The sequence below is a fragment of the Mercenaria mercenaria genome, chromosome 1 (assembly GCF_021730395.1).
Source record: "Mercenaria mercenaria strain notata chromosome 1, MADL_Memer_1, whole genome shotgun sequence".
Classification (NCBI taxonomy): Eukaryota; Metazoa; Mollusca; class Bivalvia; order Venerida; family Veneridae; genus Mercenaria; species Mercenaria mercenaria.
Genome location: NC_069361.1, coordinates 25,979,654 through 26,123,832, shown reverse-complemented (window position 1 = coordinate 26,123,832; position 144,179 = coordinate 25,979,654). Strand labels below are relative to the sequence as shown.

The window sequence follows — 144,179 nt, the reverse complement described above, 5'->3', positions numbered from 1 at the left end:
TGTATGACTCTTCTTTCTCCACGTCGTTCCAATTTTCGGTAACAGACAAGTTCGATGACTTGATTAGTATACATCGAAAAAAAACTTGCTAGTGTGGTCCCGGCGTCGCCATAGCAACTTGACTGCACGCAATGATGGTACTCAATGTATGGCTCAATATCGCACAGACCAAAACTAATCAGTTCTGCATCTTTGGCAGCGTGTATACTAAATGAACATTTAAGCGAGTGGGAGTTTCCTTTTTCTCCTTTGCCAGTATTCAACACCAGTGTTTCATTTACTGGGACTCGAGGTACGCACGAATTACTCGAAACAGAAGCGTCGGAAATACCGCTTATAAAATCAGCTATATCTTTGCATTCGTCTGCAGACAAGTACCCTTTATTCTGAGTACATTTCACCATTGTTTCATACGACATAGTAGGAAGTCTTAATTGATAGAACGATTTTGCAAGTGCTTTTCGAATGTTGTCGCCATTTTGTTCCAAACAATCTATCCTAAGCTTTTTAATGGACCATTCTTCTGCCTTCAAAAATATTTCTTCTTCGTCCACATAGAAAGTATCTCCTTTTAAAATATGATGCAAAACATCTTCCTTAAGGTCCATGAATCCGTCTGACCTTAGAACTTGTCGAGCATTTTGGTCGATGACAGTGCAGCATGCCTCTTTGAGGCTTGATATTTCATAACCTAGTGCGAGTGTCAGAATTTCGCATGCATTTTCTGGTGTGATATTCTTTTCTAAGAAGTCGGCACAAACTTGAACGAGTCTTGGAACTTGATACAGATGTGCCATTTGTAACAGTTCAGAAGCCGTGTCTCCTTCCAGTGTCACTGCATCACTGTAAATGTACCTGCAAAATGTAGTAAGATCATTAAATAACTTTTTAATTTTTTTTTCAAACAATATATTTAAAATGAACAAAACATAGGCCCCCTTTTGGTGCCTCATTTAAGGTCAATCAATGTCAACAAATCGCGTGTCTCCTCCCTGTTTTCACTCAACATACTTCAAAATAGGTATAAACAAAGTGTCATGCCTACAACAAATGCACCAATCATGCTATCACACGCAAAAAATGGCTGCCACAAAACACAATCAAAATAGTATCGGTTTATGATATCAAGCTAGCAAGAAGGTAAAAAGTCTACAGCCATTGAAAATGTTGTTTTAACACAAAATTAGATAATAATTTTAGTAGAATCGACATGATAGCATGTTACTTTGAGAAAATAAGATGGTCATTTCACAAAATAGTACGCTCACTCTGACAAGATAGTATGTTACTTTGAAAAAATAGGATGGTCGTTTAACAAATTAATACTGACAAAATAGTTCGTACGTTAGATATGACAGCATTGCAAATCAACATGATAACATATTAATCAACAAGACATAGCAGGATCTTGAGAAGATACTACTCTTACGAAAGAAGATACCTCCTATTCATCTGACGTGAGACAGCTCTGGCGTTCCATACAAATATTTGATAGAATTTTTATATTTATTCATTGTCTATTTTGTTGATAACTTAAATTCTTTTCTTGTGCCTAACATTTTATCTATAAATTGCGAGATATAAACTTACAAATATGTTTTGAAATATAATGAAAATTGTTTTGAAAAAAAAATTAGTTAGTATAAGGGCGATCCTTGTGTATATATTTTCGTGTGTCATATAAAATAATAGTAATTAAGATTGCGCTTTAACAATGTGTACCTCAAGAATAGATCAAATATTCCCTTTTCAGCGTCTTTTAGTGGAACTTCTTCTTTACTTTCTGTAAATGTTCCGAAAAACATTGCCTGGAATACAGGACTTCTTGCCGCCAGGATCGTCTTGTGAGCATAGATTCTCTCGTCGTCGTCGTGATCTTTACAGCGGAACTTTACATCTGTCCACAGCTTCTTGTCATATATTTCTGTCATACAACAACTTAAGTCTTTTCCTATCTGCCAATCCGGGAGTAATGTTTGTTGACATTGGTTTATATTTGTACTGGCGTCCATTCTTAGTAGTAACTGGTAATAAAAACAAAAGTGTTTACATGCACTATTAGCAGACACGGTGTGACTGGATCTGCTGATGTCCGCTTACATGTATGGTCATATTTAAGTAAATAAACTAAAATTTAAACTCAGTTCCTAGTTCGAGTTATTCGATTATAAATAGTTTGATTAAATGCAAATAGACAAGTCGAAGACAATAGATGAAAATAATGCCAAAAATATAATCAGGTATATATTACAGAATTAAGATACAATATGTTTACTTTCTTAACTAAAAAAATCACACGATAAAAGAAAAATGCATATAACGGAGAATAAAAATACGTATAAAATGTAAATCACATACCTCCTTTTCAGTGTTTCTATAATGATCGATAATCACTGGATAATGTCCTAAATGCAGTGAATGTATTTATTGAATTACATTCAAATTTGTCTTTGAAGTCGCTGAAAAATAACAAATAAGTATTTGTTATAATTGTCGACGCCTGAGCGGAATTTTAAGGATCATGGAATCATCTTTCTTTCAAGTGAATACCATCAACGGATTGCTATACATCATAGATCATTACACTTAGATATTGATTCAGAACAGATATCAGAGGCTTTGCCTCCTTCAACATATGTACATAGACTGCGTAGATAACATTCAAAAATAAAGTTCAGTATTCTATATAGCTTTAATGAAGTTTTATTACACAAATGATTAACAACTACTGCTTGGTTTTATATTGTAGATAACTGTTAATTAATTGGTTCAGTTGTTTTTAACCAAACTATAGTCTCTTATAATTCATTATTTGAATGGCAATGCACTTCGTTTTACTGGTTTATCGTGTTTATAATTGTGATGTATGTAATACTTTGATGAGACCTTAACAAAATTTAAAACTAAATCAAAATTACTCATCTATGCAGTCCAGCATGAAAATGGTATCTTATTCAAATTAGAGCTAGACTATTCTGTTTTGCCTTTCATTGAAAATTTTGCAATTTGATCTACATGCATTTTAAATGTGCATACAAGTGTATTTTGCATCATTTCCACTACTTTAACTGTTTGGAGAACTGTGTTAGGTACACAGTAGGTTAAAACAATGAAAAAGTTGTTAAAGGAGATTGATGTTCTCGTTGAAAAACTCAAACCAAAGATATAATGTTATACAGCGAAAATTTATATCCATAGACATATAAGTTATAACGCGAAAATCAATATTTCCAGTGGACCAGCCATATGTAAGGAAAATTTAATATTTGCACTAGGTCATCCAGTGACATCCATGTTTATGTGGAGAATTTATAATTCAAATATCTTCTGATCATGCATGTTTCATATATCCTAACACAACTACCTCATTAGAAATGATTCGCAACGATTTTTATAGTGTTAACTAGAAAATAAAAAAAATATTCAAGGGGAGTTAACATCAACCTTAAATTTATTAGTTTAATTGAATAGCAAAGTGCGCCAGCTAAGAGAAAATCAATACTGCTCGCTTTTTCATTGACAGCAAGTCGATTATGTGGTTTAACTAAATATTACATTAATTTCACGTTTTTGTTTGCGTTTTGGCGGTTTCTTTCAGTTTTTCATGTTTTTTGGTCTTTCTAAAATATATTTATCTGAATAGGCAGATAGATTCTTTATCTCCTGTTTGAAAAGAACTGTAAAAGCAAAACATGATACAATATACAATACAGAGCAAAACTTGATATGAATATGTACACATAATTATATATAAATAAAAATGCATAAGGAATTAACGGTTTCAACAAATAACGAGACCAAATGACAAAATGGCATTATTTCAAACATCTAAATAGTATAAACGTAACATTATAATAATGTCATAATGATGATGATAATGATAATGATAATAATGATGATGATGATGATGATCATCATCATCATCATCAACATAATAATAATAATAATAATAATCATCATCATCATCATTATTATATCATTAGTATTATTCTACAACATTTTTATAGCATTCTTTCAATAACATATACGACAACAAGTTCGAGTTAATAGACAATTTATTTCGAATTACATGCACATATTTATCTGTTCGACAAGGCATTATAAGAGTTCATTTAAATATTAATATGTGTCGTATTCTAATCGATAGTTAGAAAGGAGACCTCTCAATACAAGTGTAATATTACTATTGCGGGTCATTCTAGAGTTATAATGTGAGCTACCGCATTATGAACCTATTGTAATTTGTCCAAAGTGATGTTAGGAGTATCACTAAAAACGCATCATAAGCATCTAATCGTGAGTCAACGGGCTTTGGTGACCTATCCGAGGTCATGTACCATCTTATGTGACATATTCTGCAGAGTTTTGCATATCCAGACCTGGTGCTCTATTTTAGAATCTAACATAGCCCCGGGAGTCCTCAAAACGTTCACCGACTTTTACTGATACGACCTCAATGTGTCTTGAGTTATACATTAATGTGAACAGCAATATTTTTGTTTATTTGCATTCAGCTTTAGCATCTTGTACTTTATCCACGAAATGACGAGTCGAGAAGTCAGTCCTCAATACCATGGAAAGCCTTTCTCCAAGATACAGCTTCTACTGGCTCGGAAGACAGGTACCACTGGGAGTCGTCAGCGTAGGAACGATTAAACAGTCCGTGACGTCTGCATATATCGCATATGTAGTGAAACACTTAGGACTCAGTACCGATCACTGTGGTAAGTTGTATTTCATGTGTACAGGTGTCGATAACTTACAATCAACACAAATGTTATATGATAAAACATATGATGACATCCTGGTCCATGCATGTCTTTGACTCCAAGATTACATCGAGTCTCTATCAGGCGCGCAGATACACAGCTGTGTAGTGAAAATCTGGCAAGCATACACAATTAAATTTGGTATGTGTTCGTTATAGCCTGAGTTTGTTATAAACATATAGTGAACATGTTCCTTACGGGCATTATTTGTATAGCAAACTGATTTATATAATTAGTTGATTTAACGAACTTTAAAATTCACCTATTGTCGTTATAGTTTAAAAACAATTTAGGTACAGTTTTGCAATTTACTATTTGATTGCTTGTTTTGTGATAATCTTTAACATGTGAAATATTACAATCATACGCTGTCTGTGCTAACGGTTTAAAAAGGCAAATTTCTATAACAAAATTATAATACGATGATAAAAATGGATAAAATATTGAGTGAGAAATCAGCAAAGCTTTTCAATAGGACATTTTGTATAAAACTGCAGACGTAATTTGTCATGTATAATAATTATTAAGTTATTTTCAGATAATATAGATGTATTTAAATGTATAAAATCATCAATTTTTCCATGGTCACAATGTTGTAGAAAGAAATCCAATAGAAATCAAATAATTACACCTAATTAAATCAACCGCGTATTGCCCAAGTATGACACCGGTAAAAGTCATTAATTTGTGATTACACGTTTTCCAATGGCCTAATAGGTACCAAAATTATATGTATTATGTTTCAGAAGACCTAAACTTTAACAACATTCTTAAAAATTATCAAATCATAATTTCAGTGCAATACTTAGTTTTAGATGACGCTGAGATATATCAACAATCAGTGATTCACGCTATGTTTTATAACTGAAAATTCGTTATAACCGTGTTCGTTATATTTGAAGTTGACTGTATACATACATTTCGCTAGCGTGAGATCACGATAGCGAAGCATGTAATCACAATGGCAAAGTGCGAACTTGTCAATTTTTCGTTATTTCGCTCTTCGCCATTGTGATATCTCGCGCTTCGCAGTCATAATTTTCAAGTGCATTTTGCGCAGGCGATATGTCAAGCGTGGGATCACGATTGCAAAACGCGAAAATATGACGGCTAGGCGCGAGATCACGAGCCCAAAATCATGAATGGCTAAGCATGAGATCACGATAGCGAAGCGTAAAATCGCGAACTTTTCATAATTTCACACTTCGTCATTGTGATCTTACGCTTCGTCTTCGTGATTTCACTTTTGCTTCTCAAAACATCATGGACAGATGATACGCGAGGTGCGGGATCACGATGGCAAAGCATGAAATCAGAATGGTGGAGCGTGAGATCACGATGACAAAGCGCAAAATAAAAAATATTTTGTAATTTTCGCTTCGCCATCGTGATCTCCCGCTTCACTTTCACGATTTCGTCATTCACGCTTCGCTCATATGTGCAGGCGATATGCAAAGTAATCTCAGCGCGAAGCGCGAAATTGGTAAAATTTTACGATCTCCTGCTTCGCATTTTATACATTTTATATAAAAAGATTAAGAAAATATAAGGTTTTCGTGCAATGTTTTTGCTTCAAATACACGCTAAAATGCCCCATTTGCCATTCTCCCACTAAAAAATAATCAAGGGGAGGATACCCCGACCCCCACCCTCCACCAACATTACCTGTGCGCACTATTAAAAATGCCCCAGCTACGCGGCTGTTTGTGTACCCCCGAATTCCCGCTACGTTCGCATTTCTCTTTCCTCCCATTTCAAAATGTGGTAGTCTATGTTCATGTCAATCTGGCTCCTCTCCATTATTCTATTGGCGTTCGAATTAAGCTATAGTGGCTGACCGTTTGCTGTAGACACTAGGCTAACATCGACACTTTTCAATTATCGACACTGAAGTATTTCTCTTTCTTTATTAGCTATATGCAGATATATGCACATATTGAGTAGACTCTATTTTACGTCACTATCCATGTCATAGAAAATGGTTGACGTCATCGCGCACCATTTTCGATGTTTTTTAAAAGAAATAACAGCTCATTTCATGTAATACATCAAATATAGCAACATTTCCAAATTGTACCTGATCAGTATGCATCGATTTATTATTTTATTATGATTTTAATTTTCAAGTTCACTGACCTTGATAAAAACGGGCGGGCGTGTCGATAATAGGTTGTGACATTTAAGTAGTCTACATAAATATAAATTGCCTTTCATCGAACCCTAGATTTATGTATTTACTTTAATGACAAAAATGGTGTATCATAGAATGCTAGCTATAACAGGTGCAAGACAATTCATTTATAATAAAGTTCTATCTATTTCCAGGTATGTCGGTAAAAAATTCATGCCAAAAATAACCAAAACGGGTAAAATATTCCCAAGAACAGATGTCGCTTGCCATCAAAGCTGTAGGCACTGGCGCCATGCATTAAAAGTTGCACTAAAAGCATATAGTGTATCCAAAACTACATTACTGGAAAAGTTCTCTGGAGGTGTCCCGGAAGCCCCTATTCCTACTGGAAGAAAGCCAGCATTGACAAAGGGAGAGGAAGGTACCCTTGTTAGGTACGCTAAGCTCATGTTTGAAATCGGCTCCCCACTCACAACTCGTGGATTACTTGGAGAGATTAAACGAGTTCTTGGCATTAATGGACTGTCTACTTCATTTCCAAATTACTTACCTGGATATAAATGGTTTAGTACATTCCAAAGGCGCATTCCAGAGTTATCAATGAGAGCATCTATGCATGAAAAGGCAAAAGTAATCATGGTTATGCTAATAGGATGGTTTGATGCGTTGTTTACTTACCTGAAAATGTGTTGTATACTTACCGAAGAACGATGTCTCCGGGTACGACAGTCTGGTTAAAAATCCGAGACGTATATTCAATGCCAATGAATGGGGGTTTCGTTAGCAGTGAAGTCGGGTCAAGTTCTGGCACCAAAAGGGTTTAAAAATGTTTATCAAGTGGTTACAAACACAAAACTGTTGTGGTAGGAGTCAGTGCATTTGGACTTACTGCCTGTTGCCAGATGCAACGTACATCCTTCAAGCCTGTGACACTGGCTTTTTAGCCAGATGAAGTCTAAATGGAAGCAATGTGTAAATGATTGACAAATGGACAATATCGGGAAAGTATTATGCAAGAAAGAATTTGCAGGTCTGTATAAAAAAAACGTTGGATAGAGTAGAAGATCTGGACCTTTCACCTTATATCCCATGGGCATTGATTCCACCAAGTTGGGTCCTTCAAATGTAGTGCAGACCAGTAGGGAGTCTGCCGATGAGCTTGGAAATAGTTTGAAGAAAGCATAAATAGTAGGGATGGGAACGAATACTAAAATCAATATTCCAATATTCGGTTTGCCATATTTGAATATATTCGAATATATTCGAATATTCTGTTTATTTTAATGGAAGCTTTGAATTCTTGTTAATGATTGGCACATACACAATATATTCTGTTGTTTTAAACGTGAATCATCGTACGTAATAAGGCCTAAACAATTTCGACCCTACCTAGTTAAACCCGCGTTTTATTTCACGATTCTGTCAGTATAATCATGAACATATTTAACTAATTCAGTGTGATAGAAAAAAAAATATAAAAATCAGCATTCAAATCGATTATGGTTTAGACCGTCGCAACTTTATCTAAAAATAGCAGGTCGTCCATTTAAGCACGCGTCGCGCAGTTGTATTACCGCCGCCATTTTGAAAAATTTCAATCGACGTGTAAAACAGCAGATAAACTTAACGATGGCAGACTTATACCTTCTTCAACATGATCTTATGTATCAATTATATGTTATTTCTTGATTTTATTATAAACTACTTCAAAATTTATTTCGAATACGGCTGAATGCGGATGAAAACCGATTCTGCGGACGGTCTAAAATTTCTTGTTAAATGGACATCTTTTGATACGCGATAAACAAACACTACAGAACAAACGGTTTTATTCTGCAGAATTAGCATGCTTATATTGCCCAAAATCAAAAATACTTATTTTGAAAAAAAAGTATACAATTTATTTACGAATATTCGATATTCGAATATTCGACAGATTTTTATTAGTATTATTATTATTTACCAGATTTTTGTAGCGCTCTTTTCATCTGTAAAATAAACGTTCAAAAGCGCTGTACAAACTACATATCACAGAATGATATGGACAAACAATACAACACAAAAAATATATCAGCAATAAAAGGTATTTAGCCTGAATCAGGTTTTACTCTACATTTTAATTGTACTAGATATTTTAAAGAACAATAAACAATAGGAAATAATTTCCATTGCAAAGCTTGTTTTTCAGTGCAAAGTGAGTTTCAATAAACCTTGAAGAAAATGTGTGTTTTCAATGATCGTTTGAAAGCATCCAAGCTTTTAGCGTCTCTAATGGTAGCCGGAAGAGCATTCCATAACTTCGGTGCAGCTGATGAAAAACTACGACCACCGTACCTCACAGTTCTGCTTTTTGGAACAACTAGTTGTTTTGAGTTGTTCTTGGATCTCAAATTTCTTGCTGGCTGATAGAGTTCCAGCAAATCTTTAACATAGATCGGTGACTGGTCATGCAATGCTTTGTGTGTGTGAACTAGAATCTTAAAGTCCACTCTATGAGTAAGTGGTGTCCAATGCAGTTCTTTTAATACCGGCGTAATGTGATCATAACGCGATATTCTCGTTATAATTCGAGCTGCAGTGTTCTGAAGACTTTGAAGTCTATTCAGCAAGACCTTCGGAACACCATACAAGAGCGCATTGCAATAATCAAGGCGTGAAGTGACGAGTGAATTTACTAGAGATTTTGTAGCATCTGTATTCAGATATTTCCTGATGTGGCCTATTTGACGTAGCTGTCCGTACCCTGATCTACAAACTGAGTTAATATGTTTTTCCATGCTCATTTTGGAGTCTAGAAAAGCACCAAGATTCCTTACAATTTAGATGGTTTAATGTTCTCTTCTCCAATTTTCACAGTAACCGATTCAATATGTGTTTCGTTTCTTTGAGAGGTAAATACAATGACTTCAGTTTTATCGGCATTGATTTTCAACATGTTGCTGTTCATCCAAGATACGATTTCTACGAGACAGTTTTCAACACAGCTTAAAGCATCCTTTTGAGAGACCGGATTTGTTGGTTTGAAAGATAAATAAAGCTGCCCATCGTCGGCGTAAAAATGATGATTTAGTCCATGTTTCTTGCATATTGTACCAACTGGTTTAGTGTACATTGTGAAAAATTTTGGTCCGAGAACGGACCCCTGTGGGACACTGTATGTCATTTGCACTGGTTTTGACAATTCACTATCTATGGTCACTGTTTGGTAGCGGTCGCTCAGATATGAAGTTATCCATTCAAGTGGTTTCCCTGCGATACCAAAGTGGTCGTGGAGGCGGTGCAATAGTGTCTTGTGGTCGATGGTATCGAAAACAGCCGAAAGTCAAGCAACACTAACATTGTTACATCATTTTGGTCAAGGGAGTAGAGAATGTCATTTTGAACCTTCAGTAATGCATTCTCAGTGGAGTGAAATTTTCTGTATGCAAACTGGTGTTCTTCGTGGAGACTGTTCAAAGACAAGTGGCTTTCCAAACGAGCATCGACTACCTTTTCAAGTATTTTAGACACGTACGGTAAATTAGATAGCGGTCTGTAGTTCTTCAGAACATTTGCATCTAGATCTGACTTTTTGATAAGTGGTCTGATCAACGAAATTTTGAAGGAATTCGGTACATATGCTTTCTCCAAAGAATAATTGATTATTTTAGTGAGAGATGGTAGCAGTTCTTCTAAGCATTCTTTCAAAAGCCATGTTGGAAGTGGATCTAGCTCACACGATTTACTTGCAGATTTTGAAATAACTTTTTTCACTTCATCCTGTGAGACTGGAGTGAATTCAACAAGTTTATCTATTTGCGTGTTCGAAATTTCCTCGGTGGTAACACCGGTTTGTAAGTCTGTTTCTGACCTAATTTTATTTCTAATTCCATCAATTTTATCGATGAAGAAATCGCTGAAAGTTTGCGCTAGTTCTTTGGAAGAAGATGTTGGCAGCACGGCCTCCTCGTCTCTACCAAGAAGATTCTTTGTCACTTTGAATAAAAGTTTTCTGATCTCGTCCGCAGGACTCTTTTTTTATCAGAATAGAAATTTACACAATTTTGTTTCAGCAATTTATTCACAGAAGCACAGTGATTTCTGTATATCCCATGATCCACTGTCATATTTGTTTTTCTCCATTTGCGTTCAAGTTTTCGTTTCAAATGTTTGGCTTCGTGTAGTTCTTCATTATACCATGGACAAGTCGGTCTAAGCACTATTGTTTTAGTAAGCCAAGGGGCGTGCTGGTCAACGAGTGATATCAAACTGTTGTTTAATGATTCCACGTGCTCGTCAACATCAGAAATTAACGTGTTCGTGTCAAGAATCTCCAAAGATTTTATTTCGTTTTTAAATGATTCAATGTCAATGGATTTCAACTTTCGGAAGGTCACAGTTTTCTTTATTAGGGCAGGTTCTTCTGCTTGAATATGAAATACCACAGTGAAATGGTCGCGTGATATCTTCCCATCAGAATCAGAGAGTCCTGGATCAGTAACTTCTATATTTGATACAATATTTTCAGTGTCTCTTGTGATAAGAACATCCGGAACATCCAAAGTATGTCCTGCAACATGTGTTGGTCTTCGAACATGTTGTTCCATACCGAATGTTTCTAGACAGCTGTTGAACTTGGAAGCGTCACGATCCGTAGGTATGTCTAGATGAAAGTTTAAGTCGCCAACAATAACTATTGGCTTGTCAATTGTAGCGTATTTTGAAAGAAACAGAGGCCATTCCTGCTGAAGGAATTCATTAGTACTGAAACCGTTCTTTTGTGATGGTGGTGGTCTGTATACGACTGAAAGTCGCAAGGAGTTCTTATTTGTAGCAATGTTACAATCAATGTGCTCAAATGTTGAGAAGTGTCCATCACGGGAAGATGTCAGCATTTTAAATTCTAAATTGGACTTATAAATAATAGTGACTCCGCCTCCGCGCATTTTCCCGGGACGAGGGACTTGCTTCATGCGATAACCGTCAGGGACAAGCTCACTACTGCATGTTTTTTCTACGGTAATGTCAAGCCATGTCTCTGTGATGGCAACAACGTCAAAATCGTTTGAAAGGATAAAATCACAAAGGGGTATTGTTTTGTTTTTTACAGATCTTGGGTTTATAGAACATACTTTTAGTGTTTTCTGACCTTTTGTTATGTTTAGAGATTCACATTTTATCTTTGTAATATTATTCATATTAATTTTATTATTATTCCTATTTGAGAAACATCTTGTTTGAATCACAGCGGGAATTTCTTGTGGTAAAGTTTGCAAATTATTTTCATTCACTCCTTGATTATTATCCCATGTCCTTCTCACACGATTTTGACCACCTCTCTTTCCTCTTTTGTATTTCTGAATCCGTAATTGCTTGGTTTGTTCTATGACAATAGGATTAGGTCGACTACCCTGGGCAGTCACTGATTTTCCAATATTGTATAAAGTTGATCTTTCATATTTAATCCGCATTAATACGTGTTCACTCATCATTGCTGTAGGTAAAATACACATGTATAAAATGTCTCAATATATACAAGTTTTGCTTTTAAAATCCAAATTTCTCAAAAAGCACACAATGAATCCAAGAAGTAAACACAAAAACACAATCCTAGCTATTTTCTGCACACAACTGCAAAATTTCAATATTCTACATAAAGCAGAAATACTTGAAAACAGTCAAAACTTAGGAGCTCAGAAATATGCAGCCTATACCTGGCGCAATACCATAACGAATATTCGTTCCCATCCCTAATAAAAAAGGCAAACCGTATCCGCGATAAACTACCTAAAACTATCTCAGGATCAGCAATAATAAAGATGTTGAGAGAAAAAGAAGAGAAGAAAAAAGAGCTGAAGATGTAGCTAAGCAAAAAAATTAACAGATCAAACGGAAAGCCGAAGTCGAAGACTTGTCTTAGAGGAGAATACGAAAGGTCGTAAAAGGAAGTCTAAGCCACAGTGTGATACTTCTGATTCCGAGAATGATGAAAGTATGTCCAAAATAAGCGATGGAAGTGACTTTGAAGAGGACTTCCATGCTGTAGATCAGCTTCCTTCCTAATGGATCAAATGTGAAGAATGCTGCACGAGATAGCACTTTAATGTACCAACAGTCCAGGACGAGCACAGAAAAGATTGATTTTGTTTGTGCATTATGCCAGTAGGTTTTTATATTGCAAATAAGGCCTACATATGTATTTAAGCAGGTTTTTAGTGTAGAGCTAGAAGTTATTAGAATTCTCTTAATCATGACATCTATCTATCAGAATGTTTGTTTTAGAACTCTGCCGCAGTTTCACAACTGGTTTGGTTCAGGTTTAGGACGTAAGCTTTTTCCACAGGAAGAGCGAACGCTTGTATACAACGAGTCAAAACTAATTTTTCCCTCTACACATCCTGCGCCAGGTAGGATAAATCACCGTGATGAATAATTGAATATCAAAATATTTGAATCCAATTTGCGAAAACGAAATAACAATCGTATATGGATGGTGCGCTTTTAAAGCCATTGGATATATGTCCGAGTTTCCTGAAAATCCTTTCAAGGATTGAGGAGATATGAAGCGGAAAAGACATTGAATCAAATGTCTCGTATGAACATCGACATTGATCCAAGGCGGACGAAGCATATCGTCTTCAAATGTTTGAATATGTATGCCAAGGTTACAATTCCTCATAATTACAGCCCAGACCCGAAATTCTAACACACGGATATGTACTACATTAAACTGAACATAAATGATTATTTGGCACTGGCCAGCGTCGAATCCACACTGCTACAGCAACAGTGCCTTCGCTTTTGAACTATGCTACCGCAACAACTCACAGAAAGGCTTAGCAATTAAACGTTAAACCGTTTTATGAAAATGAGCACCAATACTGAAATATTCATGTCTCATTAAAACCAGCACCGATCACAAATTTCAGAGGAAATGTGAAATATGTGACTATTTTATGTGACAAAATGGTCCTACATATGTATCTGCTTTTGGATAAACTGGTAAAGAAATGAAATGAAAATAACTATCAAAATATTGACAAGACAAAAGACATTTATTTACAAGACAGAATACATATACCTCATATCATGTTTACAATTCCTGCTGTGTTATACACCGTTCCCATAGTAACAATACAGTAATAAAATCCATAATATAATGATTATTGTTTCTAATTAATTGTTTTCGTATAAAATCGGTAATATTTTTAAATTAATCCATACTGAAATCATCAACGGGCAATGCTATTTAAGGTGAAGTATAAAATTGTCATAAAATTTATCAAAATGACCCGTAGAACTTTAAAATATCACAGGAGGGCTTCAAAAATATTACGTCATATTTGAGGACATTTCATTTCAGTAACTTATAAGTTACTGAAAAAAAAATGTGTTCTGTTCTATCCTTAAATATGACGTATATCTATTTGAAGCCCTCCTGTGATATTTTAAAGTACAACGGGTTAGTTTTATGACAATTCTATACTTTACTTTAAATAGGAAATTATTATATATATTAAACTATATGTATAATAATCATCGTTTGCAACAGCATTGGTAACACAAAACTAAATAAACTTTAGATGCCTCATCGTTTTCCTTTATTTTTTCCTGTTGTTTTTGGCGTCTAAATATTTTAGTTTGTCTATGTATTTCTGTGTATATATTAACCATGCACACATGACGGTCTAAAATAATGTAAAGCAGAGGACACTACTTCAAAGAAAACCTTTTGTAGAAATACTTTTCTGTCAACAGTTATGGTTGAAAGCTTTTATTAGATAGTGAATGAAGAGTTCGATCAACACGATTATAGGTATCGCACAGTATTATCGCGTTTTGAAAAGTAAACAAACATAACGTTTCCAATGCAAACACTAAATTCTCATTGGTCTAGTGGTTTCCAATTTTTCATCGTAGGCCATATATGCTGTTTTCCATGCACAAAATAATATTGTAATATGCTACATGTTTTCTTTTCACTTACAGATTTGTGACTAACTTTTTTACTAACTGAAATGGGCCATATATGCTATTTTCCTGCATACCAGACGGGAATTTCCGGTATTTTTACCGGTGCTGGAATATAAGGATCTTACATGCCTGCCTGTGTAAGACAGGGTTTTCCCTGCCCGAGGGACAGTGTGGAATGGAAAACCGAGCGTCAGCAAGGTTTTTTATCCAAGCTGTCCCGAGGGTTAGGAAAACAGCTGTCTTACACAAACAGACATGTTAGATCATTTTTCTTGCCTATCACGTTCTAAATAGATCGTGGAGACAAATAGATTTGGGTATCTCCTGACATTATTTATATAGTTTATGACGTCATAATAGTGCCAGTACTATGTGACGTCACCAAAGTGCACGTTATTTTAGACAAGGTTTTTCCCTCGGGAAAGACAGAACTATTTATACCTTGCGCGTGCTCGGACAAATGTATACTTTTCCTGCTAGGTAGGCAAGAAAAAGCCATATTACACCGCGGGGTGTAAGATGACTCTCCTGCTGTAAATGACGTATTACGGACTACATATATGTAGCAGATTTATGTAGTAATTTATAGTCTTTTAAAAAATAAATACGGAATAAAAATCCAATACAGTTCCTCCTTGTTCCTGATAGAATATTTCTCGATTCAAAACACGTTGTTTTATCTAATATCAAACATTCATAACCACGCCTGGTAAACTACAGAGCTACCTCTTTAAGAGGTATATTGTAAATTGCTCTGTCGCAACTTCCGAGGTAGTGCACGTCGCGATGAAAGAACATCAACAAAGATGAGTGTCATCATTTTTTTGCATTTTTATAAACAGTGTATCGAATATCAAAAATCGGGGAATGGTACGCGATGTAGATATGATTTAACTTCACAGAGTACTTTAAGTTTGCTAATTCAAGTAGGCGTAAGATAGCTGTAAAATATACAATGCATTTGGAAATAAAGTATGTACCGGAAGTGGTTCGGGAGTAAAATTATTCACTTTTTATTGTGAGAGATAGCTCTGTCGTGAAGGAGATAGTCATGTCGCTAAGGAGATAGCTCTGTGTTGCATAAACAGAGCTCTGTGTTCATAATTTAAACATTTTAATATTTACTTTGGGTTGTCCTCATTTGAAATAGTATAAAGTTACTGTTCCATTTGATATACAAATGTACGAATTTTCCAAGTATTGTTTTGATTAAGGTTTTCATGAGGTTATAATTGTAAATTTTGAATAGTTGTACATTCTGTTTACTTTTTTGCTTAGGTGAGTTATTGTGATCACTCGATGTCCGTCGTCAGTCGTCTGCCTGTCTCTCTGTCAACATTTAGCTTGTTTATGCAATAGAGGTTGTATGTTTCAATTGATCTTCATAAAATTTAGTCAAAGTAGTTTTCTTGTTTAAATCTAGATCATGTAAGAAAATGTATTATTTGGGATCAAAAACTAGGTCACTAGGTCAAATTAAAGAAATACCATATCTATGCATTTTACACTCTATGAAGAAGTTTGTCTGGATAAACTTGAATATTGGTTAACTGGAATAAAAAACTAGGTCACCTGGTTAAATCAAAGGAAAGCTTTGAATTTGTGATAGAGACTGAAGTTTTTCAATTGATTTTCATGAAATTTGGTCAGAATGATTGCCTTGATGAAATCTAGGTAAACTTTTATTATGGGTTATCTAAGAACTAGGCCACTAGGAAAATTAAAAGAAAAAAAATGTGTTTGCAATTGGAACTGTATAATATACGATGCTGGCAATTTATGAAAAAAAATGAAAATGCGCGAATTGAAGCCCGCGCAAAACTGCCTTTCTGCCGTTTGCGCCCAATTTCATGCTAGCGAACTTAAATTATTTCACAGTGCATGTATAAAGAAATGCGATTACCGGCTCAGGCACGTTTTTTTATAATTTCGCAGTTTAAAGATACTAATGCTCTTACGTCATAATATGACAAATTTCAAATTCTAAAGAAAGATAATTTTACTCAAAATCTGAAGTCACGACCCTTTCGACAAACGCGTCTGATTGGTTCAGATAAAAGATAAATTGGTAGAAATGAAAATGACCGAGAATATTTGAATTTCAATTATAAAGAATGTTCTTAAATTTAGAATTCGATCACTGCAGTAATTATGTCGGTAGTTGTATGTTTAATTGAGGTTGCTAATTAAACGCGTACATTGTTAAAACACTAAATGCATTATGATTAGCCTCCACGTAAAGTTGTCCTATAAATTTTATCTAGCTGGTAAATCAGCATGACTGTTTAAAACTTTCAGATTTTAGATTCATTAGTGCATTTGAACGTGCTCGTACAATGATGAAGTCACAGCGACTCTAATATTTGTATAAAGTAATTTTATTTACCGCTACGTACAAACAAACTGGTCGTGTCCTCAATGAAAAGCAATTATGATATCATCATATTCAGGTACAATTTTACAAGCCTTGTAAAATTATATCTGAATGTAATATAGTGTAATAGGTAGTGTAAACAAGTATCAGAGCCAGTTCCACTAATCTAATCATGCTGCAAATATGGCCAAATAAGTAGCTTAAAACTGGTAGTAGGTGAGGTGGTCTATGAATGTGCACATCAACTTCTGCATACCAAAATGTTCGTCAGAATATGTAGTTTTCAGAACTGTCTGATGCCAGTTTCTAGTCACTGGGCAAAGTCCTCAAATTCAAGATAGCCGCCAACATGGTCGCTGATACATGATACACAATGCATAAAATTTCAAAATAAAAGCATTTAACTGTTGTTGATTAATACGAAATATATATTTAGACAAAACATACCAAGTTTATTAAAACAAATGGCCGCCAAGATGGCTGCCGCAATGTTTCTGCTATAACTTATATTTTATACCGGCAGGAACACCTTTGAAGAATATGCTATAGCTTGTTGATTTCTTTGCGTTATAACATTCGTACATATGTTGATTATTTAATTGCATTTTGATTTAAAGAGTAAACTGCAATATTTTTTTTTACATTTATAAAATAAACGAAACGGATCATAGATATATACATCCATACCAGATATAGTTTATAAATGTAAATATTCATATACAAATACCTAATAAATGAATCTTTCCCCTACACCAAAGACACATTGAATTAACACTGCTTGACTTTCGCTTACACCAAAGTTACAGGAAATAACGAAATTGTCCGCTCTTCTATTGGAAATACAGGGCCCGAGTAGTTTTGGCTGTGAGGGTCAAAACACCCGATGTGCACGTTCCAATAATTTCTGCCACTGCCTGGGCAGTCATGCCCAACAAATGTGAGCTGCCAAATCTGGAAACACCATGGGACAAACTGCCCAATATATGTGGGCTGCCAAATCTGAAAACCCCATGGGACAAAATGCTCAACAAATGTGGACTGCCAAATCGAAAAAATCCCATGGACAAAATGCCCAACAAATGCGGGCTGCCAAATCTGAAAACCCCATGGACAAAATGCCCAACAAATGCCCCATAGAACGAAATACTGTGCATTCGACTCCAGCATTAACAAACTATCGGGAATTTATTATTTCCAGTCGGTGACCTGGTGAATACTCAAAATGGCCTGGACATTCCCTGCCAACTATGTGGTAAATGCAGGGAGAAATAGATCCTTGAGAACATACACTATACAAAATGGTAACCTCCCTGGTTTAATATCTTACATCATGTAAAATTTACAAGGGTAATCCCCACTTTGTTATACATCCTACCCTGACCAATCATAAAATAGGCAATTCATGTACATTATATACAATTACAAGTGTAACCTCCTCTGTCTTATATATTCTGAATTGATCGGTTGTAAAATTCCACCTACATCATGTAAAATTTACAAGGGTACTCCCCCAGTGTACATCAAAAGATAAATATAAAAACTAAGTCTCCTACCGTGATCATCACGGAGGACACCCTACCTTATATGAAATATTGCTTACTCTTGAAAAGTGACCCTCCGGTGAGACGGATGATCACTCTGCTCCTTTAGTTCAGGGCAATCTCTTCTCAGGTGATCTCCCTGACAATTAAAGCATCTCCCTGGAGATCTAGGCAAAGTACGATTCTTTGCCAATGACTTCCCCCACAATTAAAGCAGCCTCCCCCATTCCGACTAGGACTACCTGATCTACCCGGACTGTTTTCCCGAGACTTATTTCCTCCGGGACTATACGGAGAAGGAGAAAAAAAATTGATCAACTGTGGCGGTAAGCTCAGACATAGCTTTCAACAAATCTGTCTGCTTCTTAGTAGCGTTTTCTTGGTATTTTAGTTGGCTTCTGCTAGCGATCTCCTGGGCTTTAATCATACTGTTTATTAACTCTGAGAGGGCATGTTGCATTGGGGTTGGAGCGACTTTAGAACTAATAGTCGGACTTGAACTATCTGAGTCTGTACTGGAGGCAAGTCTCTCTGAACCTCTGGGAATTGACTCCTTAGTAGCCCTAATATTTGGACATTCCTTATATGGAGACAGATTGCCATGTAATGCATTATGGCACTGTTGAAATTCCTTAGCACGTTCTAAGCACGAGCGTACCGAATTTAGTTCGAGATGGATCACATGTTCAGCTGCACTTACGTCCCGCATTCCATAACAAAAACGGGTTACAGGTTGTGATTCTATCAATGCCTGGTCAACGGATGGAAATGCCTCAGTGGCCAATTCTAACACCGTATCTGACCAATCGTCAAGGCTCTCATCCGGGCGTTGTGTAGCAGACTGAAGTGGGACTAGATATCTTTCAGTGTGGGGGTGGGGGGGGGGGGGGATAAATCCCCAACATTCCGTTCCAATTCTACAATTAGTTCTGCATAGGAGATGTTAGGCCTACGTCTGATTGAGTTTGAGAAGAACTCCCCTGCCTTCCGGAAAGGTTCAATCAATTCTATATGAAATTTGCTCTGTTCTTCCCCAACTTATTATAACGTGCATATGTTTCTTATGACCGAAGGTTCGCAAACTTGAGGTGCCATCATATTGTGGCAGCTTTGGCAGCTTAAAGTCTCTTTTGGAATTTTCTTTTGGTCTTGCAGCTGGTTGTGCGAGGGCAACCCCATTTTGGTTCATAAACCGCACACCCGAGCTATTATAGTCTTGCAAACCAGAATTACTAGGGAGCACGTACGGTGCATGCTGTTGAGTCCCCAGTAGCCCCTAGGGAGCTCAGGTTCCATGGTTCAAGATAGAAACCATTGGTTGGTAAATTGGCTGGAGCCACAGCACTCACTTGATGTTCATAAGGGGTTGTATCTCTTGAATTCGAATATAACAGACCAGAACCTCCCCAATAGCACATGATCTGAGCCGCAATCGACTCATTTACCCTAGGTAAGATCTGTGTCCTTGTGGCAGGCACTTGGAACGGTGCCCTAGCATGCATATTTGCATAAACTGGGGTGCTGATCATGGGAGTAGCCACGGCATTTGGTGGCATTAAAGCAGCCATAGTGGATGGTGTCGAGGCCACTAAAGATACATTAGCGGGCATTTGCGCAAAGGACGCAGTCATATGGTAAGATGGCAGTGCAGCAACTGTAGTATTTGGGATTGAGGCCAGACCGGACCCAGCTATACTGGTTGGAATGGAGTGAACCCCAACGATACCCATTGCGGGTGCCAGGGGTTGACACTGGGTTGTGCTACGCGAGAGGGAGCTTGTATATTTGTACTAAGTGTACAGTAGGGTGTGTGTGCAACAACATTGTCACTAGCTCCATGTGGAAAGGATCGAACCACCGTTTGTTCCACCGGTGAGATGTGGTACAGTAGCCATAGCCGGTACATTTGTACTAATTCATAAGGTAGGATGGTCGGACCAGAGCGTTTTGATCAGGTGGACGGATATTATTCCAAATGCCACTTGTGGGTTTTGGTGCAGAGGCTGTTGCGGGTACATTTGTGTCAATAGGAGGGGGATGATCGCCTGTGCTTCCCATATGATAGGGTGGTCTAGCAATAGCATTCTGGCCCCCGTCAGGTGGACGGGATTGATCCCAAGTGCCACCTGTAAGATGTAGTGCGGGCACAGTTCCTGGCACATTTGAGCCAGTTGTAGGGTCCTGCAGCCCTGCTCCTCCCCTATAATTGGAAGGTTGTACCAAAGTGGACTGTTTTATGTCGGGCGGACACAGCCTATTCCATATTTCAGCCTGAGATTGTTGTACCTTACCCAAAACTGGTACAGTTCTACCATGATGAGGGTCAATCACCCCACTCCAACTCATAGGATATAGCGGCATATACTTGGATTCTGGTACAATTGTATCCTGTTGCGGGGCAGGTTCCCCGGAACCATCCAAAAAGTAATTTGACACAAAAGCTGATGAGGGCGTATTCTGGTTTTATTTCGTTACTTAGATAAAAAATATTATAATAACTGAATAAAAAGCTTTTCATTTCTCTTATTAAGTTTTAAATGATTATTTCATTTTTTATGAAGAAAAGGTGAGAGTTTTCTAATAGGGGTGAGAATTGCTTTGCTGGAAGAATTATAATTTAATTGGTCAGTACATTACTCAACATGACTGAGCAATCAAAATTAGTATATTTTCAATTAAAATAAGTTCGTGTAAATTCTGAAAAAAAGAAGCAAACACAAAATGCATTTTAATCAATAAAATGCAAAACACTGCACTGGAAAAAACCAATTTATCTGTACATATCAATAAAATTTATAACAATAATTAGACTACATGTCAAGTCTACAGGGGTTTTATGGACCCTTATCAGACTGGACGAGATATGATCTTGTTTATTGGAGATTAAGATGTCTGGTACTGGGGGGGGGGGGGGGCACTTATATAGGAGATTTTCTTTGCCTTTAAGTCGAAACTTAACTTTTTATCATAGTATACACGTAGATCCTTTTGAATAAGGCCTTTCGTAGTCCCTGAGGGTCACATAAGTTCGAACTTAGAATCTTTACCATATTTTAAGGTTTTCGACTCATTTTAAGCTCTGTCTCTTTAGCAAGAAAATATAGACATACTTTACACCAATGTGTAGATATGTTATAGGTCCTAGCTATCTAAATCGGGTACTTGAGTAGCTTTAGATTTTGAGGGGAGGCCATAGAAAGTAGCCGAGTGGTATTTAAGTCACACAAAAGATAGTCCTATAGCTTCTGTTGAAATCAGACTTTGAAACTGACTGACCTCTGCTGACCTTATGAGACAATTACATTAACCTACTGCAACAGTATAGACATTTACTTATCTTAAACAAAATAACAACAACAAAAGCAACAACTACAACAGCAACAAACAAACAAACAAACAAACAAAAAACAAGCCCAGAAAATAGAGAATATTCTGGTTGTCAGGGAAATCCATATTTTCTGTTGCTTGGCGGATAATACTTTTCAACGAGCGAAGACCTTACCATCCAAAAAAAAACAAAACAAAAAAAAACCAATAAAAAAACATTCCATTTTTGAATCTTAATATAATGATAAACATGAAGTGTAATATCTCTGATCGGTAAAACTTGTGATAAGGTAGTTTTGGGAAATGAATATTTATAAAAAGTATTTAAATCCACTTAATTGTTTTTTCTATAACATTAACCCTCTCTCAAAGCATGGTAAGTACTCATGCTTCTGTTTACGATTTGTGAGCAGTCCTAGCGATTTGCCAAGTTTCGAAATTGTATGCTTTCCAATAATGAATGTCTGTATGCATATACATTTGATACTTTCACAGGGTCTTTTTTGCAGTTGATTACGTTCTTGCTTTCACTATACCGTATTTGCAAATGTCTGTTACAGCCAGTATACCGTTTGCAACAGCTGTACTCGAGTTGAATCTCAACAGTGTACACATTTGACTTTTCCAGTTTCAAAGGCTGTTTCAGATATATGATTTCATTTGTTTGGGTATCTAGCTCGAAGTTGTGTGTGAAGTTCCTTCTGCTGATTGACAGGCGGCCATGAATAACGGGACAAAAACTCCGAGAAATATCTATTTCTGGTACGGATTTGTAATGGACAACTCGCCTTTTCAATGATTTATATAGACCTATTACTTTGCCTCTATAACTTTCAAAAAAACTTCCAATATCAGCTGATGACTCAACGTTGTCCTCGCTATTTGTCTGTACGCAATGATCGTACTTATAACATGGCTCAATATCAAACAGGCCAAAACTTATCAATTCTACATCTTTTGCGACATGTATCTGGATCGAAGTACTGGGACAGTGGCTTTGTATTTTCTCTGCATCACCAATATCAATAATCAATGTGTCATTTACTGGGAGACGGGATACGCACGAATTACTTAAAACTGATGTTTCCGGAATATCGTTTATAAAATCAACGATATTGATATATTCTTCTGCAGTCAAATATGCCTTTTTCCGTGTACATTTAACCAACGCCTTACAAGACATGGCAGGAAGCCTTAACTGATAGAACAAATCTCCTAGTATTTTACGAATGTTGTCGCCAACGTGTTCTAATCCAAGTTGTGTAAGCTTTCTTGTGGACCATTCTTCTACCTTATAAAATATTTCTTCTTCATCCGCATAGAAAGTGTCTCCTTTTAAAATGTAAAGCAAAATCTCCTCTTTTAAGTCCATGAATCCGTTCGACTTTAGAATAAGTCGAGCATTTTTGTCGATTACAGTGCAGCATGCCTCTTTGAGGATAGTTATGTCATAGGATAGGGCGAGTGTAAGAATTTCGCATGCATTTTCTGGTCTGATATTCGTAGCTATGAAGTTGGCACAGACTTCAACGAGACTCGGAACCTGATATAGATGTGCCATTTGTAGAAGTTCAGAAGCCGTATCTTTCTTCAGTGCCACTGTATCACTGTACATGTACCTGTAAAACAGTGGGGAATGTTTTATTGATTACTGATTCTGACTGCATTCAATTGAATTTCTTACGACTTAGAGCGTAACAGAAATTAAAAATGATATAGAGGATATTACATGAGTCGCAAATGTGATATTCTTTTTATCATATGTTAAGTATTCCTGTCGAAACATCAGAAATTCTACTTTCTTTGATTATTAAAAGCAAGTTAATTTGAACGACGTCGACGTCAAGGCTTTATTACACTGTAAGGATAACGCATGTTTTTCGTATTATAACGTCTGCTGAATCCCGAGGGATTAATTGGTACTCAAGCCCTTAGGGCGAGGGTACCAAAGTATCCCGAGGGATTCTGAAGATGTTATAGCACGAAATGAATATGCGCTAACGCTGTTCTAGCATAAAACGCCAAAATAAAAAAAACCCAAAAAAACAACTAATAGATGAATACGTTCTACCTCAACGTCATTACGTTTTGCCATGGAACGCGCATGTATATAAAAAGGTGTTATAACAGCACGTGAGCGCGAGAATCTCTGTGTTAACACACGTTTTCTCTTTTGTTAAAACACCGCCGAAAAGAGACAAGAACGGCATTTTTATGCTAGAATAGTGCATTATCAATTTTATGTAATGGTTTTATTTCACTCCAGCGACGCCAAACATGTGATAAAGAATTTTAGGATAAAAAAACACAAGTACCTGAGGCGGGATTCGAACGCGGGTCGCACGGGTAGAAGGCCAATGCTCTAACCACTGAGCCAAAGAGTCGACTTCCTGATGCAGTTGTCAGGGATTGATTTCAAACTTACAAGCTATGCGTAAGCGACCGTAACAACATAGAAATATATATGTTCAAGGGGCAAAACCTCCACATTAAGGTCATCATTTTTCGAAATTTAGAAAGTCCTTAAATTATGGGAGGCCAAAACTGAGTTCAAAGTAATTTAAGTGTTTATTTTTAGAATAAAAAGTTTGACACTGTTACATTTTGTTCACCACGGCAAAACTGTAAAAAAGTTGCGTAAGTAAGACCAATTGAGCAGCAGGTATTGCTTGATCTATAATTTGAGAAGAGGCCGAACAGTAAAAAACGTACCAAACGATATATCATCCCAACTTTTATCCTCATTTTTTCCTCATTATTTGTGGATTTTAGGATAATTCTTCAAACTAGGTAAGGATTTGTAGTCTGAAATGCGTGGTAGCTCTGTGAAGTTTGACAATTTTACGTAAAATGAAGAGGTAGTAAGGTAGTTATCTAACCCTCGTAAATCAGCTAAAGGAATTTGATCCTAATCCCTCGTGATCGGATTCCATGAACTGCTTAAAGTAACCAAATTTTATAGAAGCAGTGTTGACGAAAATGGACAGAATAGCCCGGTACGGTATGAATCGAACCCACATAATAAAAATATTATACTTTTGTCCATATTTTTCTTTTTGTATCGAAGAGACTAATAGGGGGCTATGCGGTTATTCGTGCTGGTTCAAACTGGTTGTTTTAGAGTGAAATTAGACTTTATCTGTCGGAGTGCATCACTTTACAGAAAATACATTTTAATTAATCAGACATACCCTTTAAAATATACGTAAATAGTTCTCTACAAGCGCAAGCGTGGATTCTTACAGCATAGAAAAATAAAATAGAAATACCACCGGTTATATGTATCCTTTCCGCAGCCTTAACGTACTAAAACGTATTAGCGTCTGATGGCCCTTTCACGCTTCCGTAGAAACATATCGCACGAAACTTATTTTGAAAATATTTCTGAAATGTCTAGGTCTGCAGCCCTCAAATACGGTTATATATTACATCTGAGGCATATACTGGCACTCTCAGACAACATCAAAAATGACATTTTGAGCGATTTGATGAAGTTCCAAAATTGTCAATGTACCCTTGGTCCGTTACGGACCCCTGTGGGATTTGTTTATCCAGAGCTCAAATATTTTTTTCATAGATTAAAAGCTGACATGCTGTTGGCCTACTAAAGCCCAGGTAATTTCAATTCGTAATAAAGTGCTGAAAATTGGCTCCCCAATAGCTAAAAAAAAAAAAAGTCCACGCGCATACATTTAGACGGGGTGACCCCTGCGCGTGACCCCTGACTATCTACGAATCAAAATGCGGCTTTCGTTTTCAAGTTTAGCATTTCTACTTTCATTTTATTTACTTCCGGAAATAGCTGAAGGTCGAGTGACGTCATTTTCTGTGTTGTCAAAAACATACATATGCCTGGCGAGATTGCATAAATATGTGCTGGCCGTCCTAAGGATATAAATAAAATGTGTAAGAAAATACTTTGGAAGAATAGAACGCTACCATAAAAGATAATAGCAGACTCGGTTTGATTGAGTCTGTTCATAAAAGGTAATGACCAGTGCAACAACTCTCACACCATTTGCGTCAGCTCATTTGGAACTCTATTACATATATTAAGGTATTGAATGGACTCCATGACCTCAAAGGACAGAAAATATCAGAACACTGATTTCAAGAATGACATTTTTACAGCCGCCACACAGCACTTAAGGATTTTTGTTGTGTTAGTTAAATCTGTGAGAAAATCGTTTAATCGTAGAATGCAACCTAGCAAAATAATAGCAGGTTTGGTCAATGTGAATGCAGATAAACACGATTTTTTTTTAACATTTGCACATCTTTAATGTCTATAGAGTTGCTGAAGCGCCACTTTTATGTCTTCAATCTTCTTATACAATTTATTAGAACATTTCTGTTCCATAAAATGTGGTGGAGTGACAATTCATACTACTTTGAATCAAATCAGTTAATACGAATTTACCTTAAAAGTAGCTCAAATATTTCCTTTTTAGCATCTTTGATAGAGACTTCCTCTCTACATTCAGCGAAAGCTCCGAAAAACATTGCCTGGAACACAGGACTTCTGGCCGCCAGGATCGTCTTGTGAGCATGGATTCTTTCGTCGTCATCATGATCTTTACAGCGAAACTTTACATCTGTCCACAGCTTCTTGTCATATAGTTCTGTCATACAACAACTTAAGTCTTTTCCTAGCTGCCAGCCCGGGAGTAATGTGTGTTGAGATTGGTTTACATTTGTACTGGCGTCCATTCTTATTAGTTACTGTCAATAAGAACTAAACTGTTTACGTGCACTACTTGCAGACACGGTTTGACTGAAACTGTTCATGTCCTCTTACATGTATGGACATATTCAACTAAATAAACTTAAATCTGAGTACAATCCTAGTACGAGTTATTCATTTATAAATAGTTTGATGAAATGCATGTAGACAAGACAATAGATGACAATAATGCCAAATATATAATTAGGTACATATTACAGAATTAAGATACAAAAGGCTTACATTCTTAACTAAAAAAACACACGACAAAAATGCATATAACGGAGAATAAAATTAGGTATAAAGATGTAAATCACATACCTCCTTTTTCAAGGTTTCTATAATGATCGATAATCACTTGATAATGTCCTAAATGCAGTAAATGTATTCATTGGATTACGTTCAAGTTTGTCTTTAAGGAGGTGGGTTACCTTAATATTTGTATGTGCGCATGTCCAACCGGAAGATAACGTGACGATTTACGACGACGTTTACGACAAACTTAATGTGTTTGTATATCCATTCTGCTGAAAAACAAATCATGAACCTTTCTCCGATATGATGCTTTATGGTTTAATAATGCAGAAATAATGAATAAATTGCCGCAGAAGTGTTTCAAAACAATGTTGCCTTAATATGACGTCACTGACGTCATGACGTTACGTGTCTTTTACCGCGCAAAATTAATAGCTTTTATTTTGAAAGTACGTAATTATGTGCATTTTCTTTATTTGAATTATTTTCAAACAGCCATTATTTGCTGAAATATTTTTATGAGTCTTTTGCTCTGAATAACAATCAATATTTTGCTTCTTTTATTTAGTTATATTGAAATGTTATACTGAATGTAAGAAAATGGATGGTGGTAACTGATGTATATTGGGAATAAAGCTGGGTGAAAGGTTATTCCCCAGATAGCAGACATGCGTTGGCCCAACGTTGGGCCAACTGCAGACTCTTCGTTGGCCCAACGAAGATTTCCAACGTTGGCCCAACGCCATTTTGCTAATTGGCGCAACGTTGGCCCAACGGTTGGTACACCGTTGGCCCAACGACTGGTATCCTACACTTATCGTTGGCCCTCCATTGGGCCAACTACTGGTATTCTGCACTTATCGTTGGCCCTCCATTGGGCCAACAACATTTTTTCGTCTATCATGGTTGGTCCTACGTTGGGCCAACTCTGTTTCTTTGTTTACCGAAAGAAGGATGCCAACGCTATCCCAACGATTACAAATTTGAAAAAATAGACTAAAACTAAAATTATTTATTACACATTTTATTTTCAAAATAATTGTGATTTTGTTTAACATTTAACAAGAAGAAAGCTAACATTTGTTTGCAAGTTTCCTGAAGAAATATAACAGAATATTTCATCACTACAACATGTCAAATATTTATTTCAGCCATTTATAAATCTATTTTTCTTTTTTCAGTCACTGATTAAATCCTATTAAAATGAATTACTGTCTGTATTTTAACTCATTATATATCCAAGTTCTGTCTGATTGTTTTCTTTTCTCACTGAAGTTGCAGCATTCTATCTTTTTTTCCCTGTGCCCCACAGTGCTAGGCGCTTAATTATTACTCTCTTGAACAGCATCCTGTAAAAAACGAAAATCATAATGTTGATTAAACCATCTACGTCATATTGATAACAATAACTGTACAGATGCATATAGACCTCTGGACATAAACTGTATGAAATTTATTTTTGTCTGTATTTAACTGAGAAAAATATGTTAAAATTAACGAGAATATGAGTTATTTTATTTACAGAATTAAATACTCACCACTAGTGCCTTCCGCCAGTTTTAGATAAAAGTATACAACATATGTTCAAGTCACATAGATACTACATGCATACAGGCTATAAAAAGAAATTCTCTATAAGATTCAATAACTTTATCAAAAAATATTCAAAAACTTCTACTTACAGTTTATAGCTAGTAGACCGGGTTTTTGTTAACATGTATAATAGTTTTCTCTACTTCACATGCCTATGCAGCTGTAGAAATCTCGCCAAGAGAGTAAAATTAACCACATTTTCTTGGATTTCTTACATAACTCGGGTTAACGAGAGTTCATGTTCTGGAATATTCAACAGATTTATTGTAAACATTTTATGATTGTATAAAATTAGATATTTGTTATAGCCGTTTTTTTTTTCTTCAATATTTTTTTTCACAAATTAGATTCTTCAGGTAGCAGATTTGAAATAGTTCAAAATATCATTACGGCTGCAGATAAGTATTAAGTTTAATTAGTCCATTAAACTATCAGATTACGAATTGGTGCAGAAAAGTATTTAATTATTAATTAAATACTGCATGTTACACCTACACAATGTGTTTACCTGTAGGAGCTTGTGATAAAACAGTGATCTGTAAAATATATGATTTAATTTATTATATCATTACTTCTAATGGGCCAACGTTGGGCCAACGATGTTTTCTCTGTGTAAGTCTTTCCCTGAAAATCAGCATTGGGCCAATGCAGAGATATCTCTGACTGAAATTTAAAGTTGGTTCAACGTTGGCCCAACCGCTGTATTTACAATACTTATTAATCATTGTTGGGCCAACAGTGGCCCAACAACGATTATCCTTTGACGGTTTTCCGTCGTTGGCCCGATGACTTCATGTTTACAGGGTCTTTACAGCCATTTTCAAATAAAAATTGGGCAGTTTGATTTGTAATACCTATTTTCCAGTTTCGTTGATAATTTGTTACTTATTTACTAAAACTAAGCTCTTAAATTGTTCAAATTTCAGTAGAAAATTGTGGTTCCTTGAATTGACTTGATGTTACCATGGAAACGAAGCCCGTGACCTATATATCTAAATGTAAAATTCAAAAGCGTTGACACTGGTCTATTTAAGGAACACAACTTCGGCTTTTTATTTTCATTTCAACAATATCCATGGGAATAATAGCAGCATGCTAAACGATTTTTCCATGAAACTGTAAGTATTTAAAGCTGTGAAATGTGTTTGAATAAATACAAATAACACGAAAATATAACTTACGTTAGATATAATATGTTTTAAAGCTACATTAACAAGAAAGATAATTTTATTCAATATTTTTTATAGGAAATTATGACAAAAAGCAAGATATAAGCTATTTTAAACATCTCTGTTGCCATGGTTACTTTAAACTATAAGAAACATAGGATACCATGTAAAGTGCTTGGTATTTTGCTAATAATATTACCAAATTATTCCATGTTGGTCATTAACAGAATAGTACTGAAGCCGTCGAAAGCCCCGTTTTTATACATAGTTGTTTAAAAATGAGAGAAAATGCGTTACCATGGAAACACGAGCCCGGCGACATATACATTTTAAGCTTATATTAGAAAGCTATACTAGTAAAATTATCAATTATGCAGACTTCTACGGATATCAGTGAAACTAAAATACACTGAAAAGTGTTAAATATCCGTATTTTCCTTCTTCACCTTTGGAGGGTCATGTTCTTCAAACCTGGATAAAAATTGAACTTGAAGGAACAGAGATAAACGAAATTGAGATTGTAGCAGTTAAAACATCATATTAAACGAAATATAAAACATTGCTGCGGTTCAACTAATCTGAATTTACCCTGGTAACAAGGTAACCTACCTCCTTAAATAACAAATTAATATTTGCTATCACTGTCGACACCTGAGTGGAATTTTACGGATCATGAAATCATCATTCATTCAAGTGAATACCATCGATAGATTGCTATACATCATAGACCATTACACTTAGATATTGATTCAGAACAGATATTACAGGAACACATGCATAGACTGCGTAGATAACATTCAAAAATAAATTTCGGTATTCTATATAGCGTTAAAGGTAAATGCCACAGTTGCCTACATGTATACTGGGCAAAAATTAGCAGCTACTGCTTGGTTTTATAATGTAGATAACTGTTAATTAATTGGTTCAGTTGATTTAAACCAAACTATAGTCTCTTATAATTCATGATTTGAATGGTAATGTACTTCGTATTATTGGTTTATCATGTTTATAATTGTGATGTATGTAATACTTTTTGAGACCTGAACGAAATTTAAAACTAAATCAAAATTACTTATCTATGTAGTCCAGCAAATTAGAGTTAGACTATCATTAAAAACTTTGAAATTTGATCTTCATGCATTTTTAATGTGCATATAAGCGTGTTTTGCATCATTTCAGTCACTTTAACTGTTTGGAGAACTGTATTTGATACACAGTAGGTTAAAGTGGCATTATATGTATCTCGCTGCACATAGTGTGCTTTTGGTGAATGGTTTTCGATTGCTGTGCATTCAAATGAGTAAAAATAACGATAATGCAAGTATTTTATTAATAAGATGATGCTTTAGAAATAAAGTAATCGGACTATAAAATAATAGTTATTTTCTAAAATCTTCTACGCAATGATCTCCATTACCTATAGGAAGAGATTTTTGAAGTTGAAGGGAAGCAAATCCTGCGTGAAGCTTGACTTTTCAAAAAAAAAAAAAAAAGGAAAAAAAAAAAGATGGCCCTACTCAAAAAAAGAAATATCATATTTGGAAAGTTCTTATTACCTAATGAGGAGTTTTGTATATTGGGTTAAAAGCTTAAATTTCCTCCACCCTTTTTACACAAACATCTATTTTAGCTTGATTTTTACTTGAAAAAATGAGCATAATTCCACTTTAAAACATAATGAAATATTTGTTAAAGGAGATTGAAAAATTTGTTAAAGGAGATTGATGTTCTCGTTGAAAAAGACAACCCAATATATATGTTATACAGTGAAAATATATATCCATAGACATATAAGTTATAAAAGAAAAATTTATACTTGCACTTAGCCATCTGGTGACATGCATGTTTATGTGGAGAATTTACATTTCAACTATCTACTGGCATGTATATTTCATATATCGTAACACAACTACCTCATTAGAAAACTATGTGGTTCGCAACGATTTTTATAGTGTCAACTAGAAATTTAAAAAAATACTCGAGGGGAGTTAACATCAACTTTATATTTATTAGTTTTATTTAATAGTAAAGAGCACAGATTAAGAAAATATAAATTCTGCTCGCGATTGATGTGGTTTGATTATACAATGTCTACGTTTATGTTCGCGTTTTGACAGTTTCTTTCAGTAATTTATGCTTTTTTGCACGCGATATCTTTAATCTGAATAGGCAGACAGATTTTTTATCTGCAGTTTGAAAAGAACTGTCAAAGCAAAACATGATACAATGTACAATACAGAGCTAAACTTGGTATAAATATGTACACAAAACAATATATAAACCAAAAATCATATTGAATTAACGGTATCAATAAATAACGAGACCAAATGACAGAATGGCATTATTTCAAACATCGAAATAGTATAAACGTAACATTATAATAATGTTATAATGATGACGATAATGATGATGGTAATAATAATAATAGGAATAATAATAATCATCATCATCGTCATCCTCATCCTCATCATCATCATTATTCTATAACATTTTATAGCATTCTTTCTGAAACATATACGACAATAGGTTCGAGTTGATAGACAATTTATTTAGAATTACATGCACATATTTATACTGTACGACTAAATATTATAACAGTTCATTTACGTTAAACATTAGTATGTGGTTAGAGACCACCAATTGTTTTCCCATAGACTTACATTGTAACATTATGGCGTGTACGGCCTTCCATACATCGAAACATGTATATCTAATTACAAGTTTTTCAAGAACTATCTTAGTTCTACCAAAATATCGGACGAAAAACATATGAATAGTGATACTTTATTTATGTAATTTTCGTGTGAATGAGATGACCCCCTGTTTACATCATTGACATGGCGGGAGAAATTCGTTTGATAAAACTTTTTTTCAATACACATAAAATGTAGCAAATTTTTTCAAAATGTATAATAAAATACTGTAAATGCAGTGAAAAAATATCAATTTTGAAAAAATAATCACTTCCTGGGTTTGTTTACATGACTGACCAATCAGAACGCACAGACGTTACCTTATTCTCAGGTATACACTTACCTCATTCCCAGTAAGTTCCCTGTACTTTTTTGAATTGGTGGTCTCTGACCATGTGTCATATTCTAATTGATAGTTAGAAAGGAGATCTCTCAATACACGTGTAATATTACTATCGCGGATCATTCTATAATTATAATGCGAGCTACCGAACTATGAACCTATTTAATTTGTCCAAAATTGTGTTAGGAATATCGCTAAACACATCATAATCATCTACTCAGCGACCGTTCGCCATATCAGTTAATTGGCTTGCTATATTTTCGAAGCAAATGAAGTTATTAACATCTCATACTCAGGGTTATTAATTTAAGCAGATGCATGGGTACTGTTTATTCGAATTAAAATGTAAATTTTCATTTTCTGTGTTTCTAGGTAACCGTGGTAAAATATTAAGACCTTTCGATTGCTATAAACGGGGATTATAAATATTATTTTGTAATTTTGCAGACTGAATAAAAACAGAATAGAAATAACTAGAACTGTGTCCATTGGTCACGAATGCCCACATACTATGCCATCCTCCTAATACAGCAAAGTTTTTAGTACAAACTATCTTCAAACGAATGATGTGTGATTAAAAGTTCGAAGCAAATTGTATGCACCTGAGCAACTTTGAATCCATTCCTTCAAAAAGTTCATTAGGAGTTGAATACACCGAATTTCTTCACTATAACCTATTTTGTGAAATAAAGAAAGGGCCAATATTCTAGAGAGAAAAAAGCCACAGAAAAACAGCCCATTAATTATGGACATCTTCACATGAAGGACCTTCATCTGTGAAACGTTCTAGCATATCATTTCAGATATTCCATATAGCAAAATTATCAAAAGGGTCATTACAGTAAAAATAGTCACAGCAAAAGTTCCTTCTTTTTTGGTCATCTGCACATCAAGCTTGATTTTCTGTAAAAGTCTGAAGCACATCAAGCCTGTACTGCGGGAGGAGTTGGACACACAAGATGTTTCTCTATATTCTATATAGCAAAATCACCAAAGGGTCATAACTGCAATACAAATAGTCATAAAAAACAATTCTTCCTGAAATGTCCATCTGCACATCAAGCTTGTTCATTTGTGAAAGTTTGAAGCAAATCAGTTTAACGAGGTTGGACACTCAAGATCCTTATTTTATATAGCCAAAACTATCAAAAAGCCATACTGCGGCAAAGTAGCCACAGAAAAAAAATCCTTCCTTTATTGTCATCTGCACATCAAGTTTGTTCATATGTGAAAGTTTGAAGTAAATCAGGCTAATAGATAAGTGCGGGAGGAGCTGGACACACAAGATTTCGGGACGTACGGACAAACGGAAGTACGGTCAGCAGCAATGCTATATGCCCCAATAAAAATATGGGGGTATAAAGATTAAACTTTATTACCTTTAAAGGCTCATAATGTAATTGCTTATAACGTGGCTGCCTCAGTCTTTGCTAAAGCCATGAAATACATTGATTTCATCTGATTTCTTACTTTCGGTAACCGTTATCTCAGATATTGAAATAGGTTTGAATATCTTATTTACAGTAGTTAATAGTTAATATGGTAGAAAGTAATATGGAATCTATAGTTTTTTCTTTCCTTTATGACTCTGACTAAGTTCGTGAATTACATTGAAAATATTATTTATATATATAAGCAGACGTAGTCACCAAGTGGTTACTAATCCTGGGGTCGTGCATTCGAACTCTTCTCACTTCAACTAAATTACTAATACAGTAAAATAGGAATGGATACTTTACACATGGCACGCTAAAGAACCAGGGAAGCGTCTGAAATTGGAGTGTCATGTATCTTGCACTATCCTCCAAATAAAATTACTGACAGTTTTCCGGAGGAATTGCCAATATGGGTTACAAATGGCGGCTGTAAATAAGCATGAATATCTAATAACTACCGAATTATATACTGTCAGTCCTCTTCACATTACAAAGCAAAAACAATTCTTCAATTTTTATAAGTCTTCTTTACGATTTGCACAGTTCTGAAAATTTATGCTGTCTATGAATGTATGATATTGCTGGGAAAACACTTCAACATGACATGTTCTGCTTTTGACATTGCCATTAAATCGGCTTCCTTTGACACGCATTTGAAGCATGTGGTCGCAGGGACTGCTTTTCAGGATACAGCACCTGTACTTGATTTCGATGCGAACAGAATATGGCTTGTCAGCACTTTTCAGTTTCAAAGGTTGTTTCAGATGGACCACTGCTTTCGTTGTTTGTGAAGTATCCAACTTGAAATCGTGTCTGAAGTTCAACCCTTTAATAGACAAGCTTCCATGTAATACCAGATGCAGACTATTTGGAAGGCTTAATCCTGACAATTCTTGATACTCACGAACTGTTCTTTTACGATCACGGTCACGGTCCCAGTTTTTTTCTTCAATTTTATGACTTTATTTGCATATTCCACGAAAACGTCTTCCAGTGTAGTGTTCCAGGTAGCAATCTCCGTCTCTGTGTTATGTGTATTTTTGCAATGGTCATACAGTAAACATAGTTCAATACCACACACACCAAAACTTAACAATTCTACATCTTTTAAAACATGTATATCAAACGAAGCGGAAAGGCTGTGGTGCCTCATGCTTTCTTCGCTTTCAGCTTCTTTCATAATCAATGATTCATTCACTGGGATCCGGGCTATGCAAGAATTACTCGTAACGGAAGTGTCAGGAATACCGTTTATAAAATCAACGATATTCATGTATTCGTCGACAGACAAGTACCCTTTATTCTGTGTACATTTCACCAATGCTTGATACGATATAGTTGGGAGTCTTAGCTGATAAAATGCTCCTCTAAGTGTTTTCCGAATGTTGTCGCCATTTTGTTCTAGTCCACTCTCTTTAAGCTTTTTAATGGACCATTCTTCTGCCTTCAAAACAATGTCTACCTCGTCCGCTTTAAAAGTGTCACCTTTTAGAATATGTAGCAAACCGTCTTCTTTTAAATCCATTAATGCTTCTGAATTAAGGATTGCCTGGACATTTTGGTCAATGAAAGAGCAACATGCATTCTTGAGACTAGAAATGTTATAAACGAGCGCAGTTGTTAGAATTCCACAAGCGTTTTCTGTTCTGATGATCGTTGCTAGGTATTCGGCACAGAGTTGTACTAGACCCGCAACTTGATATAGATGGGCTATTTGTAGTAGTTTAGTAGCCGTACCGTCTTCTAATGTCACTGTGTCAGTGTAAACGTACCTGAAGGAATTAGGGAAAATTTTGTTATTGCATACAAAGCATAAATGTTTAGATTAAGTTATTACATATTTTTAAGTGGATTATTGAAATTTTAGAGTGAAATACGTCTGGTATTTTCATAGCGAAAAATATCAAATGTATTTTCCACTACCTAATAAGAAACTGTTAAATGGGTAAAGTTCCATTAAACATGAAATAAAAATAAAATTTGTTTCTTTTACATGTAAGATCAAAATAATTTTCACTCATGAAACAATAGCTTACATGTTCAATCGTGGTCACTCGAGAAATTATTGCATCTGGTGTTTACTCGTGAAAGATATTTCAAACTTACACTGAAAAAAAAGAAATATCCCTTATATAATACCACCATGAACTCGAACTATTTTATATTGTTTGACTTCCATTATGTGTCCTGTAAAATAAACATTGTGTACCTCAAGAATAAATCGAATATCCTCTTTTCAGCATCTTCGAGTTGAACTTCTTCTTTATTTTCTGTTAATGCTCCGAAAAACATTGCCTGGAATACAGGACTTCCTGCCGTCAGGATCGTCTTGAGTAACGTAACACAACACGAGTCTGAACGTTTTCGATGTTTATTTGCACATTGGAATATTTCGTACATAACTTTCATGATTCATTTTGTAACTTCTTAAGTCTTAACAAATGTCATATCTAAAGCCTAACTTAATCTTAATTTCTACGAGACCCATTTCCTAGGTCTCATGCACCTGGTCTCTTCTAGACCCTTCTGATCAACCGAAATATCTAACCATCAATATATAAGCAGTTATCTAACATCAGTCTGACAACTTGACGTATAAAACGTGTGGGTTTGATATAATAAACAATTACATAAATGCACCAACAATATATCAACTTGACAGGTGTGTAGCTGGTTTACAAACAATAAAATAATCTTTCATTATTTTACACTTGTGAGCATGGATTCTCTCGTCGTCGTCGTGATCTTTACAGCGGAACTTTACGTCTGTCCACAGTTTCTGGTCATATAGTTCTCTTAAACAAGTTCCTAGGTTTTTCCCTAGCTGCCAACCAGGCAATGTTTCACTTTGAGACTGCTCCTCGGCTGTATTGGCTTGCATTGTTTTGGACCTAGAATATATTAGTTTTGTTAATTCCATAAATATTTCATAAAAGCTATGAAATGGGTTCAAGATAAATGCTGAATATCCAGTTTTGAAGCGTACTGTGTTTCTTCTGTCCAATCTTTATTCAAGGACATAATTATCACAGCGCTATAAAGACCCCGTTAAGTTACACTGGTACCGGAAACGTCAATATTTTTCCATACACTGACGCCTGAATTTCATATCGGGTGCGTGGCGTAATTCAATATTTGTTCTTGCACTATTTTTTTTATTTAGTTCAGTTCAGGCTATTGAACAAATTTATGACAATTACATTATGTTTGTACGTGTAGATGTGTATGTAATAAAAAGCTTATTCAGCTGAAGAATATTGCACTCCTAAGGTCGCGCAATATTTCCGCTGAGAACTTGTGCATATTTCCTGATACAAAGCTAATAACCTATAATTATCTGCTTCATTTTGTATCTTTTTAATCGGTGAAAAAATATTCTGATGTTTTAAGACACGGTTGAATAAAGATCTCTATATGCTACACGCAGATCTAACTATATCATTTTGTTCCTTCAATAAATCTGTAAAAGAATATATAATTTAAAAAAAATCATACAATGTTGACGGATATACAGACAGACACACGCGTCATCATATAATTCGTCTCGTTTTTTCCAAAGACGGGTGTATAAAACCCAAAATTTGTTTGAAACTTTATTTTTAGATCAAATATTGTCACTACCGTGACCCCGTTTCATCGGAGAACTGTATGATCTGGTTACTGTTAATGGCTGCCTCGGTTGTGGACAATACTGTCGTAAAAAAGTACCTTAACATGTGTAAACAAACAAGAAAAATGAATCGGTCTTTCCCGTACTTGCTTATCTCTAGAACATATTTAATACAAATTTAAACAATTTTAACACACAAGTATCAGCAAATATTCTATCATTCTCTGTTCCTATCGATATTGAAATCAAGAAATATCATTAGACTTTAATATTAAAGCAGGTATACTTGTAAATATATTTTGTAACATTTACAAAACATGTGTTTCAGACTTTGGCTGTCCATGTTTTGATCAAATTTAAAATTTGTTCCAGTATTCATCAATCAATGTAACATTTTAGTTCATGCTCTGTCCAAAATAAAGTTTTTGACTGTCAAGTGTTTATTCACATATGATAGATGTAATATATCAAATTATTACAATATTGTAAACATGTTCAATAGGTGTTTACAATACTCTTCTAAATGTTGATGGATTTTTTTATCTATTGCAAAATAAAGGCTTCTTTTTCATCTTGGTTCGATAATGAAGGTTTAAGTCTTTTAAGATACAATATAACTATTTCCTCCCTAAACTGCGCCGAGACTCGTTCTAATTTCCTTTCATACTTGCTTCTTTCTTGAGGCCAAAAATTAGACGTGACGTATTTTGCTCAATACCACCCTCACTCCCCTCACCTACACCCCCACCACTCAAAAAAAATCTACAACGATTCATAAGTAAAATAGATTTACTATCATTTTATATCATACTTATGGGAAAATGTATAGTGTGTATTCATGCAAAAATATATTTGAAAAATAGAATTATACAAAAAGATACATACCTATTTTACTCAGTGTCTACGTTGCAAATACTGTAGTCCTAGTATTTGACATATCAAAGTATCATATGTGTATGTGTGTATTGATAGCAAATATTGATTTACCAAGTGTTAGTTTACATATGTGTTATACACATTTTTATACTTAATTATACTGATAATTTATCACTATATTTCACAAACATATGAAATGATCGACCTGTAATTACCCTACCCGTAGAAATGACATTTAACTCTATACTGCAGGTGTGCCTATCTATCAATCGCTCAGAGGTTTGGTCGAACATAGTTTAGATATTCCATACGTTTTTTGGATTTCTTTTAGAAATTAAGCCATTTCACGCTTACGGATGTACACAGAAATCGACATGAAACCCGTGACACTTAGCTCACAATTACGTCACCAAGGCTCGTCTGCAACCATTTCTTCGAGTTTACAACCGACCTCCCTAAACGTGAATTTGTACTTAAAGTCGTTAGCAGCATAGAAGACGCTAAACAAGAATAAAAAATTTAAACAACGCTGGATTCCACTGTCCCTTTATTTGTAGGAAACCTATATAAACAAGTGTAAAATGATTCAATTTTTCTAAGAACTTCATGCAATAACTCAGTTCAATGTGTAAGGTTGTTGCTAAGGGGCATTTCCGGGGTTTGTTACTGCGAAACATTCAGCGCAGTTGCAGGTATATTACATATAGTTCTCTTTTAGGTTTCAATATTACTATAAGTTGAATAATTGCGCGCGGCATCAGACACTGCATTAATCGAAAAAAATGTTTTGGTAAAAGCAAGAAAGTTAACTGGTTTCGGCAAATGCAATGAAAACAGGATACCTACGACTGAAAGTAAAGAGAATGCAGCATATCGTTGTTAATGTTTATTTTTGTGCAATGTGTATGAATTTTTTTAATGAGAGGGATTTTTAGTTGATGATATCGGCTGTCCGAGATAAGCAAGGAAATTTTTTTTTCTAGAAATGAGTTACTTTCTATAAAAATGAAACCGAATCATATATATATATACATACAACTTATATTTACTTACTATACTTAAACAATAAACAGATAAAGAACAGTTGTCTTTAGATTCATGGCTTTGCAAGAATTCCTAATGTGGTTTATTCCCGTATAAACGCACAAAAAAAGGAGCGTTTAGTTATTAAATACTCGCGGAAATTGATACATGTACTTCAAAAAGACATGTCCCTAGAAAAGAAATGTAGGAAATGTCTTTAATAACAAAATGCGTTATTTTCACACAAATGTAAACGTAATATCACGTTCAATAATACGTTCTGTTAAATCGTATGGATTTATACTTGTATCTTTAAAACGCTATCTGTTGTGACATCTTGCTGTATTAATTACGACTCATGCTATTGTTCTCGCACCCTTAGATATAGTCTTTTTGTCTTTAGTTAACCTTTTTTGTGAATATCCTCACGAGCCGTTCGTGCTTCTTTTATATCGTAATTGTTCTCCTTAGTGTGGATACAATCAATTTATTTATGCAATCACGCAATAACGTTCGGTTTGGTGGGAAAATTATTACCAGCAGTAAGCTGCAAATCTCGCTTACAGTCGCCCTGTTTCATTTTCATACAACTGTAGCTATCCTCAACAGTAAGTCGTCGTTTTTGTTGATTTGTCAAAATGTTTCCATTATTGTACATTTCTCCTTCTGTCATGCACTTCTAATGATTCTATTGTATCATCAAGTGCTCTATTTGTCACAACTGAGTCATGTGGGCTATGTTCATCGTACGTTTTGCTAGTATTCTGGTAAATTAAACAATATTATTACTTCGAACAGTTTTCATTTTAATTTAGGTTAACATCTTTATATACAGACACTTTATACCTGGATTCGGTTTAATCGTAGATGAAAAATCAATATACAGGTTGTACGTAATTTAAAAATAATGGCTTTAATTTCAATAGCATAGGCTTTGAAAGAAATAGATGAATTGTATAATTAACCAAAGTGGAATGCTGCTTTGAATGCAATTTCAGTTATTCTAACACCACCTGGTTAGTTTCCCTATTAAACAAAGAAGATTGAAACTGAGTGGTTTTATGCAACACGTGCACTTTTTGTACGTCTCAATTATTACGGCGTTAAACATACTACCTTGGCTTTTTATATTGATTAATGTTACTTTATCTTTCAGCGGGGAAGATGACAATAAATCTACTACCACGTCTGGAAGATATGACTAAGACAGGAAACTGTATAAATAGATATCTGTTAATTAAGTTAGAATCTATGTTATAAATAACCTTTTGTATGATAAAAAGAAGCAAGCGTATGGACAATGTGCATATAAGATATTCTACTGTCTCCAGTTGTCTGTACATACATAAAAGAATAAATAGATGAATAAACAAACAAATAAATGCATCAGGTACATAACTGTATGTCATGTGCTAAGAAAACATTATATTTGATGTAAAACACTCGGAGATCTAGATGATAACTCAATTGAAATAAAGAGTTGCAGCACCAGGCAAGACCGTTTGATGCTGCTGTTGCCGTTATAGTTTATGAGATAGCCACCGTTTGGAAAATCGAAATACTGGTAATAGAATAATATGAATAAATCACGTTTTGATATTTTCCTCTGGAAAGTAGTACGAAACAATCTAATTTTAAATACTTCGATTCTTCATGCAAAAGAAAGTTCGATTGTTTGGCCGATTATACATAATAGTTCTTTTATCTGGGGTCCTAGATCATTTTCTTGTATAAACGCAGTGCTAAACCGAGTCATGAAACATTTTGAAGGTATAAAGGCCGTTTTAGCCCTCTGGAAACTCTTGTAGCACTGCGTCTTCCTATTATATATGATATTATTATTATTATACCAGAGTTATAATACGCCCTTTTTATGTTAAGCACATGCGCTTTACATAGCAATAGCGCAAAAGGCAGCCACTCGGGGCGCAAAATTCATCCTCTACTAGTACAGACACAGACACGGAGCGGTCTGACCAGAGGGAAAGAGAGAGAGAGAGAGAGAGAGAGAGAGAGAGAGACAGAGTGGAGGGGAGAGAGAGAGAGAGAGAGAGAGAGAGAGAGAGATCCTTTAGATACAGACATGTCCGGCTAGCATAAGCTATCTCTGGTTCTTAACGTGTCCGGAGTATAGCACCGATACATGCGAAGCCGTCTTTTCTACGAATAACCAGTACTAGTCTCTTAGTTAGGTGGGAGACATGCAAGAGCATCTCAGAAGTTTCCAGAAGTTTTGTCATAAAGCCTGAAAGAAAGTAGCACTTTAGTTGAGAATTACTGTAAGCTTATTTTCCTCTCTTCACGATGAGCAACATGTAGTAAATTTCATTGTGACTTTGTACCTGTCAGAATAAACACTGGCAGATACAAAAGTCTACAAATTCGTGATCGTACGTGCCTATTCAGTAGACACCGACTGTCACATTTTGTTGGTATGACAATTTATGTATTTTTAGGTAAAAAGGTAAACCTAAGCTTTATTTAAAGTCACGTATAATGAACGTATAATGAACAGATAACATGAGCTACAAAGCTCTTGTGTGACCAACACAGATAATATTGGCTTATTTTGACCCTTTGTACAACCTTTTAAATACTGGGTGTTTTGCAAGAGAGCACACACTACCTTCTTTACGCATTTGATATGCCAGGTATCGAACAGTCGACTTCGCGCATTCATTGAGACGACTGTCAAAATATTTTAGATTGGAGAATAGTGCAGTATTTTGTCTGTGTAAATGATGCCAAAACAATTACTATTCAGTTGTTATTTAACATTCCAACACGACCGGCAAATATCTACATACACATAGAAGAAAATCTGTGCGATAACCTATGCGCGTGCAAAGGATTGTTCCGTATAACGCCAAACCCCCGCGTGCAATTCATTTTTATGAATGAAAGCCACGTGACCTTCATAAATACATGCGTAGAAATCGTGGTATCCAATAACAACAGCAACAAATTTTGGCTGCAAAATGGTAATAACAACTAATCTGTGGCGTACGGGAACAATCTGCGAGATTTGCCGTGGTTTTGGGGACTGGAGGGTAATTTATGAAAGGTTTGATGGCCATGTTTACACAATATTTGCAGCAATCCTTAAGAAAATGGGAGAATACATGGAGGAAATTTCAACAGCTAAACCCAGGTGCGTAGCACAAAGTGTAGTTAAATGTCGTAAAAAGTAGTTACGATTTTTTTCTAACACTGTTGTTTCTAGTATGTCGTGTAAGATTCAAAATAACAAGTTACCAAGTGTGATTTATTGTAGAATAACCCTTGGTTTTTCGTTCTTATGCGAAACAATACATCACTCAGGCCTATGGCCTTCGTGATATATTTTCACGCATAACAACTCAAAACACGGGTTATTCTACGATAAACCACACTTGAGAACTTATTATTTCTTAAAAATCCCTATCAGTTCAATTACGGTCCGACTGCAGTTATATTAAATCTGGTAAAGAATTTCTTTATGTTTATTAGGGCATGTAAACATTCTCCGTGATTTACCATCTTAGCTTCTCCTTGTTTTTCGGGAAGCGTAGCCTTCCCAAAGTCGCCAAACTACGTATCCGACATTGGTGAAATTGTAGTTACATATGCCGTTACTACATTTCTCCATGCATACGCTATCAAAGTAGTTGAGTACTTCTATGAAATTCAAGGGTCTGAGACTAAACAGATCACCATATATTTAGCACATGCAATAAATGTGAACATTTATGATTTGTAAATGAAAAATATGACAGGAATAATAAGTTCTTGTAAAGAACTTTGTCTATGCGTTGACGCGTTGTACTTCTTTACGACGTAAATATTTACCAAGACCAAGAACACATGGTTTCGGTTTAACGCTATCATTCTCCATACATGCGTCGTAAAAGTAATTCAATACTTACAAGGAATTGAAAGATTAGAGAGTAACAGATCGCTGCAATTTATTATGGATATGCAATAAAATTTAATGTGAACACTAATTAATTTTTAAATATAAAATGCGGTTTTAATCGAATACACTTGTAAATTTTACAAATGTATTGATTTTTGTCTACGCATTGAACAACTTTAAATACGCGGTAAATATTTGTCACGTGACCAAGGCGAATGACACTCGGAAAACTTTATTAATCCGCTAAAAATATAAGTCGTCGGTAGCACCAATCTTTGTAACGTGAAAATCACAGATATAGATTTTTTATGAAGTATTTGCAAAAAATGGTAGTCACTCATAATTAAATGCCATAGGGCCCTTTTCTTATATATTATTGATATGATGCTAGTCTTGCCAACCCTTTTGTGGTATTTTGTTGATATGCTGCTAGTCTGGCCCATTTTTTTTCAAGTGCACACACAGTACTAATAAGTGAAGCAGTTGGATTTCTTGACATATAGAAGATATTGGGCATTCAAAATACTGACTTTTTAATCTCATTTTTTGTAAGATTTAAAAAAAAAAATACGCAGGTTTGTAAGATGTTTAAAAATTTGTTACACAGTTTAGATAATAAATATTTTAACATTTTCTCTGGTTTTTTTTTCTCTTGGTTTTATGCATTAACATCTCACTTTGGAAGATCCTGCCATAATTGTTTATCGGACCTGCTTTCAGTCTAGTCCGTTTGATTTTCTAAGAACATTGCCAAAGACATTGCCAAAGACATAAACAACCCCTACTGATGTTGGTGTCGCGGTCAAAGCGACTTTTAAAGCCTCAGCAAAGCGTGTACATATAATACGTAATAATCTGTGATAAGACTCCAAGATCAAATTTATATCTTCAGCTTTCTACACTAAGGGCATAGACTTTTTATATTAGGTAAGTAAAACATACATTTTGCATGCCTTATTTGTAAAATGTGGAAATATAACAATTTAGAAGGTGATTATGATTATATTTCTTAGTTCATGAAAAATGAAATATAAAAAAATGAATCAATAAAGAATACACAGTCCTTTTAAATATATTTAAAAAATGTAAATTCGAACACTATTGCCTTTAAAGGTTTTATGCATTCTTATCCTTCCCATGGTCTGCATAGTCCCGAGACATTATAATAATGAAGCATGATTGGCACATATTTCATTCAGTTTGATTATCTTCTACCGGTTTGTTTGCCAGAATATAAGCAACTACTTTTCCGGTGTAATTTTCAACATTTCCTGGTGTTCCTATCAAAAAGTTAGATAGCTTCACAGAAGTACCAGATTCGTAACGCCAAGAAAAAGTACTAGGTGACTCGAAGACGCAAGATATATCCTCTCTAGAAATCACTTTATCCTTAACTGCAAACACATTTTCAAGAACAATGTCACCCTTGACCCCACATGACCATTTGCCACCTGGTAAACTGCAACAAAGATATGTGGACAGGTATTTTTCACTTTGTTCATCAGGTCTATTCGCTTTCCGAATAACGGAGATTTTAATCTTAAAACTGGCATTCCATATCTTTACCGGCTTGCTGTACTTGTCATCTTATAAACTAGGATCAAAAACATTTGCAATCGTATGTTCAATTATTGCTCCCTTTGCATTTTCGAATCCGCTAATAGATCTACTGGGGTCTGACGTCGTCAAAACATATTTAACAAGCTTAGTCCTTACATCACCTAGGCGATTGGATTGCTGTGCAATTATGTTGCTTTTGAAATTCAGTAGTGTATCTTTGTCCATGATTTGTTCTGCCTCAGAGAAAATAACTTCAAAGTCATCCTCATTAAGAATCTCTTCCACGGACAAGCATTTTACTTCCGACAGCCCGTGACGTGAAGCAATGTTATAACATTGCAGTAACTCTTGGATGCTCAAAATACCATCTTGGTTGCGTATGTGCGTGTTTAGTGTCTTTTCACATTCCTCCAGCAGCGGCAATGTCTGATACTCATCCGCTAATGGAAGCAGTTTTAGTACGTTATCTCTCGAAACAGTCTTACTTGAATTAGGATAAAGGCAATGTAAAAATTCAAGAAAGTCATCAGCTTTTTTCTCTGGTAATGGGACTTCATTGTCTTCCTTCTCCTTGAAGTTAGAGCCAAACATTAACTCAAAAACTGGAGAAAAGATGGCTAAAACTGATTTTGAAGCGTACAGCCGCTTTCCCTCCACGAGGAAAGTGACATCATCTTTCCAAGACTGTTTTGTGAAATCGAAAGTAGGTTTGTTCCCCGTTCCACTGCTGTTAACATTTGAATTGCTAGTATCCATTGTTTAAAGTAACATACATGTAACACTCGTGTTCTGTTTTATATTCCGTGTGATTATAAATTTGATTACATTTCTTTTTGCGTCACATAAATCTTTGTATAACTGTTTATTCATATATATCCTACCACTGATTTATTGATCCGGAATCCCCCGTAGAATGTCCTGATCAGACGAAACTCTGTTACATGTAAAAGAGTGGATTGCAGTACCGGTAGTATACTGTTAAACAGTAATGTTTAAAACTGTTTAAATTCAATAATGTTTACTGTACACTCAACAAAATTCCTAATCGGTCAGTTTATATTGTATTACAATTTGTTAATAATGCATGTAATTTCACATACCTACATCTGAATAGGTACTGCAATTAAATATTGATTTATTTTTAACCGACTCACTGCCAAAGTAACCGCATTAGGCGTTTTGACCAATATAGCATATTTTGCATGTGCAGGGCATGTATACCAATATGCAGGTGTTAATGAACACTTTTGGCATTATTGACGAAAGTCCTACTGGAAAAACACATATCATCGTGAAATTGACACAAGAGTATCGCGCCTGGGCTGTTGGAATTATACAACAAAATTCAAAATCGGTCACTTCAATGAATTTTACTTTGGTTAAATTTCGCCAAAAGAACGCGGATGGTAGATAACCAACGACTAAAGGTTCTTGTAAAAGGAAATAAGGTTAAATATGGAAATAACCATCAAAGTAACAGCTACACACAAATTATATCAAAATTCTTTTGAAATTGCAAAAATTGTTACACACGTGTCGTAAATGTGTCCCGGCTAGCAACATTCCGACAGCTCGATCGCGTTGCTCTTGTGTCAATTTCACCATGATATGTGTTTTTCTAGTAGGACTTTCGTCAGTAATGCCAAAAGTGTAAACGAACACGTGCATGGTGGTGCACATGCCCTGCGCGTGCAAAATATGCAATATTAGTCAGAACGCCTAATGCGGTTACTTTGGCCGTGCATCGCCAAAAATAAATTAATCGTTAGCTGTAGTACCGATTCAAATGTCGGCGTGTGAAATTTCATGCAATATTAACAAAATAGTAATACAAATATAAACTGAATGATTAGGAATTTTGTTGAGTGTATGAAGTTTAAAAATTCTAATAAGTATTTGCTTTCGCCTTTAAAGAATTGAATATCAAAATACAAGTAAAATCCATATGATTTTCTTCTCTTGAAATCAGATTATAATGGGTTGCAAACCCCTGAATCAGACTGCTCTTTGTCATGTAAAATCTGTTTATTTCATAGATTTATATCCTCATAAAGAAAACTATATAACAACTACTGAACTAGAAACAGGAATGCTAACTTTTAAGTTTTTTTTATCGAAAATCTGATTTAAGTTTCAGTGTCAGCATTTGGCTTTTGACACACAGATCTATAAACACCAAGCACTCTGTGAAGTCTGGCAGCGATCGATTTCGGTAGTAAAATAAGCAGTTGGATGGACAGACGAACTGACTTACCGACCAACTTGCCGGCCAACATAGCAATCTCAAATATGAGACACCGTCTGAGGATGCCGACCCTCGTTTAAGTAAGGGCAAGACAGTAGCTAGCGTGTTGCAAGCTTCTAACAAACTGCTTTAATTTTAAGTAGAAGTGAACCAAAGCTAACACTAGATATTTGTATTCTAAAACAAAATTAACGGTTGTTTATCTATAAAATATCTTTATGACATTTATCATGTGTGTTAAGTTACACGACTAAATCTTAAATAGCGACTGAAAAGCAAGCCTAATTACAGAAATTGCGCAAAATATAAAAATTCAAAGTACAATGCAAATCAGGGTGGTTCCTTGCTAACCCACCTACCTAATAAGGATTAACACATTTTGTTACCAAACTTCAATATTGCATCAATGAAACAGAAATGCACAATATCTCTCTCACAAATTGACGAGTTTCTGAGCGGTAGTCCTTGGTGTAAAAAATTGCACAATCGATCTGTTGCTCCAGACAACAGGAAATTTATTTGTAATTTACGGGTAAACCTTGTATGTCGCCCTTCTTGAAAACAGGAACAAACAGGGTTTCAAGTCAGTTATCTGGTACCACATACCAATCAGGTCAGAACATGCGAAAGTTTGTTGATAAGCAGTCGCGTCCCGTTACTTAATGCGGTTTCAAGCTAACATGTTGTTTGTGATCAATCGTGTTGTCTTTTGTACATGGGTAAGGGTTCTGTGCCTTGTCTGGGATGTTTGACTTTTCTTGTGTGAAAATTGAAATGAACGGTCATTGAGAATTTCAGATTTTTATTGGATCTACCACGAATGAATTCATCCATATTTTTCAGTCGTTCATCTCTATACGATTTGTGACAGAAACTTCTTGATACCACCTCTGACATGTACTTCTTGTGGTCTAAACTGGCGGATCTCTTTTTGTGGTTGGTTTAGCGGGATAAGCCTGTGGGCTGTAAGTGCGCATTTTTGTATTTTTTTTTTTGTTTTTTGTTTTTTGTTTTTTGTTTTGTAATGGTTGAGTGTGGTGTGTCTAGTTATGTGTGAATTGACTGACTGTATGTTTTTCCATATCAGGGGTGGGTACAAAGTTTGTGAGTGGGTATACCTCAAATGTTATCTTTTAAGTTTTTAAATCCTTCAAGTCACGAAAACGAGCCGATTGTACATAGCTTATGTTTTGAAGTTCAACGTGATCTACTACTGTCCTCTGGTGTATTGATCTTTTGCCAAATAGATTTTGCCAAATAGATGCATATAGTCTTTGTTTTGGGACGTACTGACCACATTCCAGTTAAGGTCGAAAAGTGTCATGTTCGCTCGTCCGGCATTTCATAGGCTTACTGCATATCGTTCGGTGAAACTTGGCCAACGATTGGAGGTAAAGAGAGGGTCTAAGATGTGTCTTTTCGAGTTGGACATGAAACCATTTGTTCCACGCCAATGTCTGATGCTAAATCTATGAAGCACTGACTGGCTTGTTATTTGGGATGGTGTTTACTTTCCGTGAGATGTTGGACTCCGTTGAAACGTGTACGAGAATGGACCAGTAATTTCCAGTTTTTATAAAGTTTCCTGAAATATGTTCAAACTGACTTTATCTAGGCCTGTATTCTGTCAGGTGGAAGGTACTGAGAATAAAAACGTGGGAAATAACTCTCTTCGTTTGTTCCATGAATAAATATTGGCAGAAAATGAAAATGTTTTGATTGGTTGAAATACTAGGGTAAACACTAGTTTATGTTTAGGCCTAATGCTTCTAGATACAGGCCGCCTCGGCAGCCTATATGGTAGTGATAGAGCGCCCGCTTCAAGTGCGGGAGGTACAATACAATACAATACAAATTTTAGCTAAAGTCGATACATATATATAAACAGATTTTTTTTTATAAAACATCAACTATTACCTCAAATCAGACTTGAGGTAAACTGATTAGCACTACTTTCCCAGGGATTCAATAAGAATTGTTCCATTACAATAATGGTAATATTAAAACTACATATTGCTAGCTAGTACATAAATAAAAGCACACACACGGTCAGGCTAAATAAGAGCAAAGCTGGGAATAAAACAAAGAAAAGCTAAAAAAGAAAAACAAAAAAAACTCAAAAAAACAAAAAACACAAAACATGCAAGCCAAACTAAAAAAGCATACAGAGAAGCTAGCCAAAACAAAATAAACGACGACTGGGAACTACGAGCAAAACGAACAGGAGCAGCTCTCGCCATTCCAGGCATTAATCATACTTTTGAAGTGATGAAAGTTCGTATACTCCCTGAAATGCCGAGGAAGCGAATTGGTTCACTGGAATGAAAAGAGCTACTGCCTTAACTTTTAGCTCTTACCTGAGCAACATTGCTGTGGGGACCCCACGTGACCAGATGGTAAGGTACGGAGCCTGAAATGACAACAAATCGGCTCGATTCGGGTAAGAAAATTTGTCGTATCTTTCTTAATACTTGACGGATTTTCTTAAAATAAAGACGAACGCCTTCCTCTATTATAGGTCAGAGACCACCAATTCAAAAAAGTACAGGGAACTGACTGGGAATGAGGTAAGGGTATACCTGGGAATAAGGTAACGTCTGTGCGTTCTGATTGGTCAGTCATGTAAACAAACCCAGGAAGTGATTATTTTTTCAAAATTGATATTTTTTCACTGCATTTACAGTATTTTATTATACATTTTGACAAAATTTGCTACATTTTATGTGTATTGAAAAAAAGTTTTATCAAACGAATTTCTCCCGCCATGTCAATGATGTAAACAGGGGGTCATCTCATTCACACGAAAATTACTTAAATAAAGTATCACTATTCATGTTTTTCGTCCGATATTTTGGTAGAACTAAGATTGTTCTTGAAAAACTTGCAATTAGATATACCTGTTTCGATGTATGGAAGGCCGTACACGCCATAATGTTACAATGTAAGTCTATGGGAAAACTTGGTGGTCTCTAACCTATAGTAGAGCTAAAACATGACTTTCGTCGGAAGCCATCACAGGTAATGTAAATGGCCACAAATCTGTTGTAAATGATGTAGAAAGACGTTTTCGTGCAAAAATAAGCGTGAAATTTGATTTTTGTTTAAACTGTGGCCTCTTTTTTAACAGGTGTGCTCATTTTTATCTGAGCCTTTGGGCCAAATAGGATCATTTTTATCTCTGTAATGTTAGAAAATGATCAAAATTATTAGACATTATTTCTATTTTTTACGGAATGAATCGTATTTCAGCTTCCAAGTCAAATCAAATGCAGATAACTGAAATTTTCACGAAAAAATGCAATCTGACGACGACAGGGACTGAGTCTGGGCATATAAATCGACAGGGGGTGACCTCAGTAAACTGTCCATATCTTTCTTAAAACTGAACATTTCTTGATGAAACTTTGTAAGACATTTGGTATTGGATAATGTTTCACAATATCACTGTAAAATTGGAAAACGTGATACGAAAAAATCATCTATAGGTCAGAGACCTCCAATTCAAAAAAGTACAGGGAACTGACTGGGAATGAGGTAAGTGTATACCTGGGAATAAGGTAACGTCTGTGCGTTCTGATTGGTCAGTCATGTAAACAAACCCAGGAAGTGATTATTTTTTCAAAATTGATATTTTTCACTGCATTTACAGTATTTTATTATACATTTTGACAAAATTTGCTACATTTTATGTGTATTGAAAGAAAGTTTTATCAAACGAATTTCTCCCGCCATGTCAGTGATGTAAACAGGGGGTCATCTCATTCACACGAAAATTACTTAAATAAAGTATCACTATTCATATGTTTTTCGTCCGATATTTTGGTAGAACTAAGATTGTTCTTGAAAAACTTGCAATTTGATATACACGGTGCACAATCACGTGGTCTATGACGTCATGCTATAGGTATCGCGCCAAGCATTTTTTGTCAACAAAGCGTCGATTCAAGAAGAAAATTCGTTGTAAGTATTTTGTTACGAATTTTTGTAAAATGTCTTTAGTATGTTGCAAGTCCTTTTATAGATGCGTACCTCCGATCACACAGCATCTGCCCGTGTCTGCTTTAGTTTAGCTGGAAAACGGGACAAACTGACCAAAATCTCAAAATCGCTCTTGCTATTGCTCCAAGCTGATTCCAGAACAGCATTAAATCCAGCTTTCTCTTGCTGAAGTCTTCAGATGGCCGTTTTGGTTTGGTACTTTCTGTCTCAAAACATCCGCTGATTGATTATTTTTCACGTTAAAGGTGTTATTTTCAGGTAAAACCAAAGATAAAAAGATATGCTATTGCGGCAAGTTCTGGAAGATAAATGATATCGCAACAAGCTGAAACGATAATCTTATTTTAAGTCCGTTTTCCGATCAGTTTTCATACGTAAATCAACGCATATCACTCTTTCATCTAAACACGATCTGTCAGTCGAATTTATCTTGTGTATAATGCGAGTTTATAGGCAAAACACGGAGCAAAAAAAATATGCCATCGCGGCTAGTTTTAAAAGATAAATGATGTTACAACAATCTAAAATTTTAACTTGGAATTTAAGGCATTGCTCCCATTAATTTCCACAATTACCGCTTGGTACTCTTTCATTGAAATACAGCTACTGGAAATAAAATTTTTAGGCAAAAACAGGGAGCTTAGATTATGCTACTGAGAAAGGTCAATGATATCGCTACAGGCTTAAACCTTTCTTAAGCCAATATTGTCATATAAATCAAATATCGCATAGAAAGTACTGTACAGATTATGACAAATTTCAATGGCTAATCAATACATCTGAGAAAATAATTATTTTAAGATACATGTATGGGGTCCCAAGAAAAAACGAAACTGGTTAAATGATAATGCAAATGCTAAATAAAGTATTTGATACTTTTATTTTAAGAAAATATAAGACATTGGATTATACGAGCTATTCTTGTTTTACAGGTCCTTTTACTATCGAACTAGCCGGGAGACTGTTTTCAAGCTGGTGGACAAATATGAGCGACGAGCAGATGACAGGTCCATACAACGTGTGCCCACTAATAAACGTTGTATATTGGAAGACAGGTAATACAATGCAACCTCTGTAGAGCAAGACCCTTTGGATACAAATATTGACTGTTATGTAGAGGTTGTTGTTCTGGAGAGGTAAATTTGATAGTATATTTCAGCTGAGAGAAATTTTGATATGTTGTTATAGAGGGGGTTTTGCTTAACAGAGGGCCGCTCAGGAGAGGTTGTACTGTAACCTATAGTCATTTGAAAATAATAATAACAATAATAATAATGATAATAGTAATAATAATAATAATACCATTACCAAAATTATTATCTATAATGATAATAATGGGGGAAATCCTAGTCTGTAAACTCACTGAAATAACCTTTGCATTCCCTGTTTGATATTTTTCTTTGTTTTTTTGCACCGGCAAAACAAACAAACTTCATAGGAAACGGCGATATAGTACAAAATAATTGAATAAACTCTGAAGAGACCAGTCGAAAGCAAGACAAACAAAACCAACACTCGATTTGAATCTGTTCATAAGGAACTATGACCAAAACAAAACTATCGACGCCCTTGGCAACGCCGTAAGCAGTACATGTATGTATTCATTTGCTTTGGGATTAAATACGTGGCGACATGTTATAGCAGGCACACGACACGTCACATCTGCATTTATAATAAGTCTTATTTGAATCTTATAAGACTTACCAGTTTTTGTCTTTACTTTTTTGCTTGTTACAGGGACCACGATTTTGATCGCTCAAAGAGAACTAGGGCCTTGTGCATAAAAAAAGGTAGCTACTATGAGCATAGACAGGAATGCTGTTAAAAGGATCCCTTGGTGTTTCGTGGGACAGCAGTGCAAGGCGGAATGAAATTAGCGTAAGAATTGGACTCGAAAACTGATGATACACAGCATGTTGGCGTGTTAATTGACATTTCTTCTTTTCGACTAAGAATTCAGACTGCTGACATCGGAAGTTTCTTTCAATATTCTATTTCAGACGTTATCATGAGTCAACAGACAAAATTTGAAGAATTTCTTTATGTTGAAAATTTTAGTTTTTACACAGTTAACTCTCTTAAGCCTTTAAGGCCATGTATCATGATGTAGATTGAACTTTTCGTTTAAACATTTGTAACATTTTACAACTAACACATTCCAGAACTGTCAGCTTCAATTTTATTATTTTTAAAGACATGTAACTTCATGTATAATAATACGTAAACAATGATTGTAAAATAATGTATTATGTTCCCAAAAATTCAGAAAAGTCAGAAAATTAGATAGTAACAGCGATATTTGACTTTATCAAAATCTTTAACCAAAACATTCTTAGTTGAAACGGACATAACTCAAATTCAAACAAAGAAGCAGGAATTGTTTCATTGGTGTAGACTTTGATAGCAAATAACTATTTTATGTTACAAGTCAATGGCTTTGATAGTAACAGATATTTGAATTTGAAAGCTGCTTAAGAACAAAAAAATAGAGAGGCACGAGGGTTGCATCATGCCAAAAATGCTATTTGACACAATGACCAGAATGCACCACTAAAAATTCGAGATCAACATGTCTTCATCAATTTTTCAAAGTATTCACTGGTTTAAATTACACACACATTCCTGCGACGTTGCCTTATATCCCGATTCAGGAATGGCCTGTGCTTATTCAATGCACCACATTGTATGCAGGCAGACTCCGGTTGTCTTCATGACTGCGCATGTGCTCGGTGAGTTCGTAACGGGTCACCACCAGATAGCCGCAAATGTCAGAACTGAAAGTCCGAGGATTGTTCCCTCTCCTGTCGTGAGCGTTTAAGTGTGAACTTCTGCTCTCTTCATCTGAAAATTAATAGAAATAATGCTGTGATACTTTCCAAATTTTAAATAAAATATATTATGCACTTTTGTCGTAATTATCTGCATATTTGGGAACCATGTCATAGATACATACCAAAATTATAGTCATTTTCTTCAGAATTGTTGTATTCACAAGATGAGAGGCCAAGAGCTTGTATGGCGGCCGTCCTCTGAATGTTGCTGATGCTGATGCAATTGAGCATAGGATAAACAGATAAAATATTTCGTAAATACACTCAAAACACGTAAAGGATCAATTGATAATTTTCCATTGATTTACAAGTAAACTGTTTCATTTTTAACCAGCTGTAATTTCAGTATTTATTCTCCTGTAATAAACTGATTCATACACTACAGTTCTTCGGTCATTAAGTTATTCCTACATGAGGTTAGTGTGTCATACGTCTTCGAGAGTCCAAGGTATAAAATTTATAAAGTTTTAATTTTAAAGAAAATGCACATTATTTTCAAAAGCTTCTGAATGTTATCAAAACTAAAAGTTCAAGCTTCGCATATATGGCCCATTTTCTGTCCATTTGCTACACAGATATAAAATTACAGAAAATAGTTACCAATGCCTATCGAGAGCTGAAACCCCTAGGGAAACGTTTCTGTGTGACTTTTCCCGAGCGTATGCAAATTTCGCCTCTGGCGGAAAGCCTTGTCACGCTGGCTGCACACGTTTGTCCTAGCTTCATCAGCCATTCTGCGTTTGAATCTGCAAATAAAAAACACCGTTAGCCATCTTATTATGATTGAGAAAAAAAGCTAATTTGGAAATTGAATACTAAAGCTGTAAACTGGGTTGATTTTGCGTAGGTAATTTTTTCGAGATTTTTAAAATTTGAATATTTAGCGGTGCGTTAAGCAAGAAATAAATAATTATTACGCTTAGGTCTTGAATGTGTGCTTAAGTGAAAATATATAAAAATATATAAAAAATAATAGCCTCGCGAATATACCGCTCTATATTAACACATAAACATATTTATTATGCTTCAAAGCCTTTGTTCTATCCTGAAAATCTAGCTCAAACCTTTCAAGCCACCGTCATTGCACATAAAATTTTCAGCTTGTTGCGATAGCATTTATCTTTTAGAACTTGCCGCAATATCATATCTTTTTATCCTTGGTTTTTACCTGAAAATAACACCTTTAACGTGAAAAATAATCAATCAGCGGATGTTTGAAGACAAAAAGTACCAAACCAAAACGGCCATTTGAAGACTTCAGCAAGAGAAAGCTGGTTTTAATGCGGTTCTGGAATCAGCTTGGAGCAATAGCAAGAGCGATTTTGAGATTTTGGTATTTAGAAAGATACGACTACTTTTCTTACCCGAATCGACATGATTTGTTGTCATTTCAGGCTCCGTACCTTACCATCTGGTCACGTGGGTTCCCCACAGTGGTATTAGTGTACCTAAAAGAATAAGAATTTTCTTTGATTTTAACTAAGTCATGCATTTTGGCCGGACCATGTTTGCATTTAGTTTACAATTTTAAAAACTTCCAGAGGTGGTGGATTCAATACCTGGCCTACCAAAGACGTACAAAAATGGTACAAGTAGCTTCCTCGCTTGGTGCTCTTCATTAGGCGTAAAAAAATTGTTTGTTACCGGTATCCCGACCTACTCTAAATTTTTGACATGACCCTTAATGTTTCTGATGGCCATTGAGATTTTTTTTCAACTTTTTAACTAAAAGTTGCAAAACTGCCTTTTTATGCTTTAAACATGGTCAGCGGTGTTAGAAATTAACTTACCGATGCACTAAAGGCATAGCTCCCTTATTTGTATTGATTTTTTGACATAAAAGTAGGACTAATTTCCGAAAAGTCTCACTATGTAAAAGAAATTAAAAAAAAAAAAAAAAAAAGAGGTCTGACCTATCTACCCTAAATTTTTTAGCATGTTACCGGTAATAAAGATTTTTTTAAGAAGATGATAGTGGTGGTCAACGCGATATCAGTATTATGTGATTGGGCGGAATATCCTGTCAATTACCTACGGTGTGATATTCCAGTGAGGCAGTACTATAAAATCAGACATTGTGCTCACTGCTACAAGTAGACAGCGTTGTTTATATGACTGAAACTTTGTTAAAAGAGCGTTAAACGCGCGCGCTTCTAGACTTGTAGTCTTCACAATTTTAGTAGCCAATGCCCTACGCTTTCAATTTTCACAGCGTGTAGATAAAACATCATGGCTTCCTTGAAAGAAATTGTGATTATGTATCAAAGTTTGAAGCGTGAATGGGACAAGAAGCCAACAAATTTAGACAGATGCGGAGAACTGTTATCTAAACTAAAAGTATATATTTTCATTAAAAGTATTTCTGTATTCGAAATGACTGTACTTACTTCAAAATGATGGTTGAGATATATTCTGCTTTGTCACGCCATATGTTTTCGCGAGAGTGCCGGCAAAGTGAAAGAGTCATCGACAGAAGATTAGAGAGAATTAACTGAATTTCAATACGCTGACATATTCGAAAAATATAAAATCCAAATAGAGATTGTTTTATTTGTTGTTCTGACCAATTCTGAATGAAACCGAGGACGTTTTGACGTTTAGAATATGGAAGTAGGTATTCATTCGGTCCCGTAGGAATCTCAGGCTATTGGTACAGCTCTGCCATACAAAAGTGAAATAGCTGTATGAGTAGGCACTTCCCTAGGAGATTTAGTCCAAAATATTAGATTAGATGTTAAATTATATCCCCCTTTTACTAAGAATTTAAGGTTAATTTTGATGCATATTCACTATGTCCAGGGCTTTCAGGGATGCTTAATTTCATGAACTATCCGCCTTTTTTCTTACAATTTCAGGTTAAGGTTTTGATGCACTTTCACTCTGTCTCAGTCATTAGTAAATGGATCAGAGTTACTTAAACTTAAAAGTTATTGTTCCACATCATCATCCATATCATTTGACACAAGGGACATCAATCTTGCACCAATATTTCATAAATTATGGTTAATTTCAGGTTAATTTTGATGCTTTTTCACCATGTCCCTTTTATGCTTATTAAATGTTTTGATTCACTTTATCTTTTAAATCTCATATTACTTTAATACTTTCGACAAAGATTGAAGCTATTGTCCAATATCATCATCCATATTCATATCCAGAGTCAATAAACACTCCAGTGACAGTTCCAGCTTCCTCAGATATACCCAGTTTTACTATCCAGCATCGAAATAGTCGAGCGCGCTGTCTCCTGTGAAGCTCTTGTTTTAAGTGTGAGCACTAAGTAAAGTCTCAGTCAGGTACTGTCATTCAGTTAGAAATATGTATCATTGTATACAGTGTATTTTTTGGGGTCACATATTAAATAGGGAATCCACCCAAAAACTGGAACACACCTGAATACACTTTCTGTAACCGGAATACACCTGTATTAGCTCAACTATTCAAAGAATATAGGAGCTATCCTACTCGCCCTGGTGTTTCCTGCAGGCCTTTTTAACATGGCGCAGCGCCATGCCCCGTTTGAAGTGCCGCCAAGCTGCCCTTCAAACTGCCTGTTTGCGCCATGTGCCCTTTTATTCTATCAGGCTTGTGTATTTATCTTGACAAGTGCCCTTTCCAAACCAGCCTGGATAGCCATTGTCCGCGGGACATGTTCCGTGTATTGTACCATCAATTAGCAGCTTTGATCAACAGGTCGACACGTGGGTGCATCAACCGTGAATGACCCTGATTAAGAACTGACAGGACTATGCAATCAATTCCTGTTTTATGATACTTTAATAGACTTTAGTAGATGAAAATTTGTTGTTTTTAGCACGTCGGTGGAGAAGCTATATGTAGCCTTTTTACGGAAGGGATGATTGAAAGCAGTCAGCTAAACGATAATTATTTTAAAAGGTTGCAATCAATTAAAATGTAGATTGATTGTCGCACATTTTTGATGTGCTCATTAGGCCTTTAAAAACAAAATATTGAAAGTTTGCCCTTTGCCGATCGCCGACCAACCCATGAAAAATGACCAGACTCAAAATGTTTTACATCGATTTTATCTACAAGATATATTTTATTCCTTCACGGGTATCATTTATAAATATAAATAAGATAAACGTTTATGCTTTAGAATGATACCAAATTCATTAAAATCTACAAATATTTTGATTAATAATTACGAAGCACATTCATGATGCGCCGATGCAGAAGTCGCCGCCATCTTGAAAATTTGAAAACGTACATTGGTATGAAAATAACCGATAACCTAGCGATTAAGTTATAAAACCTGATCGAGATTTAAATGAATAAACTAAAAATGCAAGGCCCTAGTTTTGTTTTCGTAAATAATTTGTCAAAATGATTTTATAAGGCCGAAATTTAAGTTGAAAGTGCACGGCCGCATGCATCAAGCAAGCCGAAATTTTGAGTTATTACTCGCAATGAACCATAGGTATTCACATTTATGTTTATATTACTTAATACTGTATGATTTATTGATTAGATGGAAAAAACAGATTCATAGTCAATCATTGATTCAAACTAGTGTATGTATCGCAGAAACTTCCGAGCAAAGGGAGTGATAAAAATAGTGGCAGACGATCTAATCCAGCAAATTTCACAGCATGTACTTTTTACGTCGCATTCTACTTTCGTTTTCGCATGCCAAAAACACTAGAAAAATGTAACTTTCCATGTCGATTTGTCGTCTAAATCTTACCGACAAAGAAGAACAATGGGTTTAATCAGCGATATAGGTACAAAGTCATTGATTACATGTAGATTTGTTGAACTGCCTATGCTCTTTTTAACGTAATTCAATGGTGAAATGATATGTGATGATTGACAAAATAAAGTTGCCTATTGATAGTTGTTAAATAAAACTTTTTGCTTATTAAATTATCACCTGATATCTGTCTCTGAAAATGCAAGCCAGCACTTCATGTTGGTAACAGAATAAGAATGTATGAAAGTATGGTAAACATTAAGGAATAAAACAAAATATCTACCCCATATCTGAGATGAAAGATTCTCAAATTTATGCAATGTGAAAATAGTATGTAAAATGGTGCCTGTAAAATGACGCCAGCAAGCGTACTTGGACGAATGCCCTTTCAGTGCCAAACCGCGCGTTAAAAGTGCCCTTTTTCAAGGGAAGCACCATGCCCCTTTTAGAGTCTGCAGGAAACACTACGCCCAGGCGTCGTTAGTGTGAGCGTCACACAAATGTTAAAGTTTGTGTACCACCCCAAATATTTTCAAAGTCCATTGAGATATTGCTTTGATATTTTGCATACTTGTTTACCATCATGACCCCAGTCTGTAAAAAGGAGGAGGCAACTCTATCAAGCATTTTGACTGAATTATGGCCCCTTTTCAACTTAGAATATGCTTATTGTAATGTTAAAGTTTTACTCATAGCTTATATTATACTATCAAGCACTGAGAACAGTCGAGCGCGCTGCCACATGACAGCGCTTGTTATTTAATCAAATGTATTTTTGAAGATTTTTTTGACAGAATTCAATCATAAATAAAATAAATAATTAACTTATGAAAGGAAAATAAAATACGCTAACGCAAAACGATTTTATATGAGATTCAAATTTGGCGAGCACACAGGCAATTTCTATAACCGAAATACACCTGAATATTTTTAATTAAAGGTATTTTTGAAGGGTTGTACAGGTGTATTCCAGTTATGAAAAGTGTATTATGGTTTTTAGGTGGATTCCGGGTTAATGTGTGACCGATTTTTAGGGCCAAATTTTGGTCCCATTCCCCCTCCTCGAAACAGTATATACCATACATACCAGGTAAAAGAAACAAGACTAATGCTTTTAAGTTTTGGGGGTTTTTTTTGTGTTTTTTTTTTTTTTTTTGCTGGAGTGTAACATGATGAAATATACCACTTTTACTTTGGTGTGGGTTTCCCCCCTATGGTAGTCCTTATAACTTGATGATTTTCCCCTTCTAAAGGGCCTTGCCTATAATTTCCCGAAACTAAAGGAAAAGCCCACTGTTTACTGTCAGTAAACTAGTATGATATGCAGAATATAACGTTCTTGTTGGAGGCTGTCCTTAATGACTTGTTTTGTTTGACAGTATTACTTTTTTTTTTCAGATTGCATTAACCCAGGTTTCCTTCCTACCTACAGATGATTCTGCTCCATCAAAGCAAGAGCTTCTTGTTGCCAGTAAGTTGATTAAGTTGCCAGAATCATTTTGTTTTTGATATAACTACACTATAAGGCATTACAAAAAAGTTAAACTTCATAGAACAATTGTTTTCCATTTTAATTGCATTTTATATTGACTGTATCGTGTTCATTGTAAGAAAAGTTTTTGCATGATGTAAATTATTGCAGGAGATATACTGGAGGTTGGTGCTCAGTGGGCTATAGCAAAGAGAGACATACCAGCATTTGAACGATTCATGGCACAGCTTAAATGTTATTATATGGACTACAAGTAAGTGTTTCAAGTTAAAGGTTTAAGAAACTGTGTAAATTAAATACTTTCTTTTGTGTTGTGTTGAACACTTTCAAATATCATATGTAAATGTGATAAGAAATGGGCCTTCGGCATTTTAATGGAGTACAAAAATATTAACGTTTCTCTCCGGAAGATTGAAGTCAAGAGATTAGACTGTTTGATTACTGAAAAAGCAAAATTAGTATCGATTTAATTGATTATTTTTTAAAGTAACCAATCCTGTTTGGATCTGAGTCATATTTTGATGAAATTTGATAGAAAACTGTGAGATGTTTGTTGTATTTTGCAGAGATAATTTACCGGAATCCACATACAAATACCAGCTGCTAGGTTTGAATCTCCTCTGCTTATTGTCACAGAACAGGCTAGCAGAGTTCCATACAGTAAGTACATTTGTATTAGAGATGAAGTTTCTGGTGTGCATGCTTGAAGGGGCATGCTTCCAGATTTGTGTTGTTTCATAAACCCTCTGCAAAGAAGAGAGGGATATATTGTTTTGATCATGTCTGTCTGTTGGTCAGTTGATTTTCAATCATTAAATGGAGAATAATTTGACCTACTGTCAGCAACCTTTATAGGATTGTTGCCTGTGGTAAATGAATCCTAGCGTTTTGGGACCAAAGGTCAAGACCACAACCACAATGACCTTTGAACTGAAATTTGTTTCCACTCAGTAACTGGAGACGGCTTAGGCCTACAGTCGTCAGTCGTCATTTCATGATAGCCTGTGATCAGTAAACGACTCTTACAGTTTTAGGGTCAGTAAGACAAAGATCACAGTAAGCTTGAGATTGAATATGGTTTATGCTTTAAAGCTAAATACAGTAGTGAAACGCAATAAAATGACTGCCTTTGGTCAGTAATTCTACTGTGATTCTAATGTTTTTTGTTCTTAGGTCAACAGTCAAGGTCACATTAACCTCATGAAAACAGTTTCTGGTCAGTCACTAAAAACACATGGGTCTTTTATTCTCAAACTTCAAAGTGTGATTCTTGTTGCTTTTATTGCTGTTGAGGTCAGATTCACTCAGAAGGTCATAGGTCAAACCTTAACATTGGGACTGAAGATGTTTGCTGATTAGTAAATGTAGAATGCTTTGTTTTCACTGCAAAACTAAAATTATTTTGGATTCAGTACATCAAAAGTCAAGGCCATAGTGACTTTAAGGCTGTAAACAATTTCCATTCAATAACTGATGCTTTTGTACTTTATTTCCTCTGACACAGGGCATATTGGGGGTGGGACAATTATAGCACTACAGAAGTGCTGGTATTAACTCATGACCTAAATAAACTTGAGTTTTTAGCTCACCTGAGCCAAAGGCTCATGGTGAGCTATTGTGACCGCTCAATGTCCGGCGTCCGGCCGTCAACATTTCCTAAAAAAACCTTCTTCTTGAAAACCACTGGGCAGAATTACACCAAACTTCACAGGAATGATCCTTGGGTGGCCCCCTTTCAAAATTGTTCAAAGAATTGAATTCCATGCAGAACTCTGGTTGCCATTGCAACCGAAAGGAAAAACTTTAAAAATCTTCTTGTCCAAAACCACAGGGCCTAGGGCTTTGATATCTGGTGTGTAGCATCATCTAGTGGTCCTCTACCAAAATTTTTCAAATTATCCCCCTAGCATTAAATATGGCCCCGCCCCGGGGGTCACATGGTTTATATAGACTTATATAGGGAAAACTTCGAAAATCTTCTTGTACAAAACCACATGGCCTAGGGCTTTGATATTTGGTATGTAGCATCATCTAGTGGTCCTCTACCAAGATTGTTCAAATTATCCCCCTAGGGTCAAATATGGCCCCGCCCCGGGGGTCACACAGTTTATATAGAGTTATATGGGGAAAACTTTGAAAATCTTCTTGTACAAAACCACATGGCCTAGGGCTTTGATATTTGGTATGTAGCATCATCTAGTGGTCCTCTACCAAGATTATTCAAATTATCCCCCTAGGGTCAAATATGGCCCCGCCCCGGGGGTCGCAAATTTTACATAGACTTATATAGGAAAAAAAGTTTAAAAATCTTCTTATCTGAAACCACAACTCTTAGACCTTTGATATTTGGTTTGTAGCATTGTCTTATGGTCCTCAACCAAAATTGTTCAAATTGTACCCCTGGGGTGAAAAGAGGCCCTGCCCTGGGGGTCCCAAGTTTTATATAGACTTATATAGGAAAAAGCTTTAAAAAATCTTCTTGTCAGAAACCATACGACCTAGGCTTTTGATATTTGGTATGATGCATTGTCTAGTAGTCCTCTACCAAAATTGTTCAAATTATGCCCCTGGGGTTAAAAGAGGCCCCGCCCTGGGGTCACTTAGTTATTATGTGAGTTATATAGGAAAAATACTTAAAAAATCATCTGATTCTATTTCCAAGACTATTTAATTATAACTACCTGATGACCCCAAGTAATATGGTGTCACTTGATTGTGACCTTGACCTGCTGACCTACTTTCTTGTTTTTTAAGATACAGCCTTGAAATATTGATGACATACACAGTTTTGCACACAACTCGTAAAACTGAATTTCATTGACCATGAATATGACCTACTGACTTTCTTAATATTTTATCATCAGTTTGACATTTGAAACATGTAGCTCATATTACTCAGGTGAGCGATTCAGGGTCATCATGACCCTCTTGTTTATCCCCTTCCAAACTTAGCGGGAGATAAACATTCATTGAATTTGCTTGTCGGAAAATATGTATGAGGAGGGGGCATTAATCAGGAAATAAACAGTGTAATATGAATTAAAGGCTATAACTGTTAGGTAATGTTTTTTATGGTATGACATATGAATTGAAGGATATACTTGTAGGCTATGCTGTTTATTGTATGATATATGTCGACTGTTGCTGTTTGATAACACTATTTATGGTGTTACATATGAAATAAAGACTAGTTTGTAGGTAACACTGTTTTTAGTATGATATATAAATTGAAGGCTGTAGCTTGAAGGTAACAGTATGGTATGATATATATGATTTAAAGGCTGTAGCTTGAAGGTAACACTATGGTATGATATATATGATTTAAAGGCTGTAGCTTGAAGGTAACACTATGGTATGATATATATGATTTAAAGGCTGTAGCTTGAAGGTAACACTATGGTATGATATATATGATTTAAAGGCTGTAGCTTGAAGGTAACACTTTTTGTGGTATGATAATCAGGAATTAAAGGCAATAGCTATTAGGGACATATAAGATATATGAACTAGCTCGTAAGGTAAGATTATTCATTGTATGTTTATTGTATGATATAGCATGTTTAAGTCTCTGATTGCTTGTTGTTATCTTCAGGAATTGGAATTATTACCTGTGAAGGAACTACAGAACAACATTTACATCAAACACCCTGTCTCAATGGAACAATATCTAATGGAGGGAAGCTATAACAAGGTACTGTATATACAAGACAACTTGTCACTGATAATTCATTTATGCTTTTCACATGTTCTGATATTCTAGTTTGTATTAGATGAATGTTATGCTTATGCTTTCAAGGTGTAATGCTTATTTAATTTAGCTGTTATAATACATGAACAGTTGGTGACCAATCTGTACATTAGTTAGGACTACTGTTTCATAGAAACTAGTTATCTTAAAACTTAAGTAGCTAAACTACTGTCAGAAGATGTTACACATGTATAATGATTGGAATTTTTGACGTCAGATAATTACAGAACATCCAGATTTTTAGCTCACCTGAGCACAAAGTGCTCAAGGTGAGCTTTTTTGATCACCCTGTGTCCGTCGGCGTCCGCCGTCGTCGTCGTCGTCAACAATTTGACTGTTAACACTCTAGAGGTCACAATTTAGGCGCAATCTTAATGAAACTTGGTCAGAATGTTACCCTCAATAAAATCTTGGACAAGTTCGATATTGGGTCATCTGGGTTCAAAAACCAGGTCACCAGGTCAGATCAAAGGAAAAGCTTGTTAACACTCTAGAGGTCACAATTTTGGCCCAATCTTAATGAAACTTGGTCAGAATGTTACCCTCAATAAAATCTGGGACGAATACGATATTGGGTTATCTGGGGTCAAAAACTAGGTCACCAGGTCAAATCAAAGGAAAAGCTTGTTAACGCTCTAGAGGTCACATTTTTGGCCCACTCTTAATGAAACTTGGTCAGAATGTTACCCTCAATAAAATTTTGAACGAGTTTGATATCGGGTCATCTGGGGTCAAAAACTAGGTCACCAGGTCAAATTAAAGGAAAAGCTTGTTAACACTCTAGAGGTCACAATTTTGGCCCAATCTTAATGAAACTTGGTCAGACTGTTACTCTTAATAAAATCTTGGACGAGTTCGATATTGGGTCATCTGGGGTCAAAAACTAGGTCACCAGGACAAATCAAAGGAAAAGCTTGTTAACACTCTAGAGGTCACATTTTTGGCCCAATCTTAATGAAACTTGGTCAGAGTGTTACCCTCAATAAAATCTGGGACGATTTTAATATTGGGTCATCTGGGGTCAAAAACTAGGTCACCAGGTCAAATCAAAGGAAAAGCTTGTTACCACTCTAGAGGTCACAATTTTGGCCCAATCTTAATGAAACTTGGTCAGAATGTTACCCTTAATAAAATCTTGGATAAATTTGATATTGGGTCATCTGATGTCAAAAACTAGGTCACCAGTTCAAATCAAAGGAAAAGCTTGTTAATACTGTAGAGGCCACATTTATGACTGTATCTTCATGAAACTTGGTCAGAATGTTAATCTTAATGATTTTAAGATCCAGTTTGAATCTGGGTCATGTAGGATTAAAAACTAGGTCACCAGGTGAAATTAAAGGAAAAGCTAGTTTACACTGTAGAGGCCACATTTATGATGTATCTTAATGAAACTTGGTCAGAATGTTAATCTTGATGATCTATAGGTCAAGTTCAAATCTGGGACAGGTGGGGTCAAAAACTAGGTCACTAGGTCAAATCAAAGGAAAAGCTTGTTGACACTCCAGAGGCCACATTTATGACTGTATCTTCATGAAACTTAGTCAGAATGTTAATCTTGATGATCTTTAGGTCAAGTTTCAGGGGTTTTTTTCGGCTGTTTTTATAGCCGTTATTGGGCTATATTCCCAATGCCAAAAAGTATGTATTTTTCCCAAAATGAGTGCAAAAATTCCCAATCTACATTCTGAGAAATAAAATCAGCAAAACTGCACAAATATTATGGACAATTTTGTAATGGCTGTTTGTTAAAGAGGTTGTACAATGTGAAAAATGTGTATGAGAAAGTGCCTAAATACATCCTTACTATATCCTATGGGTCTTAATATTTCCCAATTTGGAACATTTACACGTCAAAATTCCCAATGCTTAGGGTATAGGCTATGTTCCCAAAACAGCAAGAAAAAACCCTGAGTTTGAATCTGGGTCATGTCGGGTCAAAACTAGGTCACTGGGTAAAATCAAAGGAAAAGCTAGTTAACACTGTAGAGGCCACATTTATGACCATATCTTAATGAAACTTGGTCAGAATGTTACTCTTGATGATCTTTAGGTCAGTAGGTCAGGTGAGCGATACAGGGCCTTCATGGCCCTCTTGTTAAGAAAAACAGACTAATAGTGAAAGGCTGTTATTATTACATAATGCTGCATGTATTAATAATAGTGCAATACTGCACACTACTAACTACTAGAAACGAGGTATTTAATACAAAGTATTGTGCATTTTTTTCAGGTTTTTCTGGCAAGAGGAAATGTTCCAGCAGAGAATTATAACTTCTTTATTGATATTTTACTAAACACAATCAGGTAAAGTGTTAAACAGTATTACTCTGTTGTATTTTCATGTTGTTCTCTTAGATGCTGTTGTTTGCATAATTCAGTATGGTTTACTTTAGGAACTTCCATGTGAAGAAGCCATCGAGCTTGTGGAAGGTGGGTGGTTCTACTTAGGTGTCTGCCTCTTTCAGGAATTAGGCCCATTATGGGAAGCTAGTGACCTAAAGCATGTGAATAAAATTTCAACAGAATATATTAAAATATGTTTTATACATTGTATATTTGAGAAAAAAGGTTGAAAGTAGGCTTCCTTACTTAGTACACAGTTAAAGCTTAATTTGCTTTCAGACTGTTGAGTACATGAAGTTGGCTCTGGTAAACATACTTAGCATGATTTGTTTGTTGATTTTAATTATTCGAATGTTTTAATTCTATTTCGTCTAAAGAATTTCTTTTGGTTATAAATTGGTTATGCTTATTTTGAATCCTGAAGAAGGCTAATGTAGCCGAAACGTTGGTGAAAAAGAAAGTGACTTGTTAAGAAAAGTTTTTTGTAGTTTTGACTACTTTCAATACTTACTGGTTAATTAAATTTCAGAAATGAGATAGCAGGTTGTATAGAGAAGGCTTATGAAAAGATTGCATTGAACGAGGCAGCTAGAATGTTGTTCTACGAATCTGTTAAACAGATGAAAGAATACGCAACACAGGTATTTATAGTAGATTGTTTTTACTTGAAAAATTCCATTGGTGATGTGGTTTAAGGCTTTGGTCTATGGTTCTTTTTTAACTGAAAGGTAGCGGTTCAGACACCTTTGGTCACTGTATGAAATTTTTGGGGTAAACTGAAATTGTTGTACATCTTCACATTTGGAATAAGAGATACATGTATATCCTTGAAACCTGGTATACTTGTTTATCAATACAAGTTGAATAGATAGGTTAAGATCATAATTCCATTTGTGTCCTTTTGTTCCTTTTTTGCTAGGTCCATTTTTCTTTAATATCATAGAACTATTCAACTATAGCTTTGAAACTGTGTACATTTTTTAGCATCTTTAGGTAAAGTCAAGAACTGTAGCCGTCTCATGCATTTTGTTAGAATTATAGCTGTTGTAATCAGAAAAATAGCCATTTGGTTATAGTCATGGTTAGCACTACTAGGAGATGTTGCAGTTTTAAATTGTTTACAGTTTGAAAATCTTAGTTTTAGTTAATCCTTACCCTGCTATATTTCTATAATGCACTTGTCCGTCTTTCAAGTTGAGAGAACCATTAACTATTAAAAGGAGTGTTACCAAAAAGATACTGACTGAATGGCAAACAGTGCAGATCTTGATTAGACAGCACGGATGTACAAGCTGATCATGATCTACACTTGTCGCAAAGGCAGAATCAGTCGTGTCCAGCATGATAAGGGTTAAATTTCAAAGATTGCTGATCATTACCACTGTGAAGTTATATTGACCACGGTCACCACCATCGTGTCGTGTTCCTGCAAGTAACCTGCTTTTGTACCTATAATTCTCAGATAAACCATATAGAAAATATAAATGTTCATGGATGCAGAATTGCTACCTAATCATTAAAATCAGTGACTAATAAACTCATTTAAAGTTGCTCATGAGTCAGAACAACCCTTAATAAAATGTCACCATGAAGTTTTTTATTCATCATTTTGTATGTTGTGTTTGTTTTACTTGTAGCGAAAATGGGAGGTAAAACAAGATGGGTTTTTCTACTTTGAACAAGAAGAAAAAGAAACAGATGAAGTTATCCCAGCCATGGACCTAGCCCAGCAAACAATAGAATATGCTAGAGAACTGGAAATGATTGTATAGTGCTATGTTCTTATTTATATGTGCTTCTGAGGATTGTGATTGCAAAGAAACAAAAATTGAGGAATTCTTCAGCGAGTCCAAGTATTCAGACTTTTTTTAACAAAAGTAAAGCGTTACAGAATAGATAAGCATTTTATTACACATGGGAAAACTTTTAAATCTCATGTATTCTTATTGCAGCATTTTTAAAGTTTGAGAGATAGACATTCTGAAAAAAATACTAAGCAACTAAAAATGTCATCACAAAAGTGCTGCTGTATTAGACGACTTGATACTACTTTAAATGGTTTATAGAAAGTAAATGTTTGTCCATGATCATAATGTGTTTAATCTTTGTATCATTTTTTTTCTATTGAATGTATGATAAAAATGTATTTAAATGTTACCTAGTACGTTTGTTCTTATTCCTTGTCATATTTATGACTCTGGACTCTAGTAAGAGCTATTCCAGTCACCTGGGTGCCTATGGTAAAAGTTTTGCATGCACAGTCATATCACATTGCATAGATTCAAATGAAACTCAAAACAATATTTCCAAGTCATCAGACAAACTAAGTAACCAAGTAAGATAACTCTTGATTGAATATAACATAGATTATTGCAGTTTTTTTTACTTAGAAATTCCATTAAAATAAGATACAATATTGTAAGTCTAAAAGATCTGAATTTCTTCCACTTTTTTAAACTAAATTAAAAACTTTCCCACAATGGAAACTTTTAAGGTTGTTTTGCTTTTATTAAGGTGTTTTATCAGATTTTTATCAAGTAATGAATTTGTCAAGAACTTAAACATCATTCTGATCTGAAATAAATTTTTTAAGATATGCATGCAACACAAACTTGTATGCCCTTTATGCATATTTTTGACAATCAAGGGCCATAACTCTGGTCTGACTGGCAGAAATAATAAACAAAATCCCAGGTGCACAATTTCATATGCTGAATAATATTCCTATGATATTTCATGACCCAAGGTCAAAAAACTTTTTGATATATATGCGACAAAAACTTTTATGCCCTTTTATGCGTATTTTTGACTAGAGAAGGGCCATAACTTTGGTCTGGCTGTGTGAGATCCAAATTAAAACACCAGGTGCATCGCTTCACTTGAATAATATTCCTGTAATGTTTCATAATACTATGTCAAATACTTTTTAAGTATATGTGACGAAATCTTTGGCCCTTTTTATGCATATTTTTTACTAAGTCAAGAGCCATAACTTGCATCTGGCTATGAGAGATCCAAATTAAAACACCAGGTGCACAACTTCCTGTGCTGAGTAACAATCCTGTGATGTTTGACGACTCTGGGTCAGATACTTTTCGAGATATTGACACAAATTCGGACAGACTTATGAAGGGCAACTCTTTTGTGCTGTTTATTAGCCCACCATCATCAGATGGTGGGCTATTCAAATCACTCTGCGTCCGTGGTCCGTCGTCCTTCCGTCCTTTCGTCCGTTAACAATTTCTCGTTATCGCATCTCCTCAGAAACTACCAGGGGGATTTTGACCAAACTTTGTCAGAATGATGTATTGGTACCCTAGTTGTGTCCCTCTGAAAATCAGACTGGTTCAACAATTTTTTAGTAAGTTATGGCCCTTTGTTTATTTCTCTAATTTACATAGATTTATATAGGGAAAAACTTTGAAAATCTTCTTGTCCAAAACCACAGAGCCTAGGGCTTTGATATTTGGTATGAAGCATCATCTAGTGGTCCTCTACCTAGATGATTCAAAATATTTCCTTGGGGTCTAATATGGCCCGCCCCGGGGTCACATGGTTTATATAGACTTATATAGGGAAAAACTTTGAAAAACCTCTTGTTCAAAACCACAGGGCCTAGGGCTTTGATATTTTGTATATGACATCATCTAGTGGTCTTCTACTAAGATTGATCAAATTATCCCCCTAGGGTCAAATATGGCTCCGCCCCAGGGGTCACATGGTTTACATAGACTTACATAGGGAAAAACGTTGAAAATCTTCTTGTCCAAACCACAAAGCCTAGGGCTTTGGCATTTGTAATGTAGCATTATCTAGTGGTTCTCTACCAAGTTTGTTCAAATTATCCCCCTAGGGTCAAATATGGCCCCGCCCTGGGGGGTCACATGGTTCATATAGACTTATATAGGGAAAAGATTTTAAAATCTTGTCAATAACCTACAACATTCAAATTTGGACCACATGTATGGTTTTGAGTGGCAAGATGAACCTTGACATGAGTTGACCTTATTTTGACCTAGTGACCTACTTTCACATTTCTGTAGCTACAGCCTTCAAATTTGGACCACTTGCATAGTTTTGTGCACTGAAAAAAACTTTGACCTTGACTTTGACCTAGTGACCTACTTTCACATTTTTGAAGGTACAGGCTTCAAATTTGGACCACATGCATAGTTTTGTGTTCCGAATTAGATTTTTACCTTGATTTTGACCTACTGACCTACTTTCACATTTCTCAAGCTACAGCCTTCAAATTTGTACCACATGTATAGTTTTGTGTACCGAAACAAACTTTGACCTTTACATTGACCTAGTGACCTACTTTCACATTTTTGAAGGTACAGGCTTCAAATTCGGAACACATGCATAGGATTGTGTACCGAAATAAAATTTGACCTTGATTTTGACCTAGTGACCTACTTTCACATTTCTCGAGCTACAGCCTTCAAATTTGGACCACATGCATAGTTTTGGGTACCAAAATGAACTTTGACCTTAAGATTGACCTAGTGACCTACTTTCACATTTATGTAGCTACAGGCTTCAAATTTAGACCACATGCATAGGATTGTGTACCGAAACAAACTTTGACCTTGACATTGACCTAGTGACCTACTTCCACATTTTTGAAGGTACAGGCTTTAAATTTGGACCACATGCATAAATTTGTGTTCTGAAGTGTAATTTGACCTAGATTTTGACCTAGTGACCTACTTTCACATTTCGTCCTTGAAATTGATCTAGTGACCTACTTTCACATTTCTCAAGCTACAGCTTTCGAATTTGGACCACATGCAAAGTGTTGTGTACGGAAATGAAATTTGACCTTGAGCTAGTCAGTAAGTCTTGAAATTTGGAACACTCAAAAATGGCACATTGGTGGGCGCCAAGATCACTCTGTGATCTCTTGTTCAAAGTTAATATGATTTTGAGCTCTGCATGACAACCTGTTATCTATGTACCTGCGAATAAAAAGCCATGAGATTATCCATTTCATGCCAGTTCAGAAATAAGACATAATTTTATGTTAGCACAGTTGTGTAATAAAAAGGTCTCTGAATTTTTTCTCACATTTTTGCCATTAATGCAATGTTGAGCTTGTATGTAGTTTTCAGGCGTTCAATGATTTCTATATTGTATGTTCTGTCTTGGCTCTGGTCTGTCAGACTAAGTTATATCTCACAAGACAGTGATGTTGAAGTTGCTGCACTTTTTATACGCCCGTTTGAAAAACGGGACGTATTATGGGAACGCCCCTGGCGGGCGGATGGGCGGTTGGGTGGGCGGGCGGGCGGGTGGGTGGGCGGGGCGGCGTCCACAGACCTTGTCCGGAGCATATCTTCTACATGCATGGAGGGATTTTGATGAAACTTGGCACAGTTGTTCACCATCATGAGACGGAGTGTCATGCGCAAGAACCAGGTCCCTAGGTCTAAGGTCAAGGTCACACTTAGAGGTCAAAGGTCAAATTCAAGAATGACTTTGTCCGGAGCATATCTTCTTCATGTATGGAGGGATTTTGATGAAAGTTGGCACAATTGTTCATCATCATGAGACGGAGTGTCATGCGCAAAAACCAGGTCCCTAGGTCTAAGGTCAAGGTCACACTTAGAGGTCAAAGGATACAAGAATGAAAAATTCAAGAATGACTTTGTCCGGAGCATATCTTCTTCATGCATGGAATGATTTTGATGTAGCTTGGCACAGTTGTTCACCATAATGAGAGGGAGTGTCGTGCGCAAGAACCAGGTTCCTAGGTCTAAGGTCAAGGTCACACTTAGAGGTCAAAGGATACAAGAATGAAAACTTTGTCCGGAGCATATCTTCTTCATGCATGAAAGGACTTTGATGTAGCTTGGCAAAATTGTTCACCATCATGAGACGGAGTGTCATGCGCAAGAACCAGGTCCCTAGGGGTAAGGTCAAGGTCACACTTAGAGGTCAAAGGATACAAGAATGAAAACTTTGTCCGGAGCATTTCTTCTTCATGCATTGAGGGATTTTGATACAACTTGGCACAAATGTTCACAGCATGAGACGGAGTGTCATGCGCAAGAACCAGGTCCCTCGGTCTAAGGTCAAGGTCACACTTAAAGGTCAAAGGTCAGATACAAGAATGACTTTGTCTGGAGCATTTCTTCTTCATGCATGTAGGGATTTTGATGCAACTTGGCACAATTGTACACCATCATGAGACGGAGTGTCATGCACTGGTCCCTTCTTTAAAATTACTTCCCTTTGCTGTTACTATAAATAGCTTATATTGTAACTTTTTCATTACAAGTCGTAGGGAAAAATCGAGACCACTTTTCTGTAGTACAACATGCATGTTACATCCAATTCTGAGGTGTATTTTGAGCTATCTCTACCTGGTAAGGATTTTTGTGTGGACTTGTAATTTTTTTTTTCGATTTTTTTTTTTTTTTTTTTTTTTTTCTCTTTAAAGATTAACTTCCCTTAGTTGTTACTATAAATAACTTACGTTGTAACTTTTTTATAATTGACCGTAGGGAAAAACCAAGACCACTTTTCTGTGGTACAACATTGATATTACTTTCAAATTTTGGGTGTATTTTAAGGTATCTCTACCTGGTAAGGATTTTTTTTGTGGACTTAGAAAAATAAAAGAATTACAATAATTTCTAAAAAAAACAACATTGTAAACAACTAGAAAATTAAAATTCCATTTGTAAATACAGGTGCTAGTGTAAACAAATTTGCTGTGACGGGCGTATATTGTGACATTCTGCACCCTTGTTTCACTGTGATATTAAGCTCCTGTTTTTGCATGCCAGGTAATTTATGAGGATTTATATATATATATATCAAAATTTAGTTTTGGTTCCTGCTTACTTGTTTTTAATAGTCTTGGCCTTTAAAACTCTGCATCCGGCACAAGTTTCCAGTTTTTTCACCACCTTAAACCAGAGGTACTAGATGATTTTCGTGTTGTAAATTACATCAACTACTTTATTTCTAACATCTTTCATGAAAAAAAATCAGTGACTGTACAATACAATAATGATATGCGAGAAAAAGAATCCATCACTAGTTGAAGGTACATGCCTGACTGTGTAAGACATTGTTGGGAAAACACCTGCCTTACTCAGGAAGGCATGTTAGGTAATTTTTTAGCCAGTGCTTTAGCAACTGGCTATAGCTCTATCAACTACCAATTTTTAACTCGCGTCGCTTGAATTTTCTTTCTACTTCTATGTGACCGCATCACACAAATATTCTGGACGTGTAAAACGTATTCCCATATTTATTTTTTGTGTGTGTGTGAGAGCAACCGAGGACTACTGTTTTAAACAACAAAAACTAGAGATGCTTTTGAGAAAAGCGCGTGTCTCCCACAACTGCCCAATAACAAGAGGACCATGATGGTCCTGAATCGCTCACCTGTTCCCGCATGACCCAGTTTTGAGTATGACGTCGTTTTTTTAGCTCACATGTCACAAAGTGACATTGTGAGCTTTTGTGATCGCGCAGCGTCCGTCGTCCGTGCGTCCGTAAACTTTTGCTTGTGACCTCTCTAGAGGTCACATTTTTCATGGGATCTTTATGAAAATTGGTCAGAATGTTCATCTTGATGATATCTAGGTCAAGTTCGAAACTGGGTCACGTGCGGTCAAAAACTAGGTCAGTAGGTCTAAAAATAGAAAAACCTTGTGACCTCTCTAGAGGCCATATTTTTCACAAGATCTTCATGAAAATTAGTCAGAATGTTCACCTTGATGATATCTAGGTCAAGTTCGAAACTGGGTCACGTGCCTTCAAAAACTAGGTCAGTAGGTCAAATAATAGAAAAACCTTGTGACCTCTCAAGAGGCCATATTTTTCATAAGATCTTCATGAAAGTTGGTCAGAATGTTCACCTTGATAATATCTAGGTCAAGTTCGAAACTGGGTCACGTGCCTTCAAAAACTAGGTCAGTAGGTCAAATAAAAGAAAAACCTTGTGACATCTCCAGAGGCCATATTTTTCAGGGGATCTGTATGAAAGTTGGTCTGAATGTTCATCTTGATGATATCTAGATAAAGTTCGAAACTTGGTCAGCTGCGGTCAAAAACTAGGTCATTAGGTCTAAAAATAGAAAAACCTTGTGACCTCTCTAGAGGTCATACTTTTGAATGGATCTTCATGAAAATTGGTCAGAATGTTCACCTTGATGATATCTAGGTCAAGTTCGAAACTGGTTCACGTGCCGTCAATAACTAGGTCAATAGGTCAAATAATGAAAAAACCTTGTGACCTCTCTACAGGCCATATTTTTTATGGGATCTGTATGAAGGTTGGTCTGAATGTTCATCTTGATGATATCTAGGCCAAGTTCCAAACTGGGTCAACTGTGATTAAAAACTAGGTCAGTAGGTCTAAAAATAGAAAAGCCTTGTGACCTCTCTAGAAGCCATATTTTTCATAAGATCTTCATGAAAATTGGTCAGAATGTTCACCTTGATGATATCTAGGTCAAGTTCGAAACTGGGTCACATGCCTTCAAAAACTAGGTCAGTAGGTCAAATAATAGAAAAACCTTGTGACCTCTCTAGAGGCCATATTTTTCATGGGATCTTTATGAAAGTTGGTCTGAATGTTCATCTTGATGATATCTAGGTCAGTTTCGAAACTGGGTCAGCTGCGGTCAAAAACTAGGTCATTAGGTCTAAAAATAGAAAAACCTTGTGACCTCTCTAGAGGCCATACTTTCGAATAGATCTTCATGAAAGTTGGTCACAATGTTCACCTTGATGATATCTAGGTCAGGTTTGAAACTGGGTCACATGCCATCAATAACTAGGTCAGCAGGTCAAATAATGAAAAAAACGTTGTGACCTCTCTAGAGGCCATATTTTTCATGGGATCTGTATGAAAGTTGGTCTGAATGTTCATCTTGATGATATCTAGGTCAGATTCAAAACTGGGTCACATGAGCTCAAAAACTAGGTCACTATGTCAAATAATAGAAAAAAAACAACGTCATACTCAGTTCAAAACTGGGTCATGTTGGGACAGGTGAGCGATTCAGGACCATCATGGTCCTCTTGTCTATTATTTGACAAAGTGACCTAGTTTTTGAGCTCATGTGACCCAGTTTTGAGCTTGACCTACATATCATCAAGATAAAAATTCTGATTAATTTTCATGAAGATCCATTGAAAAATATGGCCTCTAGAGAGGTCAAAAGATTTTTCAAATTTTAGACCTAATGACCTAGTTTTTGACCGCAGTTGACCCAGTTTCAAACTTGACCTTGATATCATCAAGATGAACATTCAGACCAACTTTCATACAGATCCCATGAAAAGTATGGCCTCTAGAGAGGTCACAAGGTTTTTTTATTGTTTGACCTACTGACCTAGTTTTTGATGGCACGTGACCCAGTTTCAAACTTGACCTAGATATCACCAAGGTGAACATTCTGACCAATTTTCATGAAGATCCATTCAAGGGTATGGCCTCTAGAGAGGTCACAAGGTTTTTCGATTTTAAGACCTACTGACCTAGTTTTTGATCGCAGTTGACCCAGTGTCAAACCTGACCTATATATCATCAAGATAAACATTCAGACCAACTTTCATACAGATCCCATAAAAAATATGACCTCTAGAGAGGTCAAAAGGTTTTTTCATTATTTGACCTACTGACCTACTTTTTGATGACATGTGACCCACTTTCGAACTTGACCTAGATATCATCAAAATGAACATTCTGAACAATTTTTATGAAGATCTATTCGAAGACAACCTTGTCTCTACCCACTAGTAGGCAAGGAATTAAAGTGCAACCAGTGAAAGATCCTCATATTCTTCACTGTTCCATGATGCGAGCAGATTAATTATTCACTTGCAGGTGTAAGAAAGTTTATTTGGGTTTTACGGCGCACCAACACAGTATAGGTTAGACAAGCATGCAAAGAGAGCTTACTGATTGTTGTTCTGAACATATATTCTTTGGGAGAAAATGTTTACCAGAGCAAATAGCCTTTTATTTTCATTCATAGATGAATAGTTTTATTATTGTTGCTATTGTTGCAAATTTCGTATCACTTGTTCTTCATTACTTTGAACCTTACTTAAGGGTTACTCTTTCAGAACAAAGTTCTACATAGGTGCCTTTCTTTAACTGAAGTAATGGCAAGGGTAGAGGTGTTCCTCCATAATCAGAACTGGAAGCTGACATATCAATATTTTTGGATTTATTATAAATAAAAACACACTTTAGTATTAGTTTTATTTATGCTTTAGTACTGATGCTTGGCATTATTCATTTTCAGTACAATAAAATCTGTACATATATACAAACATGAATATATGACGTAACAATTTTGGGATAAACAAAACAATTATTTGGTGACACAATTCATGAGATGATTTTATTGTCATAGGAAGTCCTTAACTTAAAATTTATTAAATACATACTGTTTATCAATGCAGATATTTTTACTGATCTATTTTATAGTTTCTTTCATACCAGATACATTTCACTTTAATATTCCAGTAATTCACTGAAAAACATCTTTCCTTTATCATGTAAACCAGTGACTAATGTACACAGGGCTCAACAAATTCGCTTGAAAACAATGTAGGAATCCAGTGTGGGTGAAGTGGAATTCTACTGATGGTAGCTCTGCACATCAGATAAACAAGGTCATGGCATACTGTCATTTATTAAATAAAGCCTGGACCCGGCATACAGAGAAGAAATCTGCATATAAATGTCAACATGTGTGAACATTTATAAAATCAGCAACAAACACAACAAAAATGTTGAAATAATTCCTTTAAATTCACTTGAAATATCATTGCAAAACATTTCCAATGTAACCATGAAAGTATGCTGAAAAATTTCTATTCACAAAAATGCTATCAAAATTGTGATTTTTCCATTATGTGTACCATTTTCACCAGCTTTTTGAGTAATACAGTTTAAGGTAGTTCTGCACGTTTGATAAACCGGAAGTGATGACGTAACGTCATTTTTCCGGAAAACGTAGAATAAAGACTGGATTCGGCGTATGGAAATGAAGATCATTTTATGAATTAATCACAATCTGCGAGTTAATTTATTACAATGGCACTGTTGCCATATTTCTAAAGTCAAAATATGATATTAAAACATATCACATGTTAAATAATTCAAAATAATGTCTTAAAATTAGAGCGAAATGTCCGGTTTACTTTAATCATGGTCAAAGATCTCAAAAATTAGCACATGGACCTATACATTTTATTTCATCAAATTATAGGCCATGCCTTTACTTACAACTGTGAGACGTTTCATCAAAATCTACTTTGTAGAAAATTTTCTATTCGCGAAAATGTTATGAAAATTATGATTTTCCCATAGACTCCCATTATGAAATATTGCGTGAGGTCCCTATTTTTCAAATCAGTGCAGCAAAAAATCAAGCACACGACGCTATCTTTTTTATTTACTTAATTTTCTAGGTATATTCTGAAGTTTTGAAAAATCAGAGTTTAATCAAATTCTACATTGTAGAAATAATTTCGATCCAAACGTGCAGAACTACCTTAAAAGGCAAATTCTAAGAAGCTAATCCACCAAGACACTAGCTTTCAACGAATTTGTCGGGCCCTGAAACCTTAGGCTGTTCAACATTTCTCTCTTCAGATGAAACACAAGATGACAGTTTAACAAAGTTAACAGAAAAAAATGCCCTTCAAATATGAACCTAACCCTGTTCAAATGTGTATGTAATACCTATATATCTGCACCAATTAAATCACTTACATGCACAATCCAAACATCATACTCGAACTTTCTGAAGAGATAATTCCATACTATCACAGCTAAGTTCTTTCTTGAGGCTTTTTTCCAGTCTTTTAAAAAGCTGCGTATAACAACAATGCAATAAAATCCTAAAAATATAATATTACTATTAACACAACAAGCGTATTTCTTCACAAACTTCTTATCAAACAAAATTCATTGTCCATTGACAAAACGAACACATTTTCCCTCTAAAACTCGAGCTCATCGTTGACCACTTTATAGAGTATCTTGGAGATCATCTTCTCACTACTAGCTTATGTATTTCCAATCAAGCAAGTCTTAGCACTTTACTGAAGTAGGATGAAACTTTTCAGGGGGTATTTGCAGTGAGAAATTTGTCACATTTTACATCTACAGCTGATCTTAGTAGCTTTGAAGAGCTTAATGTGGCAAACTGCCATTTTGTATGTTCAGCAATGGCCATACATTTAAGCTCTGTCATCCTTTGCCGTTTATTTCATCCTGTGTATCCATGTCTGATTCCTCGTCAGAAAAATCCTCCCAGTTCTCCTAAAATATACAAAGCTTTGAAGAAAATGTGCATTTCTAAAGACTTTCTATCAAAGGCTTTCAATAAATAGATATCATAATTTACTATTTTTACTTGATGATGTTTCAACAGACAGTCATGGTATATAACTTCAGGTTATTTTACTCTTCTAGATTGACCAAATTCATAAATAACCAAACATTTTCATTGTCTGTAAATCATACATTACACAAAATCCTGAACAGCCATAAAACTTGTTCTGTCAGTATCCTTTTGGTAAGCACCCCTTTTAACAGTTAATGGTACTGTCCAAATTGAAAGATGGACAAGTTCATTATAGAAATTTAGCAGGGTAAAGGTTATTAAAGCAGGATCTCAAATACCTATCAAACTACTGTAATTCGGTTACAAATGTAACAACAATTGAACATACCTCTGAATCTGAAGCTGCGGGACCAATAGCCAAATCTTCCAAATCATCATCGGACGATTCTGCAATAAATAACAAACAAATTGTAATAAAGATGTATATACTGTGTAGTACAGAGGATCCAGTTTTAGTAACTGTTGTAATAATAATGCAATCAGTTCGGTGAGTGATATTGCTCGTCATCATAGTGCTGAACTATGGATTCGAATCCGTCATCATTTGGCATTGACAATTAATTATAGTGTAGGTTCATTCAAAACCTAGTGAGGTCATTAGAGCCTATAGGAAGGTACATGGCGATTATAGGAATAAGATACTAAAGGTTTCTTGAACTTCTTTCATTTATAATGGAAGAAAAAATAGTTCCTTGAAGCAATTTATGGAAATATTTTCATCATTTGAGTGACAGATAAACAAGTCTCAGAGACCAGTAAATACGACAGCTTTAACTGATGAATAAACCCTTGACAAGCGAGCCGTCATCAAGCTCAGGTACAATCTGACTACGCATAGGATCTGAAAACGACCTATTGATAGTTAAGCTCTGATTGGCTAGCGAAAGGGTCATCAGAAGGTCAAAGTTTTTTCAAGTGCACAAAACTATGCAAGTGGTCCAAATTTGAAGGCTGTAGCTACAGAAATGTGAAAGTAGGTCACTAGGTCAAAATCAAGGTCAACTCATGTCAAGGTTCATCTTGCCACTCAAAAATATACATGTCCAAATTTGAATGTTGTAGTTACTGACAAGAAGATTTTAAAAGCTTTTCCCTAAATAAGTCTATATGAACCATGTGACCCCCGGGGCGGGGCCATATTTGACCCTAGGGGGATAATTTGAACAAACTTGGTAGAGAACCACTAGATGATGCTACATTACAAGTATCAAAGCCCTAGGCTTTGTGGTTTGACAAGAAGATTTTCAAAGTTTTTCCCTATGTAAGTCTATGTAAACCATATGACCCCCAGGGTGGGGCCATATTTGACCCTAGGGGTATAATTTGAATAATCTTAGTTGAAGACCACTAGATGATGTCACATACAAAATATCAAAGCCCTAGGCCCTGTTGTTTTGGACAAGAGGTTTTTCAAAGTTTTTCTCTATACAAGTCTATATAAACCATGTGACCCCCAGGGCGGGGCCATATTTGACCCCAGAGAAATAATTTGAATCATCTTGGTAGAGGACCACTAGATAATACTTCATACCAAATATCAAAGCCCTAGGCTCTGTGGTTTTGGACAAGAAGGTTTTCAAAGTTTTTCCCTATATAAATCTATGTAAATTATAGAAATAAACAAAGGGCCATAACTCACTCATAAATTGTTGAACCAGTCTGATTTTCAGGGGGACACAACTAGGGTACCAATACATCATTCTGACAAAGTTTGGTCAAAATCCCCCCAGTTGTTTTTGAGGAGATGCGATAGCGAGAAATTGTTAACGGACGGACGGACGGACTGACGGAACGACGGACGGACGGACCACGGACGCAGAGTGATTTTAATAGCCCACCATCTGATGATGGTGGGCTAAAAATCAATTGTCACAAATTTTCGCGATCCAGTTTTTACACTCGAAAATACACGCACTTTGCCATTCTACTTTTTGGATAATTTCAGTTATAACTTTGGTGAAAACAAACTGTAAACAAACATTTTAGCATGACAAATAAAGAGTTACTGTATTTTTAGGCAATATTGGAACACAATCCTGAAAACAAAATCTCAAAATTTCACAAGGGGATACTGTCTACCAGTAAAATTTGAAACTGAAAATTTAAACTAATATATATTAATTAAAAACTCACTTAATTTGTCAGTATATTTTCCCAAATTTGACAATTGACCGCGTTGAAAATTCCCAATATGACCAGGGGCCTTTTTCCCAAAACCCCCTGAAAAAGGCCTGTTCTGCACATCGTTCTGATGAGGTGATTGTTTGACCCAAGTTTTATAAAATTCCTTCAAGGGGTTTAGGAGATATAGAGCGGACACAAAATGGAAGGTTCAAACCTTTGACCCTAAGTTGTGACCTTGACCTTGAGCCGGCATGACTGACTCATGGGTTCTGCACATCGTCTTGATGAGGTGATCATTTGACCCAAGTTTTATAAAATTCCTTCAAGGGGTTTAAGAGATACAGAGCGGACACAAAATAGAAGGCTCAAACCTTTGACCTTGAGTTGTGACCTTGACCTTGAGCCGGCATGGCTGACTCATGGGTTCTGCATATTGTCTTGATGAGGTGATCATTTGACCCAAGTTTTATAAAATTCCTTCAAGGGGTTTAGGAGATATAGAGCGGACACAAAATGGCAGGTTCAAACCTTTGGCCTTGACCTTGAACCGACAAGGCTGACTCATGGGTTCTGCACATCGTCTTGATGAGGTGATCATTTGACCCAAGTTTCATGAAAATCCTTCAAGGGGTTTAGGAGATATGGACCGGACACGATTTTGTTACGGACGGACGCAGACCATTCCTATAATCCCTCCGCCACGGCAGCGGATTAATAAATTACATTCACAGCAATTCAGTTCGGCGAGTGAGATGTCATCACGCTCAGATACACCAATCATTATTTTGTCCTAATCAAAAGTAATTACACACAAAACATAAACTGTCCTACACTTGTTAAATAAATTACATTCACAGCAATTCAGTTCGGCGAGTGAGATGTCATCACGCTCAGACACAACCAATCATCATTATGCTTTATACAAAAGTAATTACACACAAAACATAAACTGTCCTTAAATTGTTAAATTACATTCACAGCAATTCAGTTCGGCGAGTGAGATGTCATCACGCTCAGATACACCAATCATCATTAAGCTCTGATCAAAAGTAATTACACACAAAACAGTCGGCGAGTGAGATGTCATCAGGCTCAGATACACCAATCATCATTTTGCTCTAATCAAAAGTAATTACACACAAAACATAAACTGTCCTTAAATTGTTAAATAAATTACATTCACAGCAATTCAGTTCGGCGAGTGAGATGTCATCACGCTCAGATACACCAATCATCATTATGCTCTAATCAAAAGTAATTACACACAAAACATAAACTGTCCTTAAATTGTTAAATAAATTACATTCACAGCAATTCAGTTCGGCGGATGAGATGTCATCACGCTCAGATACACCAATCATCATTTTGCTCTAATCAAAAGTAATTACACACAAAACATAAACTGTCCTTAAATTGTTAAATAAATTACATTCACAGCAATTCAGTTCGGCGGATGAGATGTCATCACGCTCAGATACACCAATCATCATTATGCTCTAATCAAAAGTAATAACACACAAAACAGTCGGCGAGTGAGATGTCATCACGCTCAGATACACCAATCATCATTTTGCTCTAATCAAAAGTAATTACACACAAAATAAACTGTCCTAAACTTGTTAAATAAATTACATTCACAGCAATTCAGTTCGGCGAGTGAGATGTCATCACGCTCAGACACAACCAATCATCATTATGCTCTAATCAAAAGTAATTACACACAAAACAGTCGGCGAGTGAGATGTCATCACGCTCAGATACACCAATCATCATTTTGCTCTAATCAAAAGTAATTACACACAAAATAAACTGTCCTACACTTGTTAAATAAATTACATTTACAGCAATTCAGTTCGGCGAGTGAGATGTCATCACGCTCAGACACAACCAATCATCATTATGCTCTAATCAAAAGTAATTACACACAAAACAGTCGGCGAGTGAGATGTCATCAGGCTCAGATACACCAATCATCATCATGCTCTAATCAAAAGTAATTACACATAAAACAAACTGTCCTCCACTTGTTACATAAATTACATTCACAGCAATTCAGTTCAGCGAGTGAGATGTCATCACGCTCAGATACACCAATCATCATGATGCTCTAATCAAAAGTGATTACACATAAAATAAACTGTCCTACACTTGTTAAATAAATTACATTCACAGCAATTCAGTTCGGCGAGTGAGATGTCATCATGCTCAGACACAACCAATCATCATCATGCTCTATACAAAAGTAATTACACATAAAATAAACTGTCCTTAAATTGTTAAATAAATTACATTCACAGCAATTCAGTTCGGCGAGTGAGATGTCATCACGCTCAGATATACCAATCATCATTTTGCTCTTATCAAAAGTCATTACACACAAAACAAACTGTCCTACACTTGTTAAGTAAATATAAATTACATTCACAGCAATTCAGTTCGGCGAGTGAGATGTCATCACGCTCAGATATACCAATCATCATTTTGCTCTTATCAAAAGTAATTACACACAAAACAAACTGTCCTACACTTGTTAAGTACATATAAATTACATTCACAGCAATTCAGTTCGGCGAGTGAGATGTCATCACGCTCAGATACACCAATCATCATTTTGCTCTAATCAAAAGTAATTACACACAAAACATAAACTGTCCTACACTTGTTAAATAAATTACATTCACAGCAATTCAGTTCGGCGAGTGAGATGTCATCACGCTCAGATACACCAATCATCATTTTGCTCTAATCAAAAGTAATTACACACAAAACATAAACTGTCCTTAAATTGTTAAATAAATTACATTCACAGCAATTCAGTTTGGCGAGTGAGATGTCATCACGCTCAGATACACCAATCATCATTTTGCTCTAATCAAAAGTAATTACACACAAAACATAAACTGTCCTTAAATTGTTAAATAAATTACATTCACAGCAATTCAGTTCGGCGAGTGAGATGTCATCACGCTCAGATACACCAATCATCATTTTGCTCTAATCAAAAGTAATTACACACAAAACATAAACTGTCCTTAAATTGTTAAATAAATTACATTCACAGCAATTCAGTTCGGCGAGTGAGATGTCATCACGCTCAGATACACCAATCATCATTTTGCTCTAATCAAAAGTAATTACACACAAAACATAAACTGTCCTTAAATTGTTAAATAAATTACATTCACAGCAATTCAGTTCGGCGAGTGAGATGTCATCACGCTCAGAAACACCAATCATCATTATGCTCTAATCAAAAGTAATTACACACAAAACATAAACTGTCCTTAAATTGTTAAATAAATTACATTCACAGCAATTCAGTTCGGCGAGTGAGATGTCATCACGCTCAGATACACCAATCATCATTATGCTCTAATCAAAAGTAATTACACACAAAACAAACTGTCCTACACTTGTTAAGTAAATATAAATTACATTCACAGCAATTCAGTTCGGCGAGTGAGATGTCATCACGCTCAGATATACCAATCATCATTTTGCTCTTATCAAAAGTAATTACACACAAAACAAACTGTCCTACACTTGTTAAGTAAATATAAATTACATTCACAGCAATTCAGTTCGGCGAGTGAGATGTCATCACGCTCAGATACACCAATCATCATTATGCTCTAAACAAAAGTAATTACACACAAAACAAACTGTCCTACACTTGTTAAATAAATTACATTCATAGCAATTCAGTTCGGCGAGTGAGATGTCATCACGCTCAGATACACCAATCATCATTATGCTCTAATCAAAAGTAATTACACACAAAACATAAACTGTCCTTAAATTGTTAAATAAATTACATTCATAGCAATTCAGTTCGGCGAGTGAGATGTCATCACGCTCAGATACACCAATCATCATTATGCTCTAATCAAAAGTAATTACACACAAAACATAAACTGTCCTTAAATTGTTAAATAAATTACATTCATAGCAATTCAGTTCGGCGAGTGAGATGTCATCACGCTCAGATACACCAATCATCATTTTGTCCTAATCAAAAGTAATTACACAGAAAACATAAACTGTCCTACACTTGTTAAATAAATTACATTCACAGCAATTCAGATCGGCGAGTGAGATGTCATCACGCTCAGATACACCAATCATCATTTTGCTCTAATCAAAAGTAATTACACACAAAACATAAACTGTCCTACACTTGTTAAATAAATTACATTCACAGCAATTCAGTTCGGCGAGTGAGATGTCATCACGCTCAGACACAACCAATCATCATTAAGCTCTAATCAAAAGTAATTACACACAAAACATAAACTGTCCTACACTTGTTAAATAAATTACATTCACAGCAATTCAGTTCGGCGAGTGAGATGTCATCACGCTCAGATACACCAATCATCATTTTGCTCTAATCAAAAGTAATTACACACAAAACATAAACTGTCCTACACTTGTTAAATAAATTACATTCACAGCAATTCAGTTCGGCGAGTGAGATGTCATCACGCTCAGACACAACCAATCATCATTATGCTCTATACAAAAGTAATTACACACAAAATAAACTGTCCTAAACTTGTTAAATAAAGTACATTCACAGCAATTCAGATACACCAATCATTATCATGCTCTAAACAAAAGTAATTACACACAAAACAAACTGTCCTACACTTGTTAAACTAAAGCTGCTTTTGAGAAAAGCGCATGTCTCCCACAACTGCCTAATCATCTAAATAATATGTCAGTCTTTATATACTGTTCACTTAGAGCACATGTACATGCGCTTTTTTTCACACCGAAAGGACCCCTATAGTAGGCACCCTTTTGATGTCTAAAATGTGCAAGAAATCCAAGCGTGTTTTTGGTAATTCAAGGGCCATAATTCCGAAGTGCCTGGGCCGATTTGGCTAGTTATCGCACTTATTGGCAAACACATTTTGTTCAAGTTTGGTGAAGATCGGATGAGAAATGTTCGACTTAGAGTGCGGACAAGCTTTGTGACAGACACACACACAGACAGACTGGAGTAAATCAATACGTCTCCCACACCACTGTGTGGTGGGACACATACAGTCGACATCGTACTTGCGACCACCTCTATTAAGCGATTTTTGTATTAAACGACCGGTCAAAATCCCTCCTGAACGTTTTCAGTACATAAATTTATTCCATTAAACGACTTTTTTATTAAACGACCAGCAACCACTTTAATGGAGTCCCGACAGGTAAAATATTTAACAAAAGTATCTATTAAGCAACCTGGTACCAAATTCCTGCCCGGTAATTCTTCACCTGTGTAATTAGCGAGTACATTTTGCACCTGCCTGGATGCAATTAACCTTTGTGACAGTCGAACTGACGAACAATCCAGTTATAATTTTCAGTTTGTGAAATTTATATACATATATGTATGCTCATGATATATACAGTTACATTAAGAGTTAAAAATATCTTTTCTCTTCACCTGACTGAAATTCATTAAGAGACCACTCCATTAAGAGACCACTTTTTAGCAGTCCCTCTGGCGGTCTCTTAATACAATGTTGACTGTAATAAATTACATTTACAGCAATTCAGTTCGGCGAGTGAGATGTCATCATGCTCAGATACACCAATCATCATTAAGCTCTGTGTTCTACCAGGCTTTCCTAGTTATTCAAACAAAACCATCCAATTCTACAGCTACAGCAAATCGAAACATGGCAGCAACTCAAAAAGATTTTTTCATAATTAATGCATATCAATACTATTAAATTGCAACTGATTAAACAACAACCTGAAAACTGCCGTCCCTAACATCAACAAATCCAACCATCTGCTAATAATGAAAGTAGAAATCCACTCCAGATAAGTCCTTTTTTGATAATCAATAAAAACAGAGCTGCAGAGAAGCCAGAGCAATAGAAAATGGAAGCCAATCTATTGTTCACTACCATAAAATCTGTCGCATTCCATTACAGTAATACATTATGACCGCATTAACAAGACGCTCCATAGTCCACATTTTCACCAGACTAAATAGATGGACAGGTCAAAATTCAAAACAGCTCATCCTGCAAATATACTTGCCTTCAAACCATTTGTCCAGCCCTGATCGGTCAACAAGAACACATTTAATATACTGGTCCATGCAATGCCTAAATCCGGACGGTGCCAAGGTTTTTCTATTATTTGACCTACTGACCTAGTTTTTGAAGGCACGTGATCCACTTTCGAACCTGACCTAGATATCATCAAGATGAACATTCAGACCAACTTTCATACAGATCCCATCAAAAATATGGCCTCTAGAGAGGTCACAAGGTTTTTCTATTATTTGACCTACTGACCTAGTTTTTGATGGCATGTGACCCAGTTTCGAACTTGACCTAGATATCATCAAGGTGAACATTCTGACCAATTTTCATGAAGATCTCTTGAAATATATGGCCTCTAGAGAGGTCACAAGGTTTTTCTATTTTTAGACCTACTGACCTAGTTTTTGACCGCACGTGACCCAGTTTCGAACTTGACCTAGATATCATCAAGATGAACATTCAGACTAACTTTCATACAGATCCCATGAAAAATATGGCCTTTAGAGAGGTCACAAGGTTTTTCTATTATTTGACCTACTGACCTAGTTTTTGATGGCATGTGACCCAGTTTCGAACTTGACCTAGATATCATCAAGGTGAACATTCTGACCAATTTTCATGAAGATCTTATGAAATATATGGCCTCTAGAGAGGTCACAAGGTTTTTCTATTTTTAGACCTACTGACCTAGTTTTTGATGGCACGTGACCCAGTTTCGAACTTGATCTAGATATCATCAAGGTGAACATTCTGACCAATTTTCATGAAGATCTTGTGAAATATATGGCCTCTAGAGAGGTCACAAGGTTTTTCTTTTTTTAGATCTACTGACCTAGTTTCTGAAGGCACATGACCCAGTTTCGAACTTTACCTAGATATCATCAAGATGAACATTCTGACCAACTTTCATAAAGATCCCATGAAAAATGTGACCTCTAGAGTGGTCACAAGCAAAAGTTTACGGACGCACGCACGCACGGACGGATGGACGACGGACACCGCACGATCACAAAAGCTCAGCTTGTCACTTTGTGACAGGTGAGCTATAAATTGTGTGTCGTGGTGGATGACGTCATACAGCGCACGCCAGTTATTTGAGGTGCGGCAAGGTACTAATTTAATGAGAAAACAATTCTGCCTGTTGCAGACGACTCTTTTTCTTAGTTGATCAAAACTGACCTAAAAACATGTTTTACAATTCTTACTATCCTCAGTATTTAAGAAATTTAACCAATTTCTGTTATATAATAATTAATTCAATAGAGAAGAAAATGTCAGCATTTTGCAGACAAGGGAAGCAATTCTTAAGATAAAATAGGCGAGGCGTCATTATAGTGCATAGTTGAGTCAAAAAGTATAACAACAGCAACAGAACCTGCATGTGGGTGAGAATAGTTGTAAACATTACTTTTCGCTAAGATAGATTTTATTGCGTATTATTGTTGTATATTGGCAGTTACACATTAAATTAGAAACTAGTCCACGTGATCACGTGATTAACAGGTAATAAAACTTCAATCGAACGGAGATGTCTGTATACATTTACAGGACTGAATCGGACTGCTTTGTTTCAAACAAAGTCGTGTTTATTGTTATTTTTATGTGCACAGATTCATTGCATTTCAAGCCGAAATAGTGTCCGAATATTTAAGCACTCTGAAGGTCGATTTTGACAGCTTTTACTGGCCCACTTCGGATGACTTTTTCTATGATGAAATCAGCAATATACGATTTTCTTGTTTTGCATAGAGATTTATAAAGAACCTAAAATTACACTTGAAATGTGATGCAAGTGCGGTTTTGGAAATGCAAAGTTATTGGCATAAAACCACCAAAAGTGTCCGGATTTAGGCACTGGACCAGTAAGTATGACAAGAAATTCTGTTCTAGTTGTCTTCAATATGCCATCAGTTCGGTAGGTGATATTTCTGGTCATCAGAGTTGGTAAACTATGACCTTGATTAAGTCATCATTTGGCATTTAAAACTAGAATGCAGGTTTTTACATCTAACAAACACAGTCAAGTCATATAAATACATTTCATCCTTGAAAGGTATCAGAAGCCACTAGATGCCCTTTTTGGGACATTATTTCCGACATTGTTTGTCACTAGGATAGAACATGAGACCAGTCATTTGAGAGAATTCAACAAACAGCCTCAATTCAACAAGTCATTCAAACAATGTAAAACACCAAAAATTGTTAAATACTGCTATCAGTAAGATCAGTTATCTTCATAGTTATTCAACTACGACTCTTCCTAAATCTAAATCATCATCTAGCAGCATGTAAACTGCTTTAGTCATCAAATTCTACAGTGTTCTGCAGCCAGATATATTTGTTAGGATGTCCACAAAACAATCAAATAAATTATTAACTGTGCTGAGGTAAACAGTATTTGGCAGGATGTCCCCTAACCAATCAAATTCTACAGAGTGCTGCAGCCTAATGTATTTAACAGAGTGTCCACTAAACAATGGCATTCTAGTGTGCTAAGGTCAAGAGTACTTTAATAGTAGGATGTCCTCTAAACAATCAAATTCTACTTTGTGCTGCAGACAAGTGTATTTAGCAGAATATCCACAAACAATGAAATTATCTAGTGTGCTGAGGTCAAGTCTACTTAGTAGGATGTCCACAAAACATTCTAATTCTACTATGTGCTGCAGACAAGTGTTTTTAGCAGGATGTCCATAAAAAATGAAATTCTAGTGTGATATGATTCAAGTCTGCTACAGTCACATGTAACTTAAGCATCTTCTAAATTTTAATTTCTGACATCATCAATTACAGATTAATTATCATGAAATGAATTTTACAAAACAGACTTGATTCAGTAACAACAGCCCCTTCCAACAAGGCCAACAGTAAGACAATTAATAAAAGAGTTGGACAAGAAAATCTGTTCTAGCCTATATGCCATCAGTTCGGTAGGTGATATTTCTGGTCATCAGAGTTGAGAAACTATGATCTTGATTAAGTCATCATTTGGCATTCCTTTCATTAACACTATACTAAACTTGCAAGACAAAAAAAATGTATGTGTCACTCCTTTCTTCTACAAAATAAACCAGGAACACTGAAATTCTCTGTATAGAATTGAGAAACACTGCTATCAGTAAGATGAGTTATCTTCATAGTTATTAAACTACGACTCTTCCTAAATCTAAATCATCATCTAGCAGTATGTAAACATAGTCAGCAAATTCTATAGTGTTCTGCAGACAAATGTATCAAGTAATACACTCAGTTCCAAAAGAAAGTGTGCACTTAGTTTTCTGTTATTTTTTCTCGGTTATTTTCATGAAAACTTATGTTTGGTACCAAAATTTAAATCAGTTTGTAAACAAACTGGTGTGCATTTTAGACTTTGAGTTATACCTGAGAGTTAGTGTATGAAACAAGAGCTGTCTCCATAGGATGACACATGCCCCCAATGGCACTTTGAATGAATAGTTATGACCGATGTTAGAGCTTAGGACCTTTGAGCTACGGACCTGGGTCTTGTGCGCGACACGTCGTCTTACTGTGGTACACATTCATGCCAAGTTATTTGAAAATCCATCCATGAATGACAAAGATATGGACCGGACACGCCCATCAATGCACTATCCTTTAACGTCTAAGTGTGACCTTGACCTTTGAGCTACGGACCTGGGTCTTGCGCGCGACACGTCGTCTTACTGTGGTACAAATTCATACCAAGTTATTTGAAAATCCATCCATGGATGACAAAGATATGGACCGGACACGCCCACCAATGCACTATCCTTTAACGTCTAAGTGTGACCTTGACCTTTGAGCTACGGACCTGGGTCTTGCGCGCGACACGTCGTCTTACTGTGGTACACATTCATGCCAAGTTATTTGAAAATCCATCCATGGATGACAAAGATATGGACCGGACACGAAAATTGCGGACAGACTGACAGACGGTTCAAAAACTATATGCCTCCCTTCGGGGCATAAAAATGAAACAGAAACGTCGGGGAATTTTTTGAAATATTTAAACTTAAAAAGTGCACACTTTCTTTTGGAACTGAGTATATGTTCACAAAACTATAAAATTCTACAATATTCTGCAGCTAAGTACAGTATGCAAACAGAACCATTCAACTCTATTGTGTTCTTCAGCTAAGTCTATCTAGCAGTATGTCCAAAAAACTAGTTCAAATTCTACTGTGTGTTGCACCAAAGTGTATCTAGAAGACAGTCAACACACTTATAAATTCTAGAGCATGTTTTAACCAATTTTATATGGCAGCTAGTCAACAAAATCATGAAATTTTACTGTGTGCTGTAGCCAAGTTTACCTGGCATAAGTCAACTAAATGGTTAAATTTCACTGTGTGGTATTTAGTGGGAATCCAACAAAAAGACCAAACGGAAGTCTGCTTTGGAAAAGTGTACCTAGAAGAAAGGTTTCAAAATGTTCAAATTTTACACTGTAATGTCACCAATTGTATCTAGCAGTATGTAAACATATCCTCAACTTTACTGTGTGCTACAGCCAAGTGTAAGAACAACTTCTAAATTTCAGGTATTTTCAGAGGCAGATTAGTTCTTTTTACATGTTATCCCTAACAACATATGAAAAGGTCACAAAACAACACACAGTAAAAGAGTTGGACAAGAAAATCTGTTCTAGCCTATATGCCATCAGTTCGGTAGGTGATATTTCTGGTCATCATAGTTGGAAAACTATGACCTTGATTAAGTCATCATTTGGCATTTTTTTTTTCATTTACCGTAAAAACTTTATATTACGCAGTTTTTTAAACAATTTTTTTCATTTTCACAATGGGGTGCGTATTACTATTATACACCAAAGTAGAGCTTCGTACATTTTTTTTCTTATTTTGATAGCACGTAAATATCGCCAGATATCGGGACAATTTTTGTCAACTTGTACGCCGTCTGCTGTTATACGTTATTTGCACCTCCAATATTATTGAAGAGCGCTCTTTCAGCTGGGCCTAAAAGCAGGTATGGTGCCGTACGATAAAGTTGCTTTTAATTGCGTGTTTTCTTTTTTAATTTTTATCGTTTAAACGGCCATGTGTTCACGAAGTCGGTCAACTGTCGTACATGTCCAACAGTGATGGATTATGGGCCAGTAGAATTAATAAAACCTTGTGAAGTGCAAAATTTTGCAGTTTGTGTAAAATCAGTAAAAAAAAAATTCTGTCAAATGCTGTTCAAATAAAATGCAACTAAAACGGTTTGTTTGTTATTTCTGTATTCCAAGCCAATTAGTTTATACATAATTTATTTTAGGCTGATTGTGAAGGAAGTTTTACGACTTATATTAATCACTCTCGACACCTCATTCGTGATGGAATCCATCGCCACGAGGGTATGAGAGAAGAGGCCAGTTTCCCTTTTTAATGCGGAGTGCCAAGCAAGGCAGGTACTGGTACCATTTTTAACGTCTTTGGTATGACGCGGCCGGGGATCAAACCCACGACCTTCCGCACTCGAAGCGGACGCTCTACCACTAGGCTATCGAGGCGGTTATCCAAGCCAATTATTACTGATCAATTCAGTCAATCATACACTGTTAAACAAACACGCAAATCAACTACTCCTCTGATGTACTTGTACATATGTGGTTCATACAGAACTTTCAAAACAAAATTCAAGTACTTTTCAAGCATTTTTCCCCCATTTTCAAGGAATACAAAATCACATTTGTCGCATTTATTTCTTTTACTCATGACAAATTCAGTCGACTTTCTACAAAATTACCCTGGAAATGACCTTCAGTTCAGCACCAATAAAATTTCATGTTCTGATAACTGCGTTTAGAGTACTAAAACCCATACCGTACTATCATTTACCCGTCGGTAAGCCCTGTCGCAGACAGGTCTGTCATTTGTTCACTTTTCTCTCTCTCTCTCTCTCTCTCTCTCTCTCTCTCTCTCGATATTTTGGTCTGATCTATTTTTTTTTTCTTTCTGATTTTCTATTTGCAGAACATCAATTCAAGGACAATTTATCAAAATTTACTCGTTTTTTTTCTTCTCAAAATTAAAGTACTTTTCAATGAGTTTTTGGCAGTTTCAAATTCAAGTACTTTTCAAGTACTAGGCATCAAATTCAAGTACTTTTCAAGACCTGTACAAACCATGTCGTAATTATGAAATGTTGTTTGCACGTATTAAGCTTGCTGAGAAGGGGCTGACAGTTTGAGAAAGTGTCATGTTTTCAGAGTACATATGACATTTTTTTTTAGATGTCCATAACCGGTTAAGATGCCAGTGCTATTTCCATGCAAAGTTGTTGTTACATGAGCCGAAAAATGTCCGATTGTAAACAAAATTCTCAGACTAATTTTCGATGCGTATTATATTTCAATGTATGTTTTCCCAAGGTTTTGATACAAGATCGTGGGTGCGTAATATATATGCTAGTGTAATATATTCAAGTTTTTACAGTAATTTTATATAAGCTTGCAGAAATTACAATAAATGTGTCAATTATCTGCACTGTTTCTTCTCTTGCAATATGAACAAGGAACACTGAAATTCTTTGTATAGAATTGAGAAACACCGCCATCAGTAAGATGAGTTATCTTCATAGTTATTAAACTACGACTCTTCCTAAATCTAAATCATCATCTAGCAGTATGTAAACATAGTCAGCAATTCTACAGTGTTCTGCAGCCAAGTGTATCAAGTAATATGTTCACAAAACAATCAAATTCTACAATATTCTGCAGCCAAGTACAGTATGCAAAAAAAAAAAACCATCAAATTCTTAAGTGTGCTTCAGCCAAGTGTATTTTGGACCCATCAACATCCGACAAAGTCAATAAAACAACACACAGTAAAGATTTAAGACAAGAAAATCTGTTCTAGATATTGCCTATATGCCATCAGTTCGGTAGGTGATATTTCTGGTCATCAGAGTTGGAAAACTATGACCTTGATTAAGTCATCATTTGGCATTTTTTTCATTTAATTTTATATAAGCTTGCAGAAATTACAAAATATGTGTCACTTATGTTTACTATTTCTTCTCTTGCAATATGAACCAGGAACACTGAAATTCTCTGTATAGAATTGAGAAACACCGCCATCAGTAAGATGAGTTATCTTCATAGTTATTAAACTACGACTCTTCCTAAATCTAAATCATCATTTAGCAGTATGTAAACATAGTCAGCAAATTCTACAGTGTTCTGCAGCCAAGTGTATCAAGTAATATGTTCACAAAACAATCAAATTCTACAATATTCTGCAGCCAAGTACAGTATGCAAACAGAACCATTTAATTCTACAGTCTGCTTCAGCCAAGTGTATTTAGCAGTATGTCCAAAAAACTAGTTCAAATTCTGCAGTGTGTTGCACCAAAGTGTATCTAGCAGACAGTCAACAATTTCATGAATTCTAGAGCATGTTTTAACCAATTCTTGTCTTACAACATTGTTAAACACTGCCATCAGTAAGATCAGGTGTCTTCATAGTTATTAAACTACGACTTCCTAAATCTAAATCATCATCTAGCAGTATGTAAACATAGTCATCAAATTTCAGGGTACCGGTATATAAGACAAGTTTAACATCAGGCTCTATTTTTTCATAACAACTACACTTAAAATAATAAGAGTAACATTGCTATAACAACTGAACTTCTACTGCATTTATATTTTAAGTTGTCAGTGAAATGATGTTAACTGCAATTAACAGAACCAGTATGTGTGTGTAGTCATCAGTGAGAACAGAGTTATCTTCATAGTTGTTGAACTACGACTCTTCCTAATTCTAAACATCATGTGACTATATACTAACTGACAAAATCCAGCTTAGACTTCATATTTTAACATGTAATTCAAGTACACCAACCCAATACTATGTCTGTATTTCTGAGAAACTCAATTGACAAATATTCCAAGTGGCTAAGGAAAGGGAGAGTGCTACAAGCTTTTTAACTCTTGATTTCAATTATTAATAAATTAACCTTGTTCATTTCCATGACTGTATAAAGCATATCATTGGTTAATATAAAGGGAAAGATCCAGCAAATCGGCTTCCTATTGTTAACTACATAAAACAAAGGCAATCAACACATGTAAAACATGCTGACTGACTGTTATAAATGGTACACAGTCCCCATACTTCATAATTATGCTGTATATAGATATAGAAATTACCTTCTTCAAATTGTAAGAGGGCAGGTTGTCCAGCACCAGGCTCCTCCCCCTGGTCCTGTGTTTGAGCACTGATCTGTAATGATGAAATATACATATGCAGGCAACACTTAAACGCTGGCAACAACACCTTACTAGTTTCACAAAACAGCAGGTTTTAATTTTTGTTTTAGGTTAGGCACCATTTTTTCAACAGTATTTCAGTTATGTTAACAGCAGGCAATTAACCCAAATGATGTTCCAGGATTCTGTACCAGTACTAACCTGTTCTCCACAAGTAACTTCAAACTTCTCCACATGAATCAAGAACTGGGAAACGAAATGACTTCAGACACAGTATCTTTTATCAAATCCTCACAGAGAACATACATCTAGCACTCTCCCTCCCGAGCTTAACAGGTGGACTTTCAAGTTTTGTAAAGACAAACTGACACTCCAGCCACAGAAAAAATTACACATTAATGTAATGTGATACTATAAATACACATTTCATGCATTTGTGCCAATAATTTATCGATATATTTGCTTTATCATTATATATATGTCCCCAGACATCCTATTTTTTGCTAAATATTTAATAGGTATCCCCATTCCCTTAATTCCAAGAAATTTATTGCTTTAAATCCCTCTGTTTACAAATTCCTCAACAATTCATCTTAAAACACTGAATGAACAGTCCCATATGTTTTGTGACTTTTGTTACCTGTGAGAGCATAATGTCCAGTTTGCCTTTTAACCTTGACAACTTGCCTAGCATCGTGACACGCGAGTCCATCATCTGATACAGTGTACTAAACGTCTCCACAATTTCTGGAAACTGAAAACATGTAATTTATTTTTTAAAATAAATAACAATGTAATCTTAACTTTCACAATTTTCATGTTAAACGTTATTGCCGACAGTGATCACATTCAGAGTGACATTTGATATCGCTAGGACTTTGTCACACTGTTGCAACTTCCACTCTTACTTCATATTCAAACCAGTGCTATTTTATACACAAGTTACCCAGTATGATACAATAAAAGAATGTTTTCTGCAACACCTTTCATGAGAGTGAGGTGGTAACATAACAAAATATAAATTTATTACGTCATTTTCATAACAACAGTGTAAAACCATAAACTTACTGTCATTAAATATGATGTATGTACAGCTAATACCGTTTGAGTCCACACAACCTGTGATATACCCCTGTAATCAATCAAGATTTTAAACTTTAGGAACCAGCTTTACATGGCATATAAAACTTACATTTTATTGAAATACTTTTTTTTTAATTTAGCATTTCCAACAAAAGTAACTGTAATGTAAAATCATAAAAATACCTATGCAAGGACAATGATTATAAATCTGAATATGTGTTTCTAAATGCAAAGTTAGTGGTATACCATATATAGTGCAGAAAATTACAGGATATTTCATTCATTTACAAGATAAAAAGGTTGACATAAGGGTTGTATTTCTTGACTAACTTGGTATTGCAATCTTCAAACAACAGATCTGAGGTAATAAACTTACGACTGTGCATGCCCATGCATCCTTCGTGTCAGTTCTTGCACAAGAGGTATCACCATTTGTACCGGTAACTTCCGTACCGTGTTCTGTATTAATTTACGGTCAGTTTTCTGTAAAACTTGCTGCAAAACAATAATTTGTTATAATAGAGTTGTAGGAAATACTTCTATTTTACAAAATATTTTCAACCGCCTCGGTAGCCTAGTGGTAGTGTCCGTTTAGAGTGCGGGAGGTCGTGGGTTCAATCCCCGGCTGCGTCGTCCCAAAGACGTAAAAAATGGTACTAGTAGCTTCCTCGCTTGGCACTCAGCATTAAGGGGATAGTGCTAGGACTGGTTAGCCCGGTGTCAGTATAATGTAACTGGGTGGGGTATCATGTCACGTGTCTACGGCGTGATATTCCAGTGAGGCAGCATTATAAAGTTGGACATTGTGCTCACTGCTACAAGTAGAGACCATCTACTGAAATATATGACTGAAAAATTGTTGAAAAAGACGTTAAACCCGAACACACACACACACAAAATAGTTTCTATCACTGAAAATCAGTAACTACAGTAACAAAACTGCTCAAGGTTAAAAGGGAATAAACAAATACTAGAGTTACCACAGGTTTTAAGTGACCTAAACATGGATATAGGAAGATGTCCAGGGACCACATCAATTGCTTGAGCAAGAAGTGTTTCAATGTAGATTTATGAGACATTAGCAAGTAATAATTTCATCTGTCAGAATAAATTCCATTATATTGGTGAAATAATTTACAAACTGGTAATCATCACCCAGATTGTCCTACTTCTTCCTTATAAACGTTTCTTATTTCTCGCAAAGAATGTGTCACTATTGCCAGTACTTACATTTAACAATTTTTTATCTTGACTCTGCAGTCCCTGTATTAAAAGTGTAACTAAGGTATCTGCTTTCGGAGGCTGTTTCCGATCCCCTGACTTTGGTTTCTCCAAACTGACTGCATTCAGTCTCTGTTCTAATGTCATCTAGTTACAAATAGTGAAAAAATATTTAACATCAATATCTCTATGATGGCATTTTAAGTACAAAAATAAGGTGATGTTTTATGTGCAAACGGCATTGAAATATTCTATCTTTGCAGTATACTGATCATTAAAAAAGATAGTTTAACATGCAACGTCAATGAGATATTTTTTCTCTTCTGCTTGGTTTGTTGTATTTGTACTGATTATTTATTTCCTATGTTAAACTATAAACAGAATTCTATTAAAAAGAAAACAATACTAACATAAGAATAAAAGCAGATATCTAGATACTAATAGCAGAAAACAAGAGCTGTCTCCATAGGATGACACATGCCCCCGATGGCACTTTAAATGAATAGTTATGGCCGATGTTCGAGTTTAGGACCTTTGACCTACAGAGCTGGGTCTTGCGCGTGACACGTCGTCTTACTGTGTCACACATTTATGCGTAGTTATTTTAAAATGCATGGATGAATGACAAAGATATGGACCGGACACGCCCATCAATGCACTATCATGAAAAAAGACCTTTAACATCTAAGTGTGACCTTGACCTTTGAGCTACGGATCTGGGTCTTGCGCATGACACGTCGTCTTACTGTGGTACACATTCATGCCAAGTTATTTGAAAATCCATCCATCGATGACAAAGATATGGACCGGACACGCCCATCAATGCACTATCCCTTAATGTCTAAGTGTGACCTTGACCTTTGAGGTACGGACCTGGGTCTTGCGCGCGACACATCGTCTTACTGTGGTACACATTCATGCCAAGTTATTTGAAAATCCATCCATCGATGACAAAGATATGGACCGGACACGCCCATCAATGCAATAACCTTTAATGTCTAAGTGTGACCTTGACCTTTGAGCTACGGACCTGGGTCTTGCGTGCGACACGTCGTCTTACTGTGGTACACATTCATGCCAAGTTATTTGAAAATCCATCCATCGATGACAAAGATATGGACCGGACACGCCCATCAATGCACTATCCTTTAATGTCTTAAGTGTGACCTTGACCTTTGAGCTACGGACCTGGGTCTTGCGCGCGACACGTCGTCTTACTGTGGTACACATTCATGCCAAGTTATTTGAAAATCCATCCATCGATGACAAAGATATGGACCGGACACGAAAAATGCGGACAGACTGACAGACTGTTCAAAAACTATATGCCTCCCTTCGGGGGCATAAAAACAGATATTTCTATGTTAAACTGATAGTACAGAAATGTTTACCTCTCCTACAGAAGCTTTCCTCTTCCGCCGGCGTCCGGCTTGTTCTTGTGTAGGAGGTTGTGGAGCCATCTGACCAGGAACTAATACAGTCATGTCTTTAGATACCTCTGGTGTCTTCACCTAATTTTTAAACATACTGTTGTTATTAATATATCAACTCAAATGAATCACTGATAGACAAAAACCTTAACAAAACACATCATAAATAAAACACAGGATACTTCTGAAAAATATCTCACTTTTCTGGTCTGACCTCTTTTTCGTTAACAAAATTTATCTTATTTATACATCAAATGCAGAGTTTGCCAAATACTTTTTAGAAGTAAGCTATTAAAACAACAGTGATCTATCTCTATGAAGGAGTCTACTTTTAAGATAAAGTCTAATTGTCAAAGGTTCAACCTGACCAAGGTCACAATTTTCACTTCATTTTCTGAAATGGGAAATAATTCATGTAAGCTTATTGCATTTTCACAAGCCAGTAAACTAATTTAACAGCTACTTACCTTGGTCACATTGCTATCCTTTTTATGTCTCACTGTCATTGAATCTTCTCGTACAAGGCACATCTCTGGTTCTGACGTTGAACATGTCTGGAAGAAAACAAACCAGTGTTTTCTGTAAATACTGACCACAACATGGTATGTGTGTTTTAACATAAATTACCTCTATTTAAAGCAGAGACCAAGTTCTTTTGGGAAAAACTTTCAAACATTGTTGCCAATTTTTTAGAATTTATGTACTTCCAAGTAATGCCACAGATTGAAGTAAAACCTTTAAGGATGATCTCATGCAGGGCTCCGCAAATCCGACAGATCTACATGTAAATACGAGTAGAAATCCACTCCGGGCAACTGGAATTTGGTGAATAGTACTCGTCCTGTAAGACGAATGCAATTTTCTATCAAAAATATAACAAATTCAATTAAACTGGAGCCGCGCAGAAGCCTAATAGCAAAGATCTAAAACAGAAGTTGATTTGTTGTTAGCAACTCTAATCTGCCCTACTCTGTTACTATACCTCAAAATGAATTTATCAAGCCCTATCATGCATTCATTATTACAGTAAAATGCACTTACAACTTTTTCGAATGTAGGTTTGAGATTATTCCCATGCACCAGTAACAATTTATGTGTTTCCTCATCACAGACATAAGCAGCCAGGATTTGTATTGGTTTCGGCACAGCAGTTTTATTCGCTTCACTAGCTATCTGTATTGTAACCTTAGGCATCAATGGTTTCTTCAATTTCCTGAAAAAATAACAAGAGATCACAGAGTGATCTTGGCGCCCACCAATGTACCATTTTTGAGTGTTCCAAATTTCAAGACTTACTGACTAGCTCAAGGTCAAATTTCATTTCCGTACACAACACTTTGCATGTGGTCCAAATTCGAAAGCTGTAGCTTGAGAAATGTGAAAGTAGGTCACTAGATCAATTTCAAGGACGAAACGTGAAAGTAGGTCACTAGGTCAAAATCAAGGTCAAATTACACTTCAGAACACAAATTTATGCATGTGGTCCAAATTTAAAGCCTGTACCTTCAAAAATGTGAAAGTAGGTCACTAGGTCAATGTCAAGGTCAAAGTTTTTTCGGTACACAATCCTATGCATGTGGTCTAAATTTGAAGCCTGTAGCTACAGAAATGTGAAAGTAGGTCACTAGGTCAATCTTAAGGTCAAAGTTCATTTCGTACACAAAACTATGCAAGTGGTCCAAATTTGAAGGCTGTAGCTCGAGAAATGTGAAAGTAAGGTCACTAGGTCAAAATCAAGGTCAAATTTTATTTCGGAACACAGAACTATGCATGTGTTCCAAATTTGAAGCCTGTACCATCAAAAATGTGAAAGTAGGTCACTAGGTCAATGTAAAGGTCAAAGTTTGTTTCGGTACACAAAACTATGCATGTGGTCCAAATTTGAAGGCTGTAGCTTGAGAAATGTGAAAGTAGGTCAGTAGGTCAAAATCAAGGTCAAATTCCAATTCGGAACACAGAACTATGCATGTGGTCCAAATCTGAAGCCTGTACCTTCAAAAATGTGAAAGTAGGTCACTAGGTCAAAGTCAAGGTCAAAGTTTTTTTCAGTGCACAAAACTATGCACGTGGTCCAAATTTGAAGGCTGTAGCTACAGAAATGTGAAAGTAGGTCACTAGGTCAAAATAAAGGTCAACTCATGTCAAGGTTCATCTTGCCACTCAAAACCATACAGGTAGTCCAAACTTGAATGTTGTAGGTTATTGACAAGAAGATTTGTAAATCTTTTCCCTATATAAGTCTATATGAACCATGTGACCCCCCAGGGCGGGGCCATATTTGACCCTAGGGGGATAATTTGAACAAACTTGGTAGAGAACCACTAGATGATGCTACATTACAAATGCCAAAGCCCTAGGCTTTGTGGTTTGGACAAGAAGATTTTCAACGTTTTTCCCTATGTAAGTCTATGTAAACCATGTGACCCCCGGGGCGGGGCCATATTTGACCCTAGGGGGATAATTTGAACAATCTTAGTAGAAGACCACTAGTTGATGTCATATACAAAATATCAAAGCCCTAGGCCCTGTGGTTTTGAACAAGAGGTTTTTCAAAGTTTTTCCCTATATAAGTGTATATAAACCATGTGACCCCCGGGGCGGGGCCATATTAGACCCCAAGGAAATATTTTGAATCATCTTGGTAGAGGACCACTAGATGATGCTTCATACCAAATATCAAAGCCCTAGGCTCTGTGGTTTTGGACAAGAAGATTTTCAAAGTTTTTCCCTATATAAATCTATGTAAACTATAGAAATAAACAAAGGGCCATAACTTACTAAAAAATTGTTGAACCAGTTTGATTTTCAGGGGGACACAACTAGGGTACCAATACATCATTCTGACAAAGTTTGGTCAAAATCCCCCAGGTAGTTTATGAGGAGATGCGATAACGAGAAATTGTTAACGGACGGAAGGACGGACGGACTGACGGACGGACGGAAGGACGACGGACCACGGACGCAGAGTGATTTGAATAGCCCACCATCTGATGATGGTGGGCTAAAAATGAAATTCTGGCATGTACACTTAAATATACTCTATATTATTCTCAAGATTTTTTTCTACAAATCACCATTTGAACATAGCTTCAACTTAACCCTTACCCTGCTATATTTCTAAAATGAACTTGTCCATCTTTCAATAAGAACAGTACCACTGACTGTTAAAAGTAGCCTGGGAAGCCGTTGATAATATTTATGCTTTGTCAGAAGAAATGAAACATATTATCCATGCAGTAAAGATCCCACTTAATTTGCGCTAATTAGAGTTAATTCGCATTCATCGAGTTTCTGATATTATCAACGCCTGGGGAAATCTGAAGGAGTTTCCATGTCACTACTGATTATCGATTTTCTATAATTAGCCTTATTAACATGTGATCATATTTGCGCTTTTTTGAAACGAAAACGAGGCAATGGTGCCGGAAATTCGGCAATTTTCGTAGATCACTAGGTCTGCATTTATATAACATCTTGATAGCTATGATGCAGACTTAAGTTTATACTGACATATTTAAAAGTTGTTACAACTTGCTGGAAAAGCTATGGGAGGTACTAACTGGTATTTTGTCTCGCCCGGAAATGTTCGGAAACCTTCGGAAGTACACGATTCTGATCTGTCTTTTCCGTGAGAATTCCGTTTCTATTTTTAGCCATGGATAATTGCTTTCAGAAGTTATCGTTCCTTATCAAACACCCGCATATTTCGGGTGTAATATAGGTGGCGCTGCGGTCCGAAAACAGGTTTCCCCAGGCTGTCAATTTGCAGGTAGAAAGAAAGTTAGAAACTGTCAGACTGGATTCCCAGGCTATGTTAACCCTTTCCCACATGGATACGTTTATCACCGTATCTATCGATTACCGAACAGAAACGTATTGACCCGAGTCTATCGGTTCCCCGATAGAAACGTATTATACCGATTAACGGCCATTTGAACAGAATCGTTTTATCCCGTGTCTCATAATCAATCGCTTTATTTTCGTTCTTTTCCTAAAGAAACAAATTCCGGATGTTTACTAACACAAAATATGGGATTTCGTCATCATTATTTACGTACAAGATCATGTGGTTACTATCTAAATTTATCGAGTACTTTGCAAAGAAAGACACCGGGGTTTTTTCCTACATGTGCACGACGCTACGTCATGGAAAATTACTGAGAAAACTGCTTGCAACTGGCCGGTTCGCGGGCTTTCCCGTTCTAAAAATAACAACCATTTAACATCAAAGTATTTTTAAATGTGTTAGGTCATGAAGGTCACGCGTGATACATGCGGATTTCCCCTAAACAACAATTTGTGTATACGATGGCTTGGAATTTATGGCCTTACATAACGGGAAGTGTTAATCAAAACAGAAGGACCGCGGCTTTCAAATATTTTATGACACCCCAAGAGTTAATTGCTGCGGAAGTCACCCGTGATGTACCGACGTTTGATCATCAAAATATTACGTAATATTATCTTAAAATTTTTAATTTTTAGCACAAGAATACTGTAGTCGGTTACGAGTCTCGATCTCGGCGATCTTTTTGCACTTTCAGAAATTTTATGATCCGTTATTTTTGTAGTGTTATTCAGTTTGATGGTTGTTTTTTTTATATAAATACTTACCGATTCCGATTCGGAAGATAAGTCTATTAACTATAAATCAAACTTTCAAACATCAAAATGAAATTGTATATGAATTTCAATGTGAAAGTAATCCAAAACAGAATTTTATGCCTAAAAATATATATTCCCGTACTTTTAACACTTTATATCTTCGAAACTCAAAGAGAAACTACAATAAATTTTGTATCATCGGAAAGAGAATTTAAATTGCTACAAACTTTATATTGACAAAAATAATGTCAAACTTACAGAAAATATTAAAATAATGACATTTTTAACATAAGTGTGTGTAATCACAAAATAATGCCAACACCTCTGTTCAGATAAGACAGTCACCTTTATCAGCCATATACCGATTATTGATTATTGATTATCACTTATCAGTGTTATGTAAAAGAGGTTGCTTTGGCTTCTGTTCTGTGTGGTAAAGGGTTAAAAGTGGTATTTACCAAAAAGATACTAACTGAATGACAAACAGTTCAGATCTTGATCAGACTAAATGGACCTGAATCTGCAAGGCAGAATCAGTCACCTCCAGCATGATAAGGGTTAATATATATTTTGCAATATTAACTTTCCACAGTGTTCCTGGCAGTTATATCCGGACCAAGCAATGTAAGGCTGGTCCAGCAGTACATACAGAAGGTTACTCTACCCTGGGTGACCGGTCTGAGAGGACAGATCATCCTGCAAACCATCAGAAATACCAGGGACATAGTGAATATTTCACGCCTTTATGGTTACGTCATTTTCTAGTACTGTTAATTAAAATAAACCGTTTCATTGATAATTGAGAAAGTCACAGATATATACTGCTGACAGGTTGAAATTGTCTCTACATACTCAAAAATCTACAGTAGCACTACGGTAGTAACCCAGTGTGACTCTATTGTGGCATTCTGAGAGATAAGCAAGGTTATTATGACCTTTCTTCTAGTTTATATGATCATGTCAATCTGTGAATCAGAACTGAAAATGTAGCAATTTTCAGGAGACATGATTCAGGGACATTAAGAAAGAGGTCCGGTCATGTCTATACCCTATCTATTGGAACATTTCTCTACTTCCATTGCACAATCTACACTTTCAACACCTGGACCCCAGCTCAACCTAGAACTGGGTAAACCAGGGAACCAGACTTTAGTGAGACACAGGTGTGCAGGAAGGTTTACAAATATTCATCAAAACAGACTGAAGTCAGCAAACTAGAGCACTACCTTGAAGCAACAAGAATTCTGTATCAATGGCTATTTCATGCATATAAAGTAAGTTATATCAGTGATTTTTTTCTGTGCTGTATCCAGTATCAGAAATTACATATCTCCATACTCATAATTTCAGAGAGATTCCCATTGTAAAACAATCATCACATACCAGATAAAACTTACTTTGTTTGAATGGTACATGGCAAAGAGGGTGTGAAGGAGGGTTTGTTTTGTTTAACACTGTATTTTTTAATCAGTCCTACACTGTGCTCAGTTAACCTATCTGCATTGTTCCTGAACTTCTTACCAGTATCTGGATTTACAAGCAGTGACAACTTCTCCACATGAATGAGAAATGCAGGATGAATGACCACAGACATAGCCTTCGGTTTCTGGATTTAGAACCTAGGATCTACTCCTGATGGCAAGTCTTGTGTTGCTGATTCATGTATGCATAATACTACTGCATAGTCAAATCAAACTTTGCCTGGCCACTATGCAATCATAAAAAGTTCAGAACTAAATTCTTTGATTTTCATGTTTGAATGGTCTTGAAGAAGAGACTAGAAAATGCTTTTGTAAAAAAGCGCATGTCTCCCCCAATGCAAAGTCCTATAGGCAAGAAGTCAATAGGGGTCAGGAGCGAAAGTCAAAGAGACACTGATGGTTGGCTGCAATAGGGATCATCTACTTGGCATGTCCAGTCATCCAGCTAAATTTCAACACTCGTGGCCTAGTGGTTCTCAAGTCACTGTTCAGGCTCCTGTGACCCTGACCTTTCATCAAGTGACCTCAAAATAAATAGGGGTCATGTACTCTGCATGTCCAATCATCCTATTAAGTTTCAACATTGTAGGTCAAGTGGTTCTCAAGTTATTTCCAAAAAATGATTTTACATGAACAGGCCACTTTGACCTTGACCTTTAATAGACTGACCCCAAAATCAATAGGGGTCATCTATTCTGCATGTTCAATCATCCTATGAAGTTTCAACATTCTGGGTAAAGTGGTTCTCAAGTTATTGATCGGAACTGGTTATCAATGTTCAGGCCCCTGTGACCTTGACCTTTAACGGAGTGACCCCAAAAACAACAAGGGTCATTTACTCTGCATGAACAATCATCCTATGAAGTTTCAACATTCTGGGTTGAGAGGTTCTCAAGTTATTGATTGGAAATGGTTTTCCATGTTCAGGCCCCTGTGGCTTTGACCTTTAACAGAGTGACCCTAAAATCGTTAGGGTTCATCTACTCTGCATGACCAATCATCCTATGAAGTTTCATCATTCTGGGTCAAGTGGTTCTCAAGTTACTGACCAGAAATGGTTTTCAATGTGCAGGCCCCTGTGACCTTGACCTTTCACAGAGTGACCCCAAAATCGTTCGAGGTCATCTACTCTTTATGACCAATCATCCTATTAAGTTTCAACATTCTGGGTCAAGTGGTTCTCTAGTTATTGATCAGAAATGGTTTTCAATGTTCAGGCCCCTGTGACCTTGACCTTTGACGGAGTGATCCCATAATCAATAAGGGTCATCTACTCTTTATGACCAATCATCCTAAGTTTCAACATTCTGGGTCAGGTGGTTCTCTGGTTATTGATTGGAAATGGTTTTCAATGTTCAGGCCCCTGTGACCTTGACCTTTGACGGAGTGACCCCAAAATCAATAGGGGTCATCTACTCTTCATGACCAATCATCCTATGAAGTTTCAACATTCTGGGTCAAGTGGTTCTCTAGTTATTGATCAGAAATGGTTTTCAATGTTCAGGCCCCTGTGACCTTGACCTTTAATGGAGTGACCCCAAAATCAATAGAGGTCATCTACTCTTTATGACCAATCATCCTATCAAGTTTCAACATTCTGGATCAGGTGGTTCTCTAGTTATTGATTGGAAATGGTTTTCAATGTTCAGGCCCCTGTGACCTTGACCTTTGACGGAGTGACCCCAAAATCAATAGGGGTCATCTACTCTTCATGACCAATCATCCTATGAAGTTTCAACATTCTGGGTCAAGTGGTTCTCTAGTTATTGATCGGAAATGGTTTTCAATGTTCAGGCCCCTGTGACCTTGACCTTTGACGGAGTGACCCCAAAATCAATAGGGGTCATCTACTCTTCATGACCAATCATCCTATGAAGTTTCAACATTCTTGGTCAAGTGGTTCTCTAGTTATTGATCGGAAATGGTTTTCAATGTTCAGGCCCCTGTGACCTTGACCTTTGATGGAGTGACCCCAAAAACAATAGGGGTCGTCTACTCCAGCAGCCCTACAACCCTATGAAGTTTGAAGGTTCTAGGTCAAATGGTTCTCCAGTTATTGCTCGGAAATGAAGTGTGACGTACGGACGGACGGACGGACAGGGCAAAACAATATGTCTCCTGGGGGAGACATAAATATAATTTGTGTGCAAGAAAATTCTCAAGTGTACCAACTTCCAGGAGACAAGATTCATGGACATTAAGAAAGAGGTCCAGTCATGTCTAAACCCTGTCTGTTGCAACATTTCTCTACTTCCCTTGCACAGTCTACACTTTCAACACCTGGACCCCAGCTCAAACAAAAATGGATAAACCAGGGAACCAGACTTTAGTGAGACACAGGTGTGCAGGAAGACTTAAAAATATTCTCACATAACAATTGGAATTCAGCAAACCATAACATCACTTTTAAGCAAAATAAAAATATATATCACTGTTATTTCTCTTAGCTGAATACCAGCAAACACATCAAACGAAGTGTACATACATTAAGTGAAGTTATATCAGAGATTTTTCCAGTTCTGTATCCAGTATCAGAAATTACCTAATATCTCCATATTTATTATTTCAGAGAGATTCCCATTGTAAAACAATCATCACACACCAGATACAACATGTTTTGTTTGAATTGTAGGGGATGGACAGGATGTGAGTGGGTGTTTGTTCTGTTATTGTTTTCTACAGTCAGTAAACCTACCTATATTGTGCTTGTAATGTGCAAGTAACTGACAACTTGAAATGTGCATTTTTGGCTATTTAAGGGGCCATTACTCTGGAAAAAGGGGGCGGAGCCAGACGAAAAATAGGAGGAGTGCAAGTTCATATCATGATAAAGACACATGCAAGGTTTCATCAATTTATATCAAATACTTTTTGAGCTAGGCATGTCACAAACTTTTTTTGGGCGGACCAACAAGACCAAATCTATATGGGGGCACATAAAGTTGGGTATGGCTATTGGAATAGATTTTCTACAACCTAAATTTTTTTAGTGTTGTATCCAGTTTCAGAAATTACATATCTCCATATTTATTATTTCAGAGAGATTCCCATTGTAAAACAATCATCATATACCAGATACAACATATTGTTTTAAATAGAATGAAATGGTAGGGGCCTGAAGAGATGAGAAAGACTACAAGATTACTGTATATACAAACGTTACTATGCAAACCTAATCTTTATATCTGAAAAGGTATTATTGTTTAGAGACACCATTTTATGTGGTAGATATTCTTGCAGTGATGCAACTTTTAAAGAGATAAATCTGTAGACAGCTGGTATATTGCCTCCATTCTTAACACCAAAACAGAGTAAACCACTTGACTTCAACTAGACAGAGGTGTGCATAAAAACCTGACAAGAGACGAGCAAGAAAACTTTCCAGAGAGACACATCACAAGCAATATTTGTAAATTACCCCTTTCGCCAACCCACAATGGCTAGTCAAAAATTACTGATTTGTGTAATTCTAAATTCATGTAACAGAATTAAACCTCATGTTTACAACATTATAAGCTGAATTATAAACATTCCAACTAATGTTCATGAGGTTATATCAAATATTTTTGGAAACACAAAATCTATGCCCTTTATGCATAGTTTTGACTATGTAAAGGGCCATAACTCTGGTCTTACTGGAACAGAGTTACTGGTGTTTTAGAGCTGTATCCAGTTTCAGAATTACATATCTCCATAATATTTCAGAGAGATTCCCATTGTAAAACAGTCATCATATACCAGATACAACTTAACTGATTGCATTGGAATAGCACACTAGAACTGAGAGGAGAATGACAAGTTATTTGCTACAAACCTTAACTACTGCTAATCTATACTACAAAATCATATCCAGAACAGAACGATAGAAAATATTTTTTGACAGTGTGCCAACTTTCAGGAGACAAGATTCAGGGACATTAAGAAAGAGGTCCGGTCATGTCTATACCCTGTCTATTGGAACATTTTCTCTACTTCCCTTGCACAATCTACACTATCAACATCTGGACCCCAGCTCAACCCAGAACTGGATAACCCAGGGAACCAGACTTTAGTGAGGCACAGGTGTGCAGGAAGACATGTCAAAATTTTCAGTCATTATAAACATAACATGAAAAGGAAAACAGAAAAAGCTTTCTTTCATTTCCACACTTACATTAGCTCTTAACAAATCAGAAATTATAAAAATTCTACAAACCAGGAAAATCTAAAGTAACACAAATATTAAGTGAATTTTTATTTCTTAAATCTTTAAACCAAGCTTGTTTCTTTGTTTTGTTAGGTCATAAACATTCAAGATTAAACAGTCTTTGTGATCCTAGGTGATTTAGAGTACAGTGGAGCACATGGGCTGAACTACAAACATTCGACAAGCCAGCTGGATATTTTCTCCACATGAACTAATACATCCAAATGGAGTTTTCAACCCATAGTGGTGACCTACTACTCAGATATGGAGTTTCCAAGCCATGTTCAGCATTAGGTGTCCTATAAAGTTCGTATCATAAGTTGTATTTATTTTATCCAGTATCAGAAATTGCATATCTCCATTTACATTGTTTCAGAGAGATTCCCATTGCAAAGCAATCATCACATACTGGACAAGTATTTGACAAACATGGCAAGTACATATACACTGTTGTATCTTGCCTGTGATTTTGTGAAAGTAGTTTAAAGGTAGACAATCACATTCAAGCAAAAGTTAAAAACATTTCCCCCTTTCTATATATTCAATTAGAGATAAATTTGAGTAACAAAAAAGACCCTAGGCCAGAGTTTTTTTATTTTTCGTTTTACGGGAGCGCCAGTCCTAAATATTGCAAAAATGGAATAAAATTAAAATTCATTTTCTCGAGTTTTATTTTATTTTTTCCGCCGGTCGGTTGTTTACAGCCCCAAAGAAAATAAAATTAATGTATTTTCAGCTGGACGTAATTTCACAGGAAGGGAGTTTAACGTGTGCAAAATATCGTGTTTTGCGGTACATTTATCTGCATTAACAGGGTGTAAAATTCCACTCGCCCGCTCGCATTGGCGAGTTAAGTCTGAGTAGGACAAGTGGACCTCGCTGTGTACTCGACCGATCGGGCGAGTGTTTTTTTTACGTCCTTACTTTACCAAAATTCAGAAATTACATCTACAAAAACGTCAACAAACTTTAAGATGGTTCAGTCGCTACCTGGATTGACTGGAATTTACCCGCGAATCGTAAAGATATCAAAACGTCATGCCGGTAATTTTCCATTCCACAAGCACGTGTGACCTGTCGTAACATCTAATTTACATCGACACGTACACAAAAAACCGTGCATAGTGCATTCATTTCTTAATATTTTCGCTTCAAGTTTTCAACACCCCTTGAGAAATAATACTTTTTGAATTCTATAATGATTTTAATAAGATATCGACAGAAATGTGGGCAAAATTCTATAAAAACGGTCGAATTTTCATATAATCATTTGTAAAAATTCAAACAGCGCGATCTTAGTTACTTATTTCTTTCTAAAAGTAAATAAATGATGAATACTATGGGCTTAAATTTCAGAATTTTGACCAGAAAGTACAAAAAACACAATAAAAAAATCTTAAATAATGAAAAAGCGGCAGCAATTACAATACATGGACTAAAACGATTTCTGTTAGTGCGGCAGAATAGGTTACGTGACCTCGTGAACGTAAATAGAAATGCGATTTTAAAATAAAGCAATGTGATGTCACTGCGGTTTTTAATAAGTTTTAAATGAATCTTTGTACATGTATTTTTTGACCAACAATTTAAAAGTTTTTCTTGTCAAACAATAATGTAAATTCCTTGAGGGCAAATAGGTCACAGAGGTAGGATATCCACTATAGTAACTATCATTTGAGACATTTACCTTTTATACGGGATATAGCACATTCGCTTTTGATAACAAATTAAAGAAGAAACTTTTTATTGATTTCTATTTCTCAGCAATTTTAAGAACCGATGCGGTACGATCAGACAGTGATGTGTCACATGGCGCGAAAACATGACGTAATGCCATGACAATCTCGAGCAAAAATACCGCTTTGATCTCCGCTTCAGATGTCAAGATACTGACACCATGGACACACTTCTTTTAGCTCTTTGAGGGGGTGTAAATTGATCATGAAAACAAGGTCAACATTACTTAGTTTATCACTGAATAATTACCGATAATCTTTAACGTGTTTTTCTCTCTCTCTTTCTACATGGGTGGATGGACGATGATTATTGTGTCCAAATTTTTTTTAAAAACTTTCCAAAATATATATTTTCCGGGAAATAATACTATTGTACATAATACTCCTTTCATAAAAGTGACAGTATTAAAAGCATTAAATTGTCTAAAGATTGTCTTACTCACATTTTGTTTTCAATAGATTCAACTTACAAGTTTGCCATAGAAAGGTAATACAATATCAAAGGTGCTTTGACATTAAACTTTATTCAAAACATTAATTGTTTGCAGAACAAATAAATGTTTGTAACAGCAGATTTTTTTTACATTTTTATTTCAATGGTGACCCCTCACACTTTACACAGGTTTGAGACTGTCTGGCGTAAAGCAGCTGGTAGTGTTGGCAAACTCTCAGACAGATGGTCCATTTCTTTTGTAACTTCATAGAATTCATAAGTGTATAAAGAATAATAAAGAATACTTTTTATTGGAGACAATATTTTGACAAAAAGTGATGCAACTTCAGTACTTGAACTAAGTGTATATAAAAAGTTGCAAATTACAGAGTTAAATGAGGTAAATTTTCAGTTTACTTTTTGCTAGATTATCTTTCGTTTTTCATCACTGAAAAAAAAATCTTGCCTTCTGCACTGTGACGATTATTCAAAGTTATTAAATACTTTATTTTGCTGATAAAACCCAGTATATTATGAGCTGGCTTAAACTGCAAAGTTAGCTGTTAAAGATGATATTGGTAAAAGATACAATAAGTAAATATTATGTATAAAAAGCAGAGGTTACACAGCAGAAGATGCAAGCAAACCAAACCACCAAAACTACTACACTACCAGGCCACTTTATACCAGACGTGTTTAGTCTCTACTTTCTGTCACTGAAATTTACTGTGGCTGTTGTAACGGCTCTGTTGTAACAGATAAAATAATTTTTGTCTTCCACTTAAATTAAGTAAAACAAGCTTTCTGAATTTTAAAGACTTGCCAGTGTGAGTTACAGTGCCTGAAGCAGTTTATTCACAAGCATACATGAAAATAATTGTCTGGCATGTACATTTTGACAAAATTTTATTCAATGTTCATCCTGTATAAATGGCTTTTATAGTCTTAAAACAACAATACATCACAATATTTAATACTGGACACAAACACAAGTAAACAAAACTTGAAACGAAAGTTCATCAAAATAAAAAAAAATCTTAAAAAATTCTATTTTATTTTTATTTTTTTCCGAGATACTCATTTTCAAGCTTTTTATTTTATTTTTTTTTTCCCTCCTCCCCCTGCTCATTTTTCAAAAATCTCCCGTAAAACGAAAGATAAACAAGAGGACCATGATGGTCCTGAATCGCTCACCTATCCCCACATGACCCAGTGTTGAACTGAATATGATGTCGTTATTTCTATCATTTGACAAAGTGACCTAGTTTTTAAGCACATGTGACCTAGATATCATCAAGATAAAAAATTCTGACCAATTTTCATGAAGATCCATTGAAAACTATGGCCTCTAGAGAGGTCACAAGGTTTTTCTATTATTTGACCTAATGACCTAGTTTTTGAAGGCACGTGACCCACTTTTAAACTTGACCTAGATATCATCAAGGTGAACATTCTCACCAATTTTCATGAAGATCTCGTGAAAAATATGGCCTCTAGAAAGGTCACAAGGTTTTTCTATTTTTCGACCTACTGACCTAGTTTTTGACGGCACATGACCCAGTTACGAACCTGACCTAGATATCATCAAGCTGAACAGTCCCACCAATTTTCATGAAGATCTCATGAAAAATATGGCCTCTAGAGAGGTCACAAAGGTTTTTCTATTTTTAGACCTACTGACCTAGTTTTTGACCCCACGTGACCCAGTTATCGAACCTGACCTAGAAATCATCAAGATGAACCTTCTGACCAATATTCATGAAGATCTCATGAAAAATATGGCCTCTAGAGAGGTCACAAGTGTTTTCTATTTTAGATCTACTGACCTAGTTTTAACCACACGTGACCCAGTTTCAAACTTGATCTAGATATCATCAAGGTGAACATTCTGACCAATATTCATGAAGATCCATTGAGAAATATGGCCTCTAGAGAGGTCACAAGGTTTTTCTATTTTTAGACCTACTGACCTAGTTTTGATCCCACTGACCCAGTATCGAACTTGACCTAGATATCATCAAGGTGAACATTCTGACCAATATTCATGAAGAACTCATGAAAATAGGCCTCTAGAGGTCACAAGGTTTTTCTATTTTTAGATCTACTGACCTAGTTTTTACCCCCACGTGACCCAGTTTCGAACTTGACCTAGATATCACAAGCTGAACATTCTGACCAATTTCATGAAGATCCATTGAGAAATATGGCCTCTAGAGAGGTCACAAGGTTTTTCTATTTTTAGACCTAATGACCTAGTTTTGACCCCACGTGACCCAGTTTCAAACTTGACCTAGATATCATCAAGGTGAACATTCTGACCAATATTCAAGAAGACTCATGAAAAATATGGCCTCTAGAGAGGTCACAAGGTTTTTTCTATTTTAAACCTACTGACCTAGTTTTTGACCCCACGTGACCCAGTTTTCGAACTTGACCTAGATATCATCAAGGTGAACATTCTGACCAATATTCATGAAGATCTCATAAAAAATATGGCCTCTAGAGAGGTCACAAGGTTTTTCTATTTTTAGACCTACTGACCTAGTTTTTGACCCCACGTTACCCAGTTTCGAACTTGACCTAGATATCATCAAGGTGAACATCCTGACCAATTTTCATGAAGATCTTGTGAAATATATGGCCTCTAGAGAGGTCACAAGGTTTTTCTATTTTTAGACCTACTGACCTAGTTTTTGATGGCACGTGACCAAGTTTCGAACTTGACCTAGATATCATCAAGGTGAACATTCTGACTAATTTTCATAAAGATCCCATGAAAAATGTGACCTCTAGAGTGGTCACAAGCAAAAGTTTACGGACGCACGCACGGACGGACAACGGACGACGGACGCCGCGCGATCACAAAAGCTCACCTTGTCACTTTGTGACAGGTGAGCTAATAAAAACTCAATGGTTTAAAAAAAGATCTCAGAATGACTTATTCTAGGAAGAACCCTCCTATGACTTGGTGTATCAATTCTCGGCCATTCTTTCCATTTTCAACTTTTATTGAACATTTAGCACTATCAATTTTACTGTAAAAAAAATAAAGTAATTTTTTAACAGAAATGGGCTTTAGTTTTCAGCACATTTTCAACAAAATTAGAAACAAAGGGCAGCACTGGGGAAAAACAAACAATATTATCCAGCCCAAATTACCTCCCTTATAGAAAAATCGACCAAAAAATGTCTCGTTAATTTTAAAAAAAAAAAATCAACAGCTAAATTGACATTAAAACGGTTGAATCATAAACAAACATAGCACTTTTTAACAATGCAGATGTGCAAGGCCTGTCATTTTTAAAGTACGTATATAAAGCACAATTCCGATGTCATGAAAAGGCAAACCCAAATCCTCATTCACTTTGCAGTTGGGAGCACAACAGTGCAGTCTTATATATAACCGAGTGATACATATAACAATTTTATACTGAGTTCTTAAATTTATATCATCTCTTGTCATATATCTATATCCCAACAGTACCCTGTATGCTTAAAAATGTCTTTAAAACAAGAGGACCATGATGGTCCTGAATCGCTCACCTCTTCCCACATGACCCAGTTTTGAGTATGACGTCGTTTTTTTCTATATTTGACATAGTGACCAGTTTTTGAGCTCATGTGACTCAGTTTGAACTTGACCTATGATATTATCAAGATAAAAATTCTGACCAATTTCATGAAGATCCATGAAAAATATGGTCTCTAGAGAGGTCACAAGGTTTTTCTATTATTGACCTACTGACCTAGTTTTCGAAGGTACATGACCCTAGTTTTGAACTTTACCTATATATCATCAAGTGAACATTCTCACTAATTTTCATGAAGATCTCATGAAAATATGGCCTCTAGAGAGGTCACAAGGTTTTTCTATTTTTATACCTACTGGCCTAGTTTTGACCGCACGTGACCCAGTTTCGAAACTGACCTAGATATCATCAAGGTGAACATTCAGATCATTTTCATGAAGATCCATTGAAAAATATGGTCTCTAGAGAAGTCAAAAGATTTTAATAATTTTAGACCTACTGACCTAGTTTTTGACCGCAGTTGACCCAGTTTCGAACTTGACCTAGATATCATCAAGATGAACATTCAGACCAACTTTCATACAGATCCCATAAAAAGTATGGCCTCTAGAGAGGTCACAAGGTTTTTTTATTATTTGACCTACTGACCTAGTTTTTTAAGGCACGTGACCCAGTTTCAAATTTGACCTAGATATCATCAAGGTGAACATTCTGACCAATAATAATGGAGATCCATTCACAAGTATGGCCTCTAGAGAGGTCACAAGGTTTTTCTATTTTTAGACCTACTGACCTAGTTTTTGACCGCACATGACCATGTTTCGAACTTGACCTGGATATCATCAAGATGAACATTCAGACCAATTTTCATACAGATCCCATGAAAAATATGGCCTTTAGAGAGGTCACAAGGTTTTTCTATTATTTGACCTACTGACCTAGTTTTTGAGGGCACGTGACCCACTTTCGAACTTGACCTAGATATCATCAAGATGAACACTCAGACCAACTTTCATACAGATCCCGTAAAAAATATGGCCTCTAGAGAGGTCACAAGGTTTTTCTATTATTTGACCTACTGACCTAGTTTTTGAAGGCACGTGACCCAGTTTCGAACTTGACCTAGATATCATCAAGGTGAACATTCTGACCAATTTTCATGAAGATCTCATGAAATATATGGCCTCTAGAGAGGTCACAAGGTTTTTTCTATATTTTTAGACCTAATGACCTAGTTTTTTGACCGCACGTGGACCCAGTTTCGAAACTTGACCTAGATATCATCAAGACGAACATTCAGACCAACTTTCATACAGATCCCATGAAAAATATGGCCTTTAGAGAGGTCACAAGGTTTTTCTATTATTTGACCTACTGACCTAGTTTTTGAGGGCACGTGACCCAGTTTCGAACTTGACCTAGATAATCATCAAGGTGAACGTTCTGACCAATTTTCATGAAGATCTTGTAAAATATATGGCCTCTAGAGAGGTCACAAGGTTTTTCTATTTTTAGACCTACTGACCTAGTTTTGAAGGCACGTGACCCAGTTTCGCGAACTTGACCTAGAATCATCAAGGTGAACAATCTGACCCATTTTCATGAAGATCTTGTGAAATATATGGCCTCATAGAGAGGTCACAAGGTTTTTCTATTTTTAGACCTACTGACCTAGTTTTTGAAGGCACGTGACCCAGTTTCGAACTTGACCTAGATATCATCAAGATGAACATTCTGACCAACTTTCATAAAGATCCCATGAAAAATGTGACCTCTAGAGTGGTCACAAGCAAAAGTTTACGGACGGACGGACGGACGACGGACACCGCGCGATCACAAAAGCTCACCTTGTCACTTTGTGACAGGTGAGCTAAAAAACTCAGTCCCTAGTATGTAGTGTTACATCCATGTTACAAATGCATGTATTTATTATTTCGATATTACTCCTGACTGTGTAGCAATTAACCCTTAATAGCCTGGTAAATTTTTAAAATGGACTGGTCCATCATTCAATTTGGACAATACCATTTATTATTCGAAGCGGTGCTCAATGAAAATTTACTGACTTAATAGCGAACAGTGCAGAATCACTTGCTGTCAGCAGGCTAAAGGTTAATTAACACAGCTTAAAAACAGAAATAGTACCAGCATCAGAAGTTACATATCTCCATATATCATGTGTCAGAGAGATTCCCAATGTAAAACAATCATCATATACTAGCACAAAGCACTATTTATTTAGTACTGCTTCACTCTGAAATAGTTAAGAACATATTTACTAAGTTTGAAGATGTAAATCAATGTAAATTAACAAATTCGTGAAAATGGTTGCTAAACCTTGTAAAAACTCAAGTAGAATATTGACTTTTTCCATCATGACAGTATCTCAGATGCACTATAATTGTTTCTCTACTTTTTCAGTAATTATGTTAATTTGATATTACAATTAATTTAAACCAAAAGACACTTTCATGATTATTTATCTTACTTTTCAGGTAATTTAATTTTTTTATGTTTGTTAAATTTCGAGGTAGTTCCACATGTTTCAGAAGTGTTTCTCAAATGCAGAATTTTATTAAACCCTGACTTTTCAATACATCAGAATATACTTAGAAAATTCCTCAAATAAAAAAGATAGGTATCGTGTTTGATTTTTAGCTAGACTGATTAAAAAAGTTTGGATCGCATGTTTTAAGTTTTCATACTGGGTGTCTATGGGGAAATCACAAGTATAACAACCTTTTTGCTAACAGATTTTTTTTTATTATAAGTGAATTTTAATGAAACTTCTCACAGTTGTGAACAAACATATGGTCTATAATATAGTGAAACAAGAGCACCGCCTTGCGGGTGCTGACGCTCATCTGATTTTTTTTGTATAATAAAAATATTGTCCTACCCATGATTTTCTAAGTCTAAAAAGGGCCATCATTCTTGCAAAAAGCAGGATAGAGTTATGTTTCTTGATGTACAGTGTCCACTTATGATGGTGAAAAACTGTTGCAAGTGTTAAAGCAATAGCTTTGATAGTTTATGAGAAAAGTATACTTAAACATAATACTCAACCAAGAAAATAATTTCTAAGTCCAAAAGGGGCAATAATTATTGCAAAAAGCAGGATGGAGTTATGTTGCTTGCTATAACAGGGTCAGCTTATGATGGTGAACAAGTGTTGCAAGTTTCAAAGCAATAGCTTTGATATTTTAAGAGAAAAAGTTCACCAAAAACATAAAATTAAACCCAAAGAAATCTGAATTTTCTAAGCCCAAAAGGGGGCCATACGTAGATCCCAAATGTAAAAAGGGCCATTTTTTTTACCCCAGGAACCCCCCCCAAATCGTGGGTGCGCATTTTATAACGGGTTTAAAAAAAAAATTTTCCCCGCTTCAAAAAAAAAATATTTTTAGGGTTTTGGGCCCAAATTTTCTTTAAAGGGAAAAACTACTCTTAAAGGATTGTTAATTTTGGATAGTTGCCGTAGGGTTAATCCCCTGATAAAAAACCCACGAAAATTTTTAGTTTTAAAAAATTTTTTAAATATAAAAAACTTATAAAAAAAACAAAAACATTATTTTTTTTTAAAGAGAAATTTCAAAAAAAATTAAATGCGGGTTTACAGAAATTTTTTGGGTTTTGAGCGTTTTTTTTTTAATTGAGACAGGGAAAAACTCCCGGAAACAAAAAAAACTGACAAAAGTATACGGGGCATTCTCAAAAATTGCCGATAATTGGCGGAATTAATTACATTTCGTTTCAATTTGTTTGATCTGTAAAAACATTTTGAAAAAATATGACTTGATCTGAATGTTTTTTCCCTTTAATGACGAGAAGTTTGTTCGGGGTTTTTAAAACCAAAAGCGGTCTTTGTAGTATCTGCATGACTTTAAAAACCCCCTTCCCAAAAAACAAACTTAACCAAAATTCCAGGATTACCTTAAATTAAGTGCTAACTTTTGTCATTAAAAAATTTATTGTCTTCAGTTTGGGTGCCAAAACTTTAAATTGTACAAAAACCCAGAGAAAAATTTGGGAATCATCATCTTCGCAAAAGGGGCCGGGGGGTTAAAAGGCAGCGGGTGGGTTTGGGTCAATGAAAACAACGTTCTTTTTATGGGGGTAGACAGAAGAGTCGTCTAGAAAACTCCCGAGAAGGGAAAGGGCCCCCGAGGGGGGGGGCCCCGGGGCACTTTCATCCCGAATTAGAGCGCGTATCGTAAAGGGGTTCCCCAAAACTTTTCCCGTCGAGGGGGCATAGCGTTCAACGCTAGAGTTTCCGCTTGGGCCCAAGCTTACGCCACAGCAAAAGGGCACCTCCTTTGGATTAAAAGGGGATAAAAGGGAACTGGGTTGTAGGGTTTTCAGGACGACAACACCCAAAAATTAAATCCCCGCCGGGCGGAAAAACCCACCGGAAAAAGAAACCCCCGGGAAAGGGTTTTTTAAAGAAAAAGATTTTGTCGTTCCAGAGTTTGTCATCAAAAGGGCCCCAAAAAATAAACAAAAGGGTTTTGTCCAGATCGGCAACGCGGGCCCAGACCCCCCTACTTTGGCCCTTGCCGTCTGCAAAAAATCTGTAATGAAACCCGGGGCCCAAAAAACGTCCCATCAAAAGGGGGGAAAACAAAAAAAGAACGGGGTTTAAAATTTAAATGCTTCCCGTCTGTGGGGGAAAGAAAATTTCCCACCATACGTTTTTTTTTCAAGGGGGGAAAACACTCCCAAAAGGGGGGACCAAGGGCCAAAGGGACCGTGTTGGGTCCCAAGAAAAAGGGTGGGATGGATAACACTCGGGTTTATGGACGGGGTTTTTTAAAAACAGTGGGGGAAAGTCGCCCGGTGGTTTTTACAAAGAAGGGCTACGGGTTTTTTTGGGGATCTTTTTCGGGCCCAAAAAAATCGGGAAAAAGTCAAGGACAGGGGTAAAGCAAAAACGGGGGGGAAACCGGGCATATCGATTACCCCGGGGGGCCATGACATCGAAAACCAACCATGGACGTAGCATCAATAAGCCTATAAAGGGTTTCCCTTTTTACAGCGCGGGTTGGGAAATAAATGGTACCCCGGGTTTGATGGGGGCATTTCGTTCACAAAAAGGACGTATGAAAAACCCGGAATTAGAAAAAAATTTTCTCCCAGTGGATCGTGATGCGTGGGGGAAAATGGACCCCAACTTATCGTCGTGTTTTTTAAAAAATTTGTGCATATAAAAATGCAGGGACGGGAAGAAGATGATCTCTTTGGGAAGATAAAACAACTAGCCCCAGTACTACCCCCGATGTGAGGGGGGAAGATGTTTTTGGCAAAGGAAATACATAAAACCAACCCCCGAAGAAATATCCGATTTCTTCATCCAGGGGTTGTTGGACGGGGGAAAAACGACGCGAAGAAAATTCGAGGGTTCAGCGACGATGACTTCAGGGGGATTCTGGAACCGTTAATACCAGTATAGACCACTCAAAAGGGCCTTTTCCCCAAGGCTTAAAAAACCCGGACTTTTAATCCCAAACCCAAAATTTATTCCGAAAGGGGAATACCTCTCAGATTTTGTCTTTAAAAAAGGGCCCTTTTAAAGAGCCACTTTAAGTTATGTTTTAAAAAGGGCATTTTAAAGAGCCACTTCCCCAGATTTGTAAAAAAAACGGATTTTTAAAGGGCCCCAACTTCTCAGATTTTGGCCCAAAACGGCATTTTTAAAGAGCCAACCATATTTTCCCAAAGGAAAGGGGATTACCTCTCAGATATTGTAAAAAAAAGGCATTTTAAAAGGCCCTTTTTAAAAAATTTTTAAGAATTGTCAACCTTTTTTTTTATTGTCAAAAATGGCCTTTTTTATTTATTTTTTCGCTAAAAATTATTATAAATATATATTATTTTTCCCAAAACATTCATTTTTTTAAATTCATTAATTTTTGGTTTTTTTTTTAAAAAACAACAAAAAACATTTTATTTTTTGATTTTTTGATTTCTTTTTTCATGAAAAAAAAATAAAGGGTTTGGGAGACCCTTTTTTTTTTTTTCTGGTTTTTTTTTAAACAAAAAAAAATCAATAGTTTGGCGGGGTCCAATTACGCATCCGCCGGGAAATTTTTAAATTTCCGAACATTTACTTTTTTTAAAAATTTCATAAATATTTGTTTGTATTTAAAAAACCAGCAATAACTATTTTTTTTTTTGATTTTCAAAAAAAGAAAATCAATAGTTTGGCAAAAAAAAATTTAGCTATTCGCCGCGGAATTTAGTCTTTGGGGGGGTTGTGGGTTTGTAAAAACATTACTTTCAATTTTTTTTTCCCTTTAAAAATTTGTTTAAAAATTTTTACAAAAAAAAGTTTTTTCCAGGTTTTTGGTTCCCAAAAAACGGAGGTGCGCTTTTTACACGGGGTGCGATTTTTACAGGGTTATCTACGGAAATCTTGAAAAAAGAAAGGAGGGGTTATGTTTTTTGGGCCCCTTTTCCCGGGGGTTAAAGCTTATGATGGGGAACAAGGTTGAAAGGGGGTTTTTAAAAGAAATTTGGTCGATGTTTAGGAAAAAAAGTGCCCTAAAAAAAAATTAAAACCAAAAAGGGGCAAAAATTTCTTGAAAAAGAAGAGGGGAGTTATTTTTCGGGGTTTGTACAGGGTCTGTTATGAGGGTTTAAACAAGTATGCCAGTTCAAAGCAATTTTTGGGGACATTTTGGGGAAAAAAGTTGACCTTAAAAAAAACAAAAAAAACTTAACCAAAAATTGATATTTTCTAAGTACAAAAAAAAGGGGGCCAAAAATCTTGAAAAAAAAGCAAGTGGAGTTTTGTTTCTTGATACGGGCAGCTTTGATGGTGAAAAGGGATTCCAAGTTAAAAAGCAATAGTTTGTAGTTTAGGAAAAAAAGCTGACCAAAAACAAAAAAATTTTAACCCAGGCAACGCCGACCCCAAAAAACCGAAAAAAGGGGAGGGACAAAAAACTATCTTTTTTTTTTTTTTAAAAAAAAAAGTGAGCTAATAAAAGAAAGGTCGGGTATGCTCTTTTTTTAAGATTTTTGGAAACCCGGGGATATAGACCGTGCCATGAAAAAAATCAACTTAGGGGGTTTTTGGGCCCAACATGGATCCGCCCGCCTGCGCTTCCGCGCAGTTTGGTCAGGCCCCATGCTGTTCGTTTTTAAACCCTTTGGGAAATTTGGGGGAGAAACTGTTAGCGAACAGCATGGTTTCCTGACCAGATTGGCGGATGCAAGGGGGGTTTGGATCCATGCGGGTTCGAAAAAGCCACTTTTTGGGTTTTTCATGGAAAGGCTCATATGATGTCACCTTTTATTTCGGTTTATCAAACGTGCAGAAAAAAAAATTACACCAAAGGTTATTCAAAAAAATGCTAGTGGGGGAATTTCTTTTTTCCCCAACGGAAGTATGTTTTCATTTAAAAAGTAAATTACATAGTCATGATATTTAGAATTTAACAACAGAAATTAATGTATCTGCCTTTAAAACCCCGATCCCTAAAAAAAGGACAATCAGCAGTACGGAGTGATTAGTCCCTGGTATAAAACCTGACTGGAAAAAACAGCCCATCAAGATGTAAATTACCAGGAGGGCATCTCATTTATTTCCCTTTTTCCACTACATCTTTTGAAATTTCCTTTTTAATCCAGTAGAAAAAATGGCTTATTTAAAATACTGAATTTTCTTTTGGGAAAAAAATTTCATTTTTATTTAATTACTATACCTACAAAACAAAAAAACCTCATTTTTAACTATTTTTTTTTACAACAAAAACCCAAAAACTAGGTAACATTAAAATTTTTTACAACATATGATAAAAACCCTTTACGATTTTTAAAATTGATTTTCCATGTTTATAAACCCCATTAAAATTTGCAAAAAAGCGAAAATAAACTTATAAGCTGCAGGAAAAGTGCATAATGTTTCAGGCAAAAAAGGGGCACATCCCAAACAGGGGGGTTGCCCCCGCCCCAAAGGGACTTTGTCACATTTTTGTTACTGCTTCAGTGACTTTTCTGCTCTGGTCGGTTTTTCCCTTTTCCCTGGTTTCTAAATTTTAGAAAGACATAAAGGTCTATAAATTTTTAAAAGTACCCAGGCAACACAGAAAAGCCCCCAAAAACCCAAAACATGCACATTTTAATAGCAAAAAAACTAACATGTGATGCAGCTTAATCCGCAGAGAAAAAACTTTACAACAAAAAATTATCTTTATCTGCAGGTTTAAAAAAAAAATTCACAGGGGGGAAAAAAATTTAAGGGAAGGCTCCCCAAAAGGGAAAGGGAGAAAAAAATAGGCATTTTCTTTAAAACAAACATACATCGCTTTTTTTTTCTTTTAGATTTTTTTTATTTTATGGGTTTTGGAACTTGCACAAAAAAAGTTTTTCAATAAAGGGTAACATTTTTGGGGTTTAGTTTTGCACATGTAAAATGTACCCCCTAACATGCAGGTAAAAGCACTCACCCTGCATTTCCACTTGCTGCATTAAAGGGAGAAATTTTCATGTTCTGGGGGCTAAAGCTAAAATAGCAGTTTTTTTCCTACTGGTGGTGGGACCCAGGTTTTTTTCTAAAACCTGCAATCAGTCAGCAGATGAACAAAAAACCATAGTGAAAATTTTTGGAAAAATGTATGGCAGAGGTTTTGGTTTTTTTTTTCTTTTTTCTTTGTTAAGTGACAAATATCTGCCCTTTTTAACCCTTAAAGTTCATATATTAAAATATATATATCTTACAATTTCCCCAATTAAGTTTTTTTCCATACAAAAGGCTTTCCCACTTTCGTGCCCAAAAAAAGAACCAGTGGCTAAAAAAATAATACAACCCAACATTTTTTAACCCAAATTAAAGCCCAGTTTTTAATTTACTTTTTTTTAATTTTTCCCAAGTTTCCTACAAAAAATTTGTCGGGAAGTAGCCCTTGAAAAAAAAGAGTGGTTTGAAAAAACATAGGCACCCCCCACTTTGGTAAAAATTTTTTTTCAATTTTTGGGAAATTTGGGCCCCCCTTTTGATCTAATGCCCCAAAAAAACATGGGGTTCATAGGCTAAAAATTGTTAATTTTTGTTCAAAACCCTTTTTTTAAATCTCAAGGTCCCCCTTGCCCTTTTAAAAAAGGGGGCCTTCCCCACCGCCCAAAGAGGCTCCCCCGGGGAAACACCCCCAGTTAAACGCCTCCAATAAGCCCACATATTTCCCATAACAAACAGTTTTAACACGGGTAATTCGTTTTAAAAAAATTTTTGAGAAAAAAAAAAAAAACCCTTTTTCACTATGGTGTGAAAAAAATCGCATATGACTGGTTCATCTGGTAGAAAAAAAAGCTTGCCAATGCTTTTTTTATTGAAGGGATGTTTTAAATTCTGCCTAAAAAGTATGTGTTTATTTTTGGTATTATTGGGAAAAACCATATTTATGTAAAATTTTTCCCTAAATTTAATTTAAAAAATTAGAAAATGTGATTTTCCCGGGCCAAGATTCCATTAAAACCAGTTTCTACATGTTTAGTGTATTTTAAAAGACCAGAAATATGACCTTGAACTTTTGTTCAAAATATAATGACACTAACAATCGCAATTCATCAATGATTTAATCTGTTACACCTCTTGCTTTAACAGGACCTGAACTTTAAACAGAAGTTTAGATCAGGGTGAGAACTTTTACAAGCTAATTGTATTTTCTGACCTACCATGCATTGACCAATCTATCATTTGCTGCTGCTGACAGGAAATACGAATTCTCTATTGAAGCATCTGGATTATTTGGAACTTTGAAAACTTTTAAACACTTTGTGAAACCCCCAGTAAATCTCGGGAAACATTATTCTCACATTTTTTGAAAGGGGATGAGTTAAAAAAAAGCTTTTCCCAAAAATTTTTTGGATTCCTAGATAGTGTAATAAAGCTTTGACACCGAGGTCTTTTAAAAAATTTACAGGAGATTTTCTGTAAAAATCGATCAGTCAATAATAGGAAAAAGAAAGCAGAAAAAAAAATCAATTTTTTGGGAAAAAAGCTTACATGTAAATGAAAAGAAATTGTCTCATTGCCAACCATACATGTAATGAAAAAGCCCTTAAAGGGTTATCAAGTTATGCTCAGGGACTGTGAAAAATTTACTAAAAAACCATCCCCATTTAACTTAAAAAATGAACTTTTTTGGGCTTGGATGACCACCCTGTCATTTTAAACCTAGTCCACGATACTGCTTACTGTACCTAAATTATTTCCCCTTCAAGTTCTAAAACACTCATTTTTTAATTCTTGTTTTGTTGTGAGATCCCCCCTTTTTTATTGACTCCCCCTGAAAAAAAAAAATGGTTGCTGGAACATTTACAAAAAAACTTTTGTATGGTCCTTATCCCCTTTTCCTTTTACTGAAAATACAAAAAAATAAGCAAAAATACAATAAAAAATTTGTTTTTCCTCAAAAATTTGGGTTTTAAAATATTTTACTACACCCACCCAAAGGGATTTTTTTGTCAAAAAACCCCAAATTTAAAAAAGAAGTTCTGTATGTAAAAAGGGGCGGGTTACCCTTCCAGTGTTCCGGGATAACTTGTTCTCGTAAGTGGGCTACCAAAGGGAGAACAAAACCTTGAAAAAAAATTTGTACACCCCCCAACCTTTAAAAAAAATTCTGCACTTTCCTCCCTAGTTTAGTGGGCAGGCATATATTTTGTAAAAGATCATTTATTAAATTTGTATAGCAACTTCCATGATGCACCTCAACATCCGCGGGGATTATATTTGTGGCAGATCTAGCCATTTAGAGACACCCCATCTACCTTCCATAACCCAACAATATCATTTTTTTGCAAGAGGAATCTGGTATGCACAACTTACTGTTTTATTTTTGAAGATGTGTTTTCCCTTTTTCAATAAAAAGTTGATCGTTGGAACAACTGTAGAGATTGTTGCTTTTGGAAACCATAAAAACGTTTTTCCCCTCTGCCCTAAAAATGACCTTTCCCTGAAAAACCCAAATTCAAATTCTCATTTTATTAACCCCCAAAAAAATTTTTAATTTAATTTTTCTAAAAAGGGGATATTCTAAAAACACAGAATTTCACAGGGTTTCCAATTTGCCGAAAAAATTAATTCTTTTATTTTAAAACTTTTCATTAATTTATTACGCCATTTTTTCCAAAAAATCAGATAAATTTTTCAAAAATCAAAACTCCATTTTTTAATTTTTAATGTGTTCTGAAGAGTGCTTTAAATCAAAAAAAACTGAAACTGCCATACCAACTGACTGTTTTTAAACCCCCTTGATTTTCCCACTGTACAAAAAAAGGTTTTCCTGACCCCCAGCCCCTATTGAACCCAAATTTATGCCCCTTTGTATAGCACCAGTCCATAAACCCTTTTAAAAATTCCCCGTTTTTTTCTTCTTTTGTTTTTCCTGCAAAAAACAGAAAAATTTTAAAAACCAAGATCACTGGAGTTTGGCAACTTTTTTGTTAAAAACTTGAAAAAGGTGGAAAAAAATATAGGCTCCTAAAAAAATTTGACCTTAGTGGAGTTAGCTAAGTATTTTAAAAATATGAGTGAAAAAAACTGCCCAAAATATTTTCACATAGGGGAAACCCGGCCCAGGGTTCGGGCAGGAGGGGAGTTCTTTGGCGCGGGGATCAATACTTTAAATTTTGAAAATTTTTAAGTGTTAGTATTCTTTTTTTGGGTTTAAAAAAAAAAAAAAAAAACCAGAAAAATCACGTAACTAGTCTTATTATGAAATAAAAAAAATTTTTCCCCAAAGCGTTTTTTTAAAATCCTGAAAAGACCCCAAATTTAAAAAAAAAAACGGCAAATTTAAAATTTTAAACTTTACCCCCCATTTCAGCAATTAAAAAGGGTTTATACCCACATTTCTTAAAAATTTTGAAAAAACCAAACCCAAATATCTTTTTTGGGATTTAATTTTTTTTTTAACCTTTTTTCCCTGTATCCTTCCAAATCCAAAATTTTGTCTAAATCGGTTTTTTAGTGAAGTTTTTTAAATTTAAATCCCCCCATTTTGCAAAAAAAAAGGCGATTTTTGGCCCCAGGATAAAAATTTTACGGCGTTTTGTTCAGGAGCAGGTATTGTAAATTTAAATCAAAAAAATTTTTGCTTTTAAAACACACCCCCATTTTTTTCCTTTTTAAACTTTAGGCTAAAAAACAGTGAATTTTTAACAAAAAATTTAGGTTCTGATGTCAAAAATCTTTTACATCATAGGGGTTTAAAAGGCATGTGGTGGCTGGAAAAGAAAACCGATTAAAAATGTGCAAAAAAAATTTAAAAATGCCATAAAGGTTTTGTACAAGCCCTTTGGGAAAAGGTTTTAGAAAATAAAAATAATATACTCATTAGGGGATTTCCTTGAAAAAATTTTTTTGGGTTTTAGTTGCTTTACTCTGGGCCCCCTTTTTAATGCGTCGTTGGGGTCCAATGTTCGAGACCGGTGGATTATTTGGGGTTTTTAAATTTTTTAAAACCGCGGGTTTGGCTTTTAAACCCGCTATACAATACCCCACCCCCCTGTAATCATTAGATGTTTTTGGGGAAACGTTTGTTTAAATTTTGTATGGGGAAATTTTTTATGGGTAAACCCGGGACTTTTTATTACCATGTATTAAAATTGAAAGGGAGAATATAAAAAAAAAGATCAAAAACGCGGGTCAGTTTCCCCATTTTGTCGGGTTTCAAAAAAAGTTGAAATTTCAACCCCGGAAAAAAAAACATATAAAATTGTGTGAAAAGACCAGTCATAAAAATTAAAATTTATCCATAGCCGGGTTTTTTAAAAACCCGGGGAAAAAATAAATAAAAAAAAGAGTTGTCCAGGGTGCGAAAAAACCCACAATACGGCCTTGTCACAAAAACCCTAAGCCAAGTCAAAGCTAAAATTTGTTAAACCTTTTGCCCTGCTGACCCAAAATAAAAGGGGGGTCATTGCTGGTCATGATAAACCCTTTCCCTATGAATTTTTCTTTGATCCCACCCCAAGCGTCCTCATTTATTTATTTGGGTTTTACGGGGGCACCAAAAAGTATAGGTTATTGGCCCCAAAACGGACTAAAAATTTTTGATTTCACATCTATTTACGCCAATTTCAGAAAACTCCCCAAGGGGCTTTTAAACATCAAACGCTGGTGGGTAAAGACAGGGGTTCTTAGTTTTTGGGTGAGAGGGTTTAATTTTGGGTTCATCTTTTTATTTTGCTCCGCCCTAGAGTATTTTTTATTTTGGGTTAGTTAAAAAGCAAGATATCAGGGGGTTTTTTTTTCAAGATGGTTTGATTCTGCTAATGATGCTTCATGTGCAGCATATACATTTCAAATCATTTTAGATTAAAATTTGAAAAATGATGTGATACAGGGATTTATATAGCGCCTCGACTAAATAAAAAAACTGCTCCCGCAGACTTTTGGGTTTCATGTATTTTTTTAAATTTGGGTACATTTTATCCAGTTTTTTTAAAAAAAATATCCACGGTTTTTGGGTCAGGGAAAAAATCGCTACTCGAGTTGTCTTTACTCACTGAACTATTAAATTTTTGCTTTCAATAGGGAAAAAAAAACTCGGAAATTATTCATCATTTATTTATTTAAAACTACGGCGTATTTTCAAAATTTAACGGGAATTTTTTGCCCCTAGACTCAAGAAAGTTTGGTAATTTCCTGTATTTGTCGGGAAAAAATTCGACGTTCAGATTGTTTTTTTATTTGTGACGAGCAATCTATGGTCAAAACCCGAAGGGGCCCAAAAAAATGGAAACAGCATGTAAAATTACGATTTTATCGTTTGTTTCATATTTGCGTGTCAGCACGTAATGTTAAAGTGTAAAACCCCCCCCCCCCCCCCCCCATTTTTTTTGGTTTTTTTAAATAAACAGAAAATTTATAATGTTGGATATTCTTTTATACTTTTTAAAAAAAATCGATGAGGAAAATTTAATCCCATTTTTATGCTGTAAGTTTTATTTGAATTAAAGGCCAGTTCGTGAAATAATCGGCCCTTTTAAATTTTTACCCCAAAAGTAAAAACGTTGGCAGCGATGGAAAAATTTTTTTTCGAAATGTTTTTATTTTGGGCTCTTTGGAGTATTTTACGCAAGTGGGGGTATTTCCAATATGAAAAAATTTTCTCAGTATTTTCCCAGGGGTCGCCCTTTAAATTTGGGTTTGGGCTATAAACTAGTAGGGTAGTGCCTTTCTGTTTTAAAAGGACATAGTTCTGTTGCAGTTGTTTTCAAATAATAGAAAATTTGGCTGTTGTTAAAATGAGAATGGGAAAACTATGACAATGCCCCACGAAATTTTTTAACAAAAAAATTTATTGCGCAGTCGCCACTCATGCATTGCTTTTTTTTAAGAATTTGCTTTCAGGTTACTATAATACAATTTGGGACCCAAGTCTGTTCAGTAAGTCATTTCTTCTACACCAAAAAAAGCCCGCTGTGTGCGACCAGGGTTTAAACGGTTTTCAGTCTTTGCACTTTTTATTTTTAGGGCTGCTTCAAAAATTGCTAAATGGTGAGATAAAAAACGCAGCCAGTTTGCTTAAAAAATATATGCATTTTCCTTTTTTTGGGTTGAAATTTTCGTAACAATTTTTGGGAAAAATTACAGAGTGTGCGGTCATTTAACTATAGTCCATTGGCCGGGTTAATACTTTCGTTTTGGTTAGTCCCCTGACTTTTAAATTCCCGGTTTAAACCCGTGGGGGTTTGGGTTTGAGGGCCTTTTTACCGGCCCTTTCTCTTTTGTGAGAACGTTTGGGAGATTCTTACGGAGGAAGGGAGCCTTGTACTGGTTCTTTCCCAGGGAAAAAATGGGTTTTGGTAAACGTCCACCCCAAAAATACAGGAAGAATTTTTGAAAAAGGGCGTAAAACAAAAAAAAAAAATTTTTCCCCCGTCGTCAGCAAGGGGGTTTTTTGGCCCAAAGGGAAAATTACTTTGTCATGAAACCCGAATCAAATTTTTTTTTCCCCATTTCATAAAGGTTTAAAGAAGGAGTCCGCCCTTATTTTTGGTTTTGGGGTTTTAAAGTTGGCATGACCCCATTTTTAGGGCTTAAAAATTTTGGTGGGCTTTCCGCTTTGATGGTGGAGGAAGCACAAGGGGGCCCCCCATGGGATTATGCGTCAGAGCAGCACCCGGGGAGAAAAACTGACTTTTCCCTCCCTAAGCCAGGCCCGAATGGCTTTTCACATGAAGAAATTTAACGCTTGGTGGGGACTCAAAAACCCCTTCGATAAGGGGGGTGTGTTTTAAGTTGGGGGCCCCTTAAAACCCCTTCGGCGGGGTCCAGCACTTTATAAATTGGTGAATATAAAAAGTGCATTTTTGTTAAAAACAAATATTTTATTTTTAAAAATGTAAAGTCCCTGACCTAGCGATAAAAATACACAGTTGTTAGGGTATGTTAATTTTTTTTGTAAACTTCAGGGCCCCCAGATAAGATGGCGTATTAGGGAAAAATTTCGCTTTTTTAAATAATGCAATTTTTCCATGTCTGAAATTTTTAAAAGTTTAAAAAAAAGTTTACGAAAAAACGAAACGCAGCAATGACTTTTTTCGGGGGTAAAGGGAAAAACTGAACATCCCGGTTTCTTTAGGGGGAAAAAGAGCCAGTTGCATTTTAAATTTCCCACAATGAAAAATAAAACACGCATTTAATGGCACTTAAAAAACCAGGTTTTAAATATTTTTACACTCAGGTCTGTGTATATCAAATTTTTTGTGAAATTTTTTTGTTTTGGGTTTTGGGAGTGTATTTTAAAGCAGTTTCGGGTTTAAAAAAACAAATTCCGTGCGGAATAAACAAAAAAAGTCTCTTTTAAAAATGCTGTTTTAAAGGGGAAAAAAACTTTACGCCCTTTTTAAACCAAAAAAAAAATTTATCCCAAAAAATATGAAGGTATATTGAATATTTATTTTATTCGGTAGCGAGTTTTGAAGCCAAAAACCAAGGCAAAAAAGAAGCAAAAACTTAAAAAAAAGTATTTAAAAAAAACTGCAAACCAAAACATGGGTGTTACAACCCAAAAATATTTTATAAAAAATGATTTCTGGTTTTTTTTACAGTAATAAATTTTCGGAGTAAAAATTTTCTTTAGTCAATTCAGGATTTTTTCCATTTTTCTCATTTACAAAAAATATGTTGGTAAATACTCATTGGCCAAAAAAATTTTTTTGGAGCCCTGATCTTTTTATCTTAAACTTTCAAGCACCGTAACAAAATTTTCATTTTGTAGCGGGGTTTATTTTTTTTTATCAATTTGTCACAAGGGAAATTTTTTTAAATTTAAAAAAAAAAAAATAGTGAAAAAATTGAGAAATGCACCTTAATTTAACAGCTATCCCAATGGAAAGGGAAAATAATGTTAATTTGGCCGAGTGGTTGGTGTTTTTTTACCCTTTTGGATAAAAGAGAGATTGTAAAAAAGGTTGGCCTTTTAAATGTTCTGAGGGGCCTGCTAAAAACTGGGTATATTCAGGGTTTAAAAAAAAAAGTAAAAAAATTGCATGACTGACTTTTAGTTTATGTTGTTGTTTTTGACAATTAACGGGGAAAAAAATAAAATTTATTAAATGTACATAACTTGGGTTTGCGTCTTTTGGGGGGAGTTTATAAATGTAAAGGACGTTTTCAAAATTAGCCAAAACAATTAGAAATCGAATCCGTCGTTACTCCATGTGTATGGTTGGGGGAAAATTGGAAAATTGGGGGGACGTATTCTGAAATTGGCAGTTTTAAATAAAAATAAAAAAAGGAAAGGGATGGAATCAAAAATTTTCAAGTTAGTATTTAAAAATTTTTTTTTTAAATGTTTCCCGGGCACTTGACCCCTTTTGGGAAACCCAAAACAAAAAAGGTTTATCTGCGTCTGACCCAAACCCCCGATTTGTTTTGTGATCCAGTCCCCAAAAGGGTTTAAGTTATTTCCCGAAAAACCCTTTTTTAAAATTCCGGGGCATTGGAAACCCTTACCGGACCCCCCCGACCTCAAAATATTTTGGGGGTTTTGCGGTATAACCAAACCCCCCTATCAATTTTCATGGGTCCTAAAACCCAAAAGGTTTTTTAAGTTATCAAACCGGAAAACCCTTTTAACTGTTTCGTGTTATTGTGACCTTTTCCTTTTACCTTTCCGCCCCAAAGGGAAAACCCTTTACCCCGTTTTCCCGACATTTTTCCCGGGTACCAAAATTTTGATCTAGGCCCAAGCTTTTCATCCAAAATGTTCCCCAAATCCCCTGGGCCTTGACCTTTGGGCCTACAGACCTTCCCAAAATAAAAATTTACCTGTATTTTACAAGTTTCTCTGGGTACGAAAATTTTTGATCCTAGGCCCAAAACGTTTTAAAATTAAACATCCCGGGAAAAAATTAAATGTTCGTATGTGACCGCCCTTTTACCTTTTTGACCCCAAATTCGAACCCGACCCGTATCTTTGTTTCACCGGGTACCAAAAAAATTTTTCAAATGTTAACGCACACAAACAAGTAAACTTGAAAACGATAATTTAATTTTTTTCACAATTTGTCATGGAAAAGGTTTTTTAAAAATACACAGGTAGTCCCCAAATGATTTGAGCGATCTAGGAAATTTGAGATATTTTTTTATATCGGAATTATCCCCATTTTGCACAAACAATTGGAAAGACCAAAATAGCTGAAGGGAATTTCCGATGAAATTTTTATCGGCCGACGGGTTTCCCCGCCATAGGTTTAAAAAGCCGATTTTTTTACGAAATTGGCCCCAAAAAATTTAAAAAAAATTTAAATGTATCGAAAGGGGGGAATTTTAATTTCCCCATTGATTAATGTAAAAAAAATTTAAAAAAATACCCAAAAAATTTCTAATTTTCTGTGATTTTAACCTTTGTATGTAAAAGTACCGGTTTTTGTTCACCGTTTTCTAAAAGCTATATGCGAAAACCAAAAAAAAAACCTAAAAAAATTCTCATGACTGGTACGGGCCTTATTTTGGTTTTTTTTTCGAGTTTTTACATTTAGTTTGCCCGTCAAAATATAAAAACAATTGAATGTCGAATTATTTTGACTAGATACACGGGTAGTCCAAATAATTAGACGCAGGGGTTCCACTAGACCTGAAAACCCAAGAGTCCCCAAGGACCCTTGGGGGCCCCAAATTTTTAAGGGTCCTTTTTTTAAAAAAACAAGGTCCCTTTTCCCCCCCACACGGGTACAATTGACTATATTTTTTTTCCTATAGTTTTACTTCATAAATTTAAAACCCACTAAAACCAAGAAAAAATGGTTTCAGATAATAATTTCGTTTTAGGCATATAATTCATATTGTAAAATTTAAAATTTATCAAAAATTTAAATTTTTAATTTTATGAGGGTTTTTTTTCCCAAAATTTTATTTGTTAGCAGAAAAAATTTTAAATGCTAAAACACTCTGTAAAAAAGTATCCCAAAAGTACTATCCGGTACTGGGACAAATTTTTGAAAGTGTCTGAAATGGTTTTTTTTTGTCGTTTAAATTGGTCCACTAAGGTAAACCCGAGATAGTTCCTCAAAAAATGATGCCTTTTTCATTAAAAATTGCATTGAAAGGGCGGGTTTTTTAAATGAATTTGGAAAAATTGAATATGTCATTTGGGGGTAATTTGAATGGGGAAAGGGAAAATTCTAAAAATTTAAAATTGCTTTCCAAAAATTTATTAAAAATTTTTTTATTTTCTGTTTTAAATTAAAGGGCGTCATTAAAAAATGGGGTTTAAATTTAAAAATTTTATGAAGAAATCTTTTCAACACTTTTTTACATGCTCGGTAAACAGCTGGGCGTTATAATTAGGATAATTTAAAAATTTGGCCCCCTTTTTTGTCAGTAAAGTAGGCTCAATACCCGGGAACGCTTTATTTAATTAATGTTAAACCTTCATTGATTCTTTATTTCCTATGTGCACTCCCCCCCGTGACGTAACTTGCTGATAAAAAAAATCAGGTGGCCTGGCCCCGGGTAAAAAGGGCGGGATTTTTAAACAGAAGATAAAGAAGGCGGGGGATGACCGCGAGTGTTTATTTTGCAGTTTTATCGTGGAAAAAGTTTTACTGTAGGAAAAAGGGTGATAAGAGGAAGGAATTTTCAAAGGAAAATGTCTGGGTCCCCAGGGGCGCACAGGCAAATTATTTATGCCCGGGCCCCTTTGGCGTTTTGAAAATCTCCCGGGCCGGACCCGGGAATTTTGGGTTTTAAATGGAACCCTGATTAGAGGTGAAAAAGTTGTCATTTGACGTTCAACCGTCAATTTCCCGACATTTTACATTTTTATATCAAAGCCTTTTTCGACGTCTAAAAAAAAAAGTATTTTTAAAAAGTGTTTGCCCTAAAATCAAATTTTAAAATTTATAAAGTCGGTAAAATTTTTTACCTAATAGGAACAAAAAAACCTTTTTCTTCAAATCTGCAAGTTTAAAATGATTTACATTCCATTTTTTCCCTGAAATAACGCTTCATTTTTTGAATCGAAAGTTTTTATTTTTCATTCCACCTTTGTTTCGAAATGAAAATCCCAAATTTAAAATTGATTTGGGGGTGACGAAAAAAAAAATTTCCCGCCAAAATTTTTTTAAAGTAATTTGATTTTTTTTATATAAAATTTTTTTCTATTTTAAACCTTTTAAATTTTAAAGTCCCCTTCTGGGGAAATAAAAAAGGGTTTTTGACTTATGTTTATATGAAATAGAGAAAAGGTTTAATTTCGTTCAAGGAAAATGATTTTTAAAATGCAAATCTTTTTTACATTTTCCCCCCCAACCCCCCCGGGGTTTTTACCGTGGGGACTATTCAAAACTTTCAAAGGATTGGATTACGGATTAATTAATCGGTTAAATTTAAAAACAAATAAGGTAAAATATAACTTTTTTTTAATGGGCCATTAAGCCAAATTTTTGAATATTTTAACTCAATGTGAAAGTTTTCAGTCATTTTTGCTTTGAAAGTTAGTTTTTTAAAAAACCCTTTAGATTTAAAAAATTTAAATCTGTAGCGTTTTTGTTTTTACGTTATTTCAGTTCAACGTTTAAAACCTGGGCATAAAAAGGAAAAAAAAAATGTAAAAAAATCAATTTTTAAAGAAATTTTTAAGTAATATGAAATTAAAGTCAGGTTTTATTTTAGGATAGATACACAGGAATTTATTTTTCCCCGCGCCTGCTCAAAGGCATAATTTTTCCCCGGGGGCGCGGGTTTTTTTAAAAAGAAATGGTGCAAACCGGGCGGACCCCAAAAATTTCACTGACATAAGGGGGACCCTTTGTTTTCAAATTTCCCCTAAGGGTTTTTAAAAAATTTGAAAAGGATGTGTGGATAATTTTCATGCCCTCAAAACTACCTTTTCCATTCGATTTGTTTTAAAACAATTTTGATTTGGGCAGTAGTGATTATTTTAACCCAAAACGGTTACGGTCATTTATTTTTTGTTTGGGAGGATTGTTTCCCAAAATACCCGGATTTTTTCGGCCAAATATTTCAACAATTTGACGACCCCTTGAAAAAAAAAACAGGAAATTAGATCCCAAACAGCAAAAAATTTCCGTTTTTTTTTGGGGCTAACTTTGAAATGAATCGTTTGGGGGAAAGAAGAAGTGAGCATTTTAATGAAAATGAAAGAGGGCCCCGAGCCGGGGGAAAATCAAGATAAGAAAAAAAAAAAATTTGTTTCAAATGGTCACTTTTATTCTGGTTTAAAACTATGACGAAAATGAAGATTAAAATGTTTAACGTCAACCAAAATAAATGTTTTAGGTTGTGGAAAAAACAAACAGTTCAAAATTTTTGGGGTTTCTGTTTCAGATAGTAATTTTTTTAAATTTAGTCCCTTTTTGACTCATTACTTTATGGCCCGGGACTCTTGTTTTTAAAAAATGTGAGTCCATGGACTGTATCTTCAAATTTTTAAAATGAATCCTGGGGGCACGGGTAGTTTTATAAAAGGTTTTGATTTAAAAAAAATTTCTTTCCCCAAGCGCAATTTTTTTTATTTTTTTTTTCTTTGGAAAAACGGGGGGCCAAGGGTCCCCCTTATTTCCGGAAAAACGGTGAATATCGAAAAAGGTTTTTAAAGGGTTTTTGAGTGAAATTTTTATACGCCGTAAAAATTTTTAATATTTTGCGTTGGTCTCAAAAATGAAATTTTGAATTTTTCCCTTTTAACCCATTTTTAACAAAACAGTGGGGAGTTGGGGATTGTGGGTAAGTTAGGTTAAAAAAATGGGGCTAAGCCATAATTTAAATGTTTAAAAACAACAAAAACCTATTTAAAACTAGGGTTTGAGCCATTTAGTGTTACAGAAAAAATGGGATTTTGGCAAAGATCTCCTGTGCCTAAAAAAAATATCTGCTGAAAGAAAAATCTGTTAAAATTTTTGTACAGAGGAAAAAAGAAGGGCCGGGGTTCTCCAAAAAAGTGAATTATTTCAAAAAACCCCTAGTTTAAACCCCTTTTTGGGTTTGGACACCAAGACAGACAAAATGCCAAAATGCGGGAAAGAGGGAAAATAGGGTTTTTTAATATTCTTTGGTTGTTGTAGTTTTTTCCCTACTTTTTTACACCGTTTATGACTTGAATTTCAGAAAATTTACCATTTTGGGGAGAAATCAACGGTTTTTTTTGGGGGCCATTTCCCACGTGGGGGATTCCGCGCATGCGCGATTTAAAAAGACGATTCCCTTTCCTGCGGGAAAAATTTAGAAAGTCACAAAAATATTTCTCATAAGTTGCCGAAAAAATGTACATTTCGGGAGGAAAAATTTTTCTGTTGTCGTTTTTAATTTTTCTTCCCAAGAGAAAAATTTTTAAATTATAAAGGTTGGGAAAAAATTTTGATCTGATTCTTTTCTTAAAAATTATTGACCCATGCAAAGCATTTAAATTTGTGTTTCATTTCACTTTTTCAAAAATTTTGGGAAAACAAAGCAACTTGTGCTTTGAAGATAAGACATAGGTCACATAATTTAGTTTTTCTTCTTTACAAAAAAGGGGCACCCCCCTTTTTAAAAGTCCAACTTTAATTTTAAGCGTTTTTCGCAATTTTTTTTTCTGGAAATTTTTTCCCCAGGTCAATATTTTTCCCGTAAAAAAGCCCCAAAAACTCATTTTTGAACACTTACATCTACATCTTTCACCCCCAAATTTGATTTTTCCCACTAAACGCAAAAGACCCTGTGTTTAAAAAATGTATAAGAACCCTGTTTAAGTTTTTTTTGTGGGTGGCAACAGAGGGTTCTGAAGGAAAACAGAACACAAAACAATAAGAAATTTCCCTTATTCCCTTTATATCAACAACTTGCACATTTCTATAAAAGGGGGCAAAAATGTCATGAAAACATAGGAAAAAATTTAAAAAAAACTGTTTAAAACGGGTTTTTTTATACAGCACTGGATATTTCTATTGTTTAGATATCTATCATTTCCATTTAGTCAAACCCTTGCGGGAACAAGCCCTTTATGCGTCAAAATCAAAAAGAGAAAGAATATAGTGATAAAAATTTAGAGTGGAAGAAACTAAAAATAACTTTGGTGATATAAAAAGGTTAAAACTTGAATTTGCAGGATAACTAGGGCGAGACATGTTAAGGCTGCAAACTGCGCACTGAACTGCTCTAGGGTAGGGAGGTGGGCAACACTGGGGGGAGTTGGTTCCAATGGTACACTAGCTGTTCTCGGAAAATAAGAAAACTTGTTATAGTCAGTTGTTGCAGTAATTAACCTATAACTTAGGGATTGGCCATAGCGGACACAACAGGTCATTGGGGTCAGGTAATCTGCAATTGGGATAGCAACCAGATCATGATGAATCTTATAGAAGAGTGATAAGCTAGAATATATACACCTTAAATCTAGTCGACGAAGGATTAGGGAGTGTAGCATATCTGTTACACTGGAAATACGGCCGTAGTCGGTCTTGATCCAATGGGCGGCTCTCCTTTGGACGCTTTCAATTTGGTCAATACCTCGGAGGCATATTCGAGCTGGGGTCGGACTAGAGTCTGGTAAGCAATGGTCTTAATGGGTTGGGATTTGACCTTAATGTTTCTTCGTAAGAACCCTAGAGTTTGGTTAGCTTTCTTGGTTGACCTGTTTATGTGATTGTCCCATGATAGGTCATTTGAGATATCTATGCCTAGGTATTTAGCTGAGCTGACCGATTCAAGTTGGACTCCATGTAGGTAATACTGGGTAGGGATAGGATGTTTCCTTCTAGTGGCGTGGATCACTTGACACTTTAAGGGGTTGAACTCCATATCTCACTCCATCTCCCACTTTTCTAGAAGTATTAGGTCATTTTGGAGAGTGACAGATTGGTATGCAGATGACAGAGTTAGATATATTGCCGTGTCATCTGCAAACAGACGGTCTTTGGAACTGACGTTTTGTGGGAGGTCATTTATGTAAGCTAGGAAGAGCAGGGGACCAAGTACAGACCCCTGTGGGACACCTGATGATACTGGGATGGCATCAGAGGAAGTGCAATTTAGGACTACTGTGTTACCTCTGACTCCATATTCATGCATTTTTAGGACTTTCTCATGGCTAACCTTGTCGAAAGCCTTATTAAAATCCAGTAGTATAAGATCTACTTGTTTCTTATTGTAGACTGAAGTGACCAGCTCATTTACTAACATAGCTAATTGAGTAATGCATGATCTTTTTTCCCTGTATCCATGCTGTAGGTCATACAGAATACCATGGTTGGTAAAGTGCTTAACAGATGAAGAAACAGTGTGTTCAAGAACTTTGCATAGGACACATGTTAATGAAGTTGGCCTTTAATTTACTGGATTTGACCTATCACCTTTTTAGCTCACCTGAGCAATGCTGCTCAGGTGAGTTTTTGTGATCGCTCGATGTCCGGCGTCTGTCTGTCTGTCATCAGACATTTAGCTTGTGTATGCGATAGAGGCTGTATTTTTCAACTGATCTTCATGAATTTTTGTCAGAATGATTACCTTGATGAAATCTAGGCCAAGTTTGAAAATGGGTCATCTGGGGTCAAAAACTAGGTCATTAGGTTAAATCAAAGAAAAACCTTGTGTATGCGATAGAGGCTGTGTTTTTCAACTGCTCTTCATGAAATTTTGTCAGAATGGTTAACTTGATGAAATCTAGGCCAAGTTCGAAAATGGGCATCTGGGTTCAAAAACTAGGTCAAATCAAAGAAAAACCTTGTGTATGCGATAGAGGCTGTATTTTTAGCCCACCATCATCAGATGGTGGGCTATTCAAATCACTCTGCGTCCGTGGTCCGTCGTCCTTCCGTCCGTCAGTCCGTCCGTCCTTCCGTCCGTTAACAATTTCTCGTTATCGCATCTCCTCAGAAACTAGCAGGGGGATTTTGACCAAACTTTGTCAGAATGATGTACTGGTACCCTAGTTGTGTCCCCCTGAAAATCAGACTGGTTCAACAATTTTTTAGTGAGTTATGGCCCTTTGTTTATTTCTATAATTTACATAGATTTATATAGGGAAAAACTTCTTGTCCAAAACCACAGAGCCTAGGGCTTTGATATTTGGTATGAAGCATCATCTAGTGGTCCGCTACCAAGATGGTTCAAATTATTTCCTTAGGGTGTTATATGGCCCCGCCCCGGGGGTCACATGGTTTATATAGGGAAAAACTTTGAAAAACCTCTTGTTCAAAACCACAGGGCTTTGATATTTTGTATATGACATCATCTAGTGGTCTTCTACTAAGATTGTTCAAATTATCCCCCTAGGGTCAAATATGGCCCCGCCCCGGGGGTCACATGGTTTACATAGACTTATATAGGGAAAAACTTTGAAAATCTTCTTGTCCAAACCACAAAGTCTAGGGCTTTGGCATTTGTAATGTAGCATCATCTAGTGGTTCTCTACCAAGTTTGTTCAAATTATCCCCCTAGGGTCAAATATGGCCCCGCCCTGGGGTCACATGGTTCATATAGACTTATATAGGGAAAAGATTTTAAAATCTTGTCAATAACCTACAACATTCAAATTTGGACCACATGTATGGTTTTGAGTGGCAAGATGAACCTTGACATGAGTTGACCTTGATTTTGACCTAGTGACCTACTTTCACATTTCTGTAGCTACAGCCTTCAAATTTGGACCACATGCATAGTTTTGTGCACTGAAACAAACTTTGACCTTGACATTGACCTAGTGACCTACTTTCACATTTTTGAAGGTACAGGCTTCAAATTTGGACCACATGCATAGTTTCGTGTTCTGAAATGGAATTTGAACTTGATTTTGACCCAGTGACCTACTTTCACATTTCTCAAGCTACAGCCTTCAGATTTGGACCACATGCATAGTTTTGTGTACTGAAACAAGCTTTGACCTTTACATTGACCTAGTGACCTACTTTCACATTTTTGAAGGTACAGGCTTCAAATTTGGAACACATGCATAGTTCTGTGTTCCGAAACAAACTTTGACCTTGATTTTGACCTAGTGACCTACTTTCACATTTCTTGAGCTACAGCCTTCAAATTTGGACCACTTGCATAGTTTTGTGTACGGAAATGAACTGTGACCTTAAGATTGACCTAGTGACCTACTTTCACATTTCTGTAGCTACAGGCTTCAAATTTAGACCACATGCATAGGATTGTGTACCGAAACAAACTTTGACCTTGACAATGACCTAGTGACCTACTTTCACATTTTTAGCCCACCATCATCAGATGGTGGGCTATTCAAATCACTCTGCGTCCGTGGTCCGGCGTCCTTCCGTCCGTCCGTTCGTCCGTCCGTCCGTCCTTCCGTTAACAATTTCTCGTTATCGCATCTCCTCAGAAACTACCAGGGGGATTTTGACCAAACTTTGTCAGAATGATGTATTGGTACCCTAGTTGTGTCCCCCTGAAAATCAGACTGGTTCAACAAATTTTTAGTAAGTTATGGCCCTTTGTTTATTTCTATAATTTACATAGATTTATATAGGGAAAAACTTTGAAAATCTTCTTGCCCAAAACCACAGAGCCTAGGGCTTTGATATTTGGTATGAAGCATCATCTAGTGGTCCTCTACCAAGATGATTGAAATTATTTCCCTGGGGTCTAGTATGGCCCCGCCCCGGGGGTCACATGGTTTATATAGACTTATATAGGGAAAAACTTTGAAAAACCTCTTGTCCAAAACCAGAGGGCCTAGGGCTTTGATATTTTGTATGTGACATCATCTAGTGGTCTTCTACTAAGATTGTTCAAATTATCCCCCTAAGGTCAAATATGGCCCCGCCCCGGGGGTCACATGGTTTACATAGACTTATATAGGGAAAAACTTTAAAAATCTTCTTGTCCAAACCACAAAGCCTAGGGCTTTGATATTGTAATGTAGCATCGCCTGGTGGTTCTCTACCAGGTTTGTTAAAATTATCCCCCTAGGGTCAAATATGGCCCCGCCCTGGGGTCACATGGTTCATATAGACTTATATAGGGAAAAGATTTTAAAAGCTTCTTGTCAATAACCTACAACATTCAAATTTGGACCACATGTATGGTTTTGAGTGGCAAGATGAACCTTGACATGAGTTGACCTTGATTTTGACCTAGTGACCTACTTTCACATTTCTGTAGCTACAACCTTCAAATTTGGACCACATGCATAGTTTTGTGCACTGAAATAAACTTTGACCTTGACATTAACCTAGTGACCTACTTTCACATTTTTGAAGGTACAGGCTTCAAATTTGGACCACATGCATAATTTCGTGTTCCGAAATGAAATTTGACCTTGATTTTGACCCAGTGACCTACTTTCACATTTCTCAAGCTACAGCCTTCAAATTTGGACCACTTGCATAGTTTTGTGTACCGAAATGAACTTTGACCTTAAGATTGACCAAGTGACCTACTTTCACATTTCTGTAGCTACAGGCTTCAAATTTAGACCACATGAATAGGATTGTGTACCGAAACAAACTTTGACCTTGACATTGACTTAGTGACCTACTTTCACATTTTTGAAGGTACAGGCTTCAATTTTGGACTACATGCATAGATTTGTTTCTGAAGTGAAATTTGACCTTGATTTTGACTGAGTGACCTATTTTCACATTTCTCAAGCTACAGCCTTCAAATTTGGACCACTTGCATAGTTTTGTGTACCGAATTAAACTTTGACCTTAAGATTGATCTAGTGACCTACTTTCACATTTCTCAAGCTACAGCTTTCAAATTTGGACCACATGCACAGTGTTGTGTACGGAAATGAAATTTGACCTTGAGCTAGTCAGTAAGTCTTGAAATTTGGAACACTCAAAAATGGCACATTGGTGGGCGCCAAGATCACTCTGTGATCTCTTGTTGAAGGTACAGGCTTTAAATTTGGACCACATGCATAAATTTGTGTTCTGAAGTGTAATTTGACCTTGATTTTGACCTAGTGACCTACTTTCACATTTCGTCCTTGAAAGTGATCTAGTGACCTACTTTCACAGCTTTCGAATTTGGACCACATGCACAGTGTCGTGTACGGAAATGAAATTTGACCTTGAGCTAGTCAGTAAGTCTTGAAATTTGGAACACTCAAAAATGGCACATTGGTGGGCGCCAAGATCACTCTGTGATCTCTTGTTCAATTGATCATGAATTTTTGTCAGAATGATTGCCTTGATGAATTATAGGTCAAGTTCGAAAATGTGCCATCTGGGGTCAAAAACTAGGTCACTAGGTCAAATCAAAGAAAAACCTTGTGTATGCGATAGACGAGGCTGTATTTTTCAATTGAGCTTCATGAATTTTTGTCAGAATGATTACCTTGATCAATTCTAGGCCAAGTTTGAAAATGGGTCATCTGGGGTCAAAAACTAGGTCATTAGGTCAAATCAAAGAAAAACCTTGTGTATGCAATAGAGACTGGATTTTTCAATTGATCTTCATGAAATTTGGTCAGAATGATAGTCTTGATGAATTAAAGGACAAGTTCGAATGTAGGTCATCTTGGCTCAAAAACTAGGTCATTAGGTCAAATTGAAGAAAATACTTGTTTACACTCAAGAGACTACATTTGTGGTCCAATCTTAATGAAAATTAGTCGGAATATTTGTTTCCATGAAATCACTAGGTCAAGCATGTTTACACGGTTATGGTGTGTTTCTCAGGTGAGCGACCTAGGGCCGTCTTGGCCCTCTTGTTTAAAAATGGGGGCAACATATGCGGATTTCCACTGGGATGAAAGTGATCTTTCCTCCAGGGATTTCTGGAATATGACCTCAAGGATGGGGGATAGTTCTACAGAGAGTGTTTTAAGTATTATAGGCTTGATTTTGTCAGGACCACTGGCCTTATGGGGGTTCAGGTTGCTGAGGAGTTTCTCAATACCATTTGTGCCTATCCTAATATCTGGCATAGTAGGGACTGATTTACCATCTGGAGTTAGTTTCATTTTGCTGAGCAAGGCAAGGTTTAGTGGTGATTTGGGGCTAAAAACAGACTGAAACTGTTTGTTCAGTACTGTTGCCTTAGCTTGATCATCCAGATGGAATTTATTTTCATACTTAAAGGGATGGATAGAGGCAGATTCCTGTCCCGAGTGTTTAATGAGCGAGTACAGTTTCTTAGTATTTGGTTTATTTGGGAGTGAAGCATCAGTGCTGTTCAAGTTTTGGATGTGCTCAAGATACTGGCTATAAGCCTGTTTGACCTTTTTCCGCACTAGATGCTTTTAAGTCTAGAAATTTCTTTCGATCAGAAGATGAGCTAGTTTTTTTAACCTTTTTAGCCCACCATCATCAGATGGTGGGCTATTCAAATCACTCTGCGTCCGTGGTCCGGCGTCCTTCCGTTAACAATTTCTCGTTATCGCATCTCCTCGGAAACTACCAGGGGGATTTTGACCAAACTTTGTCAAAATGATGTATTGGTACTCTAGTTGTGTCCCCCTGAAAATCAGACTGGTTCAACAAATTTTTAATAAGTTATGGCCCTTTGTTTATTTCTATAATTTACATAGATTTATATAGGGAAAAACTTTGAAAATCTTCTTGGCCAAAACCACAGAGCCTAGGGCTTTGATATTTGGTATGAAGCATCATC

General features: G+C 35.8%; 6 protein-coding genes and 2 non-coding genes across 8 annotated transcripts in view; 1 reads left to right on the top strand and 7 right to left on the bottom strand.

Moving 5' to 3' along the window:
* Window positions 1-2,020, bottom strand: part of LOC123543472 (BTB/POZ domain-containing protein 3-like) — a 2,828-nt gene extending 808 nt beyond the window's left edge. Inside the window, exons 1-2 of the mRNA XM_053536597.1 lie at window positions 1,723-2,020; window positions 1-855 (exon numbers count right to left, since the gene is read on the bottom strand). The exon at window positions 1-855 is cut by the window's left edge and continues 808 nt beyond it. Coding sequence (XP_053392572.1) covers window positions 1-855; window positions 1,723-2,012 — 1,145 coding nt within the window. The 5' untranslated portion in view covers window positions 2,013-2,020. The remainder of the gene's footprint in view (window positions 856-1,722) is intronic.
* A 20,128-nt stretch (window positions 2,021-22,148) lies between these two features.
* Window positions 22,149-27,245, bottom strand: LOC128555123 (BTB/POZ domain-containing protein 3-like). Its single transcript, XM_053536594.1, has 3 exons — window positions 27,140-27,245; window positions 26,516-26,817; window positions 22,149-23,714 (listed from the first exon to the last, which is right to left on the bottom strand). Exons 2-3 carry the CDS (start codon window positions 26,803-26,805, stop codon window positions 22,511-22,513), a joined length of 1,494 nt encoding a protein of 497 aa, XP_053392569.1. The 5' UTR covers window positions 26,806-26,817; window positions 27,140-27,245; the 3' UTR covers window positions 22,149-22,510.
* Window positions 27,246-35,184: 7,939 nt separating this feature from the next.
* On the bottom strand, window positions 35,185-37,188 carry LOC123545708 (BTB/POZ domain-containing protein 3-like). Its single transcript, XM_053537207.1, has 3 exons — window positions 37,017-37,188; window positions 36,517-36,661; window positions 35,185-36,079 (listed from the first exon to the last, which is right to left on the bottom strand). Exons 1-3 carry the CDS (start codon window positions 37,186-37,188, stop codon window positions 35,185-35,187), a joined length of 1,212 nt encoding a protein of 403 aa, XP_053393182.1.
* A 7,095-nt stretch (window positions 37,189-44,283) lies between these two features.
* LOC128555119 (BTB and MATH domain-containing protein 38-like) lies at window positions 44,284-46,196 on the bottom strand. The gene has a single exon (XM_053536588.1). It carries the CDS (start codon window positions 46,025-46,027, stop codon window positions 45,299-45,301), a length of 729 nt encoding a protein of 242 aa, XP_053392563.1. The 5' UTR covers window positions 46,028-46,196; the 3' UTR covers window positions 44,284-45,298.
* Window positions 46,197-56,549: 10,353 nt separating this feature from the next.
* On the top strand, window positions 56,550-68,803 carry LOC123543486 (26S proteasome non-ATPase regulatory subunit 8-like). Its single transcript, XM_045329561.2, has 8 exons — window positions 56,550-56,683; window positions 60,459-60,531; window positions 60,703-60,805; window positions 61,119-61,212; window positions 64,145-64,243; window positions 66,534-66,607; window positions 67,176-67,287; window positions 68,284-68,803. Exons 1-8 carry the CDS (start codon window positions 56,576-56,578, stop codon window positions 68,416-68,418), a joined length of 798 nt encoding a protein of 265 aa, XP_045185496.1. The 5' UTR covers window positions 56,550-56,575; the 3' UTR covers window positions 68,419-68,803.
* An 8,063-nt stretch (window positions 68,804-76,866) lies between these two features.
* Window positions 76,867-105,366, bottom strand: LOC123523945 (WD repeat-containing protein 43-like). The gene is made up of 11 exons (XM_053537142.1): window positions 105,170-105,366; window positions 100,209-100,389; window positions 99,635-99,721; window positions 99,129-99,248; window positions 97,747-97,884; window positions 96,893-97,011; window positions 96,502-96,565; window positions 96,074-96,187; window positions 95,374-95,446; window positions 79,367-79,425; window positions 76,867-78,953 (listed from the first exon to the last, which is right to left on the bottom strand). The coding sequence occupies exons 1-11, from the start codon at window positions 105,364-105,366 to the stop codon at window positions 78,882-78,884; spliced, it is 1,224 nt and encodes a 407-aa protein (XP_053393117.1). The 3' UTR covers window positions 76,867-78,881.
* Window positions 105,367-108,921: 3,555 nt separating this feature from the next.
* On the bottom strand, window positions 108,922-108,995 carry LOC128548125 (small nucleolar RNA SNORD79). The gene has a single exon (XR_008366895.1). It is a non-coding gene; the product is annotated as a small nucleolar RNA SNORD79 (small nucleolar RNA).
* Window positions 108,996-109,773: 778 nt separating this feature from the next.
* LOC128548123 (small nucleolar RNA SNORD79) lies at window positions 109,774-109,852 on the bottom strand. The gene has a single exon (XR_008366894.1). It is a non-coding gene; the product is annotated as a small nucleolar RNA SNORD79 (small nucleolar RNA).
* Between the last annotated feature and the right edge of the window lie 34,327 nt (window positions 109,853-144,179).

Bases quoted from the DNA above. Each gene is read 5' to 3' on its own strand.
- LOC123543486 (XM_045329561.2), top strand. From the start codon at position 56,576: ATGGCTTCCTTGAAAGAAATTGTGATTATGTATCAAAGTTTGAAGCGT. The intron at 61,213-64,144 runs GTAAGTACATTT...TGTTATCTTCAG, and splicing joins GGCTAGCAGAGTTCCATACA to GAATTGGAATTATTACCTGT. The intron at 67,288-68,283 runs GTATTTATAGTA...TTTTACTTGTAG, and splicing joins TGAAAGAATACGCAACACAG to CGAAAATGGGAGGTAAAACA.
- LOC123523945 (XM_053537142.1), bottom strand. From the start codon at position 105,366: ATGTCTGTGGTCATTCATCCTGCATTTCTCATTCATGTGGAGAAGTTG. The intron at 99,722-100,208 runs GTAAGTGCATTT...GTTTTCTTCCAG, and splicing joins AACCTACATTCGAAAAAGTT to ACATGTTCAACGTCAGAACC. The intron at 97,012-97,746 runs GTAAGTACTGGC...ATTGTTTTGCAG, and splicing joins AAGATAAAAAATTGTTAAAT to CAAGTTTTACAGAAAACTGA.
- LOC128555119 (XM_053536588.1), bottom strand. From the start codon at position 46,027: ATGGATACTAGCAATTCAAATGTTAACAGCAGTGGAACGGGGAACAAA.
- LOC123545708 (XM_053537207.1), bottom strand. From the start codon at position 37,188: ATGCAAGCCAATACAGCCGAGGAGCAGTCTCAAAGTGAAACATTGCCT. The intron at 36,662-37,016 runs GTAAAATAATGA...GAAAACGTTCAG, and splicing joins GAGAATCCATGCTCACAAGT to ACTCGTGTTGTGTTACGTTA. The intron at 36,080-36,516 runs GTACACAATGTT...TAATTCCTTCAG, and splicing joins ATATTCGATTTATTCTTGAG to GTACGTTTACACTGACACAG.
- LOC128555123 (XM_053536594.1), bottom strand. From the start codon at position 26,805: ATGGACGCCAGTACAAATGTAAACCAATCTCAACACACATTACTCCCG. The intron at 23,715-26,515 runs GTAAATTCGTAT...ACTGTTTTACAG, and splicing joins ATATTTGAGCTACTTTTAAG to GTACATGTACAGTGATACAG.